Source organism: Acipenser ruthenus, chromosome 25 (assembly GCF_902713425.1).
Source record: "Acipenser ruthenus chromosome 25, fAciRut3.2 maternal haplotype, whole genome shotgun sequence".
Taxonomy (NCBI): Eukaryota; Metazoa; Chordata; class Actinopteri; order Acipenseriformes; family Acipenseridae; genus Acipenser; species Acipenser ruthenus.
This window is the reverse complement of record NC_081213.1, coordinates 2,174,465-2,317,949: the sequence shown is the minus strand read 5'-3', so window position 1 is coordinate 2,317,949 and position 143,485 is coordinate 2,174,465. Positions and strand designations below refer to the sequence as shown.

General features: G+C 40.7%; 7 protein-coding genes across 13 annotated transcripts; 3 read left to right on the top strand and 4 right to left on the bottom strand.

The window, feature by feature from the left end:
• Nucleotides 1–8,697: 8,697 nt before the first annotated feature.
• Nucleotides 8,698–22,140, bottom strand: LOC117414064 (KH domain-containing, RNA-binding, signal transduction-associated protein 1-like). Of its 3 annotated transcripts, XR_009308821.1 has the most exons (11): nt 21,815–22,138; nt 18,226–18,350; nt 17,153–17,269; nt 16,604–16,750; nt 15,336–15,478; nt 14,878–15,085; nt 14,590–14,657; nt 14,170–14,228; nt 13,521–13,713; nt 11,350–11,405; nt 8,698–10,021 (listed from the first exon to the last, which is right to left on the bottom strand). XR_009308821.1 is itself a non-coding variant. In XM_058999439.1 (9 exons), the coding sequence occupies exons 1-9, from the start codon at nt 21,906–21,908 to the stop codon at nt 13,616–13,618; spliced, it is 1,056 nt and encodes a 351-aa protein (XP_058855422.1). In that variant the 5' UTR covers nt 21,909–22,140; the 3' UTR covers nt 12,461–13,615. The 3 variants fall into 3 exon arrangements, 2 of the variants coding, with proteins under 2 accessions (XP_058855422.1, XP_033879613.1); XM_058999439.1 differs by lacking the exons at nt 8,698–10,021; nt 11,350–11,405 and having other exon boundaries at nt 12,461–13,713; nt 15,336–15,475; nt 21,815–22,140; XM_034023722.3 differs by lacking the exons at nt 8,698–10,021; nt 11,350–11,405 and having other exon boundaries at nt 12,461–13,713.
• Nucleotides 22,141–51,254: 29,114 nt separating this feature from the next.
• LOC117414173 (CD276 antigen-like) lies at nt 51,255–57,732 on the top strand. Of its 2 annotated transcripts, none has more exons than XM_058999313.1 (5): nt 51,255–51,887; nt 52,053–52,137; nt 54,027–54,377; nt 55,143–55,424; nt 55,731–57,732. In XM_058999313.1, the coding sequence occupies exons 2-5, from the start codon at nt 52,089–52,091 to the stop codon at nt 55,793–55,795; spliced, it is 747 nt and encodes a 248-aa protein (XP_058855296.1). In that variant the 5' UTR covers nt 51,255–51,887; nt 52,053–52,088; the 3' UTR covers nt 55,796–57,732. The 2 variants fall into 2 exon arrangements, with proteins under 2 accessions (XP_058855296.1, XP_033879843.3); XM_034023952.3 differs by having other exon boundaries at nt 55,641–57,732.
• Nucleotides 57,733–58,152: 420 nt separating this feature from the next.
• Nucleotides 58,153–63,207, bottom strand: LOC117413374 (protein archease). Its single transcript, XM_034022481.3, has 7 exons — nt 63,001–63,207; nt 62,143–62,167; nt 61,704–61,825; nt 60,659–60,741; nt 60,426–60,478; nt 60,069–60,105; nt 58,153–59,291 (listed from the first exon to the last, which is right to left on the bottom strand). Exons 1-7 carry the CDS (start codon nt 63,080–63,082, stop codon nt 59,205–59,207), a joined length of 489 nt encoding a protein of 162 aa, XP_033878372.1. The 5' UTR covers nt 63,083–63,207; the 3' UTR covers nt 58,153–59,204.
• Nucleotides 63,208–63,486: 279 nt separating this feature from the next.
• LOC117413749 (histone-binding protein RBBP4) lies at nt 63,487–71,285 on the top strand. 2 transcript variants are annotated; one of them, XM_034908404.2, is made up of 12 exons: nt 63,487–63,680; nt 65,122–65,269; nt 65,744–65,889; nt 66,306–66,479; nt 66,929–67,044; nt 67,515–67,675; nt 67,985–68,111; nt 68,222–68,299; nt 68,502–68,578; nt 69,695–69,752; nt 69,961–70,071; nt 70,345–71,285. In XM_034908404.2, exons 1-12 carry the CDS (start codon nt 63,665–63,667, stop codon nt 70,405–70,407), a joined length of 1,275 nt encoding a protein of 424 aa, XP_034764295.2. In that variant the 5' UTR covers nt 63,487–63,664; the 3' UTR covers nt 70,408–71,285. The 2 variants fall into 2 exon arrangements, with proteins under 2 accessions (XP_034764295.2, XP_058855294.1); XM_058999311.1 differs by lacking the exon at nt 63,487–63,680 and adding an exon at nt 63,687–63,867.
• An 812-nt stretch (nt 71,286–72,097) lies between these two features.
• LOC131701472 (syncoilin-like) lies at nt 72,098–74,870 on the bottom strand. Its single transcript, XM_058999312.1, has 4 exons — nt 74,753–74,870; nt 73,046–73,817; nt 72,695–72,819; nt 72,098–72,336 (listed from the first exon to the last, which is right to left on the bottom strand). Exons 2-4 carry the CDS (start codon nt 73,808–73,810, stop codon nt 72,261–72,263), a joined length of 966 nt encoding a protein of 321 aa, XP_058855295.1. The 5' UTR covers nt 73,811–73,817; nt 74,753–74,870; the 3' UTR covers nt 72,098–72,260.
• Nucleotides 74,871–75,694: 824 nt separating this feature from the next.
• LOC117962699 (uncharacterized protein KIAA1522 homolog) lies at nt 75,695–134,595 on the top strand. 3 transcript variants are annotated; one of them, XM_059000399.1, is made up of 8 exons: nt 75,695–76,141; nt 91,358–91,609; nt 124,922–125,077; nt 125,250–125,299; nt 125,777–125,894; nt 126,496–126,603; nt 126,915–130,808; nt 131,841–134,595. In XM_059000399.1, the coding sequence occupies exons 2-8, from the start codon at nt 91,369–91,371 to the stop codon at nt 131,873–131,875; spliced, it is 4,602 nt and encodes a 1,533-aa protein (XP_058856382.1). In that variant the 5' UTR covers nt 75,695–76,141; nt 91,358–91,368; the 3' UTR covers nt 131,876–134,595. The 3 variants fall into 3 exon arrangements, with proteins under 3 accessions (XP_058856382.1, XP_058856383.1, XP_058856384.1); XM_059000400.1 differs by lacking the exons at nt 75,695–76,141; nt 91,358–91,609 and adding an exon at nt 102,624–102,847; XM_059000401.1 differs by lacking the exons at nt 75,695–76,141; nt 91,358–91,609 and adding an exon at nt 122,138–122,288.
• A 428-nt stretch (nt 134,596–135,023) lies between these two features.
• LOC117964551 (tyrosine--tRNA ligase, cytoplasmic) lies at nt 135,024–143,077 on the bottom strand. Its single transcript, XM_034908376.2, has 14 exons — nt 142,966–143,077; nt 142,002–142,088; nt 141,411–141,557; nt 140,616–140,791; nt 140,074–140,203; nt 139,726–139,806; nt 139,024–139,116; nt 138,588–138,723; nt 138,104–138,189; nt 137,748–137,883; nt 137,382–137,479; nt 136,582–136,775; nt 136,060–136,201; nt 135,024–135,678 (listed from the first exon to the last, which is right to left on the bottom strand). The coding sequence occupies exons 2-14, from the start codon at nt 142,056–142,058 to the stop codon at nt 135,568–135,570; spliced, it is 1,587 nt and encodes a 528-aa protein (XP_034764267.2). The 5' UTR covers nt 142,059–142,088; nt 142,966–143,077; the 3' UTR covers nt 135,024–135,567.
• Nucleotides 143,078–143,485: the final 408 nt, after the last annotated feature.

Here is a 143,485-nt window from a genome sequence, read left to right as displayed (position 1 = left end):
TATATCCTACAGCTACTTTGCTTCACACTGAGTGGGGTTTCAAAGGAGGTTTTCCAATGATGCAGAGTACACAGGCAGCTACCAAACACCAAGCAATTCCATTTTATCAGTGCAATAGCACACTCCAGGGTGTTCAAATCTAAACAACAACCCTAGGCATGCCAATATTGGTCCATAATTGAACAACCAGTCATGTGCTATTGCTTTCTTATTATTACACACTAAAATGTAGTTCTGATTTATTTGTATTGCTAGGGCATGTTACAATAATTATTACAATATGCAATATTACACATTATGTACAGTGTAACTATGCATAATAACACTGTAATTACGTGTAAGTACACATGTATTTACTAAGTAACTGCTATGTAAATACACAGTAATTAGATACTCAAAACCTAAAGTGTGACCGGAATGACTTGCATGTATTAGTGTAAATATTTATTATTAGTATGGGGCGGGGCAGCTTTATTCGTTAATTACTGCAGCTGTACTAAATTTATTAAAAAAAAACTATATAAACATCTCGACTAGGAAACAGGAGCTGAAAAAGGTGTGCAACGAAATCACAGGATATGGTAATATTAATGTTTAAAAAAAACAAAAAAAAGCAGCAGATGTCTCTATGCTAAAAGAAGTTATCATAATCCCAGCGTGGAATAATAAACACATTGCCCCGGGCTGACATCAGGCAGTGCTAGACTCTCCCTAATTTTAATCTGTGTTGTTTGTTCCACAGAATCCTTTTTGGACTGCGGCAAGAGACAAATTAAAACCCATGCATTTGCTAACAGAACAGTTGTATGATTGTTATCTCAGTAACCTGCATGTAATCAAGCATCATACTGTGTAATGCCCTTCCAGGCACAGAGTGGCACACAGTTTGCTTGATAAAGCTGTTTCACTCAACAAGCAGCACACATTGCAATACTTCAGGGGAGCGGCTGTAGGGAAGATACAATGATGATGTACGACACTGAAAACTGTATACACACAAGCAAAGGGCTGAGGAACCCAGGCTTGCAAATTCCAGGAACGGATAAAAGTAGGTAACACAAAAATATATAATGGAGTAGAAACGCAAAGGTAATGGAGGGTGCTCCTAACACTGTCATGCCCATTTCTATATCACCTGTGGTACAATGCTTAGCCACCCCTCTATATTATTATTTCTTAAACCCAGCCTCACATGCCAGAATTATTCATATGCTGTACTACTAGCCTACGTTTCAGTTTCAGCATTGGAGCAGCCTTCCAAAAGTCTTCAGAGCTTTTAAGACCATGATTGTGGTGGAGTAGGATTCAAAACATAATGGTCAAATTAGGGTCACTGACGGAGTTCATTAGCTTGATTTAAAATACTGCATGCTTCTCCAAGAGAGTTCTGTGTCCACGTTATTAGACAAGATTACCTTCATTTCCAGACATCATGTATGCATTAGGTTTGCCTTGATACAGTCATGTATAAACCCTCTTACATGAACGAATACAAACATGTTTAGTTTTGTCCCCGAATACATTTCCTGCAGTGTTTTGTTTACATATTCAAATATCTATCCCAGCACTAGCTGTCAGCAGCAGTAATAGTAGAATACTTTTAACTTGTGGGATGAATAGTTTTACACTGTAGCAACCCTAATCTAAAGCAAAGAAGGATTAGGTGGGATTTGACTCAAGTCTTTAAAATCTTAAAAGGAGTTAACAAGGTTACCTAGTCATGTGGTTTATGCTGAATCCCCAAGATACTTTAAGACTAAACTTTTGTTTTTGTATTTTTAATCAGATTGTTATAGGGTAGTTTTTACATGGATCACAACTAAAAAAAACACAGAAGGGAAGACGTATACTTCATATGATTTTGTAAAGCCAAGGCGTATCCCTGTCCAGGCTTGTTAGGATCAGGAGGAGGCTTTTAACAGGAGGGTTAAAATGCAGGTATCTGAGGGCCTTTGAGAGAAATGAACCACAATCACACATATGGTGCTTGTGTGAGTTGGCGGGCAGCCTAGAGGCAGGGAGCTGGATAAATCTGTAGAAGTGGATGTTGCTGGGAAATCAATATCAACACCCTTGCACCCCCACCCCCACATTGCATAAGGGAGCGGACCACAATTTATTTTACTCAGATCAGTCAGCCACCACAGAACTGGGCGAGTGCTGGATAGGGCTTCCCAAACCGTTCCAGAGATGTTCCATGGCAGACGCAATTATTTCTGTTAAGCGAGGGAACACAAAGCCACGTTTTTAGGAACAGTGGCTTCTCACCTGGTTCCAGGAGACCTGGTTCGAGGCAACTTTGCCGTATCAAACCCCAAGTCTCCCTTGGTGTGCCATTGCAGTGGCCTGAAACCTTGTACCCTGAACCATGATCCCTCAGCTTTATACACTTTGGAATCCAACTTTTTTTAATTAACAGGAATAATAATTTAATAATAATCCGGAATTAATGACGCACTACTGGTATAAAACTACAGCTACAGTTACAAAGAAATGATTTCCTTATAAAGGTCTTAAACTGAGGGAACACAATGCCACTTTGTGGCTACACATTTGTTGTAATGCTATGGCAGGTTTGTACTGTTACATATCTAACATTGATTAGTAACACGGTTATAGGTGCATGATAAACACCTATAGGGTTACAGAATAAGCGTTATAGATTTCATTTGTAAAAACGTTCACAGGTGCTTCAGAAGATACTGAAGTAGCAGAAAGTCTAAAACCCATATTTATTACTCGCAATATCAAGGGAAACCAGGACGGAGGAGATGAAAGCAGTTTCCCATTCTAATAATATTGAGTTCTTTAAATAGGATGTGTGTTTGGAGCTTCACACCCACACCCCCTCACACTGCCTTCCACATGAAGACGGGCTGCTGCAGTGAATCCATGTGCAGAACTGAAACTGGGGGTATATCACTTTCTGAATATACTGGTCAATTCTGGAATATAATGTGCAGCATATAACACGCACCCTGTGTATAAGGCACACCCTGTGTATAAGGTGCCTGACTGTTTGCCACACAGAATTATTTCCAGCTCAGAATACAGAAAATCCAATGTGAATGAGGAGATCACAACACAAGGAGATTTATAAAAACTAATAATAATATTAATAATGAAAAGCACTGCAGCAAAATAAAACTACCCAGTTTCTTTCATTCAAAAATCTCTGGGGGGTATAAATGAAATTCTGCACACAATATTACAGAGAACAAAAGGCTTGGTTCTGCTGCTCTAGCAGGCAGCTTGGGACAGCGAAACAAGATGATTAAACCCAGGCTGGAGAGCTGAGACCTCTGCTTTATAATAATAATAATAATAATTTATTTCTTAGCAGACGCCCTTATCCAGGGCGACTTACAAGATATCACATTATTTTTACATACAATTACCCATTTATACAGTTGGGTTTTTACTGGAGCAATCTAGGTAAAGTACCTTGCTCAAGGGTACAGCAGCAGTGTCCCCACCGGGGATTGAACCCACAACCCTCCGGTCAAGAGTCCAGAGCCCTAACCACTACTCCACACTGCTGCCCTTGCTTTAGGACGATCCTCTGGGCTGAATTATTATTACACTACCCTGTCTATCCCTCCCTCTTCTCTCGTTCTCTCCACAGGTACAAACTGCAGGACTGTACTGCTAAAATGATGAAAGGAACATTTTGCTTTTCTGTTTTTTTATCACGGATGGATTTCTTACAACAGAACCTGATTGCAGGTATTTTTTTACGTGTTTATGCTTCCTATTATAAAGGGAATAAAGATGATGGTCAATGCTGTATCGTAAAATAATCGACCAAAGACAGCGTTATAAAGAACCAGGCAGCAGTAAGGTTCCTCATGCTCAGTTAAGATGCATTCTTCACTGTAAGCCTCTTGTTTTTCTTTCTCAGTTAGATCCCCTTGATTGTGCTGTAGTATTATAATGCACAATCATCATCACAAATACTATGCTTTATACATACATGTACACTTGGTTTACCTAGGTCCCATCTATCTCAGATGAAGTTGTTTTCCCCGATAAGTTTATTAATGTTGAAAAACCAATCGTGTTAGACATGTGTTGCAATACACAAGCTGTTTTGAATTATTCTCTATATACAGTACTGTATATCTTCGTCAACTACTTGTAATTCATGCAATCAGAATATATATAAAAATATTCCTAACTCTTGCTTGGGACCAAAGAACCTGTGCCAACCCCTTCTATATTTTACCTCATACTGTCATGCTTGAGAAATTCTTTTGAGTTCTTCCAGTCAGGCTTCTTAATAGACAACCGTGGCGCTGTGAATCTGAACGACCCTGAGGTCCTGTAGCAGCAATTTAAAGGCGTGAAATTAATTAGGGGAAGAGAAGGAAAATAGCAGACGCAAACAGAGTGAAGGGGCCTCGTTCAGGATATAAGCAGATATAAGCTAGAAGTGACTTTTTTATTTTATTTTTAATCAGGCATGTAAATAAACACCCGCACTCACTACTCCGAACCAAGTGGCGCACTCGAGTTTGAAAATTCAGAAAGAGCGGGTTTCGTCTCTGGGCTAATCCGTTCGAGCTAAAGAATTAAAAGAAAAATCTAATTATAAGAGCAACAGAACTCACTGCACTGTGGAGAGCAGGGTGACAAGTGAATTGAAAAAAAACTTGAATTCCATTTTAAACAGATTAAGGACATACTGGAGCTGGGAAGGAAAGAATTAAAGAAAAAAAAACACTTTCATCAACCATATCTTGCTGGGCCAGGCCCTCGAGTCATACCCACTATAGCAGAGCTGTGGGATATACCGCACACAATTACCATCTCCATTTGTCATCCGCCACTTAGTAAAGCCATTAACCAGTCATGAATATTCCCAGGTATTTTTTTGTGTTTATTTTCAGAGTGGCTCCACATTCTGATTAATTAACCACTGCCACACATCCTCTGTTGACAACAAATCTAGGTTTGTTTTTGAATTACCCTCATTAGGTTTGCTGTACAGGTTTAAGATTTTACATCTGAAAACTGCTTTTGCATAATAGGATTGCGATGAGACAGGACTGCGAAACGAATACTGGTTTGTGAACCTGATATCTGAGGGTATTGGCTTCAGTGTTGAAATGCATCAGGTATTAACTGACTCTTTCATGATTAAGCTACTGCGATGGGGTGCTTACGACTGGCATAAACCCCTAATCCAGTTTGCCACTCTGCCGTCTAATGACAAGCGAGACCGTTAGTTTAGTGTGCAAGTACTGAAGGCTGACACAAGATGTTGATAACCCACTAGGCTTGGGATGGGAATATTAAATTCACTGGAGTACAGTATCAGTTGCCTGCAGTACAGTATTAGAATTGTGTGTATATATATATGTATGTCGATCATCGTTGTGGTTTTTGGTACCCATTTCAATTCTCCGAGGATCTCCTCGGGAGTTCAGTATGTAGATTGCAATGCGGCTCAGGGCTATGTGATACACTGATTTGCATACATTACTGTACAATTCACCTTTCATTTGAATACTTTTCTACTACATACTGCAGATATTCTATATCCTTGATTGGATTGTCTCACAGTGATCATCAATGTTTTTCCCCCCACCAAATCTTAGAGCAGGCTTTTTAATCACACGGGTGACAGTTGCTGCAAACATGTCAGCTTGTGCCATAAAAATCAAGCTGGTTCTTCATATTAACATTTGAAAAAAGTCTGGGAATCGGCAATCTGTCTGGGGGCCGTTGTGCACCTGCGGAGAATATAAACAACAGACAGTGGAGTTACGGCCATCCCTCAAGTACACTGGACTGGTAATAACTCCCGTGACAGGGACAGGCATTCACAAACAGCAAGCGTGTTTGCAGACAGCTGGAAGCGCCGAATTATTCGGCTTCAAAGGGATTGAGGAGACCAGTCGAACTACAAAGAAACTACAAAGAAAGTCTTTGATTTTGAGCAATATCTGTCTGGTTATTAAACCATGTGCAAGAGATGTATGTATAAACGGAGCAATCTGCAGTAATGTTCACCCTAAAACCTGTTACTAAAGATATATATATATAGAAAGAGAGAGAGAGATAAATATTGTTTTAATAACTTGCAGGTTAAGAATTAACTGAGATAAAGGTTGAAGTGGTATATGAATATGTGGACCTATTTAAAGAGAGATGAAAGCGCCAACTACAATCAAATACATCCGAGCTAGGCAAGTCCTGAACATGAGACTGGAGGCGTGTAAGTAAGATGGCGATGACAGTGGATGCTCTTGGAAATGAAGCACCAGGTGACAGTGTGCAAACCGAGGCTAAAAGCAAATGTATTTTCTTTCATAGCTGTACCATTCCAGTAAATAACCAGTCAAAATGAGCCACTGTGTGGTACATACTACATCTGTTTTACTCGTTTGCCAGAAGACACAATAAAAAGAAATATATATATATATATATATTTTTAAAGCATGTAGAGAAATAGGCCTACCAGGTCAACCGTTTCTCTTTGCTTGTGACCACCCACAGCTCAGTACATCGAATGCAAGTTGTTTTTGATAGCTTGGGCTGGGCCAGGCTAAAGCACTGGATCCCAGGTAACATCCACTTAACAGGAATTGACTGGTACGAGATTTCAATTCCCTACAAATCGCTCACAAAACAGATTCCAAATCATATAAAGTCAACTGGAAGAAGAAGAACGTAGAGAATTTTGAAGCCAGCATGCCTATTGGTTACCTGTCATAACCGTTTAAAGGTTGCATAAAGACTGGTGATGATCTGTGCGTATGTTCTTGGATAACAGAAGGGAGTAATGGACTTCATTGAATAAGAAACCTGCAAGGATGACTTGCACGTTTTATTTGTTATTACAGATTCCAATTTTCATTGATTTTGTTTTGCTAGCTAATGTTTCGGTTTAGATTGCTGCCCTAGATATGGGCACAGGGGGGTTCACTGAATCAAGAATACAGAAATTCCTTCAGTATTGTACAATAACATTGTAGAGACGTGTTGAAATGTTGCAGCCTAGTACAGAGTACAATGTTATCTCAACAAAGGAAATGAGTATGATGCACTGGTGAGGGTCATTAGTGTTGACTGGGCTAATTTACCATTCCAAGTAATTCAAACTGAAGAAACAGCTGCTTGGACATGTCTACGAAAAGCAGCAATCATTCATCACAAATTCAAGCAGTTGTTTTGTTTGATTCACCTGGAATGGTACATTAGCCCAATCGACAGCAATGACCCGCACCCGATTTCTACGGTAAGCTCAATCTGAATAATTTGTGCTGCAATAGCACCGAGTCACTCCCATGTATTCCAAACCCGTCGGTATCAGATTGCATTTCAGGTCACAGTAATGGTACGTTTTGCTGTGTGTGTTGCTAAAGCATTAGCTTGCCAGTGAGTGTACTGCAATCTGGTTTATTTAACACCATGCCGACGCTCACATTTCTGAAAAAAAAAAAAAAAAAAAAAAAAAAAGAAAAAAAATTATATATATATCCCTATTCTTAATGGGAGCAGGGAGCTCTAAGTGAATCTTAATAAGATTAGTCTGTACTGTAATGTTGACAAAAGAAACCTGAACTCTGTCAATTCTCCAAATTTTTTTGCGAGAATAAAAAAAATTCCAGAGCCCCAACCACTACTCCACACTGCTGCCATACTATATATATATATATATATATATATATATATATATATATATATATATATATATAAAAAATACACACACACACCACTTTTTTAAAAAAAGTGTCTGTAGGCATCACACTGATATTGATTGTCTGCCACTGTAAGAAATGTGAGAATGCACAGAACATCAATTTCAAAGAGAAAAAACTAAATGAGAAGGCTACTGTTTCCACCTAGATGGATCATTTCAACAAATTCTTACATATTGAAATGGGTCCTTAAGTACCTAGGTGTGGTCACTAGTTTAATTCACAAGACCCATCTCACCACTGACACTGGCAGTCTAAGAATGTGAGGAAGTTCATATTGTCACTGTGATGCACACATCTCTGCAGTCACTACTACAGAAGCCCCTTTAAAAATGAAACCAAAAAAAGGCCCACTCAGCAATTCTGCACAGATACAATCCTTCCTCGTTTTTAATAAAGCATGAGGCAGGTGCCAGACCAACGCTTTGAAAATAAAAAAAATAAAAAAAAAAAACACACAATGGCTTGTGCATTACATCTAAAATTGTAAAGATACCATGTGAAAGTTCAAAACACTTCAATGTCTGCATTTAAATGTTTAGAAACATCTTGCTTGATGTAGAAGGATTCTGCAATGCATTTAGGCACATGTGCAGGTCTAGATGCACTGTCAGACTGGACTGCAAGGGATGCAGGATAACATCTGCTTCTGAAGGAACAGATTGCAGAATGTGAGGAACGCATTGTAAACTGTGCAGGTAGTAACAGAACTGATCTATATATTATTGGATACCAAGATATTTTATCACATTGTCTGCACCCCCTCAGAAATGTGACACTCAATTTGAAAACCTTCAGACAATTTATCTGAACAGACTTCAATTTTCTAAAATAGCCATTTATATCAGTCTGGCTGAATACAATTAACACAGTAGATTTTTAATGCCCTGGAGTTTGCAAGCGAATACCTCCAACAGTGAAGACAGCTGGCAAAATCCCATTTCAATAGCCAGGTTTATATTTTGTTCCACCCAATAAATTGAAAACCATGTGGATTTGATATAGAATTTATTTAGAATAAAAAAAAAACAAAGTTATCATATTACAGTACATACAAGTGAATCAGCACCCCACCCCATATATCACACACACTGATGTTAAAATGCTTACTGTTGCAGACTGAATCTCTTGTAAAAAGCCAAAAGGTCAATGAAACCCTTACATTATCGCATTTAGGGCAGTTCAGCAACCACATGTACCATGACAAGTGCTTCTGGCCTCCAATTTGTCTCAATTTGCATTGCACAACAGCAAGGTTTAGTGCAGTCTGCTTTTAATACATTTCAGCATATCCCCTCATGCAGTGAAGTCCCATATTACATTTGCATTAACTGGGATGAAGGAAACTTGTTCTAGATGTTAATGGAATTCTGTTCACTGCTTTTGGGATTTATCAAATGTTTCATTACATTTACACTTATTACCCTTTGAAGCAACCTTCCAATTGTTTAAATGTAGCTTCTGTGGCAGCTAATGCTCATTAAATCTGAAGCAATGAGCAGCTCTCGTTTATTATGGCAGGTTAAGATTCAAAAGACTCATCAACACAACAACCATGGATATGTAGATGCCATGTTCTCCAAAACAATTACAGCCCAAACAATGGATTATGTATTGTTCATCACTGTGGCAGTTCAGTGCTGATGCAGCACAAACACCACCCAAGCACAGATACTGTGCAAAAAACATCTTGGTGTGAAAATGCAGATCATTCCTGCTTCACAACAATAACAGCAAGCAGACTGTAAATCATTTAATGGTCATGAAAACATTAACCCACTAAGGACTCACTACAGCAGTCACTTTAATAGGCTAGTTTAAGGATCAGCCCTTAATTATTCAAAATGCATTGTTTGGGCTGCCAAATATACAACACGATTGATTAATTTTATTATTTCTTAGCAGACACTCAAGAAATACTGCCACAAAAACACAAAAAAAGTCCAAATTTAAACCTTGGACACAGGGCTGCACCATGGGTAAACCTACTTTAAAAAACAGAGTTGTGGTTTAATAGCCCAGCCTTTCTAATCTATCCAGATGGCTTTAGTCTGCCCAAATCTTGCAATAAGCAGCTTTCATACCTTTGAGAAACAATCGTAACAAATTCCTCTAAATGTAATATCTGGCATTTCTGTAATCACTTAAATAAATAATTAAAAAAAAAAAAAATCTTTGCTTCACTCCTGCCATGTGCATATCCTCGATTTTCACATCCAGGACAGTCTAGTACCCAAGATCTGTTTTCAGGTTCAATCCACCTTTCTTCCTTGGCTGGGATTTCACAGGATGTCTTTTTTTTAGGCTCAGAAATCCTAGAGGAATAGTTACAGGGTCAAAATTACATTTTTTTTTTTTTATTATCTTAAAACAGTTTGCCATTGCATTTAATTAAAGTAAAAAGTCTGCATCGCAATGTAGTCTGTATGGCAGAATTGCAAGTACATTATATTTTTGGCAAACTATTTATGCCTCCGTGAAAGTCAAGACATCTAGTGTTTCTCCGTCCCCCTAATAAAGATCAATACTGTAAATATTGACATGCTTCAGTTGGTCTATCACTACCCAGAATTTGTATTACCATTTTCTGGGCATTCAAGCTGCATTGTGAAATGGTCTATTTTAATCCATGTGTTTGCAACTAAACAATGTGGGCTTTAAGTTTGGGGCGCATTTCACATGCAATTATGCCTTTTTTCAATACCATACTACAATTGAGGAGTCAATTAAGAACACACACATTCCACACAAACTGTAAAAAGGATTATCAAAACGTGGATAGCCAATTCAACTATTGGCAACGGGCTAATGCTTTCTATTTTTGGATCGAGCTAGCTGCGATCTAAAACAAATCTGAACCCATTTTAAAATCAAGCAGCTGGACGCTACTCCTATGCAAAATGTCATCCTTCCCGTCACCCTGATCATTCTGTATTGAACTTTCAGAAAGCCAAGCTCAGCAGGTTTAAATGTTTTAGCATTCACTGCAATGCTGCCGGACCACAGCTGCAATCAATCAGTTATAGCAAGACATGTACAGGGGGGTGGGGGGGAACACCACAGTCATGGGAGACTAGTATGACATTTCCATCAAGATTAGACTGTGAAAGTAGAGCTTGTCTAGTGCAAATATCCAACTGGAGTTGCTGCTGGATCAACCTGCAATCTACAATCAAAACAGTTGTTATGATGGGCTGCATGTTTTTGCTGCTCATTTGAGGACTGTTGGTGGGTCATTTAGAATAAAAAAAAAGTCTATCCTCCACTGCTAATGGCATTGAATGCAATGCATTTCAAGTCACTCCAGACAGAATGCAGCCAAGAGAAACTGAGGCAAGAGCGAATGTCATGCAGATTGTGCAGAAAGCATCCCCTTTGTAGTGGAAGATTAAGCCACTGACATTTTTTTAATTGAGTCGCCACTGCTGCGTAAAACAGGTAACAGCAACCAGCCCAAAATCCCTTTAGTCAGACAAAAGGGCATACAGAAAGGAAAGAACCAGCTATACAACACCAATATCCTAAAGACATCCCAGTGTGCTTGTTATGTATGCAGTTACATTAAAAGGCAGCAAGCAGCACAACATCCAAAACTATGAGCACTGGATCATATCCTTATAGGCTATTGTAATTTGTTACCTACCTGTCTGAGGGAGGAATCCCAGCTTTCAGGTTAGTTCTGTACAGTTATTTTACTTCCTGCAAAAGTAGAAATATGTACTTTACAACCCTTCAACTGAAATGCCCAGAAAAAGCAAATCAAAAGTACATCAAATAATTTGCATGCAATGCTTAAAATTACAAAAGCAAAAAGGTCATGCAACTCAAGCTTGCAAATATTAACTGTATGGTTAAATTTGAAGACTAATTAAAATTACTTAAGGCACAAATATGCAAAAAAATAAAACTAAATAGCAGCAGCTCAAGTGGTCTACATACATCTAATTGTTTTTGGTTTTATATATACACATTTAATAGCTACCTTTTTTTGTTAGCAAGAGTTGCATTACAGTCATTACAGGGCCATATTACATAAGGACTACTTTATTTTGAAACAACTTTTATGGCTAGATTTTTATTCTGCGTTTTTTTTTTGTTTTAACTTTATTGAACAGATTTTAAGCTTATACGCAGTTTACTACCACAGTTTATATAAAAAGATATTAAATTAGGAGATTTAGGGTTAGCGTTACCTTTTTTTGTGATGCACTTTAGGCTTACTCATCCTTTCTCTCCCGCGATAATTCTTTATTAAAACCAGCCACGTTTCTTTGCATCAAGAATGACATAAGTGCCCTGCAAGCTGACTTGAATGGTTGTTGAAGTCGTTATTTCAGAGACTACAAAATACATATTTCTCATTTGGTAGGAGACAATCAAGTTTATTTTCAGTTATGGTTGGCTTTTGTTTTAAATACAAACCCAGGCATTGCTGCATTTGAAGCCTTGTTTTGGCCACAACCTTTGTTAAAGGTAACTATGAGAGTTTATTTTATAGGGAGGACATAGAAGTTCTTACCTCTAGATCCTTTTTTTGTTTTTGTTTTTTGTTTTAAACAAAAAAGGAGAAAAATAGTGTCCTTTACTGTTACTCATAAGTTGACACTTATTAAAATGAAAGATTTCAAAATTACATGCAAAGCATTTAGATTTAGAACAAACAAAAAAACTCAGATTTGATGAACCATTAACTTTGATTGTTATTTAAAGTTATTTAACAACATTATTTTACGATAAAAACAGAAAGTAACAAGTTTATAGTTTGATAAAAAAAAGACTAAACTTTATTGACAAACTGCTGCAAAAACATTTTTGGACAGATATTTAGTTACCTATTTAGGCAAGCTTACACAAGGAACATTATGCATTTTATGGAGAAAGTACAACTTTAATGGCAAAATACAGTTCTTATTTGAAGTTTAAAGTATATACATAGTTTCGGGGTTTAGCTGCAGTGTCCCTTTTTTGTAAGCATCTGTAGACCCTGTGGGGATGTATCAATCCTTCAGACTAATGCAAATTCAGGGATTTCACGTGTGCTTTTTAATCCAACTCTCGCCAAAATCAGTACTTTTGACAACTGCATAGCCGTATGAAGTTTTACCATTAGCAGTGATCTGTTACTTTAACTTGTTCAAGTATTGAGGTAACAATTTCTCAACAGTCAGGACATCGCAACAGGGTCTACTGGGACTATATTTCAAAACTCTTAATCCAAAAAGATATGATTCCTAAACTTTAAATTAACATCTTTTAAGAAACTATTTAAAATGAAGTTCTTTAGGACAGCATTGGCTGGAAAAATTAAAAGATTCTTGCAATTCTTTTAGGTAATCCAAGTTGCCTATATTATATACTTCAATTTTAAAGTAGAAAATGATTAGTTTAAGGGTTATGTTTTTGTACATATTTTTTCACTTTTTTTAATTAACAGAATTTTGAAATGTAGCTTAAATGGGAATCTGCAACTGCAATTTTAAGCACGAATTCATTTAAAAAGCAAAACAAAATAAAATCTAAAAAATTAAAAAAAAAAAAACATAACCTTCACAAACTTACAGGATGTTAAACTACAGTCGTAAGCAAATCATTCATTTTATCAATCTAGATTTCTTAATTCAAGCATTTTATTTATTTAATAGGGTACTTAAATTTAACAAAACTGTCAAGGTGTAAAAATGAAAAAAAAAACTAACAGAAGTTTAGCTGTGTTGCCGAACTGCTAAGATTGTTTGAATACGTTTCAATGCATACATAAGCAGTTTTTTTTTTTATGATTAAAGTCCACAGAGTAGAAAACAAATGGACAATTACTTTTGTCTGTAGGTAAAGCGACAGTGGCCACAGGAGACAGAAGAAATCAGTGAGCAATGCTCTTATTCAAATTGCTGCTCTTTAAATTTCCTCTTTCAGTATCGACCATAGGGGTGCTCTCTGTAAGCACCCTTCACTGGCCTGGTTGGGGGCGCCTTCATGGATGCTCTTGTTCCATTCCAGTCATCCTGACCTAAAACACAAAAACAGGGATAGTTAATAGCTCAGCTCAATCAGCAAGTAGACAATTGTGTAATATTAAGCGTGCTAGTCAGGAGGTGCACACTTACAGTTCCAATACCCCTTTCATAGTTTACAATAGCTTTTTACAGCCATAAAAAGAGAAAACTGACCTGTCTCATTAAGCCACCCCTACTCCAGTGTACAACCGCAACAAAATGAACGCATCTGAAGACTTAACATTAATAAGTTGCGTGGGTTTTCAGCCATGCAACCGCCTCTAAAAATAGTACCTTTGTTTTACATAAAGATAAGGGTGGGGATTGAATTACCACATGCTCTGGATCTTGAACACCCAGGAGATGTAAACTGGACCCCCTTAATGCAGTCTCAATTTACTTCTGTTAGTTTAAAAGCAAGTTAAAAAGCAAAGCAGAAAAGGGTTCAACTTTCAAGACAGCCACCTTACCATATGGTTCGTAAGCATCCTGGGCCTCCCCGTGCCCGTAGTCATAATACTCTGTATCCCTAAAACAACAATTATTCAATGATTACTCCAAAACGAACATGAAATACTGGATATGCTAAAAAAAAAGTTCACCCATCCCCCAAAATTGAAACTAAAAGCTACAATAAGGTCACCTGCCATCATAGCAACAAAAGTATTCAGGCACTTAGAGAATAACCTGAGAGCATTTCAAAGTTATCAAATAAAAGCACTCGGGCATCTCAGAAAAAGCTTAGGTTACAGTATAAACTATTTAAAGTGTTGTATTATAATGGACATTTTACATTGTCCAAAGTGCGGCAAAAGCACAATTGTCATTCATACTGCTCAGTAAATTACTCCAAAAATGGATTGTAAAAACTGGCATTAGCCTTTACTTACGCCTGGGGTTGGGTGTAATAATTCTCATAGGTCTCATAACTTGGTTCCGCATAGCTATCTTCATATGCCTACAATGGGAGGGGAAAAAAAAAAAAAAAAAGTACAATTACTTTTAGCGCTAAAATAAATAGTTTGCATTTGATTTTGTTTTTAGACCAACAGAATATGAACATCTATATCTATTTAGAGAAGTCATATGTCTAAGTCGCTTCGTAGCTCAAGGCAACACTGTTGTACCAATTTATAATGAGTGACAGAATATAACAAATAGATCTTCGTAAATCTTACATATTCTTCGTAGGGCTCTGGAGCAGGTGGGTGAGGGGCAGACATTCTCTGCACACCTGGAGCAGGAGGCCTAGCCCGGGATGCTGGGGCCCCTCCCCTGGGGGATTGGGCTGGGGGTCCCCCACGACCAGAGGGCCCTCCTCTAACAGAGCCACCCCTGGGCGGACCACCTCGCGGGGCACCTCCACGCGGTGGCATGCCACGTCCCCTGGAAAACAAAAAACAGAGATAGTGGTAAATAAAACCAACAGCAAGAGAGACACTTCAAGATCTAAAAGAATCCTTACCAGCCACTTTGAGTGTGTGTTGGAACTAACTACAATTTATTGTTCATAAAGTACAAACAAAACAGTTGTACAAGTGGGTGAAGAGCAACTACGATTGCAAGAGACATTAGGGCGCAAAGAATTCAATTAGATACAAGGTTGGCTTAAGGGAACAATAAATCCCAATGTTACCTGCCACCAGCTGCTTGTAGGGGTGGAGCTCCACGACCCCTCCCAGGGGGCCCTCCTCTCCCTCGGGAGCCAGGCTCCTGTCCTCCATTCAGGTAGCTCATCTCCATGAACTGCTCCTGGCAGATATCGTCCATCATTTCCTGCTTCATATTAGAAAGAAACAGAGCAGCACCTTCATTATGGACTTATTTTGAACTGTATATAAAAAGTCTTTACGATAGAATCTGTCTGTTTTTGGACCACAATGTAAAGAAAAGGTTTATCCCCTCAGAGAGCAGAAGTAATGGTTTGTAATGCTGCTCTGCAGTCCAATAATTCAAACTAGGGTGCAGTCTACACCCCAGCCTCCCTCCCCTAGACAGCTACAGTATGTTTCAATATTGAAAGAAACTTGCACATCCTTTATCTACCAGTGCAAAAAACATCTGATGACACACTGCATTAAACATTTCATTCAATTAGTCATGCTGCAAATACCCCCCCCCCCCATTTGTTTCAAGGTTAACTGGAAGGTAGTAAAGATATGCTCAGCGTACATATTGCTGTTCGTAAGCACAAATTCAGCCGTGTTTTTCATACACGTCTCCTCTTGCAGACAAGACAGCCCCATCTGGTACTGGAAAATAATCCCTTAACGCTTTGAGCTTAAAATGAAAGCATTCAGCCAGATGTAAACACTATGGAAGACTGCCAGGATACTAGCATGAAAAACATGTATATATCCTGCAAGCTTTTTGCATCAAGGTTAAAACTAGGATATCAACATGTTTTACAAAGGCTGATCGCGGACTAAACATGGCTGTACAAATTCAATGCACAGCAGGAAGTGAAGATAGCCTGTGTCCTCCCTAGAATTGGAATAGTCATTGTACAGTAAGAGATTTAGTTTGACATATGGAGGGGGGCGGCACTCAGTTTTGCTTCCAAACCTAAAAAGATTAATGACGTACTTTACAACCTTCTACTCCTGCAAGAAACTGAAGCAAACCTAAAACATGCTTTCTTAAATAAATACTGGGCGAGCGTGGGAGTCTGCAGCTCTAACAGTTCAGTTGCACATCTCCCTTTAGGAATTGGAGAACACATAAGCAGGTCGTCAATAAAGGAATGGTGGGTGCAAGACAGATTGGTGAGACTGAATTCAAGAAATTGTGTGTCGGGGTGGGTTATATTTTGATTGGGCCGTGTGCTAGGAGGAGCCCTTGCCCATTAGATGAGCTCAGGTAATAGACTACACTAAAAAGGCATCTACAGATTTCAATACTTACAGGAATTAAGAACTTCTTCACTTCCTCCATCGCATGGGCCATGCGTGAATAGGCTTCAGGTGCTGGAGCAAAAACTTCAAGAAATACATGCAACTCCATGCTCAAATGGGCGTATTTCGGTTCACCACCTTTTCGTAGACCTTCCTCCTGCAAGAGGACAGAATTTCAGTGCAATTAGTTTTGTACCCAACACTTAGTTACCTGAAATATCACATCAGTTTGTGGGACACATATGAAAAATAGAAGTATTCACACTTCAAATTGCATTTACATTGTTTTGCTGTGGACATGGGTTGCAGTATTTTAGGCAGAGCAAAAGTTCTCATTTAATACTTAGAATTACCAAGAGATTAGGTCAGTTTCAGCAGCAAATCCAATCAATTTGCTCATTAAGTGTCAAAGGGGGTATAGGTGAAACACTACTCAATGTATTGGCTACAGGTTATTTCTGAATATTTTTGGCCCCATACTAAATACCAATTGAATTAGTATTGTCCAAAGTTCTGTTCATTGAAGGCACTTTTAAAATAAGCCATTGGATAGCCATACCTTTGCTTTGTCCCTCATTGATCCTTTCCCAAGAACTGAAATCTTTGCTCCAGTTTCTTCCTGAAGTCTCTTGATTGTGTTTCCTTGGGGTCCCAGGATTTTTCCCACAAAGTTAAACTGCAAAAAGAAATGAAAGATGTAAATATTTAAGCCCAAAACCCTTAGTTTCTGAAGGTACATTTAGCTTAAGATTGGTTTCAGCACTGGATGAGTCACTATCACTCTTCCCCCACCACTTGCCTCTATATCTATACACATACATTCTGCAGTTTAATTCTGGCAGAACAAAGGCAACAGTTAATCACAAGCACTACAAAAAGCAAGCAAAGAGACAACCACAGATCTCATTGGGTCTTTAACTTGAGCAGATATTGCATCCTTGGCACGCTCCAGAATTGCATCCACATTTGCAGCTCAGATCGATGAGATGATTAAGTGGACTCAAGGCACGTCAATAGTGATGCTCGGAAGTTGCAAGGACCCAAGGCTTCCATTTAAGCCCCTAACCCTTTTTCTAGCATTTGTACACACTTAGTCCCTTCCATCACAGCAATTCAAAGAAGGCTGTCCTTTTATATTAAATTAAATACATTAAATAATACATTTGGCCGCTCTGCTGTACAGCTGTGACCCTTCCCAGTCAATGACCTCAACAGCAGGCAGACTAGGCTTACAGAACACAGAAGGTAAGTCTGGATGTTGGGAGAATTACCTGTTTAAGATTTCATGCAAAACAAAAGTCTGTATAATCTATCTATAAAAACACAACGTGTGAAACTGCTTAACTGGAGTACAAGAGGGGTCTGCTTACCCGAGACCACCACCAGATACCTCAGTACCCAGCCAGCACAAACAAAACAAAAACTACCTTTCAGGTTTGTTTTAAAATAAGGCATTACTCCAGTCTAAGCAGACTCATGTGGGATCACAATATGCAGGCTCTGTAGATTTCGGTTTTTTTTTTTGGTTTTTTTTTTATTATGAAGGATGACGTTCCACACACAGGGTGGAAGATCCTTTGCTGGGATGAGAGGATTTCTTGCACATGATTTAACAAGTTCGGTTCTGCTCACCTTTGGGTATAGTTTTACTGGAATAAGGACCCTCTCTTTCAGTTTGAGGTTCTTGTGTGCAAAAAGGTCCAGATAGGAGTCTTCTTCCTCTTTCTTTGGCTCCCCTTTTTGAATCCTGTCAATTTCTAGAGAAAAAGAAACGCATGCATCAGCTTCACTGCGTAAATGCCATTACCAATACCACGCATTCAAGCAAGATAGTGAACTTAAAAACGCAATAACACTGTTCGACACCCAGATTGGAATTCCTTCTTGGAATAAATTTGGGTCTTAAAAGCTTCCAGCACTAAATGCAGCTGTTGACTTGCAGAACAGTAACAAGGACAGTCCTACAAATCAAACCTGGTACACTACTAATAAATCAAGCATCAAAATATGAGCATTGCTCAGCAAGATGCAGGACTGACATCCATTAAACAAGGTTACTCTTCTGCAACAACTGAACAGTTATAAACAAACAAAAACAAAGCCGCAGGCATCCCAATGCAGGAGCAAAATCTGCTACTGAGAAATAAGCACAACAGCATGCAAAATAGCATTTGACTAGTTATTTAGGCTTACTTTATTTCAGAGTTTGAAAGCCAGACGTAACATTAGGTTTTTATCAAATGCAAGGGAGAATAAAAAACACTAATCCAGATTGTCACAATGGCATTTTTCAAATGACAGAGTGAAATCCAATAGGGATACAAGACCTGGAAACTGAAAGATACTGGTCTCAAAAAAGAGCCTGTAAACATCTGCCCAAAAGAATGAAATTTTAAATCCAGGAGGATGGCTTTGACCCACCTTTACACTCAGCATCCACCAGGCACATTACCCATACCGATTCATAATCTCATGCCCTGAACTTATTTTCCACTCACTGCTGCAGCCTGCAGTTGAGGTTCAGTAATGTATGGCGATTGAAGTCATGCACAAATACTGATAAATATGCACAAGTCGTAACAAGGGAGGCAATTCAAATGATCTACAACCAGCGCTAAACTGGCATCTCATAACAGCAGTTTCATTAAAATTGTCTGTGGCAAGCTTGTCGAATCTGGTCTTGCAGTCACAAGGTGGAAAGTTTATTTAATTGATGTTTTTTAGACTTTCCACTCGGATGCAGAAAAAAAAAAAAAAAAAAAAAAAAAGCAATGCATTCGGATTGCTAAAAATCAAAAAGGACCTCACAGCAGTCACTAAGATGGCTGTAACTCCAGCACTGACAAAAGGGAAAGTTGAATCTCCAGCAACAAAAAAAATCTGAACAGGCCCAGCAGGGGAGGGGTTTACACCAACAGAGCTCTTTACCAACTGCAGCGCACATACAGACTGCTACAAAAGCCAGCATCTTGGAGGCTGCATTTGGTGCCGTTAAGACTCTTCAAAACCCAGCAGTTAGCAAATTTAAGAGGGAGAAGGTGCAGGGATTTGTAATTTAATTTAACATCTTAAGCAGAACCTGGAGTGGATAAAGTACTTATTTTAAAATAGCTACACCTGAGCATTCTGCAATTATCCAGATCTTATACCACCTCCCCTTATATTTTAGGCTCCCAATTACCCATTTATTAGCAGGGTGGCACATTGCTTTGTGGTCAGTGGTTGCAAGCTGACCTGCCAACTGCATGCATCAGATGGGGTCTGCTGTTTCGTACACAGCAATACTGATAATCTTTTCAACAGTATCGGATCTCCCAACAATATGAACAGTTTGTTGGAAAGCATTAAACTATATTTACAACAGTAGAGTGACACTTTCACTGCAGGAGGCTTGTTCGTTTAATTTGAAACAGATGCAAGATTTTATGTTCTGGCCAATTGTCAAGCTTCCGCCAACATAAAAGTACAGAGGAAATGTATACTTTCAAAAGCCAATTTCTCTCTCTACAAGAAACAGATCACCTATGTTAAATGAAAGGTTTTAAGATTTTTGATTCAGCAAGAGTTGTGGATAGGAGGTAACATTTAAAACAATAGTCTAGTTCTAAAAATGCTGCAAATAAATAAGTGTACCCCCGCCAGTCTGTGGATGCCACGTTTACATAAAGTGAGCACAAGACATTGACTGTACTTAACCAAAGTTTACCAACACAGCGGACAGCTACTGCACCACTGCTGGCAAGAGGACTAGATTCTGTACACAATGGCCACTCGCATGAATCTCAAGAAAATAAAAAGCACACAACAGAATCGTAATATGCATTCCCCTTTGTTTGAATGGTTGGACGGCAACCAGAATCAACTCTAATCTCAAAGTCGTTTGCTTCCCACTCAGGCAATATACCAGCAGAGCAGTACGATCATACAACCTTGCCCGTGGAGTGCTGCAGTGAGCGTGTGAAAACTGCTTACAAAATGAAAATAAAAGCAGGTGGTACGTGGGCGAGCCGTTTCACAATGCGAGATATGCATACACAAAATGCTAAAGTTAATTTGCAATAAAATTAAGAACCTCCTCCAAAAATAAAGGCTTAGAGCCCACACTCGATTTACCAATCCGCAGTTACAGTACAGTAAGAGACTTTGAACATGCTAATTCGCCAGCCCGCCCGAGCGTGCAATGAACCGATAGTCTAATGCGCAACAAACGACTCCGTAACTCTTATTCACGACCTTTATAATAAAAAGTACATTCATTTGTCATAGTAGACGAAAAATATGACTGGCTTGTTTATGCAACAATAATGCATACAATTTCCCTAAACTATACAGATAGATCTACTGCAACCGCGACTATTAGATTATTAAGAGACTTAATTGTCGATGCAAATCGTTTAATTGTTGCATATATAGTAGTAAAGTGACATATCAGCTCTTATTTGGCGTATTACACGATAACCACGGTTTCTCCTTATTCGTGCATTTCACACATGTCGATTAATTTATTACATTAAAGGAAATAAAAATTCAGAACTTAATTATATAAAAAGTAATCTGAAATGTATTGTGCAAGCTTGGTCTGTAGTTTACTTGTTCCAATATACTATTTCGGAAGGTAAACTAAAAAAAATCTAAATTAAAAAACACGTTTGAGTGCAACTAAGCCATTCGTACAACGTGGTACACGCAGCCGCCATTCAAGCCTCGTGGCTAAACTGAAACGCCGTCTAATATCTATTTTTAGACGATATATATATTTCTCAAAACGGTCTTTTAAATTTAAATTGTTTAGAGATGTTGCTGGTGTTTGGACACACGAAGAGGCATTCGCTTTACATTCAGAAAGTTCTGGCATTTTTGCGTTTCGTTCACGTTGCAGTTTCGCTTTGTGAAAGTTTGAAGCAGATAAACAAAAACGCGGTTATTCCATCGCCTTTTGATAAAAAAAACAAACACTTGTAAAATGTAAGGATAACAGTACCGAATTATGTAGCTGAACCATACTTATTACCAGAAGTCTGGACCGAGGAAAGAAGGTAAAGAACAAATATACGATAAAGTCGGGCCTCGTAAGTCGGCGCATCCCTTTGTGCAGACGCCTCGGTCTCACTTTCTTCCATAGTTGATTCGGCGCCGCCTATGCATTAAAACGCACCAACCATTAACCAAATACAGATTTAAACAACGTTAAGACGGAACCCTTTTGAGAGAACAAGCTTACCTGCAGATATGAGTTTCATCGCGTGAGTAAAAGACGAGTCCAAGCTATCTTTCTCCGCCAGCAGCTCTGGCAAGTATTTGCTTTCGGGCTCCATTTTGTGTTTGTTTTTGAATACAAACTCTTGAAAAACTGTTAAGAACGTATTTCTCGACTCTTGTCAAGGTTTTCGATTCGTTACAAGGTGGGCTTCTCCTGGGGAAAGCTCTGTCGTAGTTAATAAGCTGTTGTCGGTTGGTAATGTCTCCCTCTCTCCTTCCTTCCGTCCGTCCTTGCTGTCTGGAAATGGAATCCGAGTGAGAACAAAAAGCTTACGACTGATGAGAAAGAAGAGACAGAGCGGATATGAGGTCACAAGTTAGTGTCAAACGGGTGGGCGCCCCGCCCTCGTTTCTTATTTCTTAAAGGCACAGGACAAAATATTAAACTATACAATTGTATCTCCGTATTGCAAAAAATAAAGATACGTCATATCAACGAGAATTAAAATATATGAAATATATGTAGCATTTTCTTGAACAATGTATCAAAATGCCATTGGTAAAGAAAGACCGGTTGTGAAACTATAATCAATCCCTCGTACACTATTGGCAAACACATAAATTAATGGATTAGTAAAAAATGATATGTTTAAATAACATTCTGGCGGCATTAGTGTTGCAGTATTGGCAGATGACGGTTTATCTTAAGGAAATTGATAATCAACAATATGTTTATTTTGTTGTTGTTCTTGTTTAAGTAATCGTTTAGTTTTATCGCAGTGAAGTCATTCTATCTCTCTCTCTCTCTCTCTCTCTCTCTCTCTCTCTCTCTCTCTCTCTCTCTATATATATATAACTGTGTTGCTCAGTAGCTGGTGCAATGAAAGGGTATTACACAACCTGCCCGATAGATGGCACTAAGGTACTGAAGGGTGTGTGATTTAGAAGATATATATATATATATATATATATATATATATATATATATATATATTTAAACAGCAGAGACGTCATAATTTCAAACGGAGTTAAACCCATCTTCAAATGGCAGTTGTAAGTGACACTGATTCGTATAAAAACGTGGTTTTTGCGGAAGGTAGTTTTTCTTTTGTGCAAATCATCAAACATCGCAGGGTCCGTCTTGACATGGAGGAATTGGCATAAATCCCATTGAAGTCAGAGTGTGGGAGGAACGCTTTGTACATCTCTGTAACCTCCCCTTCCGCTACAGCATGGCAATATGCAAAATAGTTTGGTGCTAAAAATATGCACGCCCACATTAAAATTAAATAATAATTTCAAATATCATTTTTTTCCCCGGTCTGTAATAAAATCATTCCATTTAAAAGAAACGCATTATGCAATGTTCCGTGTCAAATAGCCTCTATGGTAAACGGTATTTATTTTATTTTTATTTTTATTTTCTTCTACTCAGAATACACCAGGAACACCCACACTTTGAATAACATCTCTCGTTGCACTTTTTGCAATCTGCTGGTGACTTCAGAATTAGAATTAAATTAAAGATTTAAAACTGCGACAGGTTTATGCCTATGCGTTATAGGAAACGTGCATTATTTACACCGCTGCTGTGTACTTAAGAGAATGTTCCTTATGGGGACAGCAGCGGTGCAGATAATGTATGATACCTTGATATTTACACAGCTGTGAACACAATCCCAAATATCATTGCATTTTATTACCCCTAATCCTGGCCCCAACCTTAACTTTACCCTTTCTTTATTTTCATGTATTGCTGAGAAACCTTGACCTGTAATTGAACCTGGTCCTTGTCATTATTAACACTTATTATAAGCAGATGTACAGTGTAAGTAAGAGGAACATTGCTTTTTTTATTTATTTATTTTTTATTGTACAGCCGTGGTGTATAGCTTTTTCAGCAGAGGTCCCGGAGCAGTTGGCCCGTGACGATTTACCTGTGTGTGTGTTTAAATATCCATAGCAGGTCTATACTATTACAAATGATCATTGCATAATGCTAATATAATAATCCCTTTGATCAGCTGCAATCTCAGTAGAAATAGCTGTTAAAACTAATGTCAGCCCTGTCTGTTTGCCCTTTCTGCGTCTGCTTGCGATTAGGACCACAACTTGGATCAATTTTAATCAGGCAATAGGGGACAGAGCCAACCCTCAGACAGTCATTAATGCCACAGAGGGATGTATAGGCAAAATAATAAAAAAAAAAACATTAGGTTGATCTTTAATTATAAATTTGATTTGAATTCAGAGTGGTTATTATATAGCGGTATGCCTCTCAGGGCTGGGGATTGAAGCAGGCTTAGGTGGTAAGTGGTTACTGATCTCAAAGTTGCCTTCAGTGGACACAGTTTGGGTGCAATTAACAAAGACTTTGAAAACACCTCTTTTTCAAGTCCCCTGTTGCTTTTGCTGTATGTTATTTTTTTGCATGACAGTAGCATACACCTTGCACATTCTCAGCAAAACAAGGAAGGTGGACAGCACTAGACAGCTGTAGAATTCAATTTGGTGAAGTTTTTGCCTCAGGTTCATGCGTTTCACTGTTTCTGGAGCCATGCCAATGCTTGTTCTTCCTTCAAGGCTTAATTCCCTCTTCTGTAGCACAAAACTTTTTCTTCACAATGCTTGTCGCAAGGAGAACCAAGCTGGCAAGCTACATACATTGTACATATTAGGCAATTAAGGTGTTTAAAAAATGCATAAGTAACCCAGTTGTCTTATACTTTGCTGAACATTTCCCCATATTATATGTTGATTTTGAATAATTTCCTGTTGCTAACAAAATATTGCTTTCAGGAATCTCTTTCCAAAAATTCAAGACAGCGAATAGCACTGTTTTCAAGCCAAGACTGGCATCATTATTTTGTTAGCTTTTATTTAGACACACCTTGTCTGTGCCAGTCTTGGATACAGCCGCTCCTGCAAGAGCAAACTATATATTACAGGTACACAAAATCATTTGGCACTGCAGGTTAATATTGTCTGTCTCTGCAATATCTGATTTTATACCGTCATCCCTCTTTCTCTTTTTCCTTCATCAGTCCATTGGGGGGTCTGTGCGAAATCCACTTCTTTCACAGCTCCCAGCTATTCTGGAAATGAAGAAAAAAAATGTGTAGCTCAAAATACAACCCCCCCCCCCCCCCCGCAGTGCTTCCTCCGACACTTGGAAATGTAATTCCATTTTCACCTCCTTGGGTTTGTTCAGTTATCTTTAACAACTGCAAGATGTTCTGCTTGTTTTCTGTCCCCACCCCCGTAAAAAAAGACCTTTACCTTTATTTTCAGTCTGGTCAGATTGCTACAACGTCTCTGGCCATCTGTATCTGTTCTCCAAACCAATATCGAATTCAGAGGGGGCGCAATTAAGAAGCTTAGAAGATAACTTTTATAAATACGATGACACAAACTGTCAGAATAAAAAATACAGATCCCTGTTTGCTGACAGCTATTAATAATGATGTAAAGGTCTTCGGTATACTCAAAGGGCAGTAGCTTTGTTAACTCTTTGATGACCAGCACATAGTATAGCCTGTGCTGGTGGTTCAACCCAGAGGGGGTGGAGAGGTCAGCATACAGAAGCATGGATAGGCATAGGAAATGCATTGGAATCATAGGTGGTCTTGTAAACTCGTTTAAGGGCTTTTGAAGTGTATGGAGCCAGAAAGTAAAAATGGCACAACACAGAGGGGTGCACTGGACGCTTGCATCGTCAGATGAGAAGATACAACAAGGGGGTCCCCAGGGACTCACCTAGTGAAAGCACCCCTGCGTGGAACGCAGGGTGAGTCACATGAGGTACGAACCCCATTCGTTAGCCATAAGAGCAGATTAGATATTCAAACTCAGGAGTCTGGGATACTGATAAGGCAATAGGAAAGACATCTGGTTTAGCATTCAACAGATTATTGTTGGCTTCATAAAAGAAAGTCTTTCTGAGACTGGAAATTAAATGCATTGGAGGATTGTGGGTGTTTTTTAAACTCTTTCAATGCTGATGAATGTATGTATCGGCCAAAAACATAAGTCTGCCTGACTAAGTGGAATATGTTCCTGCAAAATGGGATTGCATAAGAGACCTGGAGTTTATTTTCTCGCTGAGTAACTCTTCTACCAGTCCATAAATAGAACGAAAAAAGAAATGCTCCAATCTTCTCAAAATCATAGCGATTTCTTCTATGTTTGCGTTAGATTAAAACCTTGTGATTAATTTCATTTCTATCACCACTTTTTTCCTCCATCCTGGAAACAAAAAAGACTCCTGATGCTAATCTGTCTGGCGATGACATAATTCAATTGAGTTCAATTCGATAGACTGAGTTATGTCAGATGACTGAGGGGGAATGGTGCTATTTGTGTCCTTGACTCGGGGTGACCTGGACTGAGAAGAAGCTGCTGTAGCCCCATCATCCACACCCACTGCTCTTGACCAACAGGAACAGTTCTAGGGTTAACCATGCTTTTTTACTGTGCTTTAGCTCAACTATCTGTGCTTCACATAGGAAGCTGATCTGACCTGTCGTTGAGTGCATATCAGCTTGTATTATAAACCGATACAATATTCTATATTAAAAGCTGCCCATTATGACTCATATTTGTGTGGTGGTTTTGTGGGGTTTTTTTTTTTTTTTTCTTGTAGGCTCATGCCCACCTGAGGCTTGGGCCAACAGATTCCGCTCACTATGCAGTGGAAGGATTCGACGCCAGACCTGACAGGTTTAACTTGTGTAGGTGCATGCCAGCTGCAGGGCTAACGTTCCCTCAAGGATTGAGTCTTGTGAAGGAGTTCATGGAGTGAGAGGGAGAGTCATGCCTTTATCTGAAATGCAGTTTTCAAAAACACTGAAGCAACTCCTGCCTTAAGCGGCAAACTGATTTCAGCATCCTCATTGAAAAAGCCAGCCTTGTACACTTTGAAAACCCCTTTGAAGTTTAACTCTCTCAGCCCTGCTTGTACATTTGCATTTCCGAGCAAACCACCTACTGAGAGAAACGTTGAGGCAAACGTTAAGAGAAAAAGGGAAAAGTTAAGAAAAAAAGAGTTATTGTATCCAATTTCAGGTGGGAAACGCTGTACCGAGAAATAATTACTTACATCCTCGTTTGCAATTTACTTTGGGTCCAGGTTGTATTTCAACCTTAATAAGTCTTTAGTTAGGTCCATGACACAGTCTAAATAATTCAGTGTGCAGTCGGCTTTCTCTTTTTACAGCCTGTGTCTCAGCCAGCTACTTCTCCAGCCCTTCTGGAGTAGGCTGTAAATGTCCTCATCTGCCATGAAAATGAATTTGGAAAAGATTTAGCATTGGTGACCAATTCTTCACTTTTTTTATCTGGCTTTTTCATTAGAGAACTGCTTGATCAATCATCTGCTGCATACAGAGAAGTTGTAGGAAGTCATATAAATGGTTCTGCTGTGTAATGCGTTTACCATGACACAATATCGTATATGTTTATCGCGCTTTGCCATGTTTTTTAATATGCTTTACCATAGCTCTCTGTGCTTTACAGCACGTTCTTTCTGGTTTATTTTCTGTGCCTCTACTACAGGAAACTTTTTATAAGGGAAGGGCAAGGGGAAAGGTGAGGCTTTTTCTTTTTTTTTTTGGAGCAAACAATTATTCACCCCTCGTGAGACGAGACCCCGCCTGGCAAGACTGAACCCAGCCGATTTTCCTTCCTAAGACCAATGCCCCCAACCAGCGATTCAGCAACCATGACTTAGTGCTAATCTGGATCTTAGAAACTGGACATATGTGTTACCATTAGTCTAAAATAAAAAAAATAACAATTATACATACAGTAGAGAAAAAGATTTTCTAGGTAGTGATGCCCTCTTTATGTAGCTTCATTTAAATTTCAGTGTGACCTCCTGTGGGTTTAGCCTGGAGTCTGGAGACCGCTCTCAACAGACAACTTCCACTGCTGAATACTTGAAGACCTCTATCATCACCCTTTTCAGTTTCATCTAGCTTGATTGGTTCAGAACTGGAGGTAGTCTTGGCTATGGACCAGAGCCCCTTATGTAAGCTTCCTATAATAAAAGCATAGCAAAGTGTAATAAAGCACAGTGAAAGCATGGTAAAGCATAGATAAGAATATCAAGGTATGGTAAAGCATATGAAAAAAAATGGTAACTATGGTAAATGGATTAGTATAGCCGTGGGAAAACTGCAAAAATACCACACAATAATAGAGCGGTACATTTTTCTAAGAGACCTTTTAAATACTGAATCATAATTAACATTTATTGTGTGCTGGTTAGGGAATAATATTTAAATTAATGGAAGGCGTCAGTACCTTTGGGCACCAAAATACTCTGAAACCTTTCTATTCATTATATAGATATGAAGTTGAACTTACATACCCCATTTCGAAGCCCCCTCTTCCCTGGGATAGGATGTCGCTTTGTTTGTTCATATTTCTTTAAAGTGCAAAGTAGAGTGAAGGATGTTTATTGCACTTGAAAAAGTATAAAGAAAGCAATGATACCAGAACCCTCAAAAAAAAAAAAACCCTAGTGCCATTTAAAGACAACATAACATAGTGCTGATTCTGAATGTCATGAACACAGACTGCTTGCTTTGGTCTTCATCCGAAGAGTTGAGCCGGTTGCACCTGACGGGTTTCAAATCCTGGCCGCAAGCCCGGTTGGATGGAGTTACTGGCTAACAGAAAGATGAGGGATTTAAGGAAAGTGTGCCATGAAAGAAGCCAGCAAACTAGCAAACAAACAAAAACAAACAAGCCAGCAAAAAAAAAAAACGAATTGCGCCCTTGTCTGCCAGCGCAAGACCGGCAGGATGTGTTATTTCAAACTTCCCTGCTCTCATTCAGTGTGGAATTAACTTCTGTGCTCAAAATCAAGGCATAAAAACATACATCGTTTTGTAATTGTTTGTTACAAATCCGAAAAAGAGATGGACAGAATTTACATGCCAAACTCAATCGGGGGGTGGGAGGGGGGATCAATGCTTCTGTGTGCACTTGAATCCCATTAAAACCATAACCTAATTTCAGTTCCAAACTGGATAGTTACATATAGAGAGGAATATACAGAAGACTTGGGAATCGATTCCTCAAATAGGCAATTTAAATCCCATTAAACTGTGAACATAGAAATTCAAACATTCACCTAGGAGCAGATTGCAGTGGAAATCCTATATGGGGACTGCTTCTTTCCTCAAAGCTTTGCTTTCCATGTGCAGTAATCTTAAAAGGAGGTACAGTAGTTACTTTAATGTTGGGAAGTCAACAGTCCTATTGTGACAGCACAGCACAGAAGTATAGGCATTACTGAAGATCTTTTGTGAATAAACCTTGCCAAGTGTTAAACCATCGGCAAGTGAATATTCAGTGCCACCTGGCACTGTACTGTAAGGCATTGTTATCAACCAGCCTAACGCTCAGGGAGGTCCTTCGGGTAAAGAAAGAAAGCCAGGATTTATTAAAGCTGGGATTGTGCCATCACACACACACACACAGCTCCTGCTGTAGATCAGACCCAAGCCTTTGTAGGTTTGTCTGATTCTCATGTGCTACACATCTTGTGTTGAGCGCTGTAGTGCCGCACCTGGCTTTTGAAATGCATATCGGCTGGCTGACATTCGTGTAAACAGGCAGCTGGGATAAAGGGAGCTCTGTCCGTCTGACTGGGAGCAGTGTCCCTGCTGATTGCTGCGCTAGTGTTTTTGCAGAGCCGGTTCCACAACTGGAATTAAAAGGTAACCTTTCAAAGGGTCACAGCTGCTTTTATAACATGGTAGTGTGGCATAGCGTTCTAAACGCACAGCAAAGTGTTAGTAAAGCATGGTAAGGCTCAGGCAACCATGGAAAATCACAACAGGTACGGTGAAGCAAAAACAGTGATCTTGTGAAAAGAATGCAACACTTCCACGTTTCATTAGGAAAGTAATAGTTCCACTTTTATTGTGTCTGTAACTTCAAGTGGTAAAACAGAAGACGTGTGCGACCGACAGGATTCCAGCAACGGCCTTCACTTCTGTTTGAATGGTGACAGCTGTCCCAGGTTGCTGCTCAGTGGACTGACTGACACTGTATAGTTTATCATGGTAAACCATCAATGAAGGGTGTTGTAGTTCTATCTCAGTGCTCAGCAGAGGCCTGTTAGGGGCTCTTCAGTATTAACTGCAGCTGTATTTGGGATTCGCTAGCCTGATGGAGTAAATAAGGACCCTCTGATAAAAGTGTAGTTCAAGATCCCTCTTGCAGATCAGTACAGTGACTCGGGTCATTTGCACGCTAGCGTATAGATCGCAGTCATTTACAATCGCAAAAAATCTCACCAGAGTACCCTTTGGGATACGGTTGTAACCTCGAGTTATTGTGCTGGATCGCACCGGATCACAGATCCGGCACCTTTTTGTCTGACAGGTGAGAATTGTTCTGTTTGCAAATTAACATAACATGCACAATAAGAAAAGACACTTTCCTGTTCCATGAATTGAACAACAAAGTGTTCTGTAACGGCATATTTTAGGATGCGTCCCACAAACCACGGCCCACAGGTTTCCTAAGTGCTTTTGCGGTGCGGGGCTGATAATATTCAGCTGCATTCAATGGTCATCCATGTCTTAAAGGGGTAATAACCAAAGCTTTCTGCTCTCTCATTAACATAACAACATCATCATGTAGATGATGTTGACGTCATCATCATGTAGATGAATTTTACGTGCTGATATAAAGATTACAGCATGGTAACAACTGTGATGTGTCGGGGAATACAGAAGGCAAAGCATGCGCTCTGATTGGCTGAAGGTTCCTGAGCAGTTTATAATGAAATGGACTGCATGCTTACTACTTAACAGATCCTAAAAGACACTGTATAGCCAAGCCGTATTTGAACCCACATGTCCTTCAACTGCATTGATTGTGTTGTACATGCCAAGCCAGCAACACCCCTTACTGCAGATCACTAAATGAAAAGAACAGGAGGCCAAACAGATCAGGGAACATGTGAACTCTTTATGTATAATGTGGCTTATAAACTTAAGGATCAATTTTTGCATTTGACTCTCCTCTGCACAATAAGAGTTCCCGAACACCGCAAACCAATCCTGTCCCGTGTATACCTCTCCGACCTACTTAAAAACAGCACTTAGATCAATACGGAAAATCTATAAGTAACATAAGCTCTTAATTCATTGTCGTTCTGCCAAGAAGCTGCCGTTAGTGAGGCTGATTGTCTCTCCCGGCGTTATTTCAATATTACAAATGACATCTTTGTCATTTTTATATCCAATTTCAAATATTTGTATCAATGCTAAATGGAGAGGTAAACAGCGTCTAGTCGGAGGCTTTTCAGTTACATTGTACATCTTGTTTATGACATCGGAGGTAGTTCTAGGATGCCAGTTCTGCAGAGAAGTGCGTTTGCTTAGAGATGCAATGGGTTTTATACTAGATACCAGTTTAGGACATGCCTTTATAGAAAGTGTAACAAAGCTGTTGAAAGAATGGCAAAGCATAGGTGTGCTTTATAAAGCCCAAAAAGGTATGGTAAAGCATTTAAAAAAAAAAAAAACATGGTAAACTATGGAGAATGCATAGTTTAATCAAGGCTTCATGACCTCAGCTTAACGTCTCGTTGGGAGCGTTTTTGATTGAACTGGAGTGGAGTCTGACCCCTGCTGAGGCACCGTCACCACCTCATCACCCCCAGCACTTGTACGTGACTCCAAAGTTACAGATTTCTTTAGCCTGTTTTCTAGACCTGGATCTTAACATCTGAGATCTGATGTAAATAAACAATGTGATACGACTGCGGGTCAAATCTGAAGATCTCTTCATCAGTCAAAATTGCCAGGATTTCTGCCAAGGAGCTGATTGACTGTACAGGATCTTGTGGGTGATTTAATCACAGTTTTTGACAATATAACAGGGTGGGGTCCATTCAATTAATCTAAACGATGGCATTTCTAAATATTGCTGCCCTTTAAATCACTAAAATAGCACCCTCCCTGATGTTTTACATATGTTTACACAGTTTCCATAACCTTGGATCACACATCTCAGTGTCGGTGATCCACTACTGTTCAGATCAATTGATTAGGCACCCAACCTGTGGGATCATCTTCTTGTATTATTTTAAATGTTTAACTGATTTGATTGTTTCTAATCACACTGCTTTATCAATAAGAACAAAATCTGTAGAGGAGAAGACGTGGGGATGACTAGATGAGTGTGAGGGGGGTGTTAATGGCTGGAGAGGCTGCTGAAGGACAGGCATTAGAAGGGAACAAAGCGGGGGCTATGAATGCAGGGATTGGCATGATAATGGGCAGCTCCATTGGGGGCGTGTCCCAGGAGGTTTCAAGGAGGGGGAGGGTATTCTTTAGAGGTTTACCAAATAAAGTGGAATTTTTTTTAATGAGGTTGAAAACCAAATACACTGTCAACATGTTATTATCCTGATAGATCGATTCATTAATGTTGCGTAGCTGTTGAAAATGAAGGATGTTTGCTTGAAACGTATCTTCAAAGAGGTCTGCCCCTGTCTTGTGCATGTAGTATGTTTAGTAACATGTGTTTTACCATTATTGCTTTTGCTTTATAATGCTCTCACGACATTTGACTAAGCTTTGCTATATTTTAACAAAGGTATGCTGCAGTAGATTTGAATAAGGGTACAGAGAGGTACCGTTCAATAGCCCAGGCAAAACTCAAAGCCACTTTATCAATCCAAGATCACCCATTTTCTTTAGTACATTCCTCTTGAAACAATAATCGGAATTCACTGTGCTCTATCAAGATGGCGAGCAGTCTTTTCTTTCGAGAGGACACAGAGGTACAGAGGAGAAGAAAAAGAAACCATTGTGCATCGATCACGGTGATAGAGTTTGTGTAGAAGGGCTGGAGTCTTTATCAGACAGATACTGCTGCAGGACAAAGGAATAGAATGGAATTAGCATTTCTATAGAACCTTTCACCCACGCGGGACCTAAACTCAGCTTGACAAACTCTGTCCAACACTTTGCAACCACAAAGGCAGTCGCTTTCATATCCAGTACACAGATCGGATTCATAAGATATCATACAAGACATGATCACAATTCAAACAATACCAGCCCTGTTTTGAAAGAAGAAAGAAATGCCTTATTTGAAAGTTCTAAGAGCTATAACAGTAACCTGGCTGCTCCTAGCTAGAATTGTTTCTAGTTTGGACTCTAGCCGGAACGTTTCTCTACTTGACCACAATGGGGTTTGTTTATTTTGCTTCAAAATAGAGAGTGTACATTATTATTTATTTTTTTACAAACAATAACTACAGAACGAACTGTAACAAAAAGAGAAAAAAGAAAAATTTATCAAATGCAAAAACTGATCACAATCCTGTCTTTGCATTGATTCATACATTTAATTTGTGTATATTGAAGTTAAAGTACGACTGATCATTATACCATTGTTACCATTAAACCCTTTGAGATACCATTATAATACAAGTGCATTACCTTGAAGAAACCATTAGCATACCACAGTAGCACCTGCAATGGCAATACAATGGATTTGTAACTGATATTGCACAGTGGACCTGATGCACTAGCAGACTGTCTGATATGGTAGCATGGACCAGCAATGGATTCACCAGTGTGTTAGCCTCCATACCATTGCAATACTATTGTATGAAAGTATCAAAGTATAACAATGTCTCAGCTGCCATTGAGATGCCATTGCCTCCTTGTGTAACAGGGCAGAGGCGGAACACGAACCAGCAATCCCATACACCGCAAGAGAGCATCTTAACCACAATGCAAGAGAGCCGGGCTCACCTACATTCGTGGTTTTAGAGCTTTTAACTTGATCTCATCTCAGCGACTGGGGGACAGAATCTGTGACGCATCACACAGCCCTGCCCGTTACAAGAAAACAGAACCATTGCAACTGCAGTGCCTCTGCTGGACTGTCGTTTCGCACGTCGCAGACTTTGAGTCTTGAGTCCCATCATGTTGTAAACAAAGGGTTTCTTCTTCATTTCAGTCTTGCATGGTCAGACAAAGTCAGAGGCAGCAGTCAGGCTGACATAGAAACCGAGCCATGAAATCTTAATAAAGCCTAATCACAAAAATGCATTAAAATTCTGGACGGAGCCTTGAACGTCAATAAATATTTAATATCACTAGCGAATTGTATTAAAGGGCCAATGTCATACTGCATAAAAAAACTCCAAAAAACAGATACTTTTTAATTAATGTATTAAGGCCTATTTAAAAAGCCTAATGACATTTAATAAAATATTTTATTAGTTGTTCATTAAACATCATTTTATTAGCTGTTCATTAAATGCACTGTGAATGCCAGAGTGCTCTCTAATTTAAAAGTGCTTGGTCATTCTCAAGTAGGGCTTCTGCTCCTTGAAGAGAAGAAGAAATACCAAGCCCTATTCACAGATTTTAAGGACTTCTTTCCCCCCTTAAGTTAAATGTGGTAAAACTGTTGGAAAGGTTTCGTGAAATGCAAACCCGATTTAATAAATCGAAATGAACTTCAGAACAACAGACCTTAACCAAACATTCCTTAAAACAGTCAACTTAAACAACGTTTCTAAGGACTGTCTTATGGGTTAAGCAGTGCTTTAATTAGAATAAAGGAACAAACCCTCTCTATAAAACAGCTGAAAATCATGAACTACACTCTTGATTAAATTAATCAAAACGGGCTTTACTAAAATATACCTTAACAAAACATCCCTTAAAATAGAACAGTATTTAAAAAATAAATAAATAAATAAAATACTATGCCACAATTTGCTATGCTTTTTACCATTTTATAGTTATATAAATAACTGTACCGTGGTATAGTTTGATAACGCATTGGTAAATACTTGAATCGCTGTGCAATTTCACCATGGTGAACTTATTAAAGTATTTAAAAAACAGAATCACTTCCTGGACTTCTCTCTGAGGATCAATCCTATATAAAAAAAAAAATCAAAAAAGTATAGTGCACAGTATAGTATGAAGGCAGGGAGTTCTGAAGCCATGGGGGAATCACACATGTCAAGGAGAGTGTTGTGGTTTGGTGCCTTCTTATGAAATAACATGGAAGTCTACTCTGAGGTGTATCCATGTTTCTCATTGAGCCTCTCTGCTCTCAGACTAGTGCTAAGAGGCACTTGGATCAAAGCAAACCTCTGGGGTCGAACGGACCGAGCTGTTTTCTATGTGTTCCCCATGACAGCGATCCACGGGACTCGGTTATGCGGTTCACTTTTGAAGGGAGTGATAAACAAGGCGTTACAGTTAGTGATAATGAAGCCCTGCTCACAAAGCTTTAACACGTGACCAGTTTAAAACCCGGCTCCTTTATAAAGCAGACGGCAATTTCATCGTTGCATGGAGAATCGCTTATCAAATTGCACTTCACCGCTAATTCTTATTCTGTACTATTCTGTGCAAACTGAAGGAACGGGTGCCACGGACACACAGAATCTGATATTCGCAATAGCGTATGCTAAATAATGTTGTTACCAAGTTTCATGACAAGTGGATAAACAGCTCTCCAGATACATGGAAAAAATGTAAAGGGTGCGTCCGTACGACTGGCTCCACTATACCCCCTCCGCAGCTCAGACAACTGAAGTATTCAAGTTTTCAAGGAACCCAAAGCTGACAGATGACGTCATATTATGAAGTTCTGTAATGCGCTAAAACTCCAAGCAACCCTCCAGGCAATGATAATATACTGAAATTAGACTTATTAGCGGAAAATTGGATAGGTTTTTGACAGCTAGGTTTTAATGTATAATTGAATCCACAGAGCGGCAAGTTGTTTGATGAGGGATTGCTCAGCACGACCTACTTTCTAATTCAATTAGAGGAATTATAAGTTCATGCAATGAATTCAGTGGATGGGAGGCAATATTTATCAGCATTGCATTAGCACATCATCCATACACATCATGTATTTGCAAGGCAGATAAATACTGCATCAAATCCACAGATCTGTCCGCTTTATAGCATGCACTTACTAATCATGACTTTTTTTTTTGCATGTTCCATATCTGCATGCCTGCAATTGTAAGAAGCACCCTTATAAAAGTTCCCCACAGTAAAAGCATGGAGCTAAAAACTCCATTTGGGGGGTACAAACAAACTGGACTATTAACAAGACCTCTGATAAGTATGACGGTGCACAGGAGGCTACATGATGTGAACAGTGACAATAACAGGACCTTAAAGAAATAAATCAAATACTTTATATGACCACAAATGCAAGGCTAGCTGCCAAACCTTGCTTTGAAACGAGCACTACATTGTAGATTCTGCAATGCTCGCCCCATGCACAGACACAAGGAATAAAACCTGCCTGAATGTAATCCTCAGGGGCCGGTGTTTTTACTCTCACAGCACACAAACCTGATTACTGAGGCTTTACTGTTGAAAATAACCAATTCTACAGATGCAGCAATGGCTAAAACACAGCATGCTGAAAGCTAATAACAAACTTATCAATGTAGGCGAAGAGAGAACAGAAGAGACAAAAAAAACACCCTGCCCTTTATTCATCTTGCTTTAAAATGTAGTGTAGGAGGGACTGGGAGAAATGAAAAACTAACTGTGTAACCTTATATTACCAAGATATAAGAATAGGTTTGGTGTGAGCTTTATTGCAATATATCTGACAGGGGTACGTGTTTCCAGAATAAGTCTGTGTAGAATCTTAGGGAACAATGAACATTGCAGCATGATTCTAAGGTTCGATGTTACATGTAAATATATCTAAGTACAGTTTATGATCTAAGCCTGCACTTGCTTATCAAATGCCTTGGAGAAGGTTCTGTGTTGGTCGAGCAGCAATTTAGCCACAGCGCCCCCTATGGCAAGGAATAGTATAAACAAATGTAAACATAAAACAATGACCAGGATTCAATTTATTTCAGTGAGTCGGTTCCATGAATTATGAAAGTGTGAATGTTTCTGATCCCAGCTTGAATGTACGGGGACATTGTCTTTTAGAGTGATGTTGTTTTTAATGATGTGAAATTACTGCTGGCTGTTTCCTTTCCTCTTTCCAGGACACTGTTGTAAACGAGGCCTGGGTATCAAATGGGCTTTCCTGCTTAAATAATGAATAAATAAATACAGAAAGGTGGTGGTTCTGTTAAAAAAATACACAGCGACATTCAATGTAGGTTTAAATTAAGGCTGTATAGAATGTTAACATACATTTTTGACAGCTGCAGTGACATTTTTACAGTGTGTCCTCCTAATTTATCTGCAAGTTTGAGAGAATAATTGGAACAAGCACCTGGCCTGCCCTTGGGTCTGGCGATCAATTAAAAGTTTGTCGTTTTCAGCTGAAAGGTTTCCGCTAAATTTCCTGGTGCCAGTTTGAAATGTATCATTTGCTCCTGGTAAATGCGTTATTCTCTTTGTGCAAACTGTTTCGTCTACTGCAGCATACTGTAGCTATTTCTGCTGTGCGTTAGATATTTCTGTCATAAGAAACCCACGGTTCCAGTTTAATAAATGGTGTTAATGCTGCTGTAGATCAGGGGAACTCTTGACAGAGGTATTCTATTGGTATTTGTTGATTTGTGACAGACAGCAGATAAGCTTGCTCTATGATAAAACAAAACTTGCAGGAAAGTAAAGATGCTTTAAAGAGAGTCAAAATTTACCAACAAACCCAAATCCTCCCTCCACACCTGAATTTGTTTCGTTCTTGATGCGTGACAGGTGATGTTGGAGATTAACAGATTACATGTAGCGCACAATTGTAATCTGATTACATTTTTTCAGTAACTTGTAATACCCGTACCTGTAATGGTCCTTTTTTTTAGACAGGTAACTTTTTGAAAATCACTTCCCCTGCCCAGGTGACAGGTCGCTTTTATTTTTTTAGCAGGGTGGTCTTCCAACAGCCCGAGTGGTTGGATGGGGGTCCTTCCTCCCTCCTCCTACTTCTTCTGTCTTTCACTAATTATTTTTCCTAAGTGCTTTTTGCCATCCAAGAAACAATAGCAATCCATTGACTTCCCATTACTCTGGAGCCGAGAGGCAGGAGAGCCTTGGTTTAATACAAATCCCTCTTGACTGCACGCTCACAACCTTGGGCTGTCAATTAACCTCCTGTTGTGTGAGAGGAATGGAGACGGCATTGGAAACAAGTTGCTCCAGTTCAGCTGGGCGATCCTTGAGGGGACTACACTGATTAAATATACAACGCACTGTGTTAAAGAGGAGATAGACAGAGAGGAGACACCTCTTCACATAGAGAGCAGTCGGGATGGAATGGGTTAACTAGTCATGTTGTTGAAGGAGGCTCTTCTTCACATAGAGAGCAGTCGGGATGGAATGGGTTACCTAGTCATGTTGTTGAGGCAGATTCACTGGGACCCTTTAAGACCCAGCTTGACAAAGGTCAGAGATCAATCAGATACAAGGAACTGGACGAACTTCAATGGGCCGAATGGCTTCTTCTCGCTCGCAAATTTTCTTATGTTTCTAAATATTAGTACAAGGTAACGACAGTGAAACTATTTGTAGTTCATGCATCCGTATTTTGAAGTGTTTTAATTGAATTCCACTTTTCTGTGACCACTGGGGTACCTGCAATACTACAAACTGAGTTGCGGTTGCTAAACCCAATGGATTTGTGACTAAAAACAAACCTCAGGGCAGATTCTAATACCTATGAATATATGTGACTCAATACACTGTTTTTTTTTTAAGATTTTGCTTCAAATTCAGATCTGAAGACGGATAGATTCAAGAAGCAATTTGCCAAAAACCTAAACTCTATCTGAATAATTCATTTTACAATCAGGGCTTACTGCTAGCAATGGTCCTTGGATTTATATATAGGTTACAACGGGGAACATTTCCAGGTTTCCTGGTTCAAAAACTAAACGCATCCTTAATAATGTATAAGACTATATCAACTGCCGGTCCTCAGAAACTCTCCTGTATTAAATACATTTGCAGCACATTAAAAATATTGCCATAGCAGCACAATGCAGACCATTTAAGAAACAACTGTTTGCAACTGTAAATACTGAAGATAACAGCAGGCTTTTGAAAGCCTTGGTGTATAGATTAAATATACAATTTCATCCAGCGACGCGGGGAAATAGATTGGGTAAACAGAGCAAAGGGAGAAATGTAAACAAGTGGCATTCAGAACAGACAGGACGCAGAGATCAGCAGCAAAGACTGAAATTACAGGGTACCGTATTGAATGCTGTGGGTTCAGTCTGCCTCTATAATTCAGTTTCTGTTGTCGAACAAGAAATGCAATATGAATGGGTAAGTTAGCTGTTCGTAAATGAGGTATTTATTTAGGCTTGCAACAGTAGGTGCAATAACCTCCTGTGATCACATCCCATTGACTTCTCTATAAATATGATTTACTTATTGCTGACATTTTTTTGTCCAAAATAAAATTGCCTACAGTATACAGGAGAGAATGTGCTTATTATTACCCTGCAAACCAGCGTGGTACGCCATGTTAAAATGCACATTCATTTGTAAATGCAAGTTTAGCAGGTCATGTCAGGTGAATAAGCTCTATTAGCTACACATTCAAATCAATATGTTCTATATGAACATTGGGATCTCATTGTCGTAGAGTGGCTGTGAAATCCCCCCTACTGTCCTCCAAAGAGGGATTTCAGGACCACAAAGGCGTCAGTCTGAATGAAATGAACGTTTATTTTTTGCATTTTATTACTTTATGCCCCAGCTACAGAAACTGTCCCCTCATTTTTAAAAACCAAAGTTACGCCCCCTGTCTTGTTTTACTCTGGGATGAACGGCGCCTGGGATTCTGTGTCACCAAGCCCACTAACGAGGCAGCCAAGTCGCTTGATGAACTGCTTTCTATTTTAAACAGCGTTTCCAGGATCAATCTGCGGCTCAGTATCACCAAACTCATTGACAGTTTTGAGCCGACGCTCCCTCTCTCCCTCTCTCTCTCTCTCTCTCTCGCTTTGTCTCGGTCCCTGAGAGGCGAGAGGAAGTTTGCTCTCGTCTGTGCTGGATCCATAGTGCTGGAGTCAGTCGGGGGACTGGAGCCGCTGTTCCAAGCCTGTGAGTGAGGAGCGATTCATTACTTTTAACCACACGGGTATCAAGCACATTCAAATGAGGTTAAACTATAAAGAGCCTGTCAATACTAACGAGATACTGTACTTCTGTTTCCAGGAAAGGGGAGGAGGGGCGGCTAAGAAGTTTAGCTCCTTAAATGACTGCAGACACTCACTCAGGGAGTAATATAGATGCTTTTTTTCCAGTTTCCAATGCAAAAAAAAACTAAAAAAACTTTTCTTGGCATTACAGTGAAACTGGAATTTACCGGTCAACATCCTATCCTGCGGGGACATTGCTGCTAGGGGTCTCTTATTGAGAGGAAAGGACTACACTTAATACATCTCCTGAACATGCTCCAAATGTGCGTCTGACAAAACACCCTGTTATACCGGTCACTATCACCAGGGGTTCATCTGTAAACACAAAGGATCAGATCTTATAATTAAGGAAGAGGTATAGCATTGCTGTTTCTAGACCTAATGTCCTGACCCTGATTTACAGAAGCTTTCATACATGATCTGCTTCATGTTTTCCTCTGCTTGTTGGTTTTGTGCCTTATTGTTGGTGTTGATATTGTTGGAACTGTATAATTCTCACCTGTCAGACAAAAAGGGATCTAGTGCAATCCGACACAAATGAACTCCTGACTATCACTCTATGTCAAGGCCAGTTCTCCATTGGATTTCATTTCTGGGACAGTGTGCCTGACCTTATTCAGCTGTCTCCCTTTTGAGATTCAGCTAATCAGTTTCCTGCCACTGAAATAAATTGGCTATTAAGACTGGTGTGTTCAAACTGGTGTACTCGAACACAGGATTTCAAGCGTTTCATACCTTCTCCTGGTGCATAGAAAGTGTTATCCCTCTGTATAGAGGCACCTTTTCTCCTACTGGCTCTCTGCCAAGGGCTTGGCATATTCCACATGATAAACTTGCAAATAAGCATTTTTTATTTGCCTAATTTGCAGTTCCGATTTATTATTATTATTATTATTTGTTTATTTAGCAGACACCTTTATCCAAGGCGACTTACAGAGACTAGGGTGTGTGAACTATGCATCAGCTGCAGAGTCACTTACAATTACGTCTCACTCGGAAGACGGAGCACAAGGACTTGCTTAGGGTCACACAATGAGCCAGTGGCTGAGGTGGGATTTGAACCGGGGACCTCCTGGTTACAAGCCCTTGTCTTTAACCACTGGACCACACAGCCTCCAGTTAGAATGTCACCAAACAGCTGCATCCCCACTTAACCCATTAAGCAAAAAATTAAATTTTCTTTGAAACAATCAGCTGTGTTTATGTCATTTGACACATTACATTTAAACTTCACTTTTGAAGTTAAAAAATTAGAGTAAGTTATCATAACAATATAGTTAAAGAGAACATTTTAACAACAGGTAGATGCCAGTTAAAAAGGCTCCAAAAAACATTACAAAGTAGCCTGCCCTGAAATGAGGACAATGGGCAAAACTGGTTCATGCTTCAGTCAAGCGGCCACCAGGAGACATTCATGCAAAGCAACCAGCTAGAGTGGGGAAAGATTACACTCCAGTGACCCTGGGATCCACCACACAGCCACACGATTGAAGTACGAACAGGATGAATGAAGCTCAATGGGGGACCTCCATGCCTGCAGTCAAAACAAACACCTCTTGTCTCCCGCCGAACCTAAACAACTGGGTTCCTGACCAGTAATGGTCGCTAGAGTGTGGTGACGTGAACTATCCCTGACTGATTTTTCCTCCCCAACCAAGGCAGTGCTCCCTATAGGCCACTTGCCCAATTCCGATAAACCTTGGTAAGGAAACTCCTCCAGTTTTTACGATACTGAAAACTTTCTATTTACAGTAATGCAGGCAGATATCTATTGTAGTAACCAGCACCACCCTCCCCTGCTAAACACTGGAGCTAGCTTGCCAAATCTGTAGAGGAAATCTGCTTCCTGTCCTGCTGTCCTCAATACAGTTCACCCCACAAGGTTGTTTGGAAGACTTAATCAAGACGCGAACAGCACAACCTCTCTGACTGCTGATTGAAACAGAGGCAGGAGTCTAACAGTGTAATGTTTAATTACTTCTGCTTTTATAATGACTGGTTTAACTACGGCAGCGCTAGTCATTGTTAAATTGGTCCCATTGGAAATCACCACTCCATTAATTGGAGGGCTTTGTCGTATATACCTAGGACAAGTAAATAACAACTCACTCCCAGGCTCCACCTGTCACAGGTGTATTTTATAACATGTGTGGGGATGGTCTACACTAGATAACAGAGCATTAACCAAACTTCATTTAAACTGGCTCTGACAGGATGAAAACCCCTCACATATTTGTTTAATAGTGTGAGGTTTTTTTTGTGTAAATTAACATTTCCTTTGCAAGAATGTGGGTAGAATGGAGAAAACTGTGAGCCATGATTGGAGGTCCAATTCATTAACCATTCAATTTAGTGTGTAAAAAAAGGTGGCAACTGGCCTGTCTGTTAAGTCTTGTAGAGAATGGGGCTTAAGAAGGAGCTCCAGTGGGTTGCAGCCAGAAGCAGCCAAATAAAATTGCTAAATAAAAGTGCCATTTCATAGGGCTTCTTATATTTGCATCCTCCGCAGCCTGGAAGGTTTCTCGTGGTGTGATGCTGAATACTGATAATCAGAAGGTGTCGAACACACAGCTGAAGTGTATGCAGATAGCTCGCCGGCCCGGGCTGATTACAATGTATTATATCCTCTCCAGACACCGATCTCGCTGAGAGGAGGTCAGTGTGTGTGTCAAGGGGAGTGAATTGTCCTTCTCATTGCACGTCAGGGAAAGGGCATTAAAGCATGCATTACATCTAATCAAATAATACAAAGAAGAACGCACCGTGAGGAATAAGTCTCGAGCTACATTGTAAATGCTAAATTAGCCTTTGGAAATGACAAACGGGTTACAGCAATTGAAATGTCTTTCAGCTGCCATGGCACATGCATTAGGGTTACGTGCCGGACGTTCGGCAGAGCCTGAAAATAAAGCCAAAGGTCCCTGTTGAATCACCTGCAGTTTGGAGTCATTATAACAGTGACAACGCTGAACTAGACCATGCATACAAGTCAAGACCAGGAATCTAAGGGGCATCTAACAACAATCAAGCCTTTTACAGGCGTAAACATACCATAGCACCTTCTTCTGTAGCCTCTATAGTACTGTATAGTGCAACTGATTACACAGCGGTACAAAATGAGTTATAAAAGTATGCAAACATTACCTCAAGAAATCTTTGTCAATCAGTTAGTTTTGTGGTAAGCCCCTGCTGTTTATATTAGAGCATTCTGCAGCACTGGATGGCATTAATCACCAATCTTTACTTATCCTGCGATTGTCAGCCACCAGGAGGAGATCCATTACAATGCATAGTGAATTGAAACGTCCCGAGGGTTGTGTATTTTTATGAATAGGACACAGTGTTACTGAATGACAGTTCCGAAATTATTTTTCCCTTCCCAGTTCCCTGTGAGCAACCGCAGAGGATTTTGCACAGAATCTAAGCGAGGATATTGGGCGTGTCATTGAAGAACATTGATTGCAGGAGGGAGGAATGGGACAGCTACCTTGCTAACAGTCATACCCCTCTCTTTTTGAGCAATCAAATAAAATACAACCTCCCACATGGCCATGTATTATTAGATATCTATAAGTTACAGGGGTTGGACAAAAAAATAGGAACACCTGTCATAACACTGTCAATAGGGTGTTAGGTACGGCACAGAGCGTTACATACTGATAAATCAAAGCTCTTCATTTGCAAGTTTCACACTACAAATTGGCTATCGTCACTAAGAAGAGAAAACAAAGGTGGTCAATATTTATTTGTGGTTTATTGCCGTCTGGAGTTATCTGAACCGTAAAGTTTTATAATATTGAATTATCTGCCGTTTCTCAGCCCAGTTGTTGTCACCTGAAATCTGAAGTGCATTGATCTGGTAAACACAATGCATTGAATTCGATAAGTTAGATCTTGTATTCATTGCAGGTTGCCCATTCATTCCAGTACTAACTGTTCAGCTGGGGGAACGAATAGCAAATCGGCAATCTGACATTGACTTTCGGATTACGTTTAAAAGGCTGGGGTAGGATTGTGAGTCAGGTTGGGGATTCGTTCAATGCGTTGAGGCTCCTGGAAGCCTGGATGTTTGTGGAGCTCCTCTCCGAATCAGCAGTTTTTAAGCTTATTGTGCTTATGTAAGCATTGCTCCTATAGCACTGGCTGCTGTAGGTCAGTACTCACTTCAGAGCGGTCTCCAGTGTAATATAACTATGACACTTAAAGGAATTCACTTAGGCGGTCCATTAAAGAAAGCCATTAAAAGGCAGTTGCCATATCCTCAGTGAAAAGGCTGCTAGCCATTTTAAGGCCCCAGAAAGGTAGTCGTTAGTCTGGTGCTAGGACAGTTTCAGAGAAAGGATAATTGTCCTCTATGGGAGTTCTGGAAGTACTGGGCTGGTAGCCATGGCAACCGGTAGATAAATGGGGAATATGAGGCCTAATCAATCACGGCAGCACCCCATGTTGCTTTGTGTGAAATAAGAAAGAAAAATGGGCCGTGTACCATTTTTACCATTTGTCGCCGTTCTGCTCTTAAAAGAAATCAATAGAAGCAGTTCCATCGCAACTGATGAAAGAATTGATTTCTTCAAGGGACAAATAGAATTTGTGCGCAATAAAAAAGTCACTGACCCTCAAACAAACCCCCCCCCCCGGCCCTTCCTCTACAGCCACGTGTACAGCAGTATGAGGTCTGGCTTGCACCCAGGATCGCAGCTGGATGGGACTGAAGCACAGCAAGATGAATGGCTCTGCCTGTGGGGTCACGCGTCCGAGCTGAGATTGGAATCCAGGATCTCTCTATATCCTAGTTCGTATACAGCGCTGTCTCATTTACTGCTCACAGCTTGCAGCCAGCCTAGGTTTATAATCACGATTAGTCAGTGGAAGTGTGGGCTCCTAGCTAAGCAATGTGCTGGGCAGACAGACACCATAGCAGACAGCATTACAGTGCTTTCTGTTCGATGGTCATAATCTTCACCATTATTTAAAGGGATACAACTTTTTTTTTTTTTTTTGACAAAATGTTGCAAAACTAAAAAAAAACACTGAACTTTAAAACGTTCATTTTCCACGTGATGAAATTCAGAGAGTGGAAAAAAGAAAGTATGAAATTAATTTTTCAAACAGCAAGAATTGACAGCTAGTCCGATCACTCTTCTCTTTGTGCTTGAGCGAGGCTGATAATGAGATGTTAATGTGCAGAACTTTTTTTTTTCAGGAATTAATGATGTACCGCAGAGACTAATGATACCAAAGCTCACTTTATCTCCATTTTATTGACTGTTTTTAAAAGTGTTACAATCAGACAAAAACTACAAGAAAACTGAAGACAAACTCATGTCAAAGGTCTAGCACGGCACATTAATTAAACAGTGGATGCAGATGTGGATAGGTATTTTATTATAAGGCAATGCTATAAACCAATTTCTTTCATTTTTGTATGCACTTGAAACTAACCTTTTTACATGCTGCCACTCATTAAGCAAAGCGGTGTTTCAGACAGGGAACTCACTTTAACCTTAGATCAAATCATTTAAACATCAAGCATATTTTAGGAGCCACCACTACCAGATCAAATCATCACTCGAATAGCTATCTTATTTGTCTTTCGCTATGTCCAATGATCGGCAAGGAAAGAGTGTGCATCTTACCTGTGCGTCACAGTTCGCCTCTTTCTGCTTTAAGGGAGCTATCAAGATCTCATGCATGAAAAGGTTAAACGCTTTTATTTTTTAATAAATCAGGAACTCCTCTTCAAAGCGCTGAAAGGCCAGAGTCCTGCGTGAAACCTGATACAGCGATTAATGAATCTGATCACAGCGCTGCAGAGCTTGACGGATGAGCCTCTGCTGTCTTAAAGATTTCACACGTCGGGTAGAGACTCACATTTGGTCACACATTTGCACAAGGTTGATTCATAGTAAACACGAAGAATGACAATCAGATCCACCCTCCTCCCTAAGATGACAAGGTCACCTGAGGACACAATTGGAATTTTCAAATGGGGGGGAGGGTGTGGTCTAGGTCAAAGGGTCACACTAATATGGGCCACACTAAAGTGATCTGGGAAGCTATAAATTAATTAATATACTTTCCCAGTTGTTACCTTAGAGGCTCTGTATGGGAGTGCTTGAGTTTTGATGTCACCTTGAAGAATGGGAAAACCTCTGAGGTTTATTATCTGGTAGCATTCTGTAATAGTCACCAGTAATTTCAATGTGAGTCCCTCTGTATGAAATAATAGGCAACATTATTCCTGACTGAACTGAAGAACTGAAGAAATCCTCAACTCATTCTTTCAAATTCAACTTCACTTGTAAGAGCAGTCTTAATACTGCTAATTATTATTTTCCCAACCTTCTGGTTTTATGAGACACACAGCCCTGTTTGTAAATGCATATAATTTTCTATTGAATTCTAGGAAAGCTAATGGTTAGTTCATGCATGGTTTGCAAGCTACTTCTAGAGCTATTAACCACCTACTAGGATTTAAAAATAACACTTAGCATTTACTATATGCAATCTTACTGCAATCATTTTGCATGACAATGTCACAGTGGATTTCCCATGCTTGTGCAATTGATTTTTCAGCTTTACCATACAGTATGGATTTGTGATTCACCTGTGCTTTACACAGTTCCAAGAGAGTTGTTAGCAAACTTCCATTATTCTATAAAGAATGGCTCTCACTAACAGTATGTGCAATCCAGTGAAATAAAAAGGTGTTTTTAAACACAGTTTTTCGGTTCATGCTAGCATTAATAACCCTAGCAGCAGGCATTACTTGCTTGATAATTGCCCTTGGCTTTCATTTTGAGATCTCCGCACAGTGCTGGCAAGGCCAAGCGTATTAATACGTCAATTATTCAATGACTGGTTCTGTTGCTTGTTTGTTGCAAATGTTTCATACTTGGGAATAACTCAGAGAAGCGCACACAAGTCAATACCATGTGTGTGTAAGCACCTGACCGACGTTTACTTTCCTATTGAAGAACAAATACAGTATGGGGGTTCTTTTATGTCTCTAACACTTGAGCTTGTGGCTCTCAGAGGACTGATAAATAACTACAGTGCCTTGCGAAAGTATTCGGCCCCCTTGAACTTTGCGACCTTTTGCCACATTTCAGGCTTCAAACATAAAGATATGAAACTGTAATTTTTTGTGAAGAATCAACAACAAGTGGGACACAATCATGAAGTGGAACGAAATTTATTGGATATTTCAAACTTTTTTAACAAATAAAAAACTGAAAAATTGGGCGTGCAAAATTATTCAGCCCCTTTACTTTCAGTGCAGCAAACTCTCTCCAGAAGTTCAGTGAGGATCTCTGAATGATCCAATGTTGACCTAAATGACTAATGATGATAAATAGAATCCACCTGTGTGTAATCAAGTCTCCGTATAAATGCACCTGCACTGTGATAGTCTCAGAGGTCCGTTTAAAGCGCAGAGAGCATCATGAAGAACAAGGAACACACCAGGCAGGTCCGAGATACTGTTGTGGAGAAATTTAAAGCCGGATTTGGATACAAAAAGATTTCCCAAGCTTTAAACATCCCAAGGAGCACTGTGCAAGCGATAATATTGAAATGGAAGGAGTATCAGACCACTGCAAATCTACCAAGACCTGGCCGTCCCTCTAAACTTTCAGCTCATACAAGGACAAGACTGATCAGAGATGCAGCCAAGAGGCCCATGATCACTCTGGATGAACTGCAGAGATCTACAGCTGAGGTGGGAGACTCTGTCCATAGGACAACAATCAGTCGTATACTGCACAAATCTGGCCTTTATGGAAGAGTGGCAAGAAGAAAGCCATTTCTTAAAGATATCCATAAAAAGTGTCGTTTACAGTTTGCCACAAGCCACCTGGGAGACACACCAAACATGTGGAAGAAGGTGCTCTGGTCAGATGAAACCAAAATCGAACTTTTTGGCAACAATGCAAAACGTTATGTTTGGCGTAAAAGCAACACAGCTCATCACCCTGAACACACCATCCCCACTGTCAAACATGGTGGTGGCAGCATCATGGTTTGGGCCTGCTTTTCTTCAGCAGGGACAGGGAAGATGGTTAAAATTGATGGGAAGATGGATGGAGCCAAATACAGGACCATTCTGGAAGAAAACCTGATGGAGTCTGCAAAAGACCTGAGACTGGGACGGAGATTTGTCTTCCAACAAGACAATGATCCAAAACATAAAGCAAAATCTACAATGGAATGGTTCACAAATAAACATATCCAGGTGTTAGAATGGCCAAGTCAAAGTCCAGACCTGAATCCAATCGAGAATCTGTGGAAAGAACTGAAAACTGCTGTTCACAAATGCTCTCCATCCAACCTCACTGAGCTCGAGCTGTTTTGCAAGGAGGAATGGGCAAAAATTTCAGTCTCTCGATGTGCAAAACTGATAGAGACATACCCCAAGCGACTTACAGCTGTAATCGCAGCAAAAGGTGGCGCTACAATGTATTAACTTAAGGGGGCTGAATAATTTTGCACGCCCAATTTTTCAGTTTTTTATTTGTTAAAAAAGTTTGAAATATCCAATAAATTTCGTTCCACTTCATGATTGTGTCCCACTTGTTGTTGATTCTTCACAAAAAATTACAGTTTCATATCTTTATGTTTGAAGCCTGAAATGTGGCAAAAGGTCGCAAAGTTCAAGGGGGCCGAATACTTTCGCAAGGCACTGTAGGAATGACCACGGCCCATTTTTCACACAGTGTGTTATTTGAGATAAACGGCACCAAAGGGAAAGGTCAATGCAGTAGCTCTGCAGTTGTCATGTGGAATGGTTAAGCTTGTCTAGAACAATGAATTGCAAGCATTACGCTTCAGTTGCACGACAACCTAATACCAGTTTGTTAAAAGTTCATGTTGCAAAGAATGCATTGTTTCCATAACTAAACTGTAATAACACAGTGATTGCACACATGGTTGTGTAGTTACAATGCAACAACATGCTTAATTACAAAGAGAAGTCCTCATGTGTCTGCCAGTGTTTTGTCTGACTGTAGCTGCTGCCATCACCCATCATGTCTCATGAGCACCACATTCACAGAGAAAAGAAGCGGTTGAGAATTGGTACAAGACTGGCCTCTAGAGGGTGGAGGTGGTAATGCACTTAACATGCGTTTACTGTGGTTGTTGTTTTAAAGACCTGCAGTGGTTGATCTAAACCAGGGGTTTACAAAGTTTTGGTCCGGGGGGGGGGGGGGGGGGGGGGGCACTTAACAGGCGGGACATTGAGGGGTGGACCGCATAATAACATTAACCTGTAATCAAACACCAATATGTGCAAAAATAACCTGCTTAATGTGAACTGCTCCTAATGTTCAAAATGAAGTTATTCATCATGTTTACCCTTATTTCGTGAAATCTATTGGGAATCCTTATTTAAAATAAAATGCATACATATATCTTCAAATTCAAGATTAAATTCTGCTCAGGTAACTGGGTGTGCATACGATTTCAGAGCACTTTTAATCACATTTAAAGTAAGATATTTTAATATATTTGCATGTACTGTGTAAGGGCCAAATTCAACACCCTGAGTCCATTTGACTTACGAATATTCCCATTCATAAATAAATATATATTTTAAAGATGTTTTGTTGTTGTTGTATTGCACAGCAACAGGCCTATGTCTTTCAGTTTTGCAACTTCAGAGCCTGTGTATGCTGTTGTTTTTCTGTTAGCCAACAGTGACCTCTAGTGGTAAATTGGTTTCCTATGGCAGTTTGAAGTCGGTTTGTAAATTGCCTGCGTTTGATAAGACTTCATGGTTGAATACTTTATTGCTACGAAAGGTGCAAGTTACAGCTTTCTCTGTCCCTGGAGGCAACTTCTCATTAACCCTTTCACAACGGCCATGCAACCTGCCAGTGCACATGTTGATTGTATTGCATATGTTGTATATGTTGACTATATAATTGCAAGCTTTTAGTTTGACACCTTGACACCTAGCACTTGCAGTAATATTTACATCTTTCATTTGCAGCATGCTTTAAGCCATGGATGCTCTTCTGAGCGACCACCTACGAAACAAATGAGCCTGCCTCAGCCCTAAGCGTTTGGATGGAAAACTTCTGACCAGTAAGAAAGCTGTACGTCGTTATTTCTTTAAACCGAGGACACATCGCTTTGCCAATTTAACATTTCTGAACGATGTTGTTGGTAAAAACAGCGTTTTTTGCTTTAGGATTTAATGAATGGGCGTTTGAATAGGGACTCGTCAGCCCCCGTTCAGTGCGGAAAATAAACAAAGGGTTTGTAAAACAAGTACGTTTACATGACAAAGCGTTTCGCGAAAACTAATGTTTCCCGAAAACCGCTTTTCTTAAAACGTCACTTTTCTGTGTTTACATGATTAACGATAGAAAATCTAATTAGGATTCAGTTTACGGATTGAAGTTTGGAAAACGCAGGATATTTTCACATGCAAAGTACGCAGTAGCCTAAGTACGATTTGAACAGACCGGACATTTCTGCGACAGAACGGAGACCAATCCAATACAGTGCTTTATCGAAGTGTCAGGTCTTAAATTCAAAGATTACTATCCTATACCTCTATTCAGAGTCCCCACAATGTGCAATCAGCCTTTCCAACAGCTCATCCTGTTCTATATTACCAGTTTCTTTTGCAGACATTATTTTAAATTCTCACGTCATTTTAAAACTGGAAAACATTTGCTGCTTCAGTATGGGCTATTAACAAATACATACGGACTTTAACAAATATATTACTTTATCCATAACTAGTCAAATGGATGCATGCAGACTGACTACAGATTATTATTATTTTCTCTGTTTTCTAAAACCACGTGCAGAATGAAGGTCAAAGTTTGCACACGTGCAGTACGCGATCAGAATAAGTTTTCCGAAAAGTGTGTTTACATGATCTACATTTTGTTAGTTTTCGGAATTTAATTGGAAATTTCTAGGTGCTGTTTTCCAAAAACTGACTTTCGGAATATTCCGATACATTTTCAGAAAACCGTGTTTACATGACTTTTGATATCGGAATTATTTTTCAGAAAATTTAACTTTCCGAAAAATATCGGAATTCTCGTGCTCATGTGAATAAAACAAATTATTATTAGATTACACTATGTAACACAATTTTTGTTCCTGGGTAGTAAGTGTTATTTCCTCATTGCTTATGCCTCAAAAGTATAGAAAATGGCTATTATTCCCCACAAACTTTGCCTTTGTGACCAGGAGTGATATTTTGAAATTTACCTATTTCCAATGAGAAAACGGGCGAATTTGTGTCTGTTCGTTCACATAAAGTCAGAAAAAAACAACATATGAATCCAAATTAACATGTATTTATACTAAAGTAATACAAACATGACTACAAAAGATTTAGAAGTGAGTAGTTTTTCGAGATTTACGATTATACTGTAAATCACTTTCACGAATCAGCCCCCAAATGTAGTCTCCCATCATGTTCTCGTTATACTGTCCTTGGTAGCGGCGTTCAAAGTCCAGTATATCCTGGTGGAATTGCTCGCCTTGCTCCTCCGAGTACGCTCCCATGTTCTCCTTGAATTTATCAAGATGAACACTTACTACCCAGGAACCAAAAAAAAAAAATTGTTACACGGTGTTATTTAGCAGACGCCTTTATCCAAGGCCACTTACAGAGACTACTAGGTTGTGTGAACTATGCATCAGCTGCACAACGTCTCACTAGACCGAGTACTCAGTACTCAGTCAGTCAGAATGAGTCAAATAGGCTGAGGTAGTGAATCATAAGTGATATAGCAAGAACGGAATGCTTGGAAGAACTGCATCGAAAAGACTACCTGACTTCTTTAGCCAGTTTTGTGTTATATAACAGGGTCGTTTTTTGCCAAGATTTATTTTCTTTTCATTTTCATACGGTATTTTATTGACGTTAGGTTTTAAACGACTGATTGTAGACACTGAAAACGACTTGTATCGAAACGTATGTCATATTGTTTTTTGGGTTTAATATTTCCTTTTTTTGTACGCGCTTATATGTTAGAAGTTAAAAAGGAACAGTCTTTCCAAAATCGCTTTTAACAAAAAAAGAGAGCTTGCGTGTAGGCGGTGACTTTTCATTCGTTCCTTCTTCTTTTGTCTTTGGCAGTTTCGGTAAAGAAGAATACTCTGCATCTCATGCGGCATGGCTGTGATTTTCAAGAGTCTGCTTTTCTTGAGCGTTTTCACGGCAGGTAAGACTTTTTTTTATATAATTATCCTTACATCATTAAGGTTCTTTACTTTATTCTTAATCGCGGGGTGAATGCCGATGACGTAATTTCTCTTAGATAGCTTTATAAAATCTACTACCCAGTACAACATGTTATTGCGTGTTTTGAAGAAGCAGGTGACGTTTTTATATTTGCACAGTAATCCTGCAATCCACCATTGTATGTGTTCTATATATGAACATTGTTGAGGGGTTTGGTGGTGGTCACTTGAGCCCAGCGCTATTTCAATAACAGTTGTTAAGATTATCGCACAGAATGACAACTGAGCTGTACAGTTTACGCGTATAATCGAATGCTCGTGGTTCCACCACCAACCTCCAGTTATCCCATTGTTCTGCCATCCGACTCCTAACTGCGACTGGCGGTGTCCCTATTGGAACTGGATTCATCTCGATCTGATGCAGGTTAAAGACCGATGTCAACTGGCTGTCAAGTCGGTCCAGGTGGCAAATGGATCGGAAACGCGAATGCGCCAGTTGTTACTGTAGCGTTAGGTTATTTTGAGAACATAGTTAAGCTCAATTATACTCGTAACATAATTACATTTTTCCAGGTGTTGTCCCGTCCCGGTTTTGCTCTGAAGTGAACCTACCATCGCGTTAACAAAGAGCAGATTATTTGATACGCCTACACAATGACTCCCTTTGACTGGGCAGGAATGAATTAGGAATTCAGATGAATGCCATTCTTGTTTTCGCATTGGTTTTCAAAATGTGTTTATTAACCCAGCAATGACAGAAACTTAATCAACCCGTTTAGTACACAGAAATCTGTTTAATCCACTGTCTCACACAAAAATAAGATATCTCTGTTTATGACTTCCAGGAACCAAAGACCTCAGATTATAAACCAAGTGTAAATAATATAGAGTGGCATGTAAGCAAGTTAAATAGACTTTAATTACAGAGTTTGCATGTACAGGTCTGTAGTCCTCCTCTCCACCCCTCCCATGTGATTACAGGGTTGTGATGAGAGGGACTACCACACACCTAACCTTTAAAAACGAGTAGTGCAGCTTCAGTTTAGCATTAGCATCATCGCTGCCCAACACTCTTCTTCTGTTGAAAATGTTTTGTATATTTGCTTGTTTTTCATAGTGCAACATTATATACCCCTTGCTACAAAAGTGCAGTTCATTTCTATCTGAATCTGCCTTTGCCTGGCTTTGTGCCTGTCTGCAGAATTGCTGTGACTGAACAGGCCTCCCACATGATATCTAGACAGAGGATGTAATTACAGAAAGTGTGATTCATATTTTTTTAAAGAAGTTGTGCCTGATCATTACAGCACAGTGCACTATAGGGCCTATTGTCACATGATACAGTGAGGAGGTCCTGGGATTTAGGATTTTCCAGGCAAGCTCAAAGAAAGTTCAAAAGCCAGATGAAGGCTGATTGAGAGAAAAATTACAATGACAGTATTGGAGCTCCAAAACATGGAGACACCGAAAGATACCAAGTACCATAAAACAGCAAGGAAAATGCTTTCAAAAGTATTTAAAAGATTCTCAATAAAAGAGGGGCCAGTGATAATGTTATTAAAGTCCATGCTCCCCCCCCCCCCCCCCCCCACAATTTTACAGTGCATTGATTGTAATTTAAATGTTTTTTTGCTTTACCATAGTTTATAGTGATTCTCCATGCTTGTCTGTGCTTTGTCAATGTGCTTTTGCCATGCTTTGCCACACTTGGCTATGCTTTGCAGAATAGCACAAATGTACAAGAAAAAAACAGTTGCACAATGATAGGGGGAGCTGATGAGCAGAACTCAAGCTTATAAAGAGAAGGCCAATGGATTCTACATCTTTCTGCCGTTTTCTATGCTTAGTAGATTTGTCTAATTCTTTACAGATGCCTTTGAGGTCAAGGCCCCCAGAAAGCACAACATAGCTGTCTATGGCGAGCCTGCGTTTCTGGAATGCAGTTACCCCACGAGTGGCGACTCCCCTCTGAATCAGCTGGTGGTAACATGGCAGCGTGAGGACAACGAGGTGGTGCACAGCTTCTACTACGGTTCGGATCAGACCGACAGTCAGAGCCAGCGCTACCGAAACAGGACCAGCCTTTACCTGCCCCAGTTACTGAAGGGAAATGCATCACTGCGTCTCGACCGGGTCGGGCCCCAGGACGCAGGGGATTATCTGTGCTCCGTCAGCAACCTGGAAGGAACAGGGAAAGACGTTTTGCATTTAGCATTTGCAGGTATCTGTTTATTCAGAGGTCTGCCAAAAATAAACGCTGCTAACTTTTATAAGGAAACGCCCTCCTGTACGTCCTCTGCAAAGACATAGCAGTTTTCATTAACAAACCCAAGGCAGTCTAAACTCACAACCCCCCTGAGTAGACAGGTCATTCTCAGGGACCCCATGCCCGGTGAGACAGTGTGTGAAAAAGCATGTGCAGTACCAACCAAAAAAAGTGCAGTACTATCAAGTAAGGGGGTTTAAAAGTAACTTATTTGCACAGTGGTTGATAGAAAATAAGTGTTATTATAAACGTAACTACAGTAACCTGCTGTATTTTAACAAGCACCAATCAAAAAGGTCTGTCTCTCGCTAAACTTAACTGTACTTGTAGACTCTAAATCAGATAAACAAGTATGAGTTGAACGAACTCTTGTTTTTAAATTAGATGCAGTTCACTGCTCAATAGCTCGCCAATGCCAACTGTACATTAAGGAAAGCTTTCAAATCCGACAGGCGTAGACCCAAGATTTTCTGGGATTATATAATACAATAAAGTAGGGCTTTACAGACAGGGGACAGGACAGAATCTGTAACAGCAGTGTATCACACAACACTGCCCATTACATAATATAAATACACATTGGCTGATCTAGATTGGGTTACATATATATCTACGGCAACCAACTAGAATTGAAGAGCAGATCCATAGTCAAAGCACCTAAGAAAATGTAACTTGAATCTGCTTACTCTTTGATTTACTGGATTGCTCCTCATTCTACAGCTTACTACAAGGAGCCCCGTTTCAGCGTCAAGCTGCACTCTGGGAACACCTCTCTCCTGTATGAGAGCGAGGGCTATCCTGAAGCACAGGTCCAGTGGCTCACCCCACAGGGCAGGGACCTCCCACACCGTACTGAAGCCCTCCAGCAGACTAACGGGAGCAGGCTGTACACTCTCAAGAGTCTCCTTGTGGTGGATCTCAATTCAGACACCGACTTCACTTTCATACTGCAGAACGACATGCTGAATCAGACAATCACCAGATTTGTCAGTTTCAGTCGAGGTAACGAGAGAGAGAAAGAGAGATTTACTCCTTGGTTCATTTTAAAATGTATTTACAATGGAATCAAGGCCCTTATTTTAATAAGGCTGACAACGTTCAACAGTAAGAAAACTATATATCTGAAATGAAAGGTTTAAACTCGGAAAGGTAGATTATGACACTGATTTTGTATTTATATTGTGTGAAATATTAATAATGATGTTTTGTTTCATGCAGACGGCGACGGCGATTCAGAAAATAATTGTGATTGTCTCGGGAAGAGATTGGCTATCGTTCTCATCGTGATTACTGCTTTACTTCTTTCAGTGGCTGGTTTGCTTTGCTACCAGAGAAGAAAAAGACCGGACATGGGAGGGACAGGGACTTTATAGCTAAATGAACTGCTTCACCATCCTTACTTTTTAAGTATACTCTTATGATTAATAATATGTTATTAAACACACATGAATATACTGTTCTTCTATATGGGTATATCAACAGCAGAAAAATTCATCTGAATTCTTAGCGGCTGGCCCTGCAGTACAGATCAACAAAGACTGCATTATATATCAGCAAGACTGAAACCCAGAAAGAATGAGGAAACTCAAGAGAATGTTTCCTGGCCTGGATCCTGAAACTGCTGTGTTTTTGTATTTCAAAGACTACTTTTTCCTTAAAGGGGTACTGTGTACCCACAGCTTTAACAGCTTGTTTGCATAGCAACATCCTAATTGCCGGGACACAGTGATGACAGACACTGTAAAACAGCAAATTACCTTTGTAGCTACCTGCTCTAACACATATAAATATATTTCAATATAAATGTGCCTATTTAAAATACCGCAAGATATTTTTACAATATATTCTATATTTTGGAACCTTTTAAAAGTTTCCTCGACCATAAAACACGAGCTGTCTTTCACGAGCGATCAGACACCAAGTCAGACGTATCTCGTTCTGCAGTAGGGAGACAAAAGGAGCCCAAACGAAGTAACTTTAGGAAGCTGCTTTTTTAGGACCAGGGGATGATCCGGTTGTTATTTATGACCTCATTTCAGTAATGTAATCTAATACCTTACTTCTCACTGTTGCACACTGTTTGTTTCAGTTTCCAATGGTAACAGTATAATGTTAATTTACCGCTCTTTATCAAAGGCATGTATTTATTTATTTATTTTTAGCCAGACTTTCCCATGTGATTAAGGAAACTTTTTCCTCCTTTCCGGGCTGTATTTAGCCCATTAACCAGCAGTAATATAAAAGAGCTTGCATGTATTGCACCACAGATACAGTCTACTTTACATGCTTCAGCAAAATGACTGCCCGCCTCATTTCCTGTTGCCATTTTTGTATTTGCTTTATTAGTGATAACATTTTGATGTAATTATGTTTGCAGCACAGCTTTCTTCAGGGGTTCTCTCACTTTTTTGACACTTATAAAGTTCAATTAAAACAGTTTTTATTTGACATGTGTTAAAAAAAAGAAAGCCCTTACCTTGATATACTCTTAACCCTGTCATGCATGGCAACCTCATACAGGGACAGACACAAAAAAAACAAAAAAACTCTCTCTCTAGTCTTTATATGGGGACAAAAAAATAAATCAATGGAAAATATGTTTATTATTATATGTCCAAAACTGTTTTTTTCCCCAGCTATTTTCAGTATTTCATGTCGGAAAGAGTTACCCTTCACTGCGGTCAGTTGTTATGAAATTCAAGCGTTAACTCAGAAGCTGCGATTTACTGCAGTTATAAAAACAGAGATACATAATTTAAACTGAATTCCCTGGTTTATTTCCAACTGTTCTGCTCAATATTACACATAATAAACAAGAATATTTTCATACTCTATGGCTAAAATCCCAGCATTCCCAGACTGAAGTCTGGGACACTGTTTTATAGACACTGGACCAGTTTACCCAAAGTAATATTAAGCACTTCAAGATTAACGTTAATCCGGGCCTATGAAACCAGCCGTTACGCAGCTAGGAAAGACTAGTAAAACTGCACTAAACAAAGCATCTGCTACATTGGGAGTTTTACACAAACTATGTAGTACATGAATAGATGCATTAGGGCAGGACACCAGGAAAAAAATAAGGCATTTACTGTATCTTCTTTCTAAAACAGGATATCTGGTACAGCACACAATGAAGACTTTATTTGCAAGCCTTGCTTACAGGTAGTCCAGCACTTCCATTGTCATTGTATTGTTATTTTATTGTATGGTCTACATAGCTCTTTCTTTGTATTGGTGCTTCTCTATTGAGATGTACCTGTGTTGGCCCTGGGGGCATATACTGAATAAACTAAACACTGAGAATGTGTTTTTTTTCTATTTTTAGATTGGGACGGGACTTTCAGAAAATTCCAGCATCATCGGTGTGTGCACGTCGCTCCTGCACTAATGTTCCTCATTTAAAGATCAAAATATCAAATTGAATTTTTTTTATTTTTTCTGGAATGAGAAACTTTCTTTTTAGAGGCCCATGCTTTCAAACTGTCCATTCAACTTGCATTACTTTTGCTGCAGAGTCACTTACAATAGGACCTCAGTTTTAAATCTCATCCGATTTGATTTATCCTTCATTGTACTCGTAAGAAATCCCCCACACAAGGCATCGTAGGGTTATGAAAGGGCTCATTGTTCTGTAAGCAATGAAATGAGGTCAATCATTTGGTTGTCCTCATCTAACCACATGGTGCTGGAATAGCAGACAATCAGAATAAGGGAATCAATCTGTAAATAACATTCAATCGAGAGGTTTTATTCTGGGGGAGGAGCACATGAATCTTTAGAACAGATTTTTTGCTCTGTTCTGCAATTATATAAATCATATAACATGTCTGAGCGAGCAGCTGGAAATATAATAAATTGAATATGATTTGAAACATGATTACCATCAAAAACATAGAAACGGCATGTTAAAAAAAAAAAAAGATCACAGCCGTCTTTTAAACAAGCTGCAATCAGATCTACTTGATCTGCTTTCTTTCTGCAGAACTGTAATAAATAAGGTACCTCAGTTAGTGTTTGTGACCGATACACACGTTTCTACAGAACTAACAACCGTTTCAGAATCTGATTCCTGCACACCCATCAGCCCTTTGAAATAGCTGCCATTGCCAAGGCAAGCTAATATCTGACAATTTACTTTTCTTGAAAATGATAATTAAATAATAGTGCAAGCTTTATACTGTATGCTTTACGATTTAATCTTGGCTAAAATACTAATTAAAAAAAAAATTAAAAAAATTGCACACCTGAAAAAATACAACACACACACACATCATTACCAGTACATCAAACAAACAAAATAACACATGTAAACCTTAGCTAATTTGCATTGCCATCACTTTGTCGGTCTCACGTTTTTCTGTATAAAAGACTCACTTGGTACACATGTATTTCAATGCTGAATTATAAAAATAACTACCAAGTTGCCAATCGTAGCTTTTCCAATGACTAACGTGATTTAAATGTCCATGCGTTCGTCATGTGACCTCTTGAAGCGAGATCTTATTTAAAAAAAATCAAAAGACAAGTTTACCTTCACGTGTGTCTCTTTGATAACAAAAACAAGAAGTGAATAAGACAACGGCAATGCAAGTTTAGATATATCATTTTGTTAGCTCGGAGTACTAGGAATTGCAAGTCTGTAATTACAGCAGCCTTTCAAGATATCTCTCCCATTAACACAGTGCCCGGGGTCTGAATGAACCACTGTGAAGGTCAAGCAGTCCTTTAGTAAACTCAGCGACGTCTTTCCATAAGCCAGCTGTACAGTCCATGTTGTCTTCAGATGTCAATAATGACAAAAACGTGGGGCTTGTTCTCTTCGTGAATCTGCATCGCTGAATAAGTGATGGCTTTTACTTCAGTTCCCTGCGAGGAAACAAAACAGTGTCTTTTATCTGCAGTGTTTTCAAATGCGCATGTTAAACATAACCAGGGTCTATTTAATGAACCTGAACAGTGACTGATCTTAATACTGTACCACCACCATTCAAACAGATAAGCACATCTACTCGCTGATGTATGTGGTCTCAGAGATCAAGCCACTGCATGAGCACACTGGCATGGTTAGATGGGATGATTAATGAATGATTTCAAACTGAGCCAGCCCCACCTGGTCTAGTCACTGTAGCAACCACGGAAGGAACTTTCTTAGAATAAGGCTGGGAACCACTGCACAATACAACTGAATTCATGTTGTAGCATGCTGTAGTAAAAAATTGATTTATAAGCCGTCATTTGGTCTAATAAACATTCCCAAAGTCTACAAAGCAGCAGGTGCATCTGAATGGGATATCAGCCCTAAGAATGGAAGACAAATTCTCAACCTTGGACAAAAACAGCCAAAACACAACAAAACCCCCCTTGTCTGCCACTGAAGGTGAGGTATTGTCTGCTAGTTGAGGGAGTGCATCAGGGAGACAAGCCGTTGCTTACTGATTAGACAAGGCTGGTCCAATTAAAAAGCATTAAAAAAGGGTGTCCTTGTTTTTTGCTAGATAAAACCTCAACACATACCAGAATAGCATGCCTAAGGAGTCCGAAGCTTCAAATCTTCAAAACAAGTTATTATCATCAGTGGAAAGGGAAGTATTTAAGCACGTAAATACATACATGTTCTGTGTGTTATTTACGTGGTTTACCTACCTGTGGGTGTTTGGTTAAATTAAACTCCTCACCCCACCTGAAATAAAGCAAAACAATCATGTAACACTGTTTAAATTGCTACATCACCTTCCTTTTATTAAGCAGCCATGCAGAGAACCTAGATTACAGGCTGTGTAGTGTTAAACAAAACAGGATTTAATGACTGATATACATTACAGAACAATTCTTTTTGGTTTTGTTTCAAGTTTGCAGGTAGACGGTAACATACAAGTGTGTGTTATTAGTGTTCCTACAGTATTTCTGGAAATGCACTGCCTTTAATACTTTGCATTTAAGTACGCATCCACAGTATTTAGCTGATCTAGTTGTTCCAGGAAACGAATACAAATCACTTACCCTATGGACCTGATTTTGAAGCGCATCCTGTCTATGTGCAGCACTTTCACTTCCTGGAAAGACATTGCAACGCATTTAGCAAGTGTCACTGGATCACCTCCTTCACGTCTAGCTATACCTGGGGCTACCCTGGAAATCTCTGCATTGATAACTGTGACAGTTTGGTTTTTGTGATTAAGCTGTGAAACAACACAAGGAAACACCACTATGTGTTCTTGTTACACTGTGCTTACCCTGGGAACAAAGAACTGGTCAGCACTGAATTTATACAACCAGTCATCCAGGAAGTGATAAAGGAGGGAAATCATGTCATCACCTGAAAAAGAAGAGGAGGAGGAGCCAGTCCAGGGTTAGTGTGAGCTCAACGGTACAGCCCTGTGCCTGTTTGCATGGTGTGAGCTCAACAGTACAGCCCTGTGCCTGTTTGCACAGTGTGAGCTCAACGGTACAGCCCTGGGCCTGTTTGCACAGTGTGAGCTCAACGGTACAGCTCTAGGCCTGTTTGCACAGTATGAGCTCAACGGTACACCCCTGGGCCTGTTTCCACTGCAGTTTAATGTGTGTTTCTATGTGTTCGGTGGCTCCCTCGAATCAAGTTGAGAGTGTATTTCTCGCACTTGACAGACTTTCTCACCCCTTACATTTCATTACACTCTCATTCCATTCAAACCATTTCACAACACCACCTTTCGACTCTGATGGCCCAGCCTACTCCAGACAAGCTCCCAGATACAAAGAAAAATGAGAGCAACTCAATACTGGAACAACTGAACCCTGAACAACTGAACTACGGCAACACTGGCTTCAAAATACTGCAGCCTGAGATAGCAACATTTAAGTAAATTACCAGCTGTATTTGACTGCTATCTTTCTGCTTTATATTCAATTTATTCTGCAGAATTACACATACAGAGGTTGACTGTTCTATGTTTTAAAACTCTTTCAAGTTTGCAATTTGCAGTATTACTGTAACTGTTTTTAATAATGATACAAGTTGCAGAGACTGAACTACGGAGCCATCTAGTGCTCATCCAACTCATTACAAGACTAATTTAAAGAGAGACTGCAAGTGGCCTTCTCTCGGATAATGTAAACTAACTGGAATGTAAACCTGGCTGTTCTTGAAGTTGAGTGCATGTACGATACGTAGAAAATAAAGCGATTTCAGATACCAAACAATTTCATTTTGGTAACACATTACAAACAGTTCAGTGGGACAACTTAAATGAATTGTAATCTTCGATCATTTCGGGGGGAAACTAAACTTTTTAGGGTTACCTTCCGATTCCACTTCGATCGTGTCGATGGGTTCCACGGTTTCGGTGTCTGTCATGTACCCGAACATTGCCATGGCGCACTGTTCAAACGCTTCCTCTAACGTTTCTCCCCATGAATGCAGCCTGGAATAGAAAGACTTGAAATGAACAAGCGTGCCAAAACAGGAATGAGAAAGCCTGGCTGTACATTCACAAAGAAAAGTACATGTAACTGCAATTGTAATACTGCCAAATGAAGACTATGTTTATATAGAAAAATGCACTACAATAAGGATTTAACTGTATTCAGGATTGGAGACAGCAGTCAATGAATAAATAACCTTAAAAATAAATTAAGATTCATGACACATTTCTCTGGAACTGTAGTCTGTTTGTAACGGCAAATTCCTTGTACAGAACAAAGCGAAATCTGTATACAGAACAAGCAACAAACAACTTACTGGACGTCTGCTGTGTGGTCAAGGTCTGAAACAGAAGCAAAAGTTTACTGGTTTTAGCATGCAAAAACTTATTTTTAGGAGGATTTGATTTGGGGCACAGGTGAGTTTGATGGCTTTTTAAACCTACAGAAGTTGACATCACAAAACCTTGCAGCGAAAAAAATTCAATAAATCTTACCTTTCAGCATTCGCTATATATATTTCTCAAATGTGCAGTTTTGAAAGAAAAACGTTATGAAAACATGTTTATTATTTAACCCATTAAGTACCAAAATAAAATGTACAGCAGGACTGTAATAGGACTCAGCATCACCCTCTGGTTTGTCATCTTACTCATAATGAATCATGTTGCTTTTCATCAGTAAGGAAACCAGGCAGACAAAAATAACAACTTGACTCCAACTCAAGTTCACACACTTTGTTTCATGTTACCCGGACCAAAAAGAAATGTGTTAGGTAATATCTGAATGCATCAGAACAAAAACCAATAATTAAATACTGGCTCTGTACTTCCATCAGTGTTCGAATTCGAATTCAGGGGACGTACAAAACACTGCAGCGACGGAATGCGTGTAAATTTATAAATGACTGTGTACTGACGCAATACACAGCAACTCGCAGCATAATATCTGGAACTTTGTTTATCTGAAATGCAACAACGACATAGACTGTTTTACAAAGTAGGACATTACGGGGTTAGTTTTACAAGTAATGTGTACATTTAACACGCGTTTAAAATGTATATATAACGAATGGATTCAGACTGTATACCCGTGATGTTTACACAGGATCACTACATACTGCTGCCTCAAACTTAAACGAACTAAACGTACACGGCAGAAGCAAAGCCTCACTCACATTCATATTTCTTATTGATAGCCGGGTACTTGGCCTTGGTTTTCTTCTGCTGCTCCGTGAGATCCAACGCTCTGTCATCCATGGTTCTTATAGTGTGTCTCTCACTTCCGTGCTTAATGCGGAATGCAATTGCGATAACATGTCATACCTTGACACGCCTGGCGTGTATTTTTCACGTCGTTTAAAGATGTCGGCACCCTTGCCGGCTTCAGCGATGAGAAAGTTGATGTCATGTGACTAAGCTAGCGTTTATTTATTTATTTATTTATTTATTTTCCCAGGCTTCCCAAGTTTTTGTCACAATGCACTCCGGGTTATTGCTTTTGTTATTATACTTTTTATAAACACCCATTCTTTTTTTTTTTTGTAAACGTTAGTACTGGGAGTCGGAAAATGTTACACAGTATATTACATTACGTTTAGCCCAATTATAATTCTACGCAGTACGTGCTTAAGAAGGGATTCCTGCCGTCGGAATGACGTGAGCGCGACGCCTTCTAATTGGCTGGAGGCGTTCCCGGGAGCGTGACGTAGGCCCGGCGGAGTTGGCGCGAATGTGTTCTGTGACTGGACGAGAGACAAAGACCAACCGGTTGCGTTTTATATTTCAACGTCTCTTTTTTTTACACGTAGTTACGGCTCATATAGCCTGATATACGCAGCTATGGCGGACAAAGAAGGTGACGTGAAAGCTTGTTGTTTTTAACCCTGTTACAGAAAAGACTGGCTTGTTTGTGCTTTATTACGGAGAAATGGTTAAGCGAGTGAAGAGCGCACGTTAATATCGCTTAACAACGCAGGCCTAACGCATTCGTCATGTGTATTTGGTACTCAATAGCGCTGGCGCCAAGTAACAATTAACTACCGGTACTTTCTAGATTTTATAACCACTCTATTTCAAATGCATAATGTGTGCTTTATACTATTAATTATTTTAAGCTATAGCCATAATTACTGTTTAACTATAAGGTGTTATTCTGGGGGCTTTATAGAGCTACTGTCTGCAGTAACTATGCACAGTGTACACTGTACTATTCGGATTAACCAGAACGTAAAAACACGAAACTGCTGTTTTTGTTGTATAATTTGTATTGTGCCGTACTGTATTGTATTTGCTGTTTGGAAAATGAAGTTTCTGCCTGATACGTCGCTGTCAGTCGGAGCGTTGCCTATCTAAGAAATTAGACCTTTTCGATAACTTTTTTTTTTTTTTTTGCGCCAAACTGGAGTTGATCATTTCTTTCATGACCACTCCTGCTATCTCTTAATTTGACAATGTATTAAAAACGATTACAGTAGAAGAAAAGCCTTTCTGTAAAACAAAACAATAACAGAAAAACACCTATGTTTGGGTTTTTGTGCCTGCATTGTATTGGGACAGATTAGGTCGTCAAGTTAGAAATTATGCTTTAAAATCAACGAACTTGTCTTTTTCATGTATTATTTCACTTTCTTTTAATACTGTACCAGTCTATTGTTAGACCTTTTTTTAATTTTAAATGCTAGTCTCAGTCCTTCAGTAGGGACTATTAAAACCAGTCTAATTTGTACCTATCCGTCTAGTGGAATCCAGAGCTTGGCATATGAATGGGATATTTGAAAAATAAGTTTCTAAACCCTGGTACTAGCTAAAACGGTTAATTCTTATTACAAGACAGAGGTGGCTGGGATATTAACATTGTGATTTATATTTTTAAACGGTGTTTTAAAGATGCAAAGTGTATCATTAGTAAATAGAATTGTTTAGGTTCAATGCATTATTTGATGCCATCAAAACTATCTAAAGTTGCGCAGGCAAACATTTTAAGCCAATGAGAATCTCAATGATTTAGTGCTGTAGTTAAATACTACAACACTTGTTTGGCTATGTGTGCAGTAGTTGCAACCAAAATAAGCAATCCCAACAACGCGTGGGTCCTGAGGTGTAGTAATAGAAGGACGTAATGTACTCTGTATGTCTGCTGAGAAATAAATAATAATAATAATAATAATAATAATAATAATAATATTAAATAATAATAACAAGGTACATTACAGAATACAATGATTTTTAGTAATGAGGAAGATGACTATAAATGACTCTGATATTAAAATGCTTGTGTGTCTCTTTGACTGTTGTAGCAGCGTTTGACGATGCGGTGGAGGAGCGTGTTATTAACGAGGAGTACAAGATCTGGAAGAAGAACACCCCCTTTCTGTATGACCTGGTGATGACACACGCTCTGGAGTGGCCCAGTCTTACGGCACAGTGGTTACCAGATGTCACCAGGTAGGTGCAATGCCCTTCACAACCTAAAACGATGCCAGATGTAGGAGACGGGTCAGTTTCTCAGATGCGGCCACAAGGATGATTTTGTGCAATCGCTGTAAACCCCCGGTAACCACTCGACAAACTTACAGTGGTGTTGGTAAGTGCTGATGGCTGTTGGCATTGACTGGGCTTGCATTCACTTTCTTATGTTTTCCCTTTTTATTGCCTGCTGTTATTGGGCAACGTTAATGCACTCATGTAGACTTTCCCGTGCTTTACTGTTTGACAGCTGCACTGTCACCCTGGCTGTGGTAATGCAGATTGGTTGATTGTTGCAAGCTTCTTGAGTTTTTGGGAAAGCATGTCGATGCCAAGTCGTTCAGCTTGAGAACCACTGAGCGAGGTAGCTTTTGCCCCACACAGTTTGAGATTGTCCATGGAAATGTTGGAGATCCGTTGCTAAATGTGTGTGTTTCTTCTTTCATTTTGCAGGCCTGAAGGGAAGGACTTCAGCGTTCACAGGTTGGTGCTCGGCACTCACACCTCTGATGAACAAAACCACCTTGTCATTGCCAGCGTTCAACTGCCCAACGACGATGCCCAGTTTGATGCTTCTCATTATGACAGCGAGAAAGGAGGTAAAGAACTTGCATGTGAAAAATACATTTAAAAATACAGATGTATACCTATTGTAGCAGGAAGACTGGAGTCAGACTTCAGCACTGTACAGTGGAGCCTGCAGGGGTCTGAATCCTTAAGATGTAATGGACTTATCACTAGGTATGGAATTGTCTTGCATAAAATACCATTTATAAAATCAGGTATCAATGTAGGGCAGCTTTGAACACACATAAAAAATGTGCTATTCAGTTTAAAATCAAGTAGATCATTACTGCCTATATGGACCCCTTGAAATTAAAATTATATTCCGATAGAAAGTTGACACAACTTGTTTACCATAACATGGGATTTTCCATTGCTGTCAGGAACCACCATCAAATGTTGGTAGCTTTCCCCCCCCCCCCCACATTCTCCAATTTGGTATCCTCCATAGAGTTCGGTGGATTTGGATCAGTCAGCGGGAAGATTGAAATAGAAATCAAAATCAACCACGAGGGGGAAGTGAACCGGGCCCGCTACATGCCACAGAACCCGTGCATCATCGCTACGAAAACCCCAACCAGTGATGTGCTGGTGTTCGACTACACAAAGCACCCCTCAAAACCAGGTGAAGGGTTAACGTCATTACTGTTACATTTCCCACTCGCAGTTCTCCACTGATTACAAGAAGAAAGCTTATTTTATTATCGGATACAAAAAATGATTTTTTTTTTTTTTTTTTTTTTGGATGGAGTAAATTACTTTACCGTGCAATAGTATCTGTAATATATATTAGTTATAATATAGTTATAGTTATAATGAGTGACTTGTTTTAAAATGCAAATCTAAATGTGTATTCATGCCAGTCGCATTTATTTAAAATTCTCTTTTTAACAATTCGGTGCACTTGAAGTAGCCTGTCCGGGCTTGCGATTTTGTAACGACACTCATAACATAAAGATCAGTGTATTGTTGTGCACCAGAATGACATTCGAGCAAGGTGGATGTTTCTTTTTTTTTATTTTGGTTCAGTTTCTTAAGTACAAGCCTTGACTAGTTTCTGTTGCTTCTGTGTAGATCCCTCAGGCGAGTGCAATCCAGATCTGCGTTTACGAGGGCATCAGAAAGAAGGGTATGGTCTGTCCTGGAACCCCAACCTCAGCGGCTACCTGCTGAGCGCGTCGGACGATCATGTAAGGAAAGCAAGTTTGACTTTTTTATAATTAACATACAAGTTTTGATTTTTCTGACTTGCATTCAACAGTAGAGCCACTGTAATGAACTGACCGGTCACTTAAATGAAGACAGAGCTCCTGACTACTATAAATAACACACTGATCAGATGCAGTAATTTATTTTTTCTAACCCTGTTAGACATGCCTGTCTGGTCTTTTTTGTTTCAGTATCATTACTCCTTAGTTTAAATGTTAAGACCTTTTACACCTACATTAAACCATTGGATATAATGCATATTTCTGAGTTAGACGTTTCTTAGACTGTTTTAGTAAATTTGAGGTTCTACTGCATCTCCTCTGATGTATATTGAAATCATAACAGAATACAGTATATTACTGACATGCCTGTTTATTTACAGCAGCTGATCCAATTCTTTGTCACGTTTTATAACTAATTGTGTGGGTTTGTTTTTTATTCGTTGTTGTAGACGATCTGTCTGTGGGATATCAGCGCTGTCCCGAAGGAGGGGAAAGTGGTGGACGCAAAGACAATCTTCACCGGGCACACAGCGGTGGTGGAGGACGTGTCGTGGCATCTGCTGCACGAGTCTCTCTTTGGATCAGTCGCTGATGATCAGAAACTCATGATGTAGGTAGACTTAAGTCCTGCATGTGCTTTTGAATACGGTTACCCCTTCTAACATTGGTTGTCAGGAAAACCATACTGTGAACCCTATATATAGTGAGTGGGAGCAGAGGCTTTGTGCTTTTGGGATAAATGAAGTTGTGTTTTTTTGAGGCTAGCATCTGGTAGGTGCTCCCAAGCAAACGTGTATGTTAACCTTGTGCATTCTTATAGGTCTCCATTAATCTGCAAGACCAAACAGCTGAACAGACTATTGAGCATAAGGTCATAATACTAAATCATGATTTATTTATTTTTTGCTCTCCCCTTCAGCTGGGACACCAGGTCTAACAATACATCAAAACCAAGCCATGCTGTCGACGCCCACACTGCCGAAGTGAACTGCCTGTCCTTTAACCCCTACAGTGAATTTATTCTGGCAACAGGCTCTGCGGACAAGGTGGGACCAGTTTTTGATAGCTCGTATATTTCTAATGTTTGATAACAAAATACATTGTAGCTTGTACAAGAATCTGTCTCAACGTGTGTGTTTTTGCCTTTCTCTTTCAGACTGTTGCACTTTGGGACTTGCGTAACTTAAAACTGAAGTTACACTCGTTTGAGTCTCACAAAGACGAAATCTTCCAGGTATTCTTTCTCTATTGAAACTGAAGTGACACTCCATTGCAATAAGAAAACAATAACATATGTTTTACAAAAATTGATTATTTTATTATATACCACTTTATAACAGACACTCACTTTCCTTAAAGGACTGTTAAAGAAGGTTGTAAAATCTATTTTCTTACCTCTCTTAAAGGGTTTACTTGTTCTGTATTTATTCCAATAGGTTCAGTGGTCTCCTCATAATGAAACTATTCTGGCATCCAGTGGAACTGACAGGCGGCTCAATGTCTGGGATTTGAGGTAAAGTGGGGGTCTCTTTTTTGTGTTTAACTTTTTAATTCAGTCATGCAGCATATGCTGCTTGGTCGTCTGTTGTGTTTAAAATATTCAGCTTCTTCAACTAGGATAGCTACAAGCTTGCTGGCCGCACATCTGAGCACTTTGAGTGAGATACGAGAGTAGGATGTGAACTCATGCTGCAGAAATGCAGACTTAATATACTGCATCGAATCCCAAACTATGGCAACCTAAAATAGAGGATGACTATTGGACTCTGTCTTTAAGAAAGGTTTATCTATCTCCCAAAGTGGGAAACTGAGAGGGGAGTACTGGGGTGGTGGTGGTAGTTTGATTGCTGTACTGTTTGGGAGAGATGTATGCAGTCGTCAAGGCAACCATTAATAGCGGACATTCATTGGTTGAGCAGACAGCCAAGCCCTGGGGTGCTGAAGTCCTGAGACCGCTCTGGCTGCATTGCATGATCGGGTTACCCTTCTGAGTTGATTAAATAATTAAAGTATGAGCACAATCTACGATTGAACGGTGGACAAGGTTTTTCATTATTAAACCTTGCTGATCTACTGCATTTTGAAAAGCCTGCACTCAACCCCAGTCTAAACTTCTCTCTGTGCCATAAACAAAGTGCAGTCTGGGTGTGTGTTGCCATGGAAACTGCTTTATTTATAGTTCTGTACTGGCTGAAATAAGTTCTCATGCCCTTTTTTCTTTAATGATGGGATTGATTTTTTTGTGTGGGTGTACCACATGAAACTAAACCACCATTAAACAAACTTATAATTATTATTTTTTTGCATAAAATCACAAATCAAATCTAGGGACCAACTCGCTCAATGGAAAAATAACATTTTAGTAGTTGCGTAACTAGGTCTATGTTGCTAAAATGTGGCTGCTTCCATTTTAGTAAGAAAAGTAAACTGATATAAAGTAATAACAACGCACTCTCTCAATGAGTGCATTTGGTGTATTTCTCTTACTAAATGGGGGTATCTCAGGTTTAGCTTTTAAACATTCAGTGAATGGCTAAATGTTGCGAGGTAGTAAACTAAACTGAATCATGTACACGTTTAAACTTGACACCTGTACTAATGAGCCTGTAACACGCTTCTCCATCTGCAGTAAAATTGGCGAGGAACAATCACCTGAAGATGCAGAGGATGGACCCCCAGAGTTGCTGGTGAGTGTTTATTTCAACCTTTCCGATCAATGCATCCGGTAGCATAACAAGTGTAAACCTGCTCCTAACCCATGTAGGAGATGCTGTCCAATATTGTGTATTTTCATTAACCTTGTAAGTACCCAGTCTTTGAACCTGCAACATTTGTTTAGGTTGCATCAGTTCTGTATTTTATTTTTGGATTGCTTACATCCTTTTTTCTTTTCAGTTTATCCATGGTGGACACACGGCCAAGATTTCTGATTTCTCATGGAACCCCAATGAACCTTGGGTGATATGCTCTGTATCAGAGGACAACATCATGCAAGTCTGGCAAATGGTGAGTTTTAAACTGTAATATACTTTATTGTCAAAGGACATGGAACAGAATCAGAATGCAGCATGCAAAGGCATGAAAGACTTAAGCCTTCTGATCAGAGTAATGTATTTTACCAATCCACCCGAGTAATTAATCTCATATTTCAATGTGAACACATTCTGTAAATATACTACATAATATGACTTTGCATGTGATCTCTGACTCGCGGGACATCTTGTCATATGCATTTGTTTAATGTAGCTTCGTAAGTACAGTAACTTTCTTTTTTTGCAGGCTGAGAACATTTACAATGACGAAGACCCTGAAGGAGCTGCAGATGCAGAAGTACAAGGCTGATAAACCACCAGACCATTGTCTCTGTCTGTCTGTCTTTCTCTGCCCTTTCTTTTCTCTCTTACCCATTAGGCTTTCCTACTCCTTTTGTCTGTCTGTCTTCTAGACACAAAGCACAGAGTTAGCTGTTGCATTTGGCACATAAAGGGCTGGTTTCATGGACCCCGATTTAGCATGAATCTTGGACTACCTAATGTTATTTTAGGTCAGGTAGTCCAAGATTAGTGTTTATTGGTGTCTGTGAAACCCAGTCCTTTTTTTTTTTTTTTTTTAGTCTTTTCAAAAACAGATTTTCAGAAACCAAACCATGCAGTAAATGAAGGTAGTACCAAGACGGACGATTTGTTGGCAAAATCGTATGCAAAATAACACTCGGGTTTAACTGCCGTTATGGATTGGGCACCTGTATTGTATTACAGAACTGTACCATTTCTTAACAGTTACGTAAACAATCGCCCCAACACAAGGGTTGTACAAAAATGTATTTAAGTAGTGCAACATTTTCAACTTCTCCAAATGAATCACTTTAGTTCTAAGTGGGGGGGGGGGGGGGGGTTGATGCAGTAATGTTCATTTAGCATTACCTGACAGGTGACTGACTTGCAGTGCCCCAATCCAGAGGTACCTATGCTATCTTTAAAGCCAGATGTGCCTCACCAGTAATCCGCATTGGAACCCCATTCAGGTGGGCCATTTGTAAAACTGGAGCAGTTAAGGCTGTATTCTATTTTTTAAAGTATCATATACAACCGATGGTAGAATACCCAGTTAGACTTAACTTCTGTATGATAAAGAAGTAATTCCTGATGTTTTATTGGATGCATTTTTCCAGTGGCCTGTTTTGTAAACTAACCAACGAGAAGATGGTGCTCTTTTTTTTTTTTTTTTTTTTTTTTTAAAGAAAAAAAAAAAAGCAAGCTTTGCACCTATCTACATCTTGTGTGTCTTGTATTGATGTAAAGCATTTTCTATTGCTTTTTGCTTCTTTCGAGAGACGAATAAAAATGTAAGAGGCATGTTTTTAGGAGCGTGAAATCACCAGCCTTTAGAGCTACCTTGTAGGGAATGGTGTTTGAGTGGATTCTGATGTATCCATCTCCCTGATCACCTTGTTTTTAAAGAACTGTTTTAAGTTCTTGCATTACTGGTGAAGAGGTTTACCAGTCAAATTGAAGTTGTATTTCTCAGTTTAAGAAGAGAAAAAAAGAAATCTGAAGAGAAGTTTAACGGGAGATTCTGAATTTTCAAGCCTTTAACTGCTCACAATTTTACTTTTGAACCTAGCACATCCGAAGCCAGATATTTATTTTTAATTTTTAAATCCTTTACAGTTGCTATTTCTCTCATCACAGACCTCGTATAATTGGACTATCCTATTCCAAATACCCTGTTAATTAGCTTTGTGTCTTGATGGATCAAGCCTTCGTGCAGCTGCTCATGTTGGTATTGTCTCTTGAATTGTCAGTTTTATATTTTAATAATAAATATTGTGACCTTTTTATGCACTCTTTCTCTCGATCGTCTTTATAACTAATTGTATAAAGTGCATCGAAATTAATAAATTGTTTTTTTTTTTGTATTTATTTTGTTGTGACTCTTACTAACATAACAAACTGTACTCTTTGCTTGTGAAAAATATGGAATAGGTACTGAAAGTTGGCACTGTGATATTGCATACAAGACTAACATTGACATTTACCTTTTTGTATGGAGGGTAGTTTGGTGTAAGTTGGTCATGGGGGAGGACACTAGATTGAAACAAAGTCTAAAAATGGCTTATTTTTGGTATCGACTATTTTCTTAAATGCTTATAGAAGTAGGCATTATATGTCTTCTGGGATTTGAGAGCTAGCTTCTCAGGAAAGTTCTTTTTTTGTGTCTTTTGGCTTCTCGGTGGCAGTAAAAATATTTTCATAAACTTCAATGCAGCCTCTGGAGGAAAGACACCAAAAAACATTGGCATGAACTGAACCTTGTTAGAAATTTGCATTCAACAACAGTAAATCATTAGCACAAGTTTGGACTTTTACAGCAACATGTTACTGATGCAGCAGATACTGTTTTACAATATACTGTACATGGTTGTAAAAAAATCAACTGGGGCATTGCCAGAGAAGTAATTTAGTTTTACTGCATGCTTCTGAGTAAAATTCCAGCACACCACAGTGCTGCATTCTCAATATTCAGATAATCTTTATGGTATAGACGGTGGGGTGATAAAAATTCACTAGCAAACCCTCTGGATTTTAAAATCTGCAACATTAAGTAGTGTGAATTTTGAGCTCCTTACTTGTAAACCGTAAGCTCTTGTGAAAGGCTGTTCTTCAAGGTTTCCATCTCTTTCTTTTTTCTCTCCTGCAGCTGCACTTCAGTTTTCAGTTCCCTGATGCTCTCTTCCAGTCTTTCCAATGTTTCCTATTAAATTATGAAACTCTTGTAAGGCGTGGAAGTAATGGCGAAGTTGCATTGTCCCAAACTATGTTACGTCTTTAAATCCCAAATACAGAAAGCGGCACCACGATAAGCATTAAACCCCAGCTAGATGGCTGTGCAAACCTCTGCATCTGTTGTTTTTCTGTATTTGGGATGCCCCTGTCTCTTCTCCTAACCTCCCCCATGTACATACTGTAGATGGCCTTACCCGATACTGTAAGACATCCTCGTCCCTCTTTCTCTGGATGAGCATCACCCGTTCTTCAAGACAGGTCCTCTGCAGACTCAGCCCTTCCACCTCTCTCTTGAGGGGCCCCAGTTTGTCCTTGAGGTCCTCGGCTTGCTCCCGGGTCCGCCGCAGATCCTCCATGCTGGCCTGCCTCCGTTTCAAGAGGCTGACAACCTTGGGCTCGTAAAACTCCTCCACGCTCTTCCTGCCGTCCTTCAGGTAGCTTTCAAAGTCCAGAGACAACCTGCGACAGTCCGTCAGGTCCAGGCTTCTTCTGGGCCTGCGGGAGTGTTCTAGTTTTTGCCTGAACTGGTCTAAGCGCTGCTGCTGGGCAGCCTTGAGCTGCAAAAGCTCCTCAGAAAGAGAGCAGACTTGGTTCTGGAGCTCCTCCTGGGATATTGAAAACTGGGCCACATCATGCCGCTGGTTCTCCAGCGTGTACTGGCACTGCACGCACTCTCTAGTAGTCTTGAAAAGGCTCCACTTGACCAGGCGTACCTCTTCTCTCAGGCTGTGGCACTCCAGCTCCGCCTTGGCTTTCTGTTTCCAGGCAGCAGTCAGCTCCCCATGCAGTGCTCTGATCTCCCGCAGCATCGGTTCCTGGAGTACGATGATCTCATGAGCCAGACTCTCCCTCTGAGCTACAAGCCGATCTACCTCATCAATGCACTTTTGGAAATGGTTCCCAAGTTCTTCCATGATGTCCGTCTCCGTGATGGAGTCTGCTGGCTCTGTGGCTTCCATTAAATACCTTTTTAAAAAAATTGAGCAAAGGTTTTAATATAACAAACCACCCAAAACAAGGATTCTCTTTTCGCTTGAAGCTTTTAAAGAGTACAACAGTTTTATAAGTACTATCAATAATTAATTTTACCCTTGCATTTTTCTTCCGTTGCGAGAGTTTTATATCTTCACATTCAATCAAGGTGTGCTATTATTTCAAGATAATCATGCTTCTAGTATCAAGGAAGAGTACTACACAAATACCTAAATAAGGGTGTGCTGGCTAAACAACTGGGCCAAATTTACTACATAGAAAGTGTCGAAATTTTTTTAACACAGATTCTAAAAATTGCCGATAATCCATACCCTTTTGGGTTGACGTAACCAGAACATTTACTTTGAAACACTCGGCTAATACGAAACAGTTTATTGTTTGTTAGGAAGCTCGGCGCACTGGAGCAAAACCTCAGGGCATTTGTCCCCAAAGTATTGGCAAGATGTACCAAACGTATACCAGAATGCTTTGTTAATGAAATTGTAGAGAAGTAAAATGAAAGAATCTTAGCAACATTCAGAACACCCAGACAAGTCAACATAGTCGTGAGCCTAAAGCCTGACTTTTTAAGGAGTTAAAAGAAACACTGAACAAACTAGCTTAATTTGAAATGACAAGAATGACTAAACTAGAGATAGCCACAGCCCTGCTGAAAACTAAGCACATTAGTAAAAAAAAAAAAAAAAAAACATTATAAAAGCATACTGCTGTATACTGAGTTAAAAGCATAGTGGATGCATCATATTAAGCAGCAATGACAATCACAGTAGAATATGATTTAAAAACCCATGACAAAACTCAACTGTGTTACGTATTGTAGAAGCATAGTATGTTTAATGACAGAATAGCTGGAAATGGACCATTGCAAACGTAATGGACATAAAGAAGTTCTCTGTGATGCTACCTACCTCTTCCTGAAGCAGCGTCCCCCTCTAATGCTGTGTGTCACTAAGATAACATGGAGCCTGTGTTTGTGTTTATTAATAAATGGGTGAAACAGAACCCAACCCTCCTGAGTGCATTTATTTGCTTGCACACCAACTGTGCTGCCAGCTGTGGCCAGATTCTATATCTAACAAGCAGGGACTGGCTTGGGACATTATTAATATTCTTGCTGACATAACTAGCAGTGCCCGTGGTTGAGACTAAAATTAGCCAGAGTCCGGCTGAAGTGACTTTTACCCAGGAGACCATGGCGCAAACCCAACCCAAGCCCATGAACGCTCTCACTTTACGTTCAAAAGGTCAGTGGTTTGGGTTCCAGCAGTGGCTGACATCCCAGCCTGTGCCCTGCTGCTCTCTAGGTGTTGAGCTGGTCAGATCTCATGCTCTCTTTCTCCATGCGGAAGTGCACCACGTGGGTAGGAGACACTGCTGTAAGTGTGCTGGCCTTTCGTCTCTGCTGCTAATTGGATGTAAGGGATCAATGATGTCCATAGCAGCAACTGAACGCTGTCGCTCGATAAAAGCCAATGACAACTCGGGACTGAGAACACGCTGACTTGTGTTCTGTACAGAACAATAAAAAGCGGATGTATCGGTCTGTGTGTGGATGTAGGGAACATACTTAAGCCTGAGGTCAGCCATTGTTTAAAGTGAACACAAAACTTTTGTTTTGCAAACTTTTTCTTTTACCGCTGGCAGTGGCGGGTAATTCTATTGAAGATCAAAAGTAATGCACGGTAATTGACAGGAAATAAATAACGAGTTGGTCAATACCCCTATATCGCCACAGGGTGGCTCCAAAGGATCAGTAAAGATGTAAAACGTTCTAAAGTCTTATTTTTTCTTTTATTGAGAGTTTTGTCTAAATCGCGTGTGCTGTAGGTGTTTGACCAGGTAATAAAATGCAGAATGTATTGTTGTTTTACCAAAATGCATATATTTAAAGGATTTGTGTTAATTTTACATTTAAACAATTAGTAACACGTGTGAGACAATTAGCCACGCGTCATTGGTGGATTTGAGTATTGTGTACATTAACTTGGCATCACTACGCTACATTGTGTATTATTGTGGTGTATTTATAAAATAAAAATAAAAAGCTAACGATAGCTATCTTTTTAGGCTTAACAGCATGACTGTGCTAAATTAGCCACATACGCATCGGTTAATGCTTCAATCACGCAACTAGTTAGTGCAAATGCAACGGGAATAGAAATAACAGGAAAAAAAAAAACAATGGAATAGGATTGCGACCAACATTACATTTCATGTTTAATTTCCTGGACAAATATACAAACAAGCAAGGACTAGCATCAGCCATGGAGGTGACGCGCATCGCTTGTTGAAACGAGGTATGTTATAGATTCAGTTGCTTATTATTATTATTATTATTATTATTATTATTATTATTATTATTATTATTATGAGTGATGACAATATAGCACGTCAAACATCAGCCTTTTACAGTGGTGCCTGCTAAGATAATGTAACCGCGTACCCGCATGTGTATGACATTCCATAAGTGTTTTAAAAGTTATTTTTAAAAGCGGCCACAAAACATAAAATAAAAATAAAAACATTTCCTAACCATGATTTTTGAGTCAAGGCGATTATGTACAATAGTTTTATTGCTAGCTTAGTTTTGTATTTTCATATGCAGTTGCTTGTGTTATGATTTTAGTCATTTTTAGATGTTTTTTTTTTTTCGGTAAGCAACGCTCTGTGTTGATGATACTGCAGCTAGGCCCGTTGCCTCGGTTATTGATGTGATGTTATTTTCAAGTTGGTGCTGTCAAAATAGCCGTAAGCACGACATATTAGTTGTCCTCCAGTATATAGTAACCAGCGTTGGTATTTGTTATCAGCTCTGTCGGGTACAGTAAGTTAGTGACACTGTGTGCTTCATCACGTTAACATTCAATTTGACCAAACATTTGCAACCAGTATAACCCTTTACACATGATCCCAGCAGAATAGCTTCTTCATTAGAAGTTTTACAGAAATGTCTTTGACTTTCATACGCCATTCATTTCAGTTGCTGTTTTTGTAATGGGTGCTGCAGTTATTATTGTACAGGTAAAAACCAGGTAGGAATGGAAGACTGCATATTGCATGAACCGTCCGCAGCTGGTTACAAGAGCCCACAATATGAGAGAGGTCCATTCCTACTGCAAGACCAGCTGACTGTGTTTTGTCTATTAAGGAGCAAAAAAAGGATCGAAGGTTCTGTTTGCATTCAGCCGCCTTAACGTCACATGAAATCAACCAAACCTAACAGGAATGTCCCGGGGCACAGCCAGGGTGTAACTGTTTGCTTTGGTCTTTGATAATGTAGAGTGCGTTGGAATCCAGTTTGAGTTAGCTATTCAGCATTCTTAGCAGAGGCATTAATGAGCAGGTGAAAGATGTTTGCGCACACACGGTGCTTCCTAATGCTGTTACTCAAATCTGTACTGTGTGTATCGGTGCTTGCTCCTCCTTCTATTAAAGCACTTTGATCAATCTAGCCTGTGTTACACATGTCTATGAATGGCAACTGTAACTAAAGTCGGTTGAAAGCACATCAGGACAGATCTGCAAACAGTCATAAGCGTTCAAAATGATTGCAAACGTCATAAAAAGATAAGGTGATGGAAAAACAAGAAACTGTAACTGGAAGCTGTTTTAAGCATTGTAAATGCGAATTTCATGTAGTTATAAAAGCATTGTTAAAATGGTACACACGTTTGTCCACTACACCTTTTTAATAAGGGTGTAAATCATGCATCGATGAATCGTCATGCTTTCTATACATGATATGTAGTATCGCAATATAGGTGTGTATCGTGATACAAGACCAAATCCACAACATAACTCGTTGTAGTTCAAGTGGTTCATGAATGCAGAACAGGTGTGTTTTAAAGTTGGTATGAATGCATACTCTCCCTGTTTCATTTGGTCTTTTAACCTAGCAGTGCGTCACTAATTGATCATTTGGTCTTATTATGCATCAGGACCATCACATGTATCGTGATACGTGTTGTGACCTACATATCTCGACACATACAGTATTGTGACATTAGTGTATGTTTACACCCCTATCTTATGCATTTGATCCAGCATTTTAAATCCAAATGAACTGTCACATTTCAGTTTCTTTTTTTCATATTTTTTTTTTCTATGTGCCAGGCAGGGCTTCCTTCAAGTGAGACGTAATAGAGCCGTTCTCCTTTAACAGTTTATTTAAAGCAGGGCTGTATTTGCAGGGGTGTGGCGCCTGTGCATTCTATGTGTTGTGACTTGTATAAACATGCATCTGCAGAACAGGCTGTTATTTAGGAACCATTTCATTAGGTACTTGGGGAGAAATGTCCGTGGTGTACATATCGGAGACAGGCCAGTGAGAGGGCAGTCATTTGCAGAGCCGACTCCTCTTATACAGTTTTCCTAAGCAGTGCCACTGGTCAGATCATTATAACAGGACCCTGCCGATCCAGGGTAGCGCCTGGGCTACCTTATGTTACCTTAGGTAAGGTATATTAGTGCTTATCAGGGTCTGTGAAGAGAGATTTACCCTTTGAGACCGGAGCTTTGTTTACAAGGGGGTCCCGTGAAGCAATAAAAAGACCATTTCGAAGTACACACAATAAAAACATGTGTGGTTCAGACTTAATCAGCAGCACACAGAGATCAAAGACCAGAATAAATAAGACACATATTTATTCATGTGGAGTGAAGGAGAAGCATTGGTTCTAAGCAATTCCCAAATTCGATCTTTAAAACCAGAGAATTATCAAATTCCATCTTCATACTGGTAAACAGCCAGGTCTCCCTCCCTTATCCAGCCAGATCCACAGGGAAGATGGAAAGACTTCAATACGAAACACTAATGATAACATTTCTTTATTTGAGCTCATTGTTTGTTATACAGCACTTCACTTCTTCAGGGTCCCACAGTTGATGTAAATAACAAAAGTCCGTCTCAAATGTATAAAACTTTCGCTTTGATTTTTGATGTTGGAAAAAGCGTGAAGGATTGCGTTAGATCCACTCCAGTGCCCTTACAAAACATTATCAACCCCCCCCCCCCCCCCCCCCCCTCCCCAGACAAAATATCATGCAGATTGTACCCTGGTGTAAAAAACAGCTGAGCTCTTATCAGATTTTAGCACGTCAAATCCATCATTTTAATAGCACATTTCAACTAGGTAAAAATAAAGATCAGGAGAAGACAAGTGGATGTCCCCATCCCAGACTGTATTACAATCTAAAGATACTGTTAGAGTAAGGATCATATTTGTAAAGCACTTACTAATATAGACACTTTGACTAATCCAGCCTACATCACATAGGTCTCGGACAACTAGAACTGAACAGAGACTTGCCAGAAAACACAGCATTTTAGTATCGCAATATGGCAAATGTCATAAAAAGGTAAGGGATCAGAAAAAAAACACGTGACTCAATGATAGTCTTTTAAAATAAATAATAGATTCATATTCCGTGATGGTATTTATCCAGTGTAACACATGTCCTTCCCACCTAGCCAAGAGTTGCACTGCCGTGTCATGAGAGAGGGAGATTTTTAATTATTTTAATGGAATCTGGTTCACTCAGCTGTTGCATGTACTTTTTTTTTTCTAGTGCTGTATTCCGTCATACTAAAGGAAATCTTCAACACGGCTTCAAAATCCTGTTTGATCCTGTTAAGCCATTATCCAGAGTCTGCATTCCTTTGGTTATAGACTTTTAAGAGTTTATATAACAGGTTGGCTTTGCAGAATGTTCTCACTCCTGATTTATAGTGGCATTAAACAAAGAAAACTAAAACTGGTTCAAAATCCAAAGGTGCCGAAGCAACTGATTTGAGGTTTGAAAAGCTGGCCCTCAGAAATTTTACCAAGGGAACTATTTATAGAATGGGTTTTTTAAAAATGTTTATTAAGGTATTTTTACATGAATTGACTGTAAGTTTTACATGCATGAAATAATCATAAAGTATTTTATCATTAAACAGGCAAAAAACATTCTTAAAATACCTAATTTGCTAAAGCTTTGTTAATAGGTGAACTGTAGCTAAATTAACTTTACTGGTATTCTCAACATGACCTCATAGGTTAAAAAAAAAAAAAAAAACATTCTTAGATATGTAAGACAGGGATGGAAATAAGACTCCCGTTACATAGCAGTTTGATCCTGGTTTCACCATGAGTTTAAAAAGACCCACTTGAGCTTGTTACCATATACTATGGCTGATCAAGCTCGTAATAAAACCTGGAGTGGGCATAACTGCTATGTGATAGGAGTCTCCTTGCCATCTCTGTAAGAGCAATTTTGATATGGGGCACTAGACTCTTAAATGTTTTTTTAATCTTTTAAAACGTGAATGTGAGCAGGCTGGTTTTGCAGGCCAGTTTGTTTAGAGTAAAACATATACTGTGTTTTTGTTTGTTTGGTTTTTAAACAGTGAAGCTGTCTTTGTAAACGTTTTCCTAAACAGACTGATCTTTACCTAGAAAAATATTTGTCAACAGAAAATAAACATGTTTCTTGTTAAAATAAAATAAAATAAAAAGTTAGGCCTCAAGACTAGTTGGCACACAGACAAATTGAAGGCTGGAAAACCAAACCGTACGGAACAGTAAGAGCCGTGTAGAACACACTGATTCACACGGGAGCCCCCAGGCCAAAATCCACGGGGGTGCAGAGAAGCAAACGGGCCGAAGAAGCTCCTGGCAGGCACTGAAGGAAACGCAGAACAGCTGGGTGTCTTGGGGGTCACCAAGGCCCCCAAAGGCTTGTGAGTTTTTAGACTCACTCAAAACATTTTTTCTCAGTTTTGTGTTGCTGGCACCTGCAGCCAACAACCTTGGATCATTCCCAGTCGATTCTTGGCTTAATAGGCTGGTCTGCAAAACAAACAAACATAAAAATCCCTGGCACTGTCATTGTTATTTCGTTTTTTCATTAAAAGATACCAAATGATTTTGCAGCCGTGCGACATCTTCCCTTCAAGCAGGTGAACTCCAGAAATGATAGATAAACAACAGACTCGACTCTATCCAGGGTTTGATAACGAGAGAGGCCTCCAGGAGGGGGGGCGAGGGGAGTACAAAATTCAATAACGTTTTTAATTAAGAACTTTTTCTTTTTATGATCGGTGAAAGAGCCAGAAGGTATTGCTGCATTACATTTTAATAAAGTCTTTATTCCTGATTCACCCTGATGGTATGAGGCATGGAAACATGGGAACATTCCTTTCCCCAGCCTGTCAGCTCCCATCGGATGATAAGAGGGTCACAAAGGGCATTATTCACCCAGGACAGAGCCTCTGCATGCAACACTCGCTTTATAATCAGGCTTTCCATGGAGAGACAGACTGAGAGAGATGGGAGACAGGTTTTGATCACACAGCTTTTTCAATCTGCTTTTAAAGAACGTGTTTTTAATTGAACGCAACAGTACCCTTACAAAAGCTGAGCATCATAAAAGCAAAGTGTAGTAAAGCGCAGTGACAGCATGAGTAAGTGTAATGGGCAGTGTTGTGTGATACCAGAGCAGTCGATGAGGTTAAAAGCTCTGTAACCACAAATTCGTGCCTAGCCTCCTCGGCTCTGTTATGTAAGCACTGTAAAGCCCAGACTGGTCTGTATGTAAATGATGGTAAGGATATCTTCATTTTTCTAACATTTCTAATTATAAAACAGTTTAAGTATAGGCCCTGTGTCTTGTTCTAGGAGTTTGCAATAGCTTACAGGTAGCCTAATAGAGTGCATCCTCCAGACGGGTTAAAGTCGTTCTTTTAAAAAGAAGCTCCCTTTTGTCTTTGTTCTCTGCGGGGTGTGGTGATGGAACTAACCGCTTCTTGAAGGTTGCAATTCCAGGGATTAAGGACATGTGTTTTTGTAGCTAATCAGCCTGCAAACAAACACCTCAATAGAAGTGACTTCTCATGAGCAGGGTAGGGCATAGGCCTACTGTTATTGCGACACTATGACTCACCCAGGATTTGCGAAAGACTTAAGTGTGAACCAGTGCTTTCAAATCAATTTCCTTACCGCTTTATTGGTTTTATTAACATTATTACTGATCCCCTTTAGAATGCTTTGCTTCGTCACTTCTTTTTTTTTTTTCCTTCGCTAATTCATGTTACATATTTTAAATACAATGCTACGGATAAACTGCTGCATCCTGGTACTTTTGCTGTAGGCCATGTGATCAGATTGGTGTCAGCTCACTGTAATGAGTTTAACCCTTTCATGCATGGCAACCTCATATGGGGATGACATTTTTCCCTGTATAAAGCAATGGGAAAAAAACTGTGTCCAGACTAGCTATTTTCAGTATTTGAAAGTGTCAAACTACTGTACTTGTGCAGTGATTAGGTGCTGAGAATCAGCAGCAACTGCATCTGTAGAATCGTGTTTAAAATACCAGCATACAGTATTCCAAATTGAAGTATACAATACAAGCAGAATAAGATCTTTTAAAGTAAAAAGGGGGGCTGTGATGAGCCCTTGTGCTGATTCATCGGATCCTTGATTAGGACAACTTTAATAATTATTTGTCTGTTTGAAGTACAATTTATCTTTTCTTTGCTAGTTTGCACAAGTGTTAGAATGTTTTTGTTCTGAGTTCATTGTGTGTGTGTGTGAGATCTCCCTTACAGGAACACGCTGCATGCGACTAACGGCAGAGATCAAATACTCTATCTGCCAGCCGCTCCTTAACAAAGGGACTTGTGCTATCAAATTTAATGGCGGGTGAAAAAGAATAGACTAAACAGTTTACTTTCCAACCAAAACAACTACGGCTTTTGAGAACAATTAAAAATACATTGATATCCTACTCAATAGACATTAACGAGGGATAAGGAAACGGTTAAATATATTGTTTTTTTGTATGCAGATATGGAAACATGACACCCGTTGCACAGCAGTTTACCATGTGTGCTTTACCATGCATGCGTGTGCTTTAACATGCATGCGTGTGCTTTCACTTTTGTTTTATGATGCTTTGAGACACTTTGCAATGTGCTTTTACAGCTAATGTCTGCAGCATTGTGTTCAGATGACATCTAGTCTTGGTACCCCCCCCCCCCCCTCATTGGTTTAGGGCGTCTTGCCAGCACAGGCCCGCGCATTGCTGTTGCTATGTACTGGAGGGGTGGTGTGTGTAGAACTTGAAGAATTGCTTTAGTAAAGTTGTCACTTGTCAGGCTAATGAGAACAAATTGTTTTTCAAAATCCCAGATAGATGAAAACTGCTTGAATAAAGCTTTTGTAATTTTGGTTAAAAAAATAAAAATTCCTGCGAATGCAAAACCTTCACTGTACTGTATCTTTACAGGCTTGTCTTTTTAATTTCTTGCACGTTTTATTAAACATTAACCAGAATGCAGCCAGTTGTCGGCAGTTTGTTACCCCCTGGCTTGTTAATCATTTTTCAATCTCAGCTGACAGTATTTAGTTTAGTGGTTTTTTTGTTGTTTTTTTTTTTAAATAGTTTTCTCAGATGACTGTTTTTAATTTCACTGTTATTTCCTTTCCAAATGACTACACATCACAATAATGAGCTATTTGGTTTTGTTCTCCAGTTATTAACTTGCTAGGGGTGCTCTGTTTCCTAAGCAGGAACAGATTTGCGTTTGCTGGACTCCTAGAGCACCCTCCCCCTGTCTTGTATCTGAGGATTGTTAAATGTTGAGCTGGCATCAGGAGTGTTTTCAAAGAGCATGGGTGCGCGGTATGCACAGAGGTCATGGGCTCTGCTCCCATTGATTTGATACACTGACTGGCCAAAGAATTAGGGGAATTAGAATGCCCTGCAATGTATGGTGGCGTGGGCCACCAGGTCTAGCTCTGTGAGCGCTGTGTGCAACTAATCTGCAACAAAAATGGTAAAGCAGAAGGATAATGGTCATGATAATGGGTGTCCCATGCAACTGGCTTGTCCTACTTTAACAGAGTGGCTGCATTGACCCATCTTATTCATTCGTATAATATCAAAAAGGCATTGTGCAAAAGGAAACTAATGCAGAAGTGACGCCAAAAATAAGCACTAAACACTGTACTGTACAGAAGAGCGTTCCCAGTACATCAAGAAGCATTGAGGGGCAGGGCTAGCTTCCATAAACTGCAAACTGCACCATGAAAACCTTGAAAAGAATATAAATAAGGGAACATTTCTGAGCGCAGCTGCCGGACAAGACTGAACTGGAAAAGCAGCGTTGGGTGAGGAGATGGGAAGGGACTCTGTAGCTGCCTCAAAGGCAGGGTGAGGCACAGGGCATTCCAGGTAAAAGCTGCCCCTGTGGTATAGCCACCGTAGAGAGAGAAACAGAATAAAGAAAGTGAAACAGGTTTGAAAGGACCATGAAAGCAGGCTCGGGGGTAGAGCGCTGTTGCCATAGCGCCCTGTCGCCATGGCAGTTCGGTAGGTGGTGGAGCGCTGTGGCTTCTGAGCCAGCATTCTATTACTGTTGCGCTGTGGAGCCGAGGAATTCAGCATTCCTTCAGCAGAACCTAGCACTGCCAGTGCTCTATTCAAACAATAACAATGAGGCCAGCACAATGTACGTTTTTACTAGGGGCTGTGCTCGGGACTGTGAAATCACTTTAATTGCTGAAAATTTGGACGCTCTTTTGTTGCGTGTTTCTAAAACAATTAGGTGCCACAGGACTTTTTTTATTTTAGTTCTGTGTTATGTGATGCTCCCCCAAATGCTTTTGCTACCACTACAGAAGACTGGGTGGGGTATTTGCTCGTCGTTCACTCCGAATCCGAAAGACTATGCAGACACTATGGATATGTAAGGGTTAAGGCCGTAGATAAGGTTCTACGTGTCTAATTGGAGCTGACATGCTGGAATGCAGTTGCTGTAGCTCCGTTGGTTCACTGGTGCATCTGCTACACTCTGTAATTAGTCTGCTCTCTGAATAGAATGGGTTCTGTATACAATAACGCTAACTATATTTAAAAGTCTCTGTTTTTACAAAAGGGAAAAATAAATTGGAGGTTTTACTCGCACAGAGGGCTTGCTGTTCTGGGTCTCAGTTTCAACAAAGACTCTTCTTTTTGAGATGGTACAGTTTTAAATAGGAAAATCTAATAAAGGATGTGAAGCGTTTTCTCCAAAATCAGCTGTTTTGTTTAACGCGGCTCCCATAGGCAAGGATGTGTTGAAATGGAAATTCAAACTTTATTTCAGCTTTAGATCCCCTGCAGCCACATGGAACAAATAATTCAGATTTTTGACTAAATGCACCACTTATTTCCAGTGGAAGAAAAATGCTTTGCTAGCACAGAATACATGTAATAACTGAATGGTAACTGCAGGGTTGGAAATAAGACTCTTACTGCATATCAATTTCACCTGTTCCAGGTTTTAATAGGAGCTTGATTAGCATCAGTGTATAGGTAACAATCTCAGGTGTGTTTTATTAAACTCATAGTAAAACCAGGAATGGATCAAAGGGCTATGTAATGGGAGTCTGATTGCCGGCCCTGCAACTGTATGAAAAAAAACTATAGAAACAAAGTCTAGCAGGGTAGGATCCTTCGTCTTCCGTTTTTTAAATGATTGAGTGTTTGAGAGTAAAGTTTTATATATATATTTTTTATAATTATAATATGCGCAGCTCAGCTGACCTTTAAGTCACCAGTTAATTCTTTTTTTACCCTTAAAAGGGTACTCCAAAAAATCTCCCTGTTTGGAATTTTCAGAAGGCACTGTGGTTTGACCCCTCCCACCCTCGGAGTGCCCGTGGCTGACCCCTGTGTCAAGTCTACCAGACATATTGCATGGGAATAATCCTGCTTCATAAAACACTGTCATGCAAGGAAATCTGGAACTGTACTAGTTTAAGAGCCGCTTCCACATACAGGTACATTAACTAAAAGTCATTCTGTTCTCTAACTCTATTGTCTTGGAATGAACTGAAGCGCACTGTCTTGATACCTTTAAAGGAGTTCAAACTAAAGCTTGGCATCTGTGTAGCCGAGACATGTTTTTGCTTAGGCCTGTGCTCCTAAGTTGTTTCTTGGAATTGTTACTTGTTTGTATTGGTCGTGGCTTCTGTTACAAAAAAATGCACCAAATGTGGTTCCGATCTCCCAGTAATTCTGTTCTGGTGCTCCGGTAGAACTCTGCAGGAGTTCCGTCTTCCATTTGATATCTAGAAGCTCCAGCAGACCTGTGATTATTTGTTTGTCTTATCAGTATTTGAACCCGGACTGGTATGGAGATGCTAACATAAATATAACCCGATGCATACTGTAGTGGGAAAACTGCAATTAAAAACACGAAATCATTATTCTATTGTTTTTTTTTTCTCTCTCTCTCTCTTTGCAACATATTTCCATCTGCTGGGGGGGAAGGCATTCCCTCCCAGGTCTGTTTCTGTTTTGATCAGATCCTAATTTAAAGTACAGGCTTGGTGCCCAGATACCGTGGGAAGCTGTTCCGCTGCCTGACCATCTTAAGCAGCCACTACAGGGAAGTTTTTGTTTTTATTAATTTTTTCTTCTTTTTAAGTGAATGTTGGACAACCCCTCCCCTGCTTGTAGTTTAAGAGTGTCTTCAGACAGATTTGAAGAGTTTGATGTATGCAGTCAGTGGGATGTGTTACACAAGTTGTCCAACACTGTAATTTTCCATTCAGTAAAATGCAACACCTGTGCATAAATACACATTAGTCATTCCTGTAATAAACTTTGAATGCAGGTAAGTTAACTACACAGCTGCTACACTGTACTTGCACTTGTTACATTATTAAATAGATGTGCTCACAACGCAGTGATGTGATCGGGACAGTAAAATACATGTTAATGTAATGTCCATTCTCACAGTCACAGAATTGTGTGTGAAGTGCATCAACCAGTGCTTTTGAAAATGAGATGTATAGCTCAAGGGTGCTAGCTTGGTTAAATAAATACATCTGAAATAAAGTACAACACATTTTTCTTGAAGGTACAGAGAATCGTGCTGGTATAATCCACTGTCCTCGATCCTCAGTCTTACTTTGAATTGTTCTGGGTTTTTAACCTGGCTGTCACGTATATAGAATTGTTTTTAATTCTTGTAGAATTCACTGGAGGGGTGAAGGATGCTATGTACTGTAGCTCTGATGTTTTTTATCCACTGGCATTTACCTTGACTTGCTGCTTACAGTACATGGCGATATTAAATATTACCACTGAAGAGGTTTTCAGTTTGTTTTGATGTGGTATTATCAACACTCTGCCGGTACACAACGGCAATGTTAACACCTGTTGTCACCATGTGTATTAATTACACAGTTTCACACCTTCCTATTACAGAAGTCATCGAGCGATGCCTAAAACCACACCTTCAGCAGTCTGGCAATTCACAAATGCTTTGTCGACTGGTTAAAGCTTATTTTAAAGATACATTAAAAGTCATGCAAAATGTGCTTCCATTAACCCTTTATTGTCTATGGTACACAATCATGTACACTTTGTTTTGTATCTATGAAACCTGGCAGGGTACACGTTTGATACCTGTATAGAAAGGAGTCAGAAGTACTTCTCTGCATTCTCTCACTAGAATGCAGAGTAGGATAGTATCTCATGGAGGGTTTGCTGGTGCCCTTATGATCTGTGAAATAAGCACTATGTTGTTGTTGTTGTTGTTGTTGTTTTCATAGTCCGTATGAATCTTAGACTGTATTCAGTGTGTTTTGAAGCCCTGGAACATTCAAATCTATCATCTTTTTGACAAGCCCAGTTTTCAAGTTTGGTCATGCATTTAAACTCGGCACATTTTGTTTTCCCAACTGTGTGGCCTTTGCTGCAGTGTAGCTTTAATCACAGTCACAGCAGTTTATACACTTCATTGTGTGCGATTTCTCTTCTGCATTCTGTTCCTCTGTCCCTTTTGTCTACAGAGAAATGCACGTGTAGGGCTGGTCCAACCCTGCCATTTAGTCCTGTTAAACCTTCCTACTAGTAATTTAGTTTTTTATTTAATTACCCGTTTAATGGGATGAAAAGCCAAAAGCAGTGATTCGGGGGGGGGGGGGGGGGGGGCGGGATTTTGCAGACTCTGTTTACTTACAGTGGCGGGAGTGTTATGGCAACTGCTGTTGTTTACAAAGTCAGGCCTTGGAGTAAAACAACACCAGGTGCATTGGCCAATATATGAAACCACAAAACACGCCAGTTTGCACGATTTCATACAATATTGGTTTCTGTTTTATGATCTCTCAAACACGACTACCACTATACAGCACAGCAGACTTTAAAATAAAGAGGTCCTTAGTCTGCATTTAACGCTGGGAACAATCCAGGTGTCACACATGCAACTAGGCAGTGAATTCTTCTTAATTCTGTATTTTTGTCAAGGACGTTTCTATGACCAGGGAGCGGAAATGGTTCTATAAAAAGGGGACATCTGGGTTCCCAACTTCCAGGTTTAGTGATCAGTAAAAAGGGAAGCTCAGTGGTGTAACGGTGTCATCCTGTAATGAAACAGACGCTCTTCTCTATCGATCTGAACTCTGGTCTTTGTTTATTCTACTCGTTCCAGGCTTAATCCTGGTTAAGCAAGGATGTGCAACTCCTAAAAACAACAGTGGATTGGTTGTGACTTCAAGTAGTGCCTGTCTATTCTCAGAAATATTTACAGCACCCAGAAACTCCTTGCTCCTTTCCAAGCCCCCTGATTCAGCTGCGTTGTTCCTGGTGTTTTTGTCAGTGAGGTCCATCTGTTTTGGATGATTCCCCTGTTCTTCAGGTGGTGCTCTGTTAGCAGTCTTTTCCGATCGCTGCTGTCCTCCACACATGCTGTTTCCTGTGCTGCGGTCCAGCTTTGCAGTTTCATGGAAAGTTTTAGTATCTGACACTAGTTAGTCATGCTCCACGCTCCCACCTCCCTCAAACTCCATTCCATTCTACTTTTTCTACTGTCTTTAAACAGCCGAAGAAAAGTTGTGAAATTGTCACAGTACATTTCTCATGGTCTGATTTCCCCATGTATTTACTGTGCTTTTCTATAGTTCTCTGTGATTTATATCGATGGAAACAAGATTCCTATTACATAGCAGTTTCACGCCTTCCATGTTTTACTTGCAGCTGTGTATAGGTGACAAGCTCAGGTGTGTCTTAAACTCATAGTAAAACCAGGAATAGATGAAACTGCTATGCAATGGGAGTCTTCTTTCCATCCCTGCTTGCCTGTGCTTTACTGCACAGTCACCATGGTGTATTGCGGATGTCAAATCTAAATAAAACTGAAGAAATTGGACTTAACAGGTCTGTTTTAGTTTTATTGATTCAACTTTGCACAACTATTAGCTTGCGGCTTGGGTTGCACTAACCCATAGAGTCTCTGACTACAGCTATTACTCTTTCCTATAATAGTCTGACACACACATCCGTACAGTTTTGTGAATGCGGTGAATCATGAACTGCTTACCTTGGCATTGCCTCTGCATTCTAGGGGAAAGTCAACACAATGTGCAGTACAGTTCCACTCACTGTGGTCAGGTCACATGACTAAACTGATGTCTTGCAAACAAATTGGCATTGCTCACCCCTGATTTGCTGTAATTGACAGTCTTCAGGTGTGTTTAACTTGCTTACTGTATAGCAAGCGAGAGGCCTGCAGCTCCATTCAGTCTCTCTCAGCACATATCTTGATTGTTTTATTTAGTTCTTCCTTATTATTATTGTCCATTTTTGAAGGTTGTGGATTGAGCAGTAGCCTTGAGTAAGTTCACCAGGACGTGAAACTCACAGCACCTGTGGGCGTGGCCTGTTAATCCCACCGTTCAGCCCCTGCAGGTTAATCTGACATTTTCACAGCAGGCAGGACTCAATTTAGTGGCAGTTTATACTTGCAGGGCTGGAAGCAACTCTCCCATTGCATTGTTTGAGCCTTTCCAGAGTTTATATGAACTTTGTTTAAACAACGGCACCTAGTAAAACCGGAATGGATCTCGCTACTTCGCAATCTATTTTCTGTTTAACCAATTTATAAGCCTCTTTCTCTTCAGTGCTTCCCCAAAGAAACGCCCTCTGAAATGCAGATGTCAGTAAAAACCGCACCTGTTAACGGCTGTGAACGTGGGATGTTTCAGCTGCGTTGAAAGAAAAGTAAACTGCAATTATACCTCCTTTCAAACATATATCAATCATAAGCATCTTTCGTTATTTATTTATGTATATACTGTGATAAAAGAAGAATGAACACTCAGAGTCCTTTTCTCCCCAGTAAAACTAATCATTAACTGTTGCAGACAGTCCACCACCAGCACCTAAACGGTTAACCTGATTCGTAGCTTATCTGCAGTACAGCACAGTATGACTCGGCCGTGCTACAGGGCAGTGCGTGAGTCTGCCAGAGGGACGGTGTTTTAGTAGTTCAGCAGCAGCAAGAGGTTGGGCGGATTTTTGTTTTCTCTCTTCTGCGTGTTTGCTGTGAGCCCTGTCAGGATCAGGTTACAGTCCACAGTACCTACCTGCTGCAGTTGTGCAGATAGGCTGGGCACTGTTTGCTGGAGGAATAACCTAGCTAGCTGGCTACCTGTTTCGCTCCTAAAGGGGTGTAGAAGGAGCAGACCTGCTCGCTCCGTCTCTTGTGGATCTGAGAAGCTCCTGGACATTTTTTTTTTTTTTCATGTTGTTTTCGCAGTGAATTTGGGACACCGTAGTGAAAGGCAGCAGCCATGTGCTTCCAATGAGGAGACTGACTGTCGAAACAAGCCAGCTATGCTCCTGAAGAAAGAAAGGGTGGAGTGGAAAAATAGGGTTTTATAGTGTCATGTGTAGAGGGAGTATTCGAGAAAGAGAGAGAGAGAGAGCTGAGGAAATGTGAAACATGACTACATTTACAAGAATGAGGAGTGAAGTGCCAGTTTCTTACTGTGGATTTTACTGGGGAAGCTGAGTTTGCAAGCTGGTCAATGGGATAAGTGCGTACACACAGACTCACACAGAGACCAGGCAAGAAAACAGATCTTGTGTGGGCACTTTAGAAGTCAAGCCTGGGAGATACTAACGCACAAAGTTCCAGGAAATCGGGTGCACTTTCTGTAACCAGCAGAGCAATGTAACAGTGTGGAGATCAAAGGACACTGGGTTTAGTTATTAAGGTTGTGTCAAGAAAAAGCAATGTGCTCGTGAGAGAGGATTGTGTATGTAGGTGGTTGTTTCACTTGTAAAGAAGCTGCACAGCACAGATTGGAGCGGATTGAACTGCTGTTTCTCTGAGCTGTTCAGAGATTGTGCTGGGAGCAAACTGCTATTACACAAGAGGGCTGACTTTGAAGTTGACTTTATACTTTTTGTTTTTACGCAAGCCTCTGGGATACATTTACTGCTGTTTTATTTTTTTTATTTTTTTTTTATGGGTGCAGACACAGATTTAATTCCTGTGGAGATCGACAAGATATATATTAAATCTATATATTATATCTATGTATATACATATTTAATATAAGCCACTAGGAGAATCTCTTTGCATATGGATACATTATAAAGATCGTGGGAGGAATAAGAGTGGAAATAACCCACACCTCTCTCCTTGCTGTTGTTTGTTTGTTTTTTTTCTTCCGGGCACCTTCAAGGATTTCTGGGAATGTCGGAGACGAATTTGGGGGGGCCACTGTTTGGGGAGGCCCCTGACATTCTAGCCAGAGTGGACAAGGATTCCAAGGTGAGCAAGAAGCGGAGGACAGGTTCCATCAGCCGAGCCTTCAGCTGGCTGAAAGGGAAGAAGAAGAAAAGAAGCAGCACCAGCAGCGCAGGGTCCGGAGGAGGGAGTAAGAAAGGAGGGCACCCCAAGAGCAAAGAGCAGCGCGGAGACTCGGCCAACCAAGGTAAGAACAGGAGGCCGCGCAACGGCAGATCCATTCCAGTCCAGGTCTTTATTCCAACCTGCTCACGGTCAACGATCTCCTTTAGGACCTGGCTGGGCATGGATTGGAGTGAGTCATGCATCACTGTGCTAGAGCAAGGCTTTAGATCCATGGGGGAGCAAACTTCCAACGACCTGTGGGAAACTTGCAGAACTCCCAATTATGCAAATAAAATGGAATTGTGTTTTTTTTTTGCAGTCATTAGGGATTTTCAATTCCAGTCCCATAGGAGGTGGATAGAAGTTTAATTAGTTCTATTAAGCCATTTTTAGAGCCTGGTTGGATCAAAAACCTGGACGTGAGGCCAATTCTGCCGATACCCGTGTGATAGAGAAACAAAGTCAAATCGTCTTGATGCCCCAGATAAAAAATAAAAAAAATCGGAATGATTGGTATTAACTCTTTAAAGACCAGGGTTTTTGTGTTATCGGCATCCTGTTAAAAATGTGTTTCTGCTACCACCCCACAACAGGAACAGGTTCTGCAGTAACTTAAGAGCAGCCTGGAGATCTTACCGGTCTGGCTCCTTTTAGTCACTGGGTGTGTCAGTTTGTATTTTAAACAAGCTGTCTCTGCTTGACGGGGGTTTCACATCCAGTGCTTGCTCATTTCAACAGGAATAAAAGTTACAGCACAGCAAACTCGGATTTCAATCTGCTCTTCAGATGTATGTAAAACCCCATGGTTCATAACTCGCATTGCTTAATAACCGTCATTGTGTGTGCGTGTGCGTGCGTGTGCGCGTGTGCGTGCGTGTGTGCGCGCGTGTGTGTTTGTGTGGATCTCATTTACATTGCATTACATTTTTGAATTGTTGGATCATGTTGAAATCCATTTGATACGTTTATATTTCAACATAACTTTGGGCCTTCTGGGAGGGAGAGTGGAAAGATCTTGTGAATTTAAATTAATCCAAATCTGAACAAAACGCATGTCAAAATAAATGAAACTTTGGCCTTGCCCTCGAGTTAGGGTGCGTTTTACAATGAGTCATTCACTGGCACACGAATCGCTGGCCATGGCTTCCACTGTTAATATAATCACATTAGATAAGCCTACAATAAAACATGTAGGTGTATACAATATGCCACACCTTGACCACCTGTCTGTAGACAGTCAATAGATCAATTCAAGGTACAGCATATTACAATGTGTCTGCTAATGCCCTTTCACATACTGTACAGGCTGATTGCCAGAGCATTAGTCATTTCTTTTTTGTTTTATTACACAATGCGTGTTTGCCAATAAACACATGGAAATGTTTTAATGAAAAACTCATTCTTGTGTTAACTGAAGTATTACACAAAAAAAAGGAAAATAATATTGTAACAACAATTGACAACTGTTTTCAGTGAGGTTCTGGGAACTTTCCCTAGACATGATAGTCCTGCTGTTTTAAATCGTGTTTAAAGTCACACCTATTTTTTACTGTTGCTTGTAACTGCTAGTTTCCTTTATCTATGTAAAGACAGTGTATTTGTCTTGTTGGTTCTCCTGGATTACCTCCATCATTTTTACTTTCTCTTACAGTTCACTTTAAACTTATATAGGAGGCTCCCACCCCCCTTCCTTCCTGCATGAAGCTTAGGGCATGGAGCTCTTTTGGCACCCTCTGTTTTCTCTGAACTGGGAATAAACCTGCTGTTGAGTCTGGTTCTGACTGCTGGGTGCACAGGCTCCATGATTCTGAGTACAGATTGTGAAAGGGACAAAGGGTTATTGAGGCCCAATGATGGCTAAGTCTTATTCTCTTAAATACTTTTTAATTAGAAAACCTGATTCGGAGCGAGCTGCTGCTGCTTATCCCTGTTTTTGCAATTCCTGTTCAGCTTTCTTTCTTTTTTTCTTTCTTTCCTTGGTAACCTTGTATGATGTAATTAATTCCATATCCCACTCTGACACATTAATATCCCTACATGTGAGGCGGCACGCTGGCTCTGGAGTGGCAATGTGATCTTGCACCATTTCCTCAGACTCCATGTCAGGGAAGTAACTTACTCCATTTGCTGTTTTCTTCACCTCCCCACTATACCGGGTGTGGCTAATTGAAGTAAGTGAAGACATTCATTGCTCATTCACTGTAATGAGATTAATTATCCTAACAGCCACACCTGGTGATTTAAAGCAAGACATGTCATTCTATCATTACAGGATAGCATGAAGTTTAGAAAGAATAGTAAATGTCAATTCACGTTACCTTCAGTGAGCCCTGACCCTCGTCGTCATTACTGATGATGCAGTAACACCCCCACGTCCCCAGAGGGCGCTGTGGATCCGATCGGGTGCAGCACCTCCCAGTGCTTCAGGTTGAAGTAGCCAGCAATAAGAACCTTCGTGACTCTTGCGATGTGATGGATTACTCACCTTGAATAAAGCTGGAGGAGGTTGCTTTATCAGAGCCGGTAACTGCTGAGCGACACTTTTCTTATCTAATTCCTCTGTGTGCTTTCCTGGATTCTTTCAGAAGGACAGTGTGTTGTTGGGTTTGAACTTTGAACCCAGACAGAGCTGTGGAATGGCTTGCCAACCAATGATCTGGAACAGAGATTTAAAAAAAAAAAAAAAAAGATTGGCAACGTAACTTTGGATTCCAACACTCTTTTAAAACGGTGGATTTCGATAAACACATGCTATTTATTTATGCGGAATACGCTGTATTTTATACTTCAAGTCAGATAACAAAAAAAGTTTATTTCAGTGGAATAATAATCTGACACGTTCTTGCACATTTTAAAATATGCTCTAAAAATAAATAAGTGTCATTTCATCTCTGGTAAGTTTATGTAAGCGGTAATCGGATATTCATCAATGCCATGTAAACAGACTTGAAAAGCCTGGAGGTGATTCATTTGAGTCCTGGTATATGTGTGGTCTTGCCTCAGATACCACACTTAAAATACTGCAGCTTGAGAGAGAACATGTCTGTTTCTCTTCCAATGATTGGAGTTGCTGTGCTCAAAAGATTAATAGATTTGCCTAAAGAAGTTGAAGAAGCCACTCCAGAGCTTGATAGGAATGCAGAACCTAATAAATGTGTTAAGCAGGGGAACAAGAAGCCTGCAACCAGTTAGCTGTGGTTAACGTCAAGCAGTAATGTAGCTAGCCCCTTGCAGCAGTGTACCAAGTTTAAACTTGCATGGAGCGGACCCATGTCTCCTTATTGGCCTGATGCAATACTGTGCAATTCACATGTTTAGAGGCGTTTTACAGCAATCGCACTGATGAAGGTTACTGTAGTCAGAAATAAAGCTGACCTGCGTTGGAGTCAAGATCCATAGAGTCCAAGGTCAGCTGCTTCAAGCTACCAAACCAAGTTTTACAAGCAATCTGCACCACCCAGTTTTAATATCAGAGTTTGAGCTTGGTTGTAAATGGATTTGGGGATCATCAGCAGCCAACATTCAGATGAAAAGAATTAGGCAGGTGCAGCTGTAACTTCAAGGAAACAGGATGTTGGATATGAGAGTCTATTCTTTAAGTAAGTAAATAATATGCTAGATTAATCAGCCCATACCATTGTATTTATATTGATCCAGGTGTGTTTATAAGTCCATATGTGCAGTCCACCCTTGCTCAGATTGTGTAAGATTGGGCTGTAATATAGCCCACGTCTGAGACTAGTCTCCCTCAGCCACAGTGCATGCCAGAAATCGCTCTTCAAATTAATAGGAAAGTTTAGTCCTGAGTGTAAGGTGAAGTGACTCATGTGGGTTTAAAAATATACACAGTTTTATGTATTATTATTATTATTATTTATTTCTTAGCAGACGCCCTTATCCAGGGCGACTTACAATTGTTACAAGGTATCACATTATACATTATTTTCACATTGTACAGTTATCACATTATTTTTACATACAATTGCCCATTTATACAGTTGGGTTTTTACTGGGGCAGTCTAGGTAAAGTACCTTGCTCAAGGGTACAACAGCAGTGTCCCCGACTGGGGATTGAACCCACAACCCTCCGGTCAAGAGTCCAGAGCCCTAACCACTACTCCACACTGCTGCCATGTACTTCCTTATAAGCCTGTGGTGAAAATATGAGAGCTGTATTTTCCTATCACTCCAGCAGCAAGAAATGCTCTTCAATTGTTTTTAGATGATTTATTACTATTCCTGTTATCTTTTGTTTGAGTAAAGGAAGGATAAGTCCTTGGTACACATTGTGCTTTTATCCTCCAAGGATTACGGGCGTATTTTTGGCGTCGGGCCGCAGGTAAAGTTTTCAGATGTAGGACAGTACTTTCAAAGACTTGATAGGAGATTTGCACACATTCCAGAATCCAGTCATTTAAAAAAGTAAAGCAGCTGTGGTGAGAGATCACATCTGTACATTATGTTTTTATCATGTATCCATGGCTACTTGTGATGAAACGGAACAAATACTGTACTGCGTAAAGATGATTAAATATTAAAGCAGGGTGGAATTAAGACTCCCATTGCATAGTAGTTTGATCCATTCCTGGTTTTGAGTTTAGTAAGACACACCTACGCTTGGTACCTCTGCACGTGGCTAATCAAGCTCGTAGTAAAACCTGGAATGGGTCAAACTGCTACCAATAGGAAATTTATTTCCATCCATGTAAAGAACTCCATTTTGTGTTTTGGATATGTCTTTCTGTATTTTCTGATTTGTACATTTTTATATCGATCAACCCCAACAACACTGCATTCCAGGGAGAATCGAGATTCGCTAAAACTATACGTCTAACTACAGACGATACAGGTAGCAAAACGATATCAACACAGATTTATACTGATCAGGATTCAATTTGTCTCTGCCTTACTTAAAACCAAACTGCTGGGCGAAAGTGAGAACCAGTTTATTCCTGTCCCAAAAAACAACCTATAAAATGTGTTCACAAAGTATGAAACGGAGGGTCTTTTTATTCACTGCTGAACACATTGTGAGTGTGATCATATTTGCTGTCAGTGCGCCTCAGTTTTGGGAATTAAGTTATAACTTTCCCACACTGGGAAATATCTGTTACAGTTGCTAGGTTTGCTGGTGCTACATAATGACTGATACATATTCTAAAGCAGACTATCAAAACAATGTACTTATTTTATTTATTTTCAGTCACTACACACAAAACAGTTAACAATGGGAGAAAGCCTTTGCTGTTAATGGCCTTCTAGCATTGGATGACCTTGTTTCAAATTGTGTTTATGCACTGTTGGCTGACAGTCATTGTAACAGTTCCAATTTTCTGGTTCCAATTTTTAAAAATAGTTCATGCAGTTTTTAATTTGAAACAGGCAGGCGGTGAAAGAGCTCAGGGGTATTTGTTTGTATTGCAAAGCAGATTCAAATCGACGTGTTGGTTTTGTGTTTTAGAAAGCACGGCCAGTGGTACCAATAACTGTCCCTCACACAGCTTGTGTTACTAATGAGAAGCACTGAGAAAAAAGACTTGAGTTCTGCTGGAGAGACACCAACTGTTTTATTAACGTAAACGTATTCCAGCTTCATAATTAAAACTGCTGGGGTCTAGTAAAAGCAATGTGCGGGTAGTTGTGTATGCTAAAGGATGTAGAGGTCTTGAAGGTAGAAGGCAGATTGGTATATGTTGCGGAAAGTGAATCGGTATAAAATTATGTTAGATCATTAGGCAGGTAAAAACCTGCGTGTTATTTTGTGATTTCCCAGTCCTGATTTAGAATACAATAGCTGTGAATGAATTGGTAGGCATGCTGTAATTTCAACAGCAGCAGGCTGTCGTAATTTCCCAGTGAATCAGCGATTTCACAGTGTCCTTCTCCTCTTTCAGATATAAGCCATTGCTGCATTAGGGGGGTCTGGTTGTGAACAATTCATAATAGATAGTGAGATATCTGTCTAGGTTTGGAATGCCAGGGGGAACCTCTCTCTTGTGTAAAGTGGCTCTGTGGAATGAATACTGCAATCACTCAGTCTGTGCCTCAATCACTAAATCCACATGCCTTGAAAGCACTGCCTTCAGTTCTGCACAGTTACCGGGGAAGACGAGCAGGCAGAGAGTGAGAACAGTCCACCCGTGCTATAACAGCAAAGCCATTGACTGGAAATGAATTGGGAAATGCAGAACAGTTTACCGAATGTATACAGTATACTACAGCAAGGATGGAAATAACACTCCTATTTCACGGCGGTTTCACCCATTCCAGGTTTTAGTATGTGCTTGATTAGTAAAGGTAACAAGCTCAGGCGTGTCTCATTAAACTCATAGTAAAACCTTGAATGGATCAAAGCGCTATGCAATTGGAGTTATTTCCATCCCTGCTACAATGTACCATGATTTTAGGGTCCTCATTATGTGCTGATGGTGTCTGCCCGCCCGTTGGTCTCTTCCATGGTATACTACAGTTAACTTTTATAATTGTAACCCCTTATGAAAATTTAAAGAGGTTTTCCTGTGATTCCAGGTTTTCCTGTGAATCTGAGCTGCAAGGTTCCTGTACGGTAGGTGTAGAATTAAGCTCAGGTTTGTGTTTAACTTGGCTCGGACCAAAAGCTGGAGCGGGAGTTTTCAATCAGGCCCTGTTTTAATAACCCCCGAGGTCTTTTAAGGAATTATTTACCAGCCCTGACCCTGACCCTGGCATCAAGTGAAAACAATCAGCTTTGTAAATGATTCTCAGTTTATTCAGTAAACCCAGACCTGCCCAAGCAAGCACGTACAGTAAACTATCCACGTGTTTGTAGAAAACCAAGCGTGTAACATCTTGACTGCATAAAGACTTGTGAGGTCGGTGTCATGTATTTTATTTCTGGTGGTAACCTGGCGTGCTTGTAAAGCAACGTTCACTGCCAAGAGATCCAAAGCGGCTGGCTTTGTGGCATTATTCCGATTTGGAGCCGTAGATTTGTTTTTTAATTTCCAAGAGAATCAGATAATCTTTCCAAACAGGTTTCCCACCTGACCAGCCTTCAATTAGACAACGCCTTCTAAAAAATGCCACCATGTTTGAAATATCCTTTGGCGATTACTGCGTGCATTACACTGTGTTACATTTCACAGTGTGTGTCGCCACTGTAGTACAAATTGGCCACAATTAATCACATGCTGTGTGTTAAAAGAGAAAGAAGGAAGAGGACATAGTGTACCTGCCAACAGTAAATCACAGCAGCGCTTTGTGTCTGTGTTCTGCATGCAGATTAAGAAGATCTTGCCTTTGTTAAAAGCACATCCAGCTGCTGCCATTACATTGTTTTATTGCTCTGGGCACTGGCTGTTTAAAACCCATATACCCTAATGAAATAAACAAGCACCCCCGGCCCCTATTCCATTCATTGTTGACTCAATGCCAGTGTTTTAATACAGGCGCAATCAGAGTGCTACCAGCCCTGGGCATTCAGAAACCTCATCGTATGTTACTAAAACAGCTCCACCATAGGGCTGTAGATGCAGCACTTTGTAGCGCAGCCAAGCCAAGGATTGAACTGAACATGTCTGGAGGTGAACAGCTGGCACTGTAAGTAATGCAGAATGTTACGAGTAATGTGCCTAATCTCCCTCAGGGGGCGCTGTTACAGCAGGCTGGGAGTGGATCCCCTGCATGCTGACCTTGAGGAGCTCGGGTGTCAGCAATGCTGTGTCTGCAGGGATGTGGAATGCAGTACGATACACAGGAGCTCTCCCCCATAGGGGGGGTTTCATGCTTCAGCATGCAAGTTTGCCCCTGCAGCTAAACTTACCTGGACTGACCACTTTGTCTGCTTTCTGCTTGGGTAGCATGCACAGAAGGGGAAAAGCTGTGAGGGATTGTAGGAAACGGTATACCAAGGATTAATATTGAGCATTATTTTGGGTCATTGCAGTGTGAAAATGACACCGCAGCCACCTGACAATTGAAAAAAAAAATGCATACATACATTTACTAAATGCAGTGTAGCTTTTATGCATGTGTGTTAAGGACAATGTAAGTTATCATTATCATGCCAATTCTGAAAAAAGATTTTTATATACAGTTTAAAATAGCTGCAGAGCATAATCATACGTTTACAGGAACAGTTGAATCTTAATGTGGAGATAAATATGTGTTACGCACAGCAACTTTCACTGGGGCGCAGTTACAGACTGCCGCTGTTCGGAGGTATTACTGCGAGATGTCCCTGTGAGGAGGTCCAGCCAGTGCCTTGTACTGTAGTTTAAAATCAATATGATATGCTGATGGGGTTCTGTTTTTGCACAGCTGTATTTTTAAATGATATCAAGGTCCCTGTACTTTGTTTGCATATCCACACTGCTGGGCCAGGGCGTGCTCCAGTTAGCAGCAGGCAAACATTTTCCTGTCAACGCATGGTTCCTTATGGAGTCAGCTGATCACTTTGCAGGGACGGAGCAGGGGGATGTTCTTCATGATTTTTGAAGGTGTCCTCCATCAAGAGCTGAGGCTTGAAACCTGCAGCTTTCTACTGTTTTAATTACCCTTTCTTTGCAACAAATGGTGCTCTATTAAGCAGTCTGAATTCTTGCAGTAGTAAGCAAACACTTTCAGAGCTAAGTAACTACATGAAGATAACGGAGTAGTTTTAGTTCCTAGATGTAGGCTATGCAGGTCTGTCTGTATTGTATTATATTGTATGAAGTCGTTTTCAGTTGTTACGTTTTAATTGGCAGATAACAGCATTCCTATTTCCTGTCTTCGATGATTCTGCATGCTTTTAATGACTTTTTCATTTCCGAGATAAGTTTGATGATGTTCCTGACAGCACAGTCCATTCTGAACTCGGCAGAGCCCAGAGCTTGCCAGCGTTCCTCAGCCTCTCGGTAGCCCCTCCCTTTGCATTACTGAAAGGTGGTTTCATCACCATCGCTGTTCAGTCCAGCTCCGCTTTTATTACGTTCTATAGTCTGTGTGAAATTGTGCAAGAGATTATCAAGTATTTTGCTTTAACCCTTCCATGCATGGCAACCTCATAGGGGGACGGATACAAAAAAATACCTCTTGTCTTTATATGGAATGTGGAAGACGCAAACGCATGACCTCATATGACGATGCTTTATGTGGGGAAATAAATGGAAACAATTTTCAATGAAAAATATATTATGTGTTCAAAATTACTTTTTTTTGTAGCTATTTTCAATCTTTCTTGCATGAAAGGGTTAAACCGTGCCATGTTTTTTTTAATGTTTTACTACCATGCATGGCTCTAATTTACAAAGCTTGCCTTAGCTTTACCATGCTTTCACTATGCTTTATTACACTTAGCTATGCTTTTACTATGGTCAACTTTTATAAGGGAAAGTCCTATTAAGATTTGAACAATTATCCCTCATACTCACGTTTTGAGCATTGGTTACGTTCTACTCCTGTTTTACAAAAATATATCCTTCATTGTCACATGCATATGGGCTCAGTGATTTCAGAGGACAAATATGTACTGTAATGCCTCTGTTGGTTATGCTCTCCTTTTGATTTGATAGTAGCTTTAAGACTCTTTCCGTGATTCAGAACCATTCAGATTTGATCCTTGAGTGATCTGGATGAATTTTTCATATCCTGTCTTTTATCAGGTGGATTTGAGAGACTCTTTTGCCAAGAAAAGAAAAGAAACCTTCATCGGCACTGCCAAGGACCCCTCAAGGGTACATTCTCCAGGCTTTCAGTGTACCTCATATAAATAAAACCCCACCTTCTGTCCCTTTTGAATTAAATGTTTGAAACACTGCATTTCTTGACTCGCCCCTTTTGCAGACCTCAATGATAAGGGTGTGTCTGCATGTGTGCAAATCTTCTGGTCTCAACAACGAGACTGTTTGTTTGTTTTATAGCTGAGATACACACCAGTTCAGGGAACAAACAAAAGATGTGTGTATTTTTATTTCTATGGTAACATTTAGTGGTAACACTTTAAAATAAAGGCTGCAAATTCAGAATGAATCCCGGGTGAAAACCACAGGAATAACACCTGAATATCTTCTGCACTTCCTCTGCTGCGTTTTCAAATTCAGTGTTGCTTCCTAAATCGGGATTGAACCCTTTGGAATCTGCAACTCCTTTCCAAGGGCATCCTGGCCAGAATGGCGCTGAAAAGGTTAACGTGTTTAGAAATCAAGCAAATAAAATTAATTTGGTCTGCAAAAAAAAAAAAAGCTGTTCCAAATCGGTCAAGAATTGTTACGAGACAAAAATTCAAAATACAGACAACATGGCAAGATTGATATAGATAGAGACAGGCTGGTTGGGGGTGTGGGGTTGTGTTTCTACAGCTTTGGAAATAAAACCGTGGGCTGTCAAGGTCTGCTTCTGACGATAAAGTAGAGCACACAGGAGGATAAACTGTACGAAAAGAATGCAAACGGACACCGAGGAATTTTATTTTGGCGTAGGAATTGAACGTGATTAGAAGGCCATGCAGTTTTGAAGGCTCTGAAGAAATATTAGTGGCTGTGGAATTGGGATCTGTATATGATCACCATAATCAAACTCAGACTAGTCCTGCACCCATCCCTGGGTTTCAGACTTATCCACAGTTAAGTATATATGTATTTTAAATGATCAGAAATCAGGTTCTTGTTAAATACAGTGTCTGTCTACCATAGCTCATAGTAAAGCTACAGACAGCTAACAGCATATTTACAGCAGCACGGCTTGATTTTTAACATTCCTGGCACCTACTGTGCTGATAATACCTGGTCTTTTCAATAATAATGCCTAAACTAGGTTTGAGACCCAGGACTGGGTGCAGGTCTAGTGTGAGTTTCGAAACCTGTCCCCCAAAAAATTATGATTGATTATGATTCATGATCTGTTGAATCCTGAGATACTTTTAGCTTAAATTGCACCACATATTTGAAATATATTTTTCAGGGGCTCTCAATTCCCCCCCCCCCCCCCCAAGAAAACTGTTATACTTAACTGGAAACACAGCAAAGTACTGAGAGCCCTCCTTCCTCACATTCCTATTGTGACTGATCAGTGTTCAGCACTGAGAGAGCGAGACACACACACACACTCTCACACACACGCACACACCCCCTTCACAGGCTCACAGTGCTAGCTAGCTGCTTGACTTCTGCCTGTGCTGTAGCAGAGCCAGGTGTGACTATTCATGCAGCCATGTAGTGGAGCGTCTGGGTTTACTTTCGCTGGAACTCCAGGAACCCTTAGCGAAAGCACAGCATGGGCAACGCACACCACAAGAAGAAAGCACAGCAAGTGAAAGCCAAGCCTTTCTGGAACTTTGGATGCAATGGGAAAATTAAAACAGGTAGGAGGACGTCTACTGTACAGCATACGGTGTGCATGCCTGTGTGGGTCCGTGTGTGTGCTTCTGTTGTGAGCATGGTTGTGTTACGGTGTAATTAGCTTTTCCTGAATCTCTGTGTGTGATTCAGGATTACAGCCTGCAGATAAGCAGTTTTAGGTCAAGGATTCTGTGAGCCAGCTAGAGTAAGATTAAATATTTAAAGTGCATTCGTAATGCGAGCCAGTTTACAGGATAAACAGCGCTGCAATGGCATTCCAGCGAAAGAGGATGGGAACTGCCTACTTCCTTTATCAAGCCCTCTTTGTCTATTGATCAGAATGACTGTCAGATGCACTTCCCTTTTGGGAAACGATATTGACAGCTAGCCCCGTAATGGAGAATGCTTTCTTGTACAGCGGGAGCAGCGCGGGTGTGTGCTGTCTAGAAAGACCTGTGAATTCGTTCGTTTGCTAAGACTGAAGTGGCCGAACAGGTTTTTTTTTTAGGTTAGCTCAGGTAGATTGTGATTGTAAGTCTTATGCCTGAAGCTTGAAATGTACTTCTTTTAGTTTGTTTTGTTCAAGTTAGGGAGTTTCCTTAGAAATGTTTCCCATAGCATAGCAGAGTTTATTCAAGCACAGAGAAAGCATGGTAAAGTATGGGTAAGCATTGTAAACATGGCAAACCAGAGTAAACGATGGTGACTGCATAGTACAAGCATGGTAAAAATGCCAAAATACAGTTAAACTTTTATAAGGGGGCTTTCTGAGGTTTGCTTACATTAGTGTGTGGATCCTTTTTTTAAATGATCTAACTATCAATCCCTCTGTCAGGAGTTCTGCCTACATTTACAAAAATGCTTGGGGAAAATACTGTATAATGGCTAAGCCAATGAAAATATACTGTATATAATGGCAAAGCCAATGAGTCTGATCTCGAAGGTTTCTTCTTACAGTGGAGACCATCCCTCCCCTTTCGGAGTTTGAAACCACAGCTTCATTCAAGCCAGGGCTTGCTTCTCAGCCAGTGTGGGAGCCACTAGGTATTACTATCGGGTTACAGGGCTTGCAAGAAAGAAAGTTTTGCTGTTGTGTTGTTCAAAGCACTGCTCTGTATCCTACACAGTTTAGTTTACTTACTGTTCACTTCAGAATCTCTGTGTTAAAACTGCCGTTTCCCACAATACTTTTCGTTTTTTACATTGGTGTCTGTTTACTATGTTCTTCGATACTTTAGCCTACTGTATACCTAATGTTAACAGGAAGTAGGCCTTGTTTACATTACAGTTTGTAACCATTCAATGGCTGCAGTTATTGTACTAAGAGTACCTGTACAGAGGCAGTACAACACTTTTTGAAAGGTCTGTCACTTTAAGGGAAAGAAAACATGCACTACCTAGAGATTAGGGTTAGAGTTAAAGACCTAAAACCTGTACCTATTCTGTGTCATTTTTAAAAGGGCTGGTTTTGCTGTGCGGCTGCATTTTTCGTGTGCCTGCAGCAAGTTTATTTTGCAAGTACTCGATTAGCGAATGAAACCCAGATAGCATCAGAGGTTCGATGAGAAGATTAAAAAGTGCAGCGTGTGCGCACCTTTTTGGAGACGGGTACGTGGGAGTCTCGTGGCATTGCGTTTTAATTTCTTTGCGTCAGTTTGCATAAAAATGATTTACTTCAGCATTTCAGAGGAAGGCATGAGAACTTGAGAGAGTGTAAAAATACAAGTGAAAAAAAAGTCATGACCACCAATGGGCTCTTGGTTCGCTTCCTGTTCATTTTAATTGTTTCATTATTATGCTATCAAACAGGTTTTTAATAAGTTGAGTTAAAGTGTGACCTTTTAATATTGTTGTCCCCAAGCCTTTTAATAAATAGGTTTGATTTGATGGGTCTGATACCGCACTGTGATAAACATTGCTGCATATGTTCACTGTGCTCCAGTCTGTTGGGTGATGTTGAATTAAGCTGTAATTCTGATGCTCTCAAGCAGCCGTACAGGCTTTTAATCTGTGGCTCTAGTGCAAGACACCAGGTGGTTGTGCTTCTGTCCCGGGACGCCCGTAGTTCAGATGCAGCTTCATAGTGGAGCTGTCATGGGGGAATAACTTCATTGATGCTATAGAGAGAGCTGGACACACAAGCATCACAGGAATTCCAGCATTCCTCGCTCCTGTATTCTGCATGATTTGCTACAGACATTATCCAGAGACTGGAAAGACTGCGCTTGGGGTCTTTTTCCAACGTGTAATAATTTGCATCTGTAATTTCTGTGCATGGCAGTGCATTGAGGCAATGCCTTATGATTCCAGCCATTTGAACTTCCATTGCCTAACTTGTGAAAAGTATTGGGACAAAAATGCAGAACGACCAGGGGTGGGACAAATTATGTCAATTTTACTCCTACATCTTGCTTACTAAATAGCTTATGAAGACCTAACTGATTGCTCCCCTGACCTTTTTCAACAGGCATATCTGGAGCGCAGGGATAATTATACATCGATTTCCTCAATGGATAATGAGCATTTCCGCATTAAAGCACAGCCTGGTAGTTAATTGACTGTGAAAGATCAACAGCAAATCAGTACAGCTGTCCTGCGCCCAGCAGCCAGTGGGCAGCGCTTGGTGCACTGTATCACTCAGTTGTCAATAAACTTGGGCATGCATTTAGCACTGCAGAATCGTACGATGGCCACATTCCGAAACAGCACTGGAGGGGGTGGGGGGGTGCATTGCCTGTAGGAAAGTATTGCAGCCCCTATTTGAGGTGTCTGGATTGCCAGACACAACGAAGAACAATACACAGGCTTCAGGGAATGCTTCCGATAGCTGCAGCACATGTCCAGACCTGTGAGAATGAGTCACCGCAACGCCCCTGCTTTTTGAACTTCTGCAACAGGTACCGGTAGTGTGAAGTTTTCAGTTCCTCGGTAGCCTTGTATGCAATCCCTTTCCCACTGATCGCACTGCATGTAGCATAAGACTGGGAATGCCAGTTGGAGGGGATTCTGTTTAATTGACATTCACTTTATAATCTTGGGTGTGGAGTTATCTGCCCAGGCACATTCTTAATCCACAGACTGCACATATATTAACTGGTCTGAATGGATCTTGAGCTTACCAGAGTTTTCTTGCTTAAACTTTGCATCGTTCTAAGTGGAAAGCTCTGCATAATCGGCATGTTCTTCTGTGTTGTAACAGTAATGAGTATCAAAGTAAGTTTAGAAGCTGAAGGAATTCATGTAAGAACACAGCAGGGTGTGGTGTGGGATCTGTGATCACAGTCAAATACTGTTTTGCTGCAGGCAAGAGCATTTACATGACTTTTTTTTTTTTCGTTGCTGTTCTTCCCCTACCAAATAAAAATGGTGCATAGAAACGAAACAATACCTCCCGAAAATAAACACACACATGCACAGAGGGGGAAGATAACTAGAAGGGTGCCACGATCGTGCAAAACACTACAGATTTCCCATTTATGGTTTTTTTTTTTTTGGTTTTTTTAAACATATTTTTCAAAGTAAACTAGGCTGAAAATATCTTGTGACAATGATGTCTTTGTTCGTTGTACTTTTTCATTTTCACCTCCTGGTATCCCAACTGAAATGCGATATCAAACTTTTAAGAAGTCTACCTACAGTAGTGGATGCATGTGGGGGGCGGGGGGGAACAGTGAAACTGATTGAAACAAAAATGTAGAATTATAATATTATGGGGTCTGATGGAGGGGCTTCACCATTTGGCTTCTAGGTAGTGAAAATACCATAGCAGGAATCTGGAAAGTCCTTCCCAGATTTTAGTATGAGCTTAATTAGTGTACAGTTAACAAGCACTCTGTGGTCTTACTAAGCTTGCAGTAAAACCTGGAATAGGACTGTTATTCCCTATCCGTCCATAGGCATTGTGTTCTATACAACACGCAGTACTATCGAAGATGTATGAACATAGTACCAGTTGTTAAAGTTTTTAATATTTTTTCCTGTGGCTCAGAACACAGTAATACAAGACCATGCTTCTTTTACTAAAGGAATCCCCTTGCTTTTTACAGCTGTGAGTAAAATTTAAACTTTTAAACAGCGTCTGACGTGCTGTAGTACCCTCACGTCTTGGCATCGTAACTATTCTGAGTTGTGAATCTTTGCCCTGCCCTCTGCCCATTAGCTGCCAGTCTTAATCGATTTGTACTGCGTGTCTCTCAGCAGACAGTGACTCATTCCTGGGAACCGGCAACTGACCCTTCTTTCATTACCGGACATGCACTGTTAGGAGCTGATAATCTGCTGCTTCCAAACAGCATGTTTGTGTGCCAAGCGAAGAGCATGGAAGGACATTTTGAGATTCTGTTGGCACACCCGACCAACCAACACTGGCATCTATTTAACGAATATGGAAAATACGGGTGATTCTTGGCATGCACTGCATCATCTATTATCTAGTTACCTCATTTTAATCCTCATTCTATCTTACTTCACTCACATGGCTATGTAAACTTTAAACTCCACTTGGCCCCTTTTAATACAGATTCCATATGGTCCAGTGACTAAACAGTTTGAGAGACTGTCTTCAAGTTTGGCACACCGCTGTATAAATCTAGTCTGGTAATAATAACCAGGTATCCCAGGTTTGTGAGTTACGTGTGCTTTAATTACCAGGCATGAATGTTTTGGGGATACTTATTATTTTTAACTACAGGTGTTGCCTGTTTCTAGGAGTGTCAAAAGCTCAGATGAAATGTCATTTCATGTTTGATTAGAGGGGCTTTATTTGAGTGGCCTTTGAAGATTAGAGACAACCTAAAAAAAGGCATGGAGTGAATATAAATAAGGAAATTAAACAGATCTAATGGGATTATCCTGTGAATCGCGGGTTTAGTAGCAGTTTAGTAGCGGGTTTAGTGGTGTTGTGTTTTTTGTTTTTTTTAATCCCAGGAAAAAGTGCAGTTCTCATTACAAACAAACCAAAGATGCAGCCCCAACTGCGCTCGTTCTTGGACACTTGCAGTGGAGTATAATACATATTTGGAGTCTACTCCTTGCAGTTAAAATCATTTAAAACACATTCATAAGAAATCAACACAGCACAAGTGCCTCCATATGAAGTTTTGGGGGTCTTTCTTGCATTTCAGTTGAAGTGTAGGAGGAGGAGAGTTCTGTAAATCATGTTACACGGAGGCCTCCTGCAAATTAGCTCCCATCTAATGTTGTTTATTTCATTTGAAGCATCTAAGTGAAGTTCAGCTGAACTGGATAAAGATGCTGTGGGGTGATAAGTACAGTACTTGAAACAATGCACCCCTTTCTTCTACAAGTCTGGGGGTGAGGAGGTGAACGATTCTGTCTCATTCCAGATTAGACTGGGACGAGTCCGGTTCTTGTCCAACAGCTAGAGTGCAGGGCCTGGAACAGTGTGTCTTCAGTGATGGACTGCAGCCCTGCCATGGATGATCAGTGTGTGTTTTTTGGAGCAGAATCTTAAAATCAATTTGAAAGTGCATGTTTGTAAGACACTCCGCTCAGTCTGTGTAATCTAATCACAGTGGTGGTGGTGTTTGGTTTTTTTGTATGCTGAATTGAAACTAATCATCTGTGGAGCTGACCTAAGGGCGGGGTGTAGTTAAACTGTAGTGTCCCAAATCATTTTCCATGCACACGGCTTCCCTTGACTTTGATAGCATTCCCAAAAGATGTTTTCTGCAGACACACAAGCTATCCCTTTCTTTTCAGTTTTTCTTGCTGCAGTTGCAGCAGCAGCAGCAGAGTGTCTATGAATGTCATCTACAAGCTTTGTTGCATGTAAAACAAAAAAATACAAACATTGTTTTCAACTTTTTAATTGATTGTGTGCAACGTACAGCCTGAATTTACTTGGTTTTCCTTTCCAAATAAAACTAATCAAACTTGCCTGGGCTCGTCCATAAAACCGTGATTTAAATGTTTAAGTAGTGCATAGTCTGAGATTGGATAATCTCAATTACCTTCAATGCAAAACAGGGATTTTAAAACACAGCATTAGTCTTAAAATGTTGTCTCTGACCTCACACAGCAGAGGCATTCCTTCAGAGGGGTGTGTGTACTGACCAGCCCTAGCCTTGCTTGGCTTCAGAGATCCCACCACCTCCCGACCAGTATTGGTAATATATTCATGCAACCACTGCAGTGCATGAGCATGTATATGAAATCATATAAGCAATTCCTTGTTTAAATAAAGTCCTTATGAAATCAGTTTAATCCGGCCCAGCGTGTATCGTGTTGCAGTTTATTGCACGTTGCTATGGAAACCCTGTGCGATAACAGAAACGAAATGTTTCCGCCCCTGTTTGAGTTCACTGCAGGTCGGTGATTCACTCACGGAACCGGGTTCAAATCCAGCCTTGGGACAACAGCTGTACTGTGCACAATAAAATTCCTAACTTTTGTGATAGACTCCTCTGGACAGTTCAGGTTGCATTTGGGTGTAATGCTACAGATTAATGTATGGTATTCCAGGATAATGTGGACCCTCTGTACGAGTATGGGGGATTAAATCCTATACCTTACTAGAAGCGCTATGGGACGTTTCATTGCATGAATGTCTTAAGTGTCATGGTTGATAAGGGACATCGCTGTAGAAAGTGCTGATGCAAACCAGCGCATTCAGTCTGCTCTCTCTAACCCTCACAATATTGGCTAAATTAATAAATAACTGTATGTACTGACTCATGGTTAGGAAGTAATCGGAATGGAATGAGCTGAGATAATGAAGCACAACAGGCTTTTGTTTTTAAAGGTTACAGCAGTGCGGTATGAAATCTGTGGAATTGTATTCTGAGGTATGTTGTGTCATGAAACTGTGTTCCTTCTCATGGAAAGTCATGACGTGTTGCCTTTTGTAGACGTTGTAAAGACTAACACTGCTGGCATGCTTTTGGCAAGGAGCTCCAGGGACAGACAGCAAGTTGGATTTTGGGCAGAATTGTTTTTTGGAATTGATCGCCCCTTTTTTTTTTTTTTTTTTTGGAAATTGACCCCCTTTTTTTGGAAATTCGTCCTAAGCTAAAAGCTAACTTGCTCAATCAAGTTCACCGTTGGCTTCACAATCGGATCAGGTTCTGTCTGTTTACAGGCGCCTGGAGCTGCTTGTTAAAGAAAGGTGCTGTAGAAACTAAAACCTGATTGTTCTGAGCTGACATCGATGCAGAGCGTGTTTGCCGTGAAAGTTAACCCTAACTTAATGATGCATTGCATGATAGCATTTCTCTTCAGCCTGTAGACTCATTTACTACACTTTCACCCCATCGGTTATATCGGTGTATGAGTCTGTATTGTTCTTCCTGCTTAGATTGTTATTCACCCAGCTGACTAACTATTCCAGCAAAAATTGCTTCTGAAAACACTCCTTGAGGCTAAATGAGGGGAGGTATCGTAGGGTTGTGCTGTGTAAGTGATACATTGTGCACTGAAGCCTGTGCGACTTGGATATGCTGCCCCACGATCTTTTCATGACCTGAATTAGTAAGCAGGCATGGCTACCATGATCAAAGCAGAAATAGAGAATCGTACTGAACACACGCATCAATATGTCAAACAGTGGACATTTCTCACTTGTGCGGAAAAATAAACTTGGTTGTGAAATTAGACGTATGGTCCGAGGAAGCCTTGTGTTTTTTAACAAAATTTATTGGCAACATTTGTCTAATGTTATAGCTTTCTTCCTAAAATTCACTGCTATGTAGGACAGCAGGTGGGCTGTTTTAAGCCACAATATGACACATTCATGTTTTTTGTATTTGTGTTCATTATCACACATCTCTACCCTTGACTGAAGCTGGCAGGAGCTGTGTAGAATAGTTCAGTGAGGTGAGCCGGGTAGGCTACTTTGTTTTGCATTCTACCAGGCAAGGTTGATTTCTGACTTGACAGCTTCATCTAAATGGATGGGCCCTGGCTTGCAGAGGTAAATATTTGTAGTGGAAACCCGCTGAGCTGCCTGTGCAGGAATCGGCAAGCTCAGACATTCATCCAGGTAATGGCACGCCCCTTGAGCCAGCCCCCACGTGTCAAAGAAACTGTCAAACAAAACATGAAAGCAGATTTCACAGATCAAAACTAAATAATAATCAATACGTCATGTTTAGGGTGTCCGCTTTCTGTAACAATAAGAGACACAGTACACACAATATATTGACTTATTATAAATCACAAAAGCAAAGCTTTGTACTCATGATCTGCTATTACAAAAAAATGTTGCAAAAAAAAATGTTCCTAAATCAGACAAAGAAGTGTTTTAATGGTTCCCATGTGATTCATGTCTATTTAGTTTGGAAATGAGTCCGACCCAGTGCTTGTTAAGGAAGTGAACCACTCCTCATTCCCATGGTGAATGTATATGAAACCACGCCGGTGAGACGAGCAGCAGGAACATATGGCTACCTGGCTTCATTCAGTACGGTTTTACCTGCAATATCAATGAATTTACATGCTGTTTGAATGGGTGTGCTTTGCATAGACTCCTTTTGGGCTGGGTGTGGGAGCACAAAGCACCACATTCATTAAAACTCCACAGATGTCATTTTCTAATTTGCATATCCTAAATTCTGTATTTTTCTGATTGAAGTATACCCCAGCGCTGTAGAAAGCTAAAAAAAACATCCAGCGCTGGCTTATCCTGGCAGGTTGCTCAAATCGACCCAGAGTCAGGAATGTTATCACAGTCAGAAAAAGTGTTGAATTAATAACAAAATACTGACGCTGTTAAATAAGTCCAGGCTTCCAGTACTGTCTTCAGAAACGCTCAATCAGGTCAAACTTCTAAGCAGCTGCTCTAACAAGTCAAGCAGATGTCCCGGGATGACGGAACTAGCGCCTTGTAAGATTTTCCTTCTAAATACATTCCATCTTGATCATGAGACAAAAGCAGGTCAAGTTCAAGCTCTATATCCTCACTGATCTGCATGGAAACGCTTTGTAAGTTCTAGTGAAGGCTAAGGAGCAATTAAAGAAACTGCCATTGGTGGAACCCCCGGGGGTGATTTGATTGATTGATTGATTGATTAATTAATTAATGAATTAATTTATTTATTTATTGATTGATCGATCAATTTGTTATCATCAGTAAGAACAACGAAACCCAATGGAAGAGAGGGATGTGTGTAAAATATTTGGCTTGGCAGCGTTAATATCGGACCGCATCTATCATTAAAATAGACTTCACCGCTACCTTAGTGCCAACCAGGCGAGCTAATGCAACATGCTGAGGACTGCTCTTAACAATAGACAGTAAAGTTTCCTTTTTCAGTATTGACTTTGAGAGTCTGTTGCTGATATTGCACCTATGCTTTTTCTGTGGGTGCAGATCATCACAAGAGCAGTTCAGAGATGCAACTGTACAAGTATGTTTAACCCTGTAATAACCGCCTCCGTAGTAATATAGGAATACTGTGAACCCACTAGAATGCATCAGGTGCATTGAAGCCCTTTAACAAACAACCTGAGCTTTTTATTTCATGGTCTGAAACATTCTTAACTTTGAATTCCACTCTAAAAGTGCAGCAAAACGTATGTTATACAGCTGAGGGTAAAAATGTAAGTACTGTGTGCAAAATGTGTGTATCTGAAAAGGCCGTCTTCAATGCCTAAGCCCTGCTGGTTGCTGTCGTATTGGTGGTTAAAATCTATTGCATGTTTGAAGATGGGATGATTACCTATTCAGGGATGTCAAGGTTTTATAGTAAGCAAAAGGGGGTGTGCAAAACATGCCACCCTAGTCCTGCTGCATGGCCTGCATTCCTGTAGTGTATTCCAATACTTGTTGGCTCCCTCCAGGGGGGTGTATACAGTAATTGCTACAGGATGGATCTCTCCTGATTTTCTCATTCCACGCCGGTTTGTAATGAATAGGTCTGCATTGCAGTGCACATGTTTTCATAACACAATACATCAGCATCAGACTGCAGCCAGACACATGTCACTGATGAAACCAAGAACGAAAGCTGTGGAAAGCAGTCCAACGACAGTTTTAGTGAAGTGGTGACAGTTTTAGAGGGTTGATTTATTTCACATGTGGGGACAAATCATATTTTAAAAAAATGTGCAAGACAGACTGTCTTCCTTCTTCACTCTCTCTTCCTTTCATTTCTTGTTTGCTTTTAAAGTCTTTTGATCTGGATTTTGTCGTTTTTAATATTCACTCCATTTCAACCCTAAAAATGAATAAACTGCAGATTTTGGTATTTATTAAAATAAATAGTTGTGACAATAGCCAGCGGGAATGTAATATGAGAACCTGTTTCTTACAGGGCAGTGATTTTATTGGAGGGTTGTCAGTTTGACTTGCTGTCTTGGCCCACATTGTCGCAATTGATTTTTAACTTTTCTTATAGCCATTCATTTTATGATTACATGCTTTCCCACTGCAGTGCCAGCTGGACCCCACTGTACTAAATTGTACTTTTTTTATCGTCGGTGAAATAATATATGGTCTGCAGTCATATAGTTATTGCTTTAGGAGTCCCAGGGGATTCAGTTGGCTTGTAGCATCTTGATACACTTCCTGAGAAACAGCGCTTTTACAAATACATATTGAAAATGTATTTTGTGCAATATTTTACTCACAGAAAGGTCTGTTTTTCTCTTGTGTTCTCATGCCGATACAAGATGGATTTTCTGTAAATGAGCATGCACTGTCCACGCACGTGCAGCTTGAATTAACTGGCTCTGCCTGGCAGGACTGAGTCATTTGATTTCTTTGGCCTCGTTTTAAGTAGGTCATTTGTTTGTGACACGCTTACATCTCGTCACATTATGTTACAATAAGGCAGGTCCTCTCAGGCACATCGATTAAAATGCTCAGGGGGTGCAAGAGCAGATTGAGAACCTTTTGCAACTTTTGTAGCTGTTCTGTTTAAGACACTGAAACTATGTTCAGTTGTAATGCACTGTATGAGCATCCACCCTTAACTGTATACATTTTCCTGTACAGTATTACATTTCTAATGCATTCTGAATGATTCTCGGTTGTTTGTGCTCAAGGATGATTTTGAGGAAGTGAGGTGGGGAAGCATATCAGTGTTGCACAGGCTTGGGTCATAATTCTTCAACTATAGGCTTCAGTGCACAGCGCAAAGCTAATATGCTTCCCTCACGTTCCTCACAATCCTCTACCTTGAGGAGTCTTTTTAGAAGCAATAGTCAGGGAAGCATGGCAAATAAAGATCAAAGCAGAAATGGGAGGAAACTGACTGAAGCGTATAATCACAATTTACAGGATTCAAAAAGCAAGGTGATCGTGGGGGGGGCTCCGCGCGCACACACACACACAGACTGAATCCCTGAGGTTTGTTTGATGTCTTTCGCTTACAAATCACTTGTTTGTTTGCAGCAGCCAGTGCTCTGAATACAGTGTTCCCTCTTGTGTGATATATATGTAATAAACACACATTAACATTATTGACTTTACTTCCCTTTATGGGGACACAAGGAAGACGCAAATGAATGTTGGCCTCATAAAGGATTGACTTCATATGATTATATGATTATTAATATTATTATTTTATTTATTTATTTATTTTTTTTAATTGATGAGAATTACTTTTTTTCAGCTATTTTCAATATTTCATTCATGAAAAGGTTCAATGCATTTTTTGTGGTGTGGTTATAAAGTCACTCTTGTACATTTGGAGAGTAGTTTAGCAGTTTTCCCACGCTTTTCCCATGGCTACACTGTGCATTTAATATAGTTAAACAAACAGGGTTTTTTAAATATATACTGTACTATGCCTCATCGTGTTTTGTCATGCTTGCACTATGCTGTGTTTTTACTTTGGAAGAGTTGATCTGATCTGAAATCATTCTTCTCCATTTATCATACTTACTACATGTTCTTACTGGACTTTACTCATAGAAGCAAATAGTTACTATAAGTTTGAACTGCTCTTAGTCCAACTCGCTCTTATTATAATTTACTGTATTTATCTTGCTCTTACTTGAATTTGATCTTTTTGTACCTTCATAACTACTCTTATCTGTATTATGATATTCTGTAATGTGATAACTTGTAATGTGATATTTTATAATGCAATACATTGTACTGTGATATTTTGCAACAATTGTAAGTCGCCCTGGATAAGGGTGTCTGCTAAGAAACTAATAATAATAATAAGGGTGTGCTTTCTAATTGTCTTTACTAATCCTATAATGGAGACGGCACATCCCTCAAAAGAGATTTTGTAACTTGATGGATCTGTTGTGCTGTTGTGAAGTGTCTGGGTTCCCTTACTTGCTGTGCAGAACTCTGTCCTGTGGTGCTGTGCCTTGGGTCTATTATTTAGCTCTATTTATGTATATGTAAATATCGAGAGTACACCTTCCACTGTGCAGCATCACAGGTGTGCAAACCAGTCAGTCATATGGTTGGTTTTATATAGTAAACACTGCACTTCAAAATGCGCAATACCAAATGCTTGTTATGTGTTGGTCTGCATGTCTGTGAGATTATTGCAAAGCACTGTATCCAATTGCTAATTAATTCATACTTTTTGAAGATTTTGTAAATGCATAATATAAACAAGGGGAAAGCATGTGAAAATACCATGGTCAACTTTCATTAGAGTTCTTTACTGAATTCTTCCCTAGTTTAACCTTTTGTGCCCTTAACTAAATGGCAACACTTCATCCACTAGTATGAAGTGAAAACATTTTTTTTTATGACCGTATGTTTTTCTAACTATAAATACATTTGACACAGCATGGTCTTTTAAAAAAAAAAAAAGATGATTTAATCTTTTAAATATATAAGCCGTGTGAGAGCTTGATAGCATATGCACACTGTGGGCCAGGGTTAGCTGGGCTGGCAATAGAAGATAAGAGAGCGAATGTCTGATGGCAGCGCCTGTAGATATAAATAGTAAGAAGCTGGGAGCCATCGCTGCTCAAACCACATCACGAGTGACGTCAAGGAGATCGGAAGCACTCAGCTGCTTCATTAGATGGCTTTCCACGTTACCGAGATACCATTAATGAGTTTAACCCTCCAAGTGGCAAGTGAATGGAGTCTGGAAACGGGAGCTGTGTATAATTAAACTCTACTTCTATTACAGTAGCTACTGATACGTGATTGTGAGCTCTTAACAGCAGGGGGCGCATTAAAGGTGAAATGAATGCATTCCTCTGCGGATTAATAAGATTCAAGGATGGGGCTACCAGGCTGTATCTGAGAGGGCATGGTATGGTGCAAGTTAATTAAATTCCTTTTAGCTGCTTCATCCTTGTCTCGATTTTTAGACTGAGCTTCTCGTACGCTAAGGAGCTTTACCTCTCTGTGAACCCCATCCAGTTTCAGGCACTGTGTTAAAGTGCTCCGGATATTCCAAGGCTTTGCTTTAGTCTCTAAGATTAGGGTATAGCAGTTTATCTCTTCTTTTCTTTTCTCTTCAGTTTTATCTCGCCACAAGTGCTGTACAGTTAAGCTTAAGAGTACTAATCCATAGTAACGTATGCACACACACACACACAGAAGGGAAACAGAAGTGTTCTCGATGAGACTTATTCCGTAAGAGACCGAGTAACAATTGCACTGAAGAACCCCCCCCCCCCCCAAAAAAAACACCTGGGCTTCTAAACGTAGCAGCATTTCACCAGCTCCAACACCATAGAGATTGTCGCACACACATATACACAGAGACACACATCTTAACAATCAGTCCATTGATTTGCAGGGAGGGAGAGGATCACAGTAGCTTGTCCTTGGCGTTGGTCTCAACAGAGCTAGCACACCTGCCCTTCTGTCTACATCCTGAAAAAGCATCCCGTAATCCAGGGGAACGAAAATAGCAACAAAAAAGACACAATGATTGGGCATCTCATGAGCAAACAGTAAGTGCCATTGTGGGAGAGTAGCTGCCTCCTCGCACGACTCCCTGTTGTTTGTGGGACAGGACTGGGTTTGACAAGGTTAAACTTGTCTGGGGCTAAATGTTTACTAAGAACTTGGTTAAAGATTGCTGAAGGTAATTATTACTATGAAGGCATAATGCTTGAGCAATTCAGGGTTTTTTGAGCTTGCAACATCAGGTCCTTGTGGTGTTGTGAAACTGTTCTTTAGCGCATTGTCTGCTCGGTGCTGCCCCAAAGGATCCTTCAAAACCCACCATCAGAGGTCTAAAGGTAAAACAGTGTCCTAAAGAAGGCACGAGCTAACTGCATACACTAAGGAAGGAGATATACTGTACTTGACTTGCAGTGTTTGAACACAGCTTGAAAAGAATCACTAATCTACAGCAATATAAGCACCAGGGTTTTCCTCGGCACATTTCCGCCATTGTGTGAAGGGTAGACAATGAGAAGGGATGAAAAAGTAATCCTGTGTTTTGATTTCTTAAATATAATACGTTTCAAATACATCCTCCTTTGGATTTTAATCCCCTTTGAACTACTGATAATTGAGACCCCCAAAAAATCGTAGTAGAAAATAATGTACTTTATAGTGTGTGCCTGATCGCATGAGGATAGACATCAAAAGCAAAATTTAAAAGGCAAAAAAATTGTAACCTTGGAGTTGTTGTTGTAATATTAGGTGTTTGTTGAAAGTCTCTCCAGGGTATTATATGAATCAAAAGAAAAAAATTCTTATTTTAGGCAACACACTGTTTCTACTAAAGTTCATCTCCAGGGTAAAAAAAAAAACAGATTGAAATAAAAAACAGCATAGCAAGTGTGCCACAGCGGCACCTAGTGGCTGGTTTGTAGAATACGCTGTCTGGAATCGGCTCGTGGATTTTGTTTAACTCCATCCTTGTGACCCATGAGATGTGCAGCATGCTCACAAAATTGCAGTCTTCAGGGGAGGAAAACAAAACCATTTGCATGCACAGCAAGAGCTGAGAAACAATCAAGCGCGTTTTGTTTTCGTGGTTTCCTTAAATTCTGGAAATGAATCTCAAACAGCGCATTGTTGCTAGGCGTTCATCTTAGGGCTATCTGTCTGCTATTGAAACACAGTTAGAGGTGATCAACTGGAAATGAACAGAGGGCTTTCCAGTCAAAAGGCCTGCAGTCTATTGACAGAGGGCTGAGCAATTCTTGATCAGACCACAAGAGGGTTAAAGATCAAACTGTGTGCAGTTGACTCTGGGCTGCTCTGTGTCCTGTCTGCTGTGTTGTATTCAGGGGTCAGGGACCTGTCATTGACAGCAGGCACTTCTTTATTGATCAGTGGCAAACTGCGACTGGACAGAGCCATGAAGAATGGGGGAGCCAGCTGTTTGTTTTCTGTTGTGGGCTGCCAGCCAGGCTTCTCCTAATACTCTGCCAACAGCCAGTGTTGTACACGTCTTGACGGTTTGAAAGCAGGCATAATATACACCCATCAAGTATTCGACAATCTGCATCCCCCACACTGTTCCTGTTCTTGTAGGAGTGTAGTTTACCGGCAGACTAGACAAAAACAAATCTGTTTTATAGTGATTTGTATGCCCATGGTAATGTTAAAGGAAATAATATTTTTTTTACCCAGCCTGGTGTGTGTATTGTTGAGTTGCCTTAAACTGCTACATGCTTCTCATGCATAGCTTAAAGGTATTGCAAATGTTTTTGCTTGTGTATTTTCTATATTTACAGAAAATGTAATAGTCAATGTTGTTTGGCCCTGTAACAGTGTGTGTAATATATAGCAAATATATTCTTGACATATATTTTGATTTAATACAGAGATATCATTTTCATATTTCTTTTGATTTGATATAGCCTGAATATTTTTTTTTTTGGGGGGGGGGTTTGGGTGGACGGGACAGGACATGTAAATTTGTAACATTTGTTTCAAATCTTAAGACTGAAATCCATCAACAGAAATAAAGTAGTAATGAACCATGCAGTTGTAGAAACCAGTGCTCCCCAGTATATAAACAGTAGCAGAATTATTCTTAAACAGCACAGGCAGGCAGTTAGACAGACGGCCCATATGTTGCGCTGGCCAGGGTCTGCTGGAATGTACGCTCCCGGAGACTCCCGGAGATTCCACACAGGATTCCGGAGCGCCAGGCTTGCCGTGTGCCAGATGGCGCCGTGGTTGAGCTGCCGTTTCACGGGAGCGCTGATGAATATTCATCCCATGGAACAATACTCTCCTGCTGCCTTCTAAACTCACCCCAAAGAGGCAGAAAATGTGTGCTTTATTATCCAGCAGGGAGCCCTCTGCTTCTCAGGGCTGCCTTGTGTTGCAGGAGCAGGAAGGAATTCTCTTAGTGATGCAGACACCTGTAGTGCAGGAGATATAATGTGCAACAGCTAGGAGTGCTTGTTCATTAAATCTCCCAGAGTAATTCTGTTATCGCCTGTCTCTAATCCAGGTATTGCCAATCAGAATTACGCACATACTCTTGTTAATGAAGTACACCTCAGCCACTGACTCCAGCACGGCCAGGTTTATATTGAGGTTGACCCTTTTTTTGTGGTATTTAAGACCTAGGCTTTGCTGACCCACGTTCTGCAGTCAATTTGATACCGTTTGCTGTGTCCCCTGGCTTGTGCAGTGACTGCTTTTTTATGTACAGTATGCATACTGTGTGTGCAATCCAGCAGCTTTCAGTTACATTTGTACGATTTTGTTATCTTGGATCTTCCATTCTGAGATCCCCTTTTATTAGGTACAGAAGGCTTCATATCGAATAGTTTTACTTGCCCATTTGCAGGCATGGTTTCTGATTTTACGCACTCGTACTATAGGGACACTTGCAAACTCGTCACATCACTCAAGGAGATTTACATCCTGCTGTAGCACAGACCTGCATCACTCCATTCAGGATCAATATTTTTTAACCACGTGTCAGAAATGTATTAGGAGACGTGACGTCAGTTCTTGGGGAGAATGAACTTGGATTTTAAAGTCGCAGTGCCTGTTTATTGGATCAAAGAAGAGATTGAGCCAGGGAAAGCTATGTGAAAGTGTCATTGTTTTATTTTTGCTGTTCAATTGTATGCAATCTTAACTATCCATGTTTTAATATTGCAGTCAAGTTTAAATGGGTTTATGCAAATGCCCTTTGGTAGTTGATTTAATAAACATGAAAACCTTTGAAGTGAAAAAAAGAATATTAAGTTATAATTCTCTAAATTGTTGGTGCAATGAAAATGGAGCCAACAATGTATCATGACTGTTAATGTACTGTATGTAGGCTGATAATAACTCTAACATAATTAGAAAGAAAGTGTGGTTGTGGTTGGAGGTTGGTCTTCCTGAAAGAGTAGGTGGAGTAATTATTATTTCACAACAGGGAGTGGTTTGTTCAAGTCCAGGTGGATGTACTCAGTTGTATAGGGAAATACTCTCAGAAATGTTTGCTGTTAGCACAGTATACTGAGCAGTACGCCATCCTCAGGATAAGATTAGAAAACAGAAGCTTGCCTACAGGGACACCTCAAGGCTGATTGTGGCATTCAGTTGTGCAGCATTGTGATGCAGTCCAGCATCTCTATAGTGTGCATAACATGCCAGCTGTTTCCTTATGAAGACGCCAGTGGGTCAACCCGCCATTCAGGAACACGCTCTGGTATTCCCTGATGCTCTTTCCCATGACGGCACAGAGGTGAAGTGCATCAGCGGGCATCTCGTCTAACCTGCCCCCTGGCGCGGCTTCGCTTAAACCACAAGATCATGCCAAGAGAGATGAGCTTTATATTTATAAATGTTTATTCACTTCTGTTGGCTTCCAGAAGTGCAGGGGTACCTGCCGAGTAGGGTCGCTACTCTGCGCTACCTATATAGGGATAATAATAATAATAATAATAATAATAATAATAATAATAGAGCCCATTGTGTCTTATTGACCAGGCTCCCACTGAACTAGCAACATGCCTCCATACAAAACCAGGGGCTTGGCTCGACCACAGAGAATCTGCAGCCTGGGGACAAACACAATGAGGCTCAGCTTGAACTGGGGGCGGCTGCTTCCTAATGTGGAGAGAGCTGTGTTGGCCTGAGCAAACCTGAGGGAGACTGCTATTAATAAAGTATTCAGGAGAACACAAGTACCGGTAATGATGTCATCTGTCTTGCATTTCTCTGCAATATCTCTCCTTGTGTGTACAGCAATTTGCACACATGCATTCATATGCATGTATACAGTACATACACACAAGCATATTCATTCATTCATTAATTCATACATACAGAAAGTAACTTACACGCTCAGTTAAAGGTTTAGATTCCAATCTCCGTGCCTGTCGAATATAAGTGCAAGCATAATGTATATATCAGAAATACATAATTGCAATGGATAAACTGTGGTCCTGTACACATATATGAGTTTGCAAGCCGTAGGAGAGAGAAAATGCAAAACAGCATTACAAGTCTTGGATATTGGAGTGATGCTATTTATTTAGACTTGCCTTATTGTTGTTATCCATAATCCTGTCTGTTTATGAACGTCATTTCCCCCATGATAAAGGAAAGCCATCAGGTTGTGTGGATGTGTGTTGCCAGCCCCACCCACAGCAGTGTTGGCACTTGTAAGAAGAGATCAGGATGCACAGTGTAGAGCGGGGGTCTGTCACAATGCGTGATCTAGGAAAACAAAGCTGTTGCTAACGAGCGTAGCAATCAGTGCGTTCCGCCCCCTGTCACAGTCTGAACAGCGCTGCTCCTCGGCTGTCTTGGCTGTGCTGAGCTCAGCTGGGGCGGCTTGGGGATTAAGAGTCTCATCTAAACCCTTGGAGAGGCTCTTCTTGTGCAGCCTGTGCCGCTCTCATTGGCCGCAGCATTTTTCCAAAGCTGTAATCAGCCCATTAATCCCGTTGAGCAGATATTACTCCTAACTGATTGCAAAGAGAATGCAGGAGAGAGAGAGAGGAGAAAGAGAGCTGCACACAGATGGCATAAAGGAGGGGATTTTGCTTTTGTATCAGTGAATGAATGAATGATTATTGAGCAGCACCTCTCACACTCTGAGGGGGAAGTCCGAAGGGGGGACAGGGGACGGTCCTGTGTAATATTGTCAGCCAGCCAGCAGTCTCTGGATTTCTGTCGTACTGATTTGAGGGGATTGGAGAGCAGCCAGGCGGCTCCTCCCTTTCCCTGCTACCTCACCCAGTAAAGAACAACATCTGTACTCCCCAGCCATCAAGGGCCAGAGCCGGGAGAGGCGTGTGCTAATGGGATGCGAGTGAGGACTCCCGGTGTCGGGGGACAATAGGGGGGGGTGTGAAGGCAGGGAGAGGCTGGCAGCTGGGACGGCTGAACGCAGAAGGGCTCTATTGTGGAGGACAGCTCAGCCCGTCACTCTGCTCCAGCTGTCTGCTCAACAGCACTTCTTTTTTTAAACTGGGGTTCCTGGACTGGATTACTTTGTTTGTTTGTTTGTTTGTTTGTTTGTTTGTTTGTTTTGGGTCTTTTGTTGCCCCCCCCACCCCCCCAAACCCCCATATCTCATCCCAGGACCGCAATGGTGGTTTTCTTGAGTAAAAACATCCGCTCTCTGTTATCAATTTTTAAAAAGAAAGGTGAGTCAACTTTTTTTTTTTTCTGTGCTGGTTTGTTTGCTAATTGAAGTTCGTCATGGACAAAGCTGTCAATTGTAATACTGCTTTTGGGAGTGAAGGCCGGACCGGTGTTGGTTGGCAGGTGGTCTATATGTGGAGTTGCCATGACATAATGCAAGCAAGGAAAGCAGTGTAAACAAGTAACGATGAAACAAAAAGCTTCAGTGAAGGTTTGGTGCATTTTAAAGTCTGCTTGTACTGTATATGGTTTATGACCAGTATAATATGCCTTTGGCATTGAAAGACACTGTTTCGGATACTATTTTACTGCAGTTTGTAGAGGTTGTTTTGCTAGTGATGTATTTAAATAAGGCATGTTTATTGCTTGACTGCTAACCACAATAATTGTAAACCAGAAACACGGTTTGTTATTTGTAAGGGCTTGTTGTGCATCAGGTTTGCTGTGTTGATTTGTGTTCTGTAGACTGCAGAGTAACTGTATCCCAGAGATCTGGAAAGGCAATAATAGCCTTGAAAACCATACAGTCATCCAAGACCTTTGCAGTGTAGCATTTTTTTTGTGACCTTACATATTCTGTCCTTTTTTTATTTTTTTTAAGGATCAAAAAGTTAATCCCAGATGGGAATAAGAAGCGTTAGATTTGCCGACATCACGTTTTAATTATTGAAGAAGAATTTTCTTAAATAAAAATAGTAACAACATCATCACCCCTAGGGTCATGTTTTAGCCCCTTAAGGTACACAAAGAATTGAACGGTTTTACACTTGAGAGTGACTCAAGTATCATGAGGAGCAAACTGACAATTTGCATGACCAGATCCACCCTGTCAGTAAGCTAGCTTTGTGCACCTCATTGCAAAAATAAGAAAGTTCGCATCAAGGGACACATGTCCCTTGTAGCTTTTTTAAAGGGTTAAATACAGTATAGGTCTAGGGCTGTGGTTGTACACGTGAACAAACACAAATAAGCATGGAACACACTGTATGCATCTGCCCAGCTCAACATCAGTGAAGACAGTCCAGTACCTTTCAATAGATGCTTAATTTCTAGACCGTTTCTGTTCTTATTGTATTGTTCTACAGTACCTGCTGCACCCAGTCACACCCCATACAGTCCAGTGTTCGTTCAGTACTGAGTCATTGGATTACCGTTGCATACAGGTGCACAAAGACTCTTCTGTACTGTAACTGTCATTCTGTCAGGTTTGCTAGCTCGCTGGTACACCGCTGATTGTGTCTCGGTTACTTGATGCTCCTGAGGGATACGTGCTGTTGAGTTGATTCAATAGGTAAAGTTTAAGAGCGCTGGATTTCTTTACTAATGGAGTGCAGGTTCTTTTTTGATCTTCTTTTAGAAATGTCGGATTCCTTTTACCTATTGGTCCCTGTGTGTTTTTGTGCACTCTCTGTTCGGGATTGAGTTACTGTAATGGAAAGAAAAGCTGCACAGGGAGTGTTTTAATGAAGGACAGTACTGTAGGAGGGCCTGGTTGCTATCAGGTAGTCGTGCAGAGTGCCTTTGATGTCACCAGGTGTGTTTTTTTTTTTTCCAGTTAGCAGCTTGTGATGTTTCCCAGAGGCAGTCCTCTTGTGCACATTGGGGGTTAGTGCAAGGTCCTAGCAGGGTTGGCAGCAACAATACAGCTCAAAGATGGAAGAAACCTTTTGTATTCGACACTCTGGAAAGCGTTGCTGTTCGAAGCTTGATCTTTCATTCCAGTTAAGGCTAAGCTGTTTAATTCCCAAGGGGCATTAACCTGTACCTGTGCTGGACTGCAGCCATATATATCTCTATGTATCTCGGAAAATGGGAACAGTTATAATGTCGCTAGGAAATGTCATTGTTATTGTTAAAACCCTGGTTATCATTTCTTTTAAAGCATTGTGATTATGAATGTGATGCAACCTTGGCCACCATGCTTTAGTATAACTGGCTTCTGGTCTTCATGTGCCTCTGTCCTGGATGAATGTGAATTTTATATATATATATATATATATATATATATATATATATATATATCACACACACACGCGCGCTTGCATCTGTCTTGTAAGATTTTCTGCAAACCTGTCCTTCTCTGAATTAATACAGTACCAGGAAGAGCCACTAAGAAGTATGCTGCAACGAGTGTTACTTAATACTTACTGGTTTGAGCATTGATCACATGGGAGAAGGACATCGATTTAGTTGGTTAGTTAGTTAGTTAATGATTAAAATCTATTTCACATTGATTACCTGGATAATGTTTCTCAGATGTTATCAATAAAGACTGGACATTAGAAAGAGAGAACCACTATAACTAGAATCAGGAATTAAAAAGACTAGCCTTTTACAAATAACCTTTTATTTGATCTGCTTAAATCAAATGAATACCCATCACCTGCTTTAAAAAAAAAAAAAAAAAAAAAAAAACGTTTTTAATTGCACCGCCTACCAGCACAACAAGATTCAAGTTTCCATTGCAAACCTACTCCAGCCGACCACAAAACTCTCGAAGGTGCTCCCAGAATAGGCTGTGCTCTGTGCCGCTGATCCTCCTCAGTAGAGCACAGGGGAAGCGAGCTCTGGTTTTGCCGAGGGCAGGTGAGCTGCCACAGCGTCTCATGGTGTTGTGTTGTGTTCTTGCCCACAGCAATTTCCAAGCCCGACGATGACAGTCAGCTGACTGTGCACTACAAGGCAGTCCAGCACTACCAGGAGAATGTGTTCCTCCCAGGAAACCGGCCACAGTACCTGGAGGATCTGCACAGCGAGGCCCAGGAGGGGCTCAAGTCCCTGCAGCAGCAAGGTAGCGTTGAGATGGGGACGCTTAGAGAGCAGGGCGGTGTGGGTATGTGAAGTGCATGACTGATCATAACGTTGCCGTCTTGTTTTAGATTAACTTTATTTAAAAAATGTTTAAAAACTTTAGTTTTTTTTCTTTCTGTTAATAAAAAAAGAAATGTGTTTTCTCCCTTCAGAAAACCAGAGTGGGAATGGATTGGATCACGGTGACGATCAGAGCGTCAAAGTAAGTTGAATGTGTGAATAAAAAGGAGGGGAAATGTAATCAAGCGCCCAGGCAGAGATGTATGCTGTGTTCCTAAGGGAGCGTTTTATACTATAAGTTTAGGAAAACATGATGGATAGACCTTTTTGGGAAAAGTAAAATAATGGGTTTTTATTTTGGTTTGTGCTTTTTGTTTTTTTTTTTAAATAAAAATGTTTTGGGTCAAAATTAGATTTGTTCTTAATGAGACAACAGATTATATGCATTTACAGGTAGGTGTGTTTCATATTGTAAGACATTACTTGTTTGTTAATGTACCCTACATGATTGAAAATGATTTACGCATCATTCAGATTAGATTCAGGCATTACTCAAAACAGGTGTTTACTGTCCTTAATTTACTTCACAGTAAAGAGAAGCGGTCCTCCTTTTAAAGCGGTCCTCCTTTTAAAGATGTGCTCCTTTTAAAGCGGTGCTCCGTTTTTGTTTCCTCTGCAGTCTTCCAGGACCTTGCAGCCAGAAGATGAAGGCATGTTCCGAGACAGGGCCAGGTCCGTGGCTTCAGAAAGCACTCGGGCAGACACAATGTCACTGCGATCAGAGCTGGTGCGGACAGGTACTGACGGGATTGCATGCTCTGGGTTGAGATGACTACAGCAGTGTGCACGGTGGGGTCAGATCTTGTTTTTCAATTTCAATTCCTTCAAAAGAATTGGAATTGATATTTTAGAGACATTAATACTTACTGTGATTGTTCAATTGCTTTAATTTGAAGCCGATTTGAATTGACTAACAGTGACTTCAATTTAAGTAATTGGTTGACACTGTGAGAAGCTCATTTTAACAGAATATTGCGAATTGCAATTTTCATCCAGTGACACGTTGGAACTGATTTAAAAGGGAGTGGGAACTGGGAATGGATTTTAAAAGGAATTGGAAATGGATTTGGAATTGAAAACCAGGAATGGACTCCAATCGTGGCAGTGAGGGTACAGCTCTGTTTATTAAACCAGAGGAGCAAGTCAATGGGAAACGTGAGTTTATTGTGAAAGAGTCGTTGACACAGATTTATTTTAGTCGTACTCTACAGGGTCTACTTCAGAAGTCCTTTTAACTCTGTATTAATCCTAAGGAGCCGCCACCTTTAGAGAATGTGAAGATGTGAGATTGCACTTTGTGTTTACAGTGTTTTTTTTATTTCTTTTTTTATTGATTAGGCTCAACTTTCAAACCACCCCAGACCACCAAGAACAGACCAGCAAAAGAGAAGAGAAGCAGAAGAACGACAATCATGGGAATACCGCAACACGTCCAGAAAGAACTGGGTACGGTCAGCGCCTTTATTTAGTTAAAGTGGTGTTTGCCACGCAAGGAAAACACAAACCCAGTTTACAGTAAGTGCACCGAAAGACTGCAGAGTGTAGGATCCAGTGCAACTGCTATTTAACATCAGTACGTTTACCATCCCTTAAGTGCAGTTTAACATTACTAGAATTGTATTTTAACCTCGCTGTTAATGCTTTTGAAGCTATCTCGACCACTTTCCAGTTTGGTCTGAGACTTCATTTTAACATCACTTCAAAAGCTCTCTTTATTCAAACCTTATTTTGTTTTTTTTTGTTTATGTATTTTAAAGGGATAGAGAAAGGCAGGGACAGCAAGAGGCACAAAGCACACAAGAAAGCAGATGTTGCAGATCCTGCCCAGCTTGTTAACGGAGCGGAGGACGTTGTGGTTGTGCCTACCATAGACGGAGAGGTCCAGCAGAAACATCACAAGGGAGCCAGGGTCCACCTTCAGGCCATTGAAGCCATGCACCTGTCAAAGGAAGAGAAAACCGATCGGATGCTGAAGCATCACATCCGGACTGTTTATAAGGACGACTCCGTCTTGGATCATAGCGTTGCCCCCAGGGTATCTCCGATGCAAAGACCCAAGTCGCTGGCTGTTCCAGGAATGACCACACACAGCTACAACGAACCACACAGTCCTGTGATGTCCATGTCGCCCCAGGCCACATACTTGTCCAAGATCATCCCCAATGCCATACTGCCTTCTTCTGTGGAGGTCATCGAGATTAGCCGGAGCAAGAGCAGGAACAGCGTTCGCACAGTGAGCAAAAGCAGCCTGGTATCCGCCAGCCCGGGTTCGACCCGCTCCAGCCTCCGCTTTTACAACTTCAACAACAGCGATCTGTCCTCCTCCTCCAGCTCCAACTGGAGCCACTCCCAGTCTTCAGAGACCATCGTGTCCAACAGCTCAACCCTCTCCTCTGGAGGGACCAAGACTCCAAATGGAGAAGATAAAGTGTCGCACGAAGGGAAGGAAGTCCACAGGCTGGCTCCTGATAAGATGAGCATCAACAGCTGGATGAGTGCTTCATCGGGGATGCCCCAGAACGCCAACGGTTTCATGATGGTGAAGCAAAGGGGTGATGGGAGAAACGCGTCTCCCGCACCCAGCACGAGTAGCACGGTGGAGGGATCGGACACCATGAGCATCCAGAGCGACATGTCCTTCAGCAGGAACTTATCAGTCACAAAGATGAAGAGGCCACCAGCTCCTCCAAGGAGAACCTACTCCCTGCACCACAAGAACAAACAGAGGGATCTGCAGGGCAAGGCAGTCACAGAGTCTCAGGAAAACCAGTCCCCAATCAGCGAAACTAGCAGCGTCCGCTCGGACAGGCTAGCCTACTCTGCTGACTACAGTTCCCCGGATGTACCTCGGTGTTCAGCGGCCGCAAGCCCACTGACAGCTGTGCAGATGGAGGCTAGAGAGGCCGTGCTGAAGGAGCAGCAGGCCTCCAGTGACGTCTCGCCCCAGAAACTTCCCTTCCCGGGGAACAAATTTGAGAGGACCATGTCGCCATCCAGTGGTTACTCCAGCCAAAGTGGCACCCCGACTTTCTCGCCCAAAGGGGAGATCAGTTACCCTTCCTCGGCAGGAAGGAAGAAAGCCCAGCCGGTGAAACCGGAGAGGTCCTGTTCTCGCTCTTCTCCGGCTGCGTCCATCTCTTCTTCACGGACGTCTTTGTCATCTTCAGTGTCGGAGCCTGTTCAGCACGAGACTCTGCTCGCAGTTTCTCCACTGGCCCAACCACCTGCTAACCCCCTGCCTACGAAGCTAAAACCTGCCTCACCAGTACCCCGGGTGAGTGAATCAGTACCTCCAGCCCTTGCTGCCGTCGAATACGATGAGGTGTTTGTCATACCACCACCCCCGAAAGTACATGCACCTTCCCCTCCTCCCCCGGAAACATGGATGCTTAATAAACGCACCTTTGATTCACTGCGCTCTTCCACTAGTCAGCTCGCTACCTCCGGGGACGACCAACAGCAGCTGAAGAAAGAGCCTGCCCCAGCACAGAAGGAGGAGACCCACCCTGTGCTGAAGACGGTGGAGCCGCCAGTGCAGACGGAGACACTGATTGTCAAAAAGGAGGTGCCACCAGTATTCAAGAAGGGGTTCAAACCAATACAGCATGAAACTCAACCTATAGTCAAAAAGGAGGTGCCACCAGTATTCAAAAAAGAGTATAAACCAGCATGCGTGGATTCTCTGTTTATAATCAAAAAAGAGGTCCTGCCAGTATTCAAGAAGCAGACTCCACCTGTGATAAAGAAGGAGGTGCCACCAGAACAGACGGAAACTCACCCAATACTCAAAAAGGAGACACCGCCTGTAGTCAAGAAAGAGCCTCCACCAGTGCAGAAGAAGGAGACTCTGCCTGTTGTCAAGAAGGAGACTCCCCCTATTGTCCAAAAGGAGACTCCACCAGTCTTCAAGAAGGAAACTCTGCCAATAGTCAAGAGTGAGACTCCACCTCTAATCAAAAAGGAGGTTCCACCAGTGTTTAAAGAAACAATACCAGTGCAGGAGATCCCACTAGTGGTGAAAAAGGAGAGTCCACCTGTAATCAAGAGAGAGATTCAACCTGAAGTCAAAGAGGATGTTCATCCAGTCCTCAAGAACGAGACTCCACCAGTGCAGAGGAAAGAGGTGCTGCCAGAACAAAACATAGTGCAGGATGTGGAGCCGATACCAGCTGTGCAGGCATCACCTTCACCTCCTCCTTCTCCTCCACCTGCCCACCTCCCTCCTCCTCCACCCACCAAGAAGACCCCTTCAGAGTCTTCAGCTTCATCTCCCCCACCCCTTCCGGATCCTGAAGTCTGCCAGGTTTTGCCGGCAGCAGAACCTTTGTGGCCTCCTCCACCTCCTTCTCTGGAGGAGCCTGTGCTCTTCTTCACTTCCCAGGAAGAGTCTGACTTTTCCTTCCCACCACCGCCGCCTCCTGTGGATCACATCTCCCAGACATCAATAGAAACTTTGTCAACGGTGGAGCTACCAGCGAAATCAGCAGGTTCAGAAGTGGTCCCGACCCCACCTCCGGAGAACTCGTCTGAATCCACAGCCATTTTAGTGACTGCAGTAGAGTCTTCTGAAACCACAAAACCAACATTCCTACTACAAAGAGCTCAAGAGATTCCAGCTGCTCCTCCTTTGCCGACGTCCAATGACAAACCCAAAGAGCCTGTTGCAACATCTGGGAGTCCGTCTTTGTCCATCACAGCACAACCCACTCCGCAAAAGCCACCGGAAGCCCCCTGCCCTCCTCCTGCACCACCCCTTGTGAACATCAAAAGGCAACAGAGCCTGATAAACCAGGAGGTTAAGGCTAAAGAGCCACTCTCCAGGACCAAAAGCACACCTGCCCCCAAAGAAGAAGCCAGCATTCCCTTGGTCACACCTTCCCTCCTCCAGATGGTACGGCTCAGATCCGTGAACGTTGGCAGCTACCAGCCAGATGAACAGCCCAAGAGTCCAGTTGAGGAAAATAAGCCAAGTCCGGTGAACGGAATCACCGTAAGTCAGACCGTGCCGCAGAAACCTGTCCGCAAATCTCTGTCATTCAAATCTTCACCTGGAACATCATCAGCTTTGCCTTCGATGAAGCTTCAGGAGGCCATCCGCATGAAGACTGCGGCCATGTCCTCCAAGGACATGCCCCCGCATAGCCTATCGAGACCAAATCTACGTGCATCCTTCACTCCCACATCCCCTCCTAGCAGTGATGAGCATGGGCAGACTTCTCTCAGGACTCCAGAAGAGGGTGGCGTGCTTAAATCTCCAGCTTCCACTGCCAGCTTCATCTTCTCCAGGAGCTCTAAGAAAGTTGTCATTGAAACCTCGGTATCCCCGGAGGCTCAGACGGATCTCAAGAGGAACCTGGTAGCTGAGCTGATGTCCACGTCTCAGAAGAAAACAGGCAAGGTTCCACCGCCTGTGGCCAAAAAGCCAACGCACATTCCAAGCAGCCCGTCGTCACAGGGAGCACCGCTGAGTCCTTTGATGAAGATGGCAGGCCCATTGAATGAGCAGCATGCTGCTTCCCCCACGCAAGGAGAGCAAAGAGGGTCCGAGAGTAGCGTGGCAGCAGACTCCACACCTGCTCCAACGGGGCCGGCAGGGACTGTGCAACTGGCGGGCCAGCAAGCACAACCAAAGGAGGGCATTGCATTAAAAAGTAAGAACCTGTCTTGCATTTATTAATATTCGAGAAGGTTAAAATCCAAGTGGGCTATCTTGATTGGTTTTCTTTTTCCTACATTGGAGAAGCTCTTACTTACGTAACGCCTAGTAATGTGTCAGAAGGACATCCGATGTTATAAAATACAGTTACATGATTCACCAAATGATTCATATTTAAATCTCTTTGCTCCATGAGATGTATACCCTTTCCTGTTTGTTTTGTTTGAGTGAAATCTAAACAAAGATCGTCTAAATGGATTCTAACGTCATATAATATACTTTTTATAAAACGTTTACCATTGTATGCATTTGCAGTTCACCTTCCCTTCCTACGATCTCCTGTGTTTTGATCTATAACTTCTGATGTAAACCCTATAAGCAAAGCAGACAAACATCTCCTTCATCAGTGCTATTATTTACAGCATACTGTAACAATAGTGCAGAGTCAGTCCAAACATTTGTCTGCTCATCAAGTTTTACAATGTTTTTACTGTGCTTTACATACCGATGTAGAGTTAAACACATGGTAGCCTCTTGATGACTTGGCTTTGTTTTCAGGTTGTTAGTCCACTGCTGGGAAGTCATGCATACATACAGGGTAACTCTTTCAGAGTGTGTAAGGTCAAAGGAAATTCATTCATTCATCGCCCTCTTGTCTGGAACTGAAAGCTTTGTCTGCAGTACAGTAGCGTGGCATGCAATTCAGTATTGAAGCACTGGTCAATAGCACAACAATAACTGCAGGTGAAACGCGATAGCATTGCTGAACCGTATCTCTCTCGGCTTTCCAGTGGGGCGTTGCTGATCTGCACACTAAAACTCAAATGGAGTATTAATAGATAGTTGTCATTTGTAAATTGTGGGTAGTTCAAATCATGTACAGATTTTATATTTAAAAAGCATTACTGTAGTAGTAGGTTAGTTGCAATGTAGAGCCATGCAGCAAATAGAAATAATGTTTTCTTGTACAGTGGGATGTGTGTTGGTGTTGTCCTTAAATTAATTACATTTTTTTTTTTCTTCCCAGAAGGCAATCATGAAGCTGGAGTCACAGAGCGGTAACTTCATGAAAGACAAATCCAGCTTTTATTATTGGACTGACTAATCGGAAATCGGTAGTATTCTCTCAGGAACCTGGGCAGGTCAAAGGTCAAGAGAGAGAGCGAGAGAGCGATTTGGAGCTACTCAAAGGGAGAACACTCTTAAACTATTGTAAGCCTTAGCCTCTTAATGGCCTTGATATTTATGCAAAAAAATGGTGTTGGTCTTTAATTTCTATAATGTAATAGCTTTATTTTGGAGTATTATTTTTTTTTAAATCATAAAGGCTTTGCAAATCCATGAAGTTTAAACAAGGTAACTTTGGAAGATGGACGTCTTGTTTAGAAAATTAGACTCATGCTTGACTGAAGAGGAAATTGCACCACCTGCTGGTCTAGATGGGTAGAAACCAGCGCTTGGAAAATAAAGAAAGCTCTGTTATTCTACCTGCGATAGTTAAGGGTCTTTCATTGAAAAAGTCTTAATGGTTGAGCAACACTTTCACGTGTATAATATAGTGAAGCTTTATTTTTATAACACGGTGAAAATATGCACTATTTCTTTTTGGGGGGTGTAGTTGAATATTATTATTATTATTATAATAAAAAAATATATATATATATATAATAAAACCCAAATTCCAGATTAAGAATGTCAATAAAATATCAATTTAATACATTTCTTACAGACCTGGTGCAAAATAATCCCCAACAAATATGCAAATAACATTTTAAAAAAGCATTGACTTTTTTTTTTCTTTTTCTAGTGTACATTGAAAACTGAAATTGAAGCTGTTTTTCTTTTTCTTTGTTTTTGTGGTGGAACAGTATGCTGTGCTCGACCAAAAGGGATACTGCATCTTTAAAGTAGAACTATAATAGAAAACTGTCGATCAATAAAGCACTTTGTAAGGTTGCTGAAAACGCCTACTGTGGTACCCATGCACAGTATAGGGATCTGCACACTAGCGTTTAATGCCCTCAATAAACCTACAACAGAAATCCAGCTGCTTCTGAGTTAAGTACCAAGGCAGAACTACATGAGATACACTCTTCCCAGATCTGTGGTCATTTCCATATTTTAAATGAATTCCCTACATTTCTAATGGGATTATCTGGGGTGTTTTTTGGTTTTTGTTTTATTTATATGTCGTACTCTTAATTGTATCCCGAAACACCTGAACATCCAACCCTGATGCCCCTGACAGGGGTGGGGTTTGAATTCTGAGCTGATAATATGGTCCAGTCAATGGGACACTCAACTTCTACCTTGTGTGTTTAAACTATTAGCTACCTGTTGTGGCTCGCAGCGTCCGACAGACTTGTGTAATTGTACAGGGTAGGGTATGGCTGTGCTGGTCCCACTAAAACACAGGTTTAGCTGAAGTATTTCTGCCTTGGACTTTTCTGTTTTAATAACGCTGTGTACTAACAAACAGGCTTTACTAATACCGGTACCTGAAGAGGAGAGACATTGAAATCACACCAGAGATCAACGTAAAACCACTTCTGTCTTTCTTCAAAACACAACTCGAGTACCAGAGAGTTTGTATGTTATCCCCTTCCGCCATGTTTTCCAAGGCAAAGTATTACTAGTGCAATTCAGGCTAGGGAGGGTTAGGATCTAATCTTTACAGTTGTCTGTTAAGTTTGGCTTTTTTTTTCCACATCTGTTTAAGAATAAGCAATATTGTTAAAAAAAAGCCAGTTTTGCACAGCTTGCCAAACCCCTGGTAAATACACTGTACTGTTGTCCTCCATACTCCAGATTTCTAACTGGGAGTGTGGCCACTAAGATCAAACTAACACTGGAGCTAAACTGTAAGCATTTGGTTTCTATATACGTAGCAGCCTTGACGGTTTAGATGAATCCTCCTAGCAAATTAAGCTTATACTTTACCTCTAGTGATCCGGACAGGCTTAGCTGGAGTGAAGGGTCTGCACACTCCAGCAATGCATCTCTATCCCCTGGATTACATTTCAATTATAATGCTATCCTTATAACAACTTTTAAAAAAGTACCAAAAAAACAATGCATGATGAGTTTGAGGTATTGTATAAAGCAATTGCACACAGTGATCACGGTATCTGGCTACAATACACTGTATTTAAAATGTATTCCTAGGGTCTGTGTATAGAGAAAATGAAAGGGGATTTAGCCCGGAGGGCTGCGTGTGTGCACAAAGAATGCATTAAAACAGGTGCTGCTTCTTAATAGGGTCAATAGCTGTGCGACTAAATTAGTTTCATATTCATTCCACACCGATTTCATATGAAAGTCTGATTTGTCCTGAACCGGCTCCGAGTGTGAGGAGTCGTCGTATGATGTAAGCTTTACAGCGGTACTTTGCAAAATAAAATAAATAAATAATAAAATTAGAAAAAGTAGTGCTGAATTAAAGATACTTCTATGGGGGACTGGGTTACTGCCTCTTGTGTGTATAAATCTAGATTCTATACAGAGCATACCTTCTCTATGTTAAGTATTCATTTCAGGCGTAGTTCTGCTTCGTGTGTAATATATTCTGTATAGGTCTTTCCACTGAAATGGAAAGCAGCACATTGATGATTTAAGGTGACTGACTTCTTTTTTTAATTTTTTTTTTTTTGTAAATGGGGACAGTTCAGTTTTTCAACTTGCTTAAAACTGTAACACCTTCTGCCTTGAAAAGCCAAATTAATGTACAGTTCCTATGTCTTTGTTTAAAAAGTTTAAATAAAAGCGCCTTAGACCACTTGAAAGCATTGACTTGAGCCTCCTCTTTATGTTTATCTAAATCTATATCTATATATATATATATCTCTTAATTTTTTTCAGGTCTTATAACTAACCAATTTAAAAGGTAAGTATAAACATGAAATATTCAGGGCTGGAAATAAGACTCCTGTTGCATAGCAGATTCACCCATTCCAAGTTTTAATACAAACTCGATTAGCCACGGTGTAAGGTAATAAGCTCAAGCGTGTCTTATTAAACTCAGTAAAACCCGGAATGGCTCAAACTGCTATGCAATGGGAGTCTTCTTTCTAACCCTGAATATTCTTGATGTGGTCTAGGCCATAGTGAGGGTTATAATGGCAGATGTAATAAACATCAACAGCCCAGCAACACATCATCCAAGAGGCTAGCCGTTCCTTACTGGTGGAGAAGAGCAGGAAAACAATTCTAATCAGTTTCACAACTTTATTTAATATTAAACTGCATGCGATATCTACTGATTTACAGTTAGCAGGCTGGAATAATGAATGTGCCACACCCTTTAAAAGACAGTTCTGTTACAATTTCAATCAATGTTGATTATCCACATTATTAAACAATATATATATATATATCTATATATATATATAATCCATAGCGCTTGCACCCAATTTAATTTATAACATCTCTCAGGTTCTGAAAATTTCAGCCAAGACCTGTGCATCGGAATCCTAGTCAAACACGGGCAAAACTCCCCTGAGCAAATCAAGGGTCAAGGTACAGAAGCCCGTCTGTATTCTCCCATGTGGGATCACATAATGGTGCTTTGTCTCCCCCTGCTGAAGACTGGTACTACAATAAAATCCGCCCGTGGAACACTGGCATGCAAGGATTCTTAGTTAGAATGTTGAAGAGCAGCTTAGGGGCAGACTGAGGATTCGGAGTTCAGATGCTGACTGAAGCACGGATTGGGACTGGCGAATAGGAGGGGCGCTCTCTTTTGAAAGGAGCGATCCTTAGCTGATGTTCCCTCCTTTCAGTGATTTACACGTGATCAGTCCCAGTTTGGTCATGAAGTTCTTCTGATTCCACTGCGCAACGCATTCCCCTGAGATTTTAAAGTCGGCCTGTGAGATTAAAAAAAAAATACAACTGAATGCATTCAAATAATGAGGCATGTTGTAATTAAAAAAACAGATGCAGCTGTGGCTTTAGTGGACCATTTCTGTATAAAGCAAACTGATAATGTTAAAGAACAAGCTAGACATGATTTTAAGAAGATGTGTATACTGTATGAGCTTTTAAATGAACACCGCACTGGACTAGGGGCAGTTTGATAGCCGCCTTGTTTAACTTTTCCATTTAAAGAAATGCTCGTCCAAAACTTTACACACAGACAGAACACAACCACACTCGTGCAAGAACCACAGGCATACAAACATGTCAGGTAACGCATTGGACTGATACATCTTTCCTCTTGAGGAGGTCGACCTAATGACGAGAGGTACCTGGAGCTTCTCGAACACTTTCTTCTTTGGCTTCAGCTCGTCATCTGGCTTGCCCGCTTCATACCCCTCCACGAAGACACGCTCCCCGGGGGCTGACCCTGTGGGGGGGTCCAGGGGCTCCACCCTGCGCCCCTCCCCTTCACTGCGGAGAGAGAGAGAGAGAGAAACGCAGTGAAGAAACCGTGCCGACCAGATCCACCTCAACACAAATAAATCACTTTACAGAAACCATTACAGAACATTCTAATAACATAAAATCAATAAGATTGATAAACAACAACAAAAAAAAAACAGCAAGAATAACCTGAGCCTGATCTTCGTTTTATTGTGCTTTAAAAGGTAGAGTGCAGGTGATCCAGAGCTACTGATGATGTAAAGACCCCTATTAAACCTGCAGGATTAGAGCTCTCCATAACTGAGATCCCAAGAGAAAGGATGGCATCTCTTATTACAGTAAGAGACGCCCCTCGCACACTGCACTGGCGCAGGCTGCCTCCTGGCCTTGCTCAGCGGGGTACCTACGTGGAGGCACACAGCAGCATGGCCTGGGACTCGATGCCTCTCATCTTCTGGGGTTTGAGGTTACAGAGCAGGACCACCAGCCTGTCCTGCAGCTCGGACGCAGGGACGAACGCAACCAGCCCGCTGACCACCGTCCGGGGCTCTGCCTCGCCCACGTCGATCTTCTCCAGGTACAGACTGTCTGCTTCCGGGTGCTGCGACACAAACCAGAGCAACTCCCAGTTACGCTGATCACTTAATAGGGATGGGGTGAAGACTCCCACTGCATAGCAGTTTGATCCATTCCTGGTTTACTAGGAGTTTAATTAGACACCTGAGCTTGTTTTCTGTACACTGTGGCTAATCAAGCTCATACTAAAACCTGGAAAGGGTTGGCACCCGTGTTGTTTATCGAAACAGCAGAAATGTATGAGATTGACTTTACTTAAATTTATTTTAGTATTTATATGTAAGTGTGTAATTGAATTCACTAAGTTTCGTTTAGTATTGGAGAGAGACTCAATGCATCAAAAGGGCATTACAAATTCACGCTGGGTCATTCTGTATACCGTTTATTAGATTGCACTGTGATACACAAACACTGCTGTCAAGACCTCAGAAGTGTCTTCTTCAGGTGTAGGTGCAAATTAAAAGCAGCAAGTGGTGTCATAAACACGTTTGGAACAGAATCCTAAAAACATTCCATTCTTGTGGAATCATGAACATTCCTGGGACAATAAGACAGATTCTATTTGTTTTTCTCAAGCATCTTTTTGCAAATAACCTTAGATCTGTGCAGACTGAAGAACTCTCCTCCTTACCTTCTCAACGCTGACAACTTTCCCAACTCTGAGATCCAGCCTCGACGGTACCATCTCATCCTCTTCGGCATTTTTGGGATTTCCTTTAGCCGCTGCCTCTGGAATAAAACACACGCAAACGTGCCTCATTCATTAGCTTCAAACATCCTGATATCAATGCACCTGCATTCATTATGAAACAGAAATAATACATTTGAAGTTTGTGATGCCTCGTTGTCTTCAGGGTGTCGCTCAAAGCGATGAATACTGCAGCTGTACTCTGAGAGGCTGACAGTTTGAAAGCACTTACTTACAGGTAAGGCTCACTCACATGGACCCTTTTTCTCTGTCGAACGTGTATTGCAGTTCTGGTTCATGTTCACTCACTCGGTTTGGATTGGGCTGGGTAGGCTGCGTTTGTCAGTTTCCTCAGCTCTGGGCTTTCAAACTTCTTCCTGATCGGATCCATCAGTTTGTTCAGGGCGGCTTCTACCGAGTTCTTCAGGTCCCCTGGGTGCACGAGCTGGGGTCACAGCAACCACACACACACGCAGATACAGGGGTTAGTTATTGACCAGCCCGAGTCCTTGTTTTCCATACAGTAGACACTTTGAATATGAAGATACATGTTTGGTGGAATGTACAGGATTTAATCAGTTTGAATTGAAAGCAGCAAAATTATTATTATTATTATTATTATTATTATTATTATTATTATTATTATTATTATTATTCAAAATCACCTCCTCTGCAAAATCCTTCTCCAGATCTCCGAAAACAGTGTAGGTTTTGTCTCCACCCCACTTTGCATCCTTCATGATGACAAACTCTGCAACACATTGTAATTGCATGCACGTTTATGGCTGTTACCATCCCTAACATGAGAAGCCAAGTAAAGTAAAAGTTTTGGCTAGTGCCTTCTTCGGGTTACCTGGGGATTCCTTGTGATCGGAAAACTCTTTGGGATAAAACTGCGTTCCTTTCAAATTGCTAAGACTGTACGTGAGAGATTCTGGGAGTGCCTGTTTCTTGTGATGAGCGTTTACTTGCATGACTTACTGTCTTCTAAGTTTGATCTATCAGTGGCCGTGCATGTTTAGAGTAGGGAGGGGACCTGAAGCAACAGATATTCCTGTCGCTCTCTGACACAGCCCAGCTCAGGTATGGAAATAAGACTCCTATTGCATAGCACTTATTTCCCGCACTGCAGCTGGTGCAGCCGCTCACCGGAGTGGAGAGGGAAGATGACATGCTTCACGAAGGACAGGACTCCGTTGCTCTCGATGTTCCCCGGCTCACAGAACGCCTTCTTCAGCTTCTTCTTCACATCCTCCTTCCTGTCCAGCAGATCGATCTTAGACTCCTGATTCACGGAGGAACAAGGAGAGAGAAAGAGATTCAGCAAAGGACTTTCATTAGTACACTGGGCTTCGGTCTTGTGGATGCAGTTGGTAGTTACAACTGAACACCCTACTCCCGAAGCCAGCTCAACAACAAACAAACAAGAGAAGAAAACAAAATCATAATTTAGTTCAGTACCCCCCGTGACCAATTTCAAACATAGCTGGCTATGTTTTGTAAAAACAAAAGGAGATGGTGGATAATGTCACTTGATAATGTCACGTTAGGTAGCTCTGAGATCAGTATTAAATCAGGGTCTCACCTCCTCAGAGGAGCTCATCTTTCCCCCTGTGAGTCCCGGGACCATGGGGTTCATCATGTGGATGCGCTTGGTGTAGCCCAGAGACGGCAGGTACTGGAGGGCAAGAAAAAAACAGCTGGTTATCCCCGTGCGTTCAACGGCAAACACCACACTACTGGCAGTTCCTGTAGACAGAGTGCATCGGGTACTGCCTAGCCCCCGTTGCTTTATAGTAGCAATTGTGAAAAATACAAATGCAAATGGCTAAGTTACTTTATTATTATTTTTACAGTTTTAATAAACACAGACCGATATTTGATCTGCTCCATGTTTTATTTTGCTAAGCAAAGCTAAAATATCTATTTATAACCTCCTGCTGCTGCAAGTTATCCTATCGGCTCGCTATTAGGTTTTCAGAGGGGGATGAAGCGTGCATCTCCGATGGGTAAAACCTCAGGGATGGGTTTCATCCATTCCAGGTTTTACTGAGAGCTTGATCAGCCCCAGTGTATAGGGAACAAGCTCAGGTGTGTCTCACAGTAAAACCAGGAATGGATCAAACTGCTATGCAGTGGGAGTTTTGTTTCCATCTCTGTACTACCTTTAAGGAAAGGACTGTTAATGTGCGATTTCTACCTGATGAAGTACAGTGCACAGAACTGTAGCAATCGGATTGCTGAAGATCACTTTAGCACCCCTCTGGAGGTTTTAAACCTCCCTTACCTTTTCTGCGAAGGTGAAGATTTTCCTCTGATCCACTCCCCCAAACTGGGCATCGACTTTCAAGTACTCCTCATCAAGAGCCTGGCAATGAAACACAGCGCTGAGTATGAGAAACTCATTTCCACTTCCCTGCATCTAAAACTAAAGTTGGTAGAAAACACACTTTAAAATAGCAGCCATGGGGTAAGACTTCTCCAAGTAATCTGCTGGAAGAAAACGCTTGCTGCACAATTGTAACTGCAATTTCAGTAAACACTTCTGCTGCTATTGCAATAGTAATTGTAATTTATAATTATAGTTGACCCAGGTCTGGCTACCCCCCTGAAGGGACGCTCCCCCCTTCGGTACCTGCAGTCCTGGGTAGAGCAGACCGCTCAGGAGGGGGTGGTCCACTTGCTTCACAACCTCTGCCCCGGCTTTCTTGGCATCATGCTGTGTCACTGTGGAGGACAGCTTGTAGACATCTAGAGTGTACTCCCTGAGAGAGGGGAAGGCAAACAGCGGCTTAAATAGGGATCAAAACGGGGTCTGCTTCTTCTTAGAGGAGTTTAAAGAAAGACACATACAGTAGATCACTTGCACCAATGGCTTTGAATTTCAGTCAAGTGAGCTTTCCTTCAAAAGGTCATTCCGTTTTATTTCCAGCACATGGATGTAAATAAGACTCCTGTTGCAGAGCAGTTTGATCCATTCCTGGTTTTGCTAGGAGTCCAATAAGACACGCCTGAGCTTGTTACCTATTCACTGGGGCTAATCAAGCTGGTAGCAAAACATGGAATGGGTGAAACTGCTATGCAATAGGAGTCTTGTTTCCATCTCTGAAGCAGGTTTGAAAAAGGGGGGTAAGCTTGCGCAGACCTCGGCAGGGCCGTGCTTGTCAGAATCCTCACCGGCTGAGCTGGAAGTCCGTTCCCTTCACAAACTTGAGCTTCTCCAGCGGCACCTCTATACTCTCCAGCATGGCTTTGATCACCTGCTCGTAGTACTGGGTCCGCAGCTCCAGCAGGTCCCAGGGCGCCTTCATGTTGTCTAGGTAGGCATGCAGGTCAGCAAACAGGATCGTCACCTGCCACAAGAGGGGGCTATGATAGCAGCGCACACGCCATACAGCACAAGAGGGGGCTGCGATAGCAGCGCACACGCCATACAGCACACGTCTGGGGCACAATTTATTTATTTAACAGAATGGTGAAGCAACTCACCAGAACAGAAAACACCAAATTACTCGGCGACTTGTGTCTGATTCAGGTTTTTTTCAAGAGCTCAAACAATTTCCAACTTTGTGTAGCAAGAGAAACGGCGGCGCATTTTGTATCGATGAGGTGCACTCGTGGAAATCAGAATACAAAATAATTCAATGACATGATGGTGGTTCTGGAAAGATTTAATAAACCAATCAGTGTCCCTCAAGACACTCTCACGATGACAAGTCGCTTTTTTACAAAACAGTACTGTATCCATTGTGAACGATTCACTATCGGTGCCATGTAGGTGTTCTTTAAAGCAAAGGTCCTGATCCTTTAGCCAGAGCACTTACAATGGGAAAAATCTGCTTCACCACAAGGGTGTTCCCTTAGGCATAGTGATCTCTTAGGAGGTGTTCCTGTACGTGGAGACTACTGTATATTAATAATGTGTGGACCCCAGGACCCCCCTCCCACATGTTACTGAGAGACTGGACTCACCTCACACCCGGCCTTTAAGAAATCAGCGATCTTGGACATGGGCACAAAGTAGGCAACGTGTGGCTTGCCAGTGGTGGCTGTTCCCCAGTAGATCTTCAGCTCCCTCTCTTTCAGGATCTCCTTGAGCTTCTCCTCCCCCAGCACCTCCTGACAACACACAGGGCAGACCCACTGTTATCACCGACGCTGGATCAGAGCCACCCTACTGACAGTGTTATGGCAGGTGTTCCTATTTCTCTAGCGACAAGCGTTTGATAATCCATTGGTTACAGGTATCTGTTTCTACTTCTATCCAGTAACAGGGCAGAGTCTGGGCACAGACTGGCTACCATGCACACTGCACGCGAGCGTCTTAACCACTGTGCAAGAGAGCCAGGATATTCTGACACGGGTGGTTATAGAGCCTTTAAACATCACACAACACTGCCTGTTCCACACAGACAGCACATGCACAAATAAACATTGAATCTTAAAACTATAAGAAATTGAAATAGGCAAAACCCTTTTATTGAGAGCAATGTGTTTTTCAAGATCGTCGCTAGTTTAAAGAGATCTCTGGTGGTGGTGGTGCTGTGCTGTGTAATCTTATACCTGCAGATTCCTGGTGATGAGGTCGTACTTCTCCTCTGGGCTCAGGTTGTTAGTCATGATGCTCGCTTCTTACTGGGGCGGTAGACACTGAAAGAGGAAAAACGCGTCATGATCCTTTACTAACTGGTTACTGTATCTTTAAGGAGCGTATAGTTGGTTATATAGTCCCTTTCATTGTAAGATTGGTTGATCCGGTGAAAAGGTCGTACCCACAGCAAAGGAATACAACTCTGCACTGTCACCAGGTTTCCCAGCATGGTTGAATGTTAACAAAACGCTCGGTTTTCACTCAGTAGCCCCAGAAAGACTTGCAATTACAGTAAAATCACTGCAGGTCAGAGGCAATGAAGTGGAGTGACCTGCATCGTCGTCAGAAACAGATTATGACAAATTTTATGCATTAGCAATATCACTCTAAACCTAGACTATCCGACTCCACACGCGGTGATGTACACTACTGTAGTGCATTATTCAGATTGGGCTCTCCGCGGAAATCGGGTGCTAGCAATCGGGTGAGGGTCACTGGTGTTGATCTGGGGCTCACTGACCATGCCAAGTGAAACAAACAGCTACCCGGATATGGGGGTCACTGCTGCTTTTCATGGACTGCGGAGAACAACAATCCACACAAACCCAAGCAGCCGTTTCTTCAGTTGTTTCTCTTGGATTGGTAACCCACTCAACACCGATGACCCCTCATTTGTGCAGAGCGTGATCGAACAATCGAATAATCGGTTCGTGCGGCACTAAAACATCTCTCGACAATGTGTAGGTAATGATTCATGTACTAGTAATGGGCATGCATTGAGCTAGGACCCAGGCTGTGTGCTTTCCGATTCATCAACACGTTTACAAACACACACAAAGAGACAGTAAATCAGTTATGCGCAGTAATGAACTGGAACTACATAGTGTCCTTTACTATGTTTGTATTACTATCGCTGATCTTATATTTCCGACTCACCAGTGTCTTGACAAGAAACAGCTCCCCAACGTGCAGTACTGCCGACCGGTGCGGTGACAATGTGTTGCATCAGCGCTCGGCAGCACAGCTAGGATTGATTACAAAGCCTGTGACAGCAGGGAAAGCAATCCAACTTCGATAGAATTGCTTCAATTCTATACTTCAACTAAAACTAATGCTATTTTTGATGTTCCGGGACTTGTGAGATTTGTAACATTGCAATTTTTTTGTTCACTAAAATTGCGTAAATTGAATACTGGGGTGTTTTTGAATAAATAAGGGCCAATGTTATATACTCAGTAAAATTGTAAATTATTGCAGTACAATGTATTACCACTAGTGTGCCCCATTGCACCGAAAAAATAGCACAGGCAGCTTCCAAACGTCATTTTGAGTATTGTACAGTTCTATACGGTTCCACAATAATGCAGGTTTTATAATAATATCCTCGTTAGTTTTGCCATACTTATCAGCTTTATTATGAATCACATGACATTGCTTTTCACTATTCGTAGTGAAA

Coding starts and splice junctions, on each gene's coding strand:
- LOC117414173 (XM_034023952.3), top strand. CDS start 52,089: ATGGCTGTGATTTTCAAGAGTCTGCTTTTCTTGAGCGTTTTCACGGCA. Junction 52,138..54,026: donor CTTGAGCGTTTTCACGGCAG/GTAAGACTTTTT, acceptor AATTCTTTACAG/ATGCCTTTGAGGTCAAGGCC. Junction 55,425..55,640: donor ATTTGTCAGTTTCAGTCGAG/GTAACGAGAGAG, acceptor TGTTTCATGCAG/ACGGCGACGGCGATTCAGAA.
- LOC117964551 (XM_034908376.2), bottom strand. CDS start 142,058: ATGACTAACAACCTGAGCCCAGAGGAGAAGTACGACCTCATCACCAGG. Junction 139,117..139,725: donor TCTTCACCTTCGCAGAAAAG/GTAAGGGAGGTT, acceptor CTTGCCCTCCAG/TACCTGCCGTCTCTGGGCTA. Junction 136,202..136,581: donor ATGCTGCTGTGTGCCTCCAC/GTAGGTACCCCG, acceptor CTCTCTCCGCAG/TGAAGGGGAGGGGCGCAGGG.
- LOC117962699 (XM_059000399.1), top strand. CDS start 91,369: ATGTCGGAGACGAATTTGGGGGGGCCACTGTTTGGGGAGGCCCCTGAC. Junction 91,610..124,921: donor CGGAGACTCGGCCAACCAAG/GTAAGAACAGGA, acceptor TCTTGCCCACAG/CAATTTCCAAGCCCGACGAT. Junction 130,809..131,840: donor GGAGGGCATTGCATTAAAAA/GTAAGAACCTGT, acceptor TTTTCTTCCCAG/AAGGCAATCATGAAGCTGGA.
- LOC117413374 (XM_034022481.3), bottom strand. CDS start 63,082: ATGGATGACAGAGCGTTGGATCTCACGGAGCAGCAGAAGAAAACCAAG. Junction 60,479..60,658: donor ACCAGTTCTTTGTTCCCAGG/GTAAGCACAGTG, acceptor ATGTCTTTCCAG/GAAGTGAAAGTGCTGCACAT. Junction 60,106..60,425: donor TTCAAAATCAGGTCCATAGG/GTAAGTGATTTG, acceptor GCTTTATTTCAG/GTGGGGTGAGGAGTTTAATT.
- LOC131701472 (XM_058999312.1), bottom strand. CDS start 73,810: ATGGAAGCCACAGAGCCAGCAGACTCCATCACGGAGACGGACATCATG. Junction 72,820..73,045: donor AGGATGTCTTACAGTATCGG/GTAAGGCCATCT, acceptor ATAATTTAATAG/GAAACATTGGAAAGACTGGA. Junction 72,337..72,694: donor CAAGAGCTTACGGTTTACAA/GTAAGGAGCTCA, acceptor TCTTTCCTCCAG/AGGCTGCATTGAAGTTTATG.
- LOC117413749 (XM_034908404.2), top strand. Junction 67,676..67,984: donor GATGATCAGAAACTCATGAT/GTAGGTAGACTT, acceptor TCTCCCCTTCAG/CTGGGACACCAGGTCTAACA. Junction 69,753..69,960: donor ATGGACCCCCAGAGTTGCTG/GTGAGTGTTTAT, acceptor TTTTCTTTTCAG/TTTATCCATGGTGGACACAC.
- LOC117414064 (XM_034023722.3), bottom strand. CDS start 21,908: ATGGAGCCCGAAAGCAAATACTTGCCAGAGCTGCTGGCGGAGAAAGAT. Junction 18,351..21,814: donor GATGAAACTCATATCTGCAG/GTAAGCTTGTTC, acceptor CTTTTTCTCTAG/AAATTGACAGGATTCAAAAA. Junction 13,714..14,169: donor GGATGCTTACGAACCATATG/GTAAGGTGGCTG, acceptor TTTGTGTTTTAG/GTCAGGATGACTGGAATGGA.